The 144,179-nt window shown below is 31.3% G+C and overlaps 2 protein-coding genes across 2 annotated transcripts; one reads left to right on the forward strand and one right to left on the reverse strand.

The window, feature by feature from the left end:
* Positions 1 to 21,359: 21,359 nt before the first annotated feature.
* On the reverse strand, positions 21,360 to 62,113 carry LOC131847839 (calexcitin-2). The gene is made up of 7 exons (XM_059197507.1): positions 62,044 to 62,113; positions 57,201 to 57,229; positions 28,548 to 28,615; positions 28,410 to 28,462; positions 27,373 to 27,492; positions 23,685 to 23,897; positions 21,360 to 21,777 (listed from the first exon to the last, which is right to left on the reverse strand). Exons 3-7 carry the CDS (start codon positions 28,603 to 28,605, stop codon positions 21,667 to 21,669), a joined length of 555 nt encoding a protein of 184 aa, XP_059053490.1. The 5' UTR covers positions 28,606 to 28,615; positions 57,201 to 57,229; positions 62,044 to 62,113; the 3' UTR covers positions 21,360 to 21,666.
* Positions 62,114 to 120,798: 58,685 nt separating this feature from the next.
* Positions 120,799 to 129,541, forward strand: LOC131847981 (peroxidase-like). Its single transcript, XM_059197711.1, has 7 exons — positions 120,799 to 121,259; positions 122,323 to 122,531; positions 123,090 to 123,263; positions 124,175 to 124,368; positions 124,869 to 125,067; positions 126,006 to 126,208; positions 129,473 to 129,541. Exons 1-7 carry the CDS (start codon positions 120,799 to 120,801, stop codon positions 129,539 to 129,541), a joined length of 1,509 nt encoding a protein of 502 aa, XP_059053694.1.
* The last annotated feature ends 14,638 nt before the right edge of the window (positions 129,542 to 144,179 follow it).

The raw sequence follows: 144,179 nt of genomic DNA on the forward strand, positions 1-144,179 counted from the left end.
CCGCTGGTATATTACAGCAGACGAGCGAACCATTCGATAATCATCCATAAAAAATACACACATTTAATTATGTCATTGAAGCTAATAAAAAAAATAAGTAAGATGTTTCATATGAATGTGGATGATTATAAGAGCTGAGGAAGGCCGAAAAAGATGAATGGACTGTGATAATAATTATATGGTAAGAAAGGTAGTAAATAACGAGATAACTGCTATCAGGGATGAATGCAAGAGAAAAATATATAACGCCGACAACAAATGAATGGGATAAGGAAGAAGTAGATGATGGAGATGATGCATTTATAAAATAATCATAAAAAGTACATTATAGGATGTAGTAAAAAGAAATCCATTATGAAATTGAAGGCTGATTTACTATATTTAGAATGATCCGATTTAGGTCAAATATACGTCGTTTCGTGCGATAACTTATTGCCATTTTGAAGGTAATTTCATTATGTCTCTCTCATAGAATCCTTCATCTCTGGCAAAAAAATTAGACAGATGATCTTCATAAGCTTCTCTTGAATCGAATTTATTAAAACATCAGGATTATAAAATGTTATTCGCGAAAATATCTATAGTATATCTAGGCAAGTACCAGAAAATAGTCTGACCAATAACTCTTGGGGCCGTGGAACTCCAATATTCAAGAGGTCCTAAGTTTTGTCATTTAAACTTTTAATTAAACGCTTATCAGTGGCCATACTTCTTGATGATTCGACTTAATTAGTGTAATGTCGCCGGTCACAATGCTGCCTTGTAAAGAGCATAATGAGTTTTAGGATTATATCATTATCATTTTATCAACTTCACAAAAGGAGTAGTGTAGCATGTAAATTAGGTATATAGGCCGATTTGTAGCGATGTAGGGCCAAAATGTGGGCAATAGAATGAGTGGACTGTATGTGTGATAAAAATCAAACAATGGATAGAAAATGAACATACGGGTAGGTACAGTAAGGCAAAAAATGACAATAAAAAATATGACATTTCTATAAAGAAAATACATTCAAAATTGATAGAAAAATAAACATATAAAAAGGTGCCAAAAGTTTGCAACAAATAGGAAAATTTGAATATTTTTTTATGAATTTTAATGGAAAACTCTGACGGTCCACGTGATGGTGAGTGGTAACCGTCGCCTGTATACATGAACAGAACTATGGACATCACGTTATCATGTGATATTATTCATGCGTTACCATTCCGGAGGACATCTTATCCTTTATCCTGTAATTTCAGTGCATTATCGCATCCTTCAACCAAAATATAGCTTATAAAGAAAGATGTTGGCGTTATCTATGTTAATATTACGGCAGACGATGTTTTACAGTCTATCCTTCAACCAAAATACAGATTATAAAGCAAGGTGTTTGCAGCAAGAATAGATAATACTAAGACTAAAAAGTCGTCTAAACTTTTTACAGTCTACTTCTGGTATTATTACCTATTAGACCAATTAGGTCTTCATTAATTGGAATTTGATAATGATAATTATTTTTGCAATTAATAAGAGAAACGTCATGTTTCAAAAGTATATTGGTATTACAAGATAGAAAGATATGTTAATAAATATATCGATAAATATTTAGAATATACTTTGTATAGTAAAGAAAACGCATCCAAAGAATAAACATACGTATATATGTAAAGAACACATATATAAATACAACAATATATACGTAAATAGTTTTTACTTGCAACATCATTTACTTATTCATGCTTTTAAATTATTAACTTTTACAATAATTGGAAACTCAATAAAATTAATCAACCAATGACGAGGCAATATAAATTTTAATTGGAGCTGCCAAATATTCTTAATTGTCTTATAAAAAAAACAGGTTTTATACCTCAATTTAAAAATGCAACGTGGGTATTTTAGTCTGTTTTTTTTGTAACATATTCCAAGGGTAGCGCCACGAAATTAATTAGTCGACCCTCAGGGTAACTTCTCTCTTCCGGCCTAACACCCTTTACTGTTAATTAAATTAAAATTTGGCGCAGTTCAACAAAACGACACACTTGGAATTAATGCAAGTTTAACATAATTGTCAAATTAATTATGGTACATTTCTGCATTCAGTTTGTAAATATTTCGTAAGTTTTTAATTACCAATTAATAATAATAATAATCTCAGGAAAATTCACAAAGCGACATCTAGTCCCAAGTTAAGCTACCTAAAGCTTGTGTTATGGGTACTAAATAACTAATAAATATATAGATTATTTTTCGTAAATACATACATATTATATATAGGAAACACCCAGACCGATACAAACAACCATACTCATGAATACAAAATGTTTATGCCGTGCTAGGAATCGAATTTGGGACCATCGGAAGTAAGGCGTTATACTAAACCCTAGCGGTTTAGCGGTTTAGCCCCACTGAGGCCGTCAAATAAGAAAAGTCATAATAAGTAATATTATAATTGATTGAGTCTTAACAATATTCTTTACGTACAGTATATCTGCTCACACAAAAATTCTGTTTTTTTTATTTTAGATCTACGATGACTAATAAATTTACGATTAGCAATATTAATACATTTAGATGTGAGAAGTTTATACTCTATGTAAATTTTATAAGTAAACATAGTAAGTGCAAAATAAATCACAAATATTATTTAGAAATAAATAGTATTTTTTATTAAGCTTATTAACTACTATTGTATATTGTATTAAATACTATTGTATACTATTGTATATATGAAATAGAGAATTTGGAAAAAGGGCGAACGGATGTCCTCGTAAGTAACTACCTCATTCACAAGGATATCCGTTGGCTTATGTGTGTGTGTTGAGTACTAAAATAAAATCAGACACTCCTGCCTCGGAGCTATTAAATATTCGTACATTTTTGTGTGCAGACACAATAAGTGCGTCGAACTGGATATCCGGGATGTCATTACACTCGTATTATATTATAAAAATTCTTTCACCTTTACACATAATGTTGTGTGGCTAATCGGAAATGTATTTTTTTATTCAATTTTTTTTTTAATTTATAGTCTTTAATAGTACATTATTGTTTTATACATCCTTCTGTCTTGTCAATAATTTCCCAATATATCTCCGTAAACCAAGTCTTTTTCTATAGTTTAATTTTACCTATAAACATCTATACATATAAAAAAAAATTGAGTGTCTGTTTGTAATATTGAAATAACCGTTTTTTAGTACATGCTTATGAATATATATTTTGTCTGTCTGTCTGATTGTTCCGGCTAATCTCTAAAATGGCTGGACTGACGGGCCTTTTTTGGCAGGTAGCGTATGTAATAAGGAGTAACTTAAGCTACTTTTATTTTAGAAAAATAAAGTTAAATAAAATAGCGGACGAGTACAGCTAGTATAAAATAAAACTACAAGATATAATTAATTATCAGCATGATTAAAACCAAACATCTTCTGCATTTAATAAAAAGAAGCATAATTAAAATACATCCATTTAGAAGAGGTTGTAATATTGTTGAGCTTATAAAAGCGCTCATAAAACGAGCGAGATCGGTGCTGTAACAGATAGGTAGGTACTTCACGCTTTAGTCTTATCTTTAGACGATCGTAAAATCGAAAATTTTATGTATTTATATGGTTGTTGTATTTCTTGATCAAACAACTGCCTTTGTTTTCTATGCTGCAAGAAAATATTGAAAATAAACTAATTTTGTTTTATTACAAAGTGAATACACAATGTGCATCTGTTCAATTAGTGTCATAAAAGAATTAGAGTATTTTTTTACAATGTTAGTTTTATAATGTTTGATATCATTACATATAGTATAAAACAAAGTCGTTGTCGCTGTCTATCCGTAACTACGCAACGGATTTTGAAGCGGTTTTTTTTTATTAATAGATAGAGTGATTAAAGAGGAAGGTTTATATATATAATACATGTACACCCGTGCGAATCCGGGGCGAGTAGCTAGTTGTTAGATAAAATAGCATCAATCATGTATATATATGTCAACAAAATCATTTGATCCTAATTTTACTCTACAACTAGTCACAGTTCAGCCGAATAGTCAACACTAGACTTCCAGATTACATCCTAGCTCTATTCAATACTCAATCATTCCTTGTTCGGAGGCGAAACACATGTCGTTTTTTACTTTGTTAGTCTTATAATGTTTGATATTTTTAGTTAAAATAGCATCAATGATCATCATCATTATGTCCATGCCTTCATTCCATTATTTGGGACCAGAACAGTATGCTATCTTCTTCCACTTATTCCACTTCCACTGTCTCATTCTCATATTATATTTTACATAATCCATCCATCATGTATATATATGTCAACAAAATCATTTGATCCTAATTTTACTCTACAACTAGTCACAGTTTGCTCGAATAGTCAATACTAGACTTCCAAAATGTGTCTATTCAATACCCGATCATGCCTTGTTCGGAGGCGAAACATACAGAAAAGGTGTGGTTTAGTAGCGGTGGTCGGGTTTCCGCACTGTATATTTGTGGTCTCACGCATGCTAATGATTCCGTAATTAAATAAAATAATATAAATCCAGTAAGTAATTAAAATAGCATCTTGAACTGAAGTACTTTCCTTTGTGTTACAATATAATACTGACTAAATACACGTCTATATATACTGATTTACGTGCTTAGCTTGTTTAGTTTCTATGTGTTAATCTCTAAAAAAAACCAGTCTTATATGAAAAATTCTCTTTACATCTTATGGCACAATGCTTTATGAAGGTTATACGCTATTTAACATAATGCTACAACCTTTAGGACTTGAGCAAAAAAAGTGGAAAGAAATGTAAAACAAAAATGTAATAAGTCGGGCGATGTGTTGCGTTGCGGTCGGTCAGAGATTGAGAGAGGTAGCCTGCGGGTGAAATTGTGGCGGATAGCTTGTATTAAAAATATAGTACATATCTAAAAGGGGAAGGGGAATAATTGCCCCCATGTCTAGCAATGTAAGGTGGATCTCCACTGGTGCCCTGCCGGCGTAAACCGCTGGTGCAGGCAGGTGCATTCCATTATCATCCATTAAAAAGTATATACAATATTATAGATTACGATATATATTAACAAGAAAATAGATGCTGCTTCGAAGCTGATAACGGTATATTTCGCTATTTTTATTTTAGCTTTTAGAGGCTATTCAAACCTGTACCACGGCTACCTTTGTGCGCCCGATTTTAGAGTTCGCTGCAAATGTGTGTTATTGACAGGAACTTTAAGATGTTCTTAACAGAGATGTTCTTTATCTCGTTAAAGTGAAGTGAATGTTACGTGAATAAGGATAAAAAGTATAGTACACAGGTGAAATAGGATATAAGAAATCTGTACTTTTTATATAAGTTCTTCTCGTAGTTTAAGCGTGACTTAAAAAGAAAGAAAAATTAATTATTATAAATAACCAGAAATGACGTGATCGGCCTATGTTCGTTTATGTTTTTTACAGTATTCCAAGGCATCTATAACCTTTGTTGTTTCTCTGAAATAAAGGCTGTATACTTCTTTTATTGTTGTTTTTATTATTTAGTTGTGTGTATAAGTGAATTCAACTTAGTATAAATGTAATGGGTCCCATTTTCTTCATCAAAGCAGTCCTACGAAGCTGGGGCTAGTATATATACTATATATGTATTATATAAAATTCACTTTGCGCTAAAGTTTATTATAAAATAAACGACTACTTGAATGACTACAATGCGTGGACTTAATTACAATTTTAACTTTTGTTATAAGGTTAAATTAGTAAATTTAGTTAGTTAGCTAGCTAAATTTAGTAATCACATGTTGTACTTTAAATATTGTAATGGGTGAAAACTGTGATTGGTACAGTTTATGCTGTAAATAATATAAATGACGTAGTGGAGTAACTTGAAACAGTCATGCTCGCTATAAAGTTCAAACTTGTGGCGGCGTGGTGGGTCGGGTCGATGTGCTCCCTCTAATATGGTTGAGTGTAATGATGGCTGGTTCATCCGTCATACTCGTGAACGGGTGCTGCTTGTGGGGATTGGTCTGTTCAGGTTGCGAACACTGATTAGATTTTTTGTTTTTTTTTCAATAGTATATGCTGGTTGTCACTCAATTCTCCCAAATTTAAATTTAAATGAATCTGTATTATTGTAAATATGTACAACATTTAGACATAGAATGCCATATGGCATTAAGCTTGCCTTTTGTACACTTTTGTATGAATAAAGATAACTTGAATTTGAATTGAATTTGAATAAACTCTACTTTATACTGCATAGGGTAAAACAAATTTCAAGAACTTGTTTTTTTATAAAGAAGACCCATTTTGGTTTCATTAAAACTGAGTATTACATAATCACATGGAGTACAGCCTGGTAATCGTATGATTAATGTTTTTCATCCCACTAATGAGTGAGGGATTTATGTGGGTTGGCGAAAAATTTTTTATGCATACTTTTAGTTCGTGGCTGTGCAGTATTTTTTACCCCATAAATAAAGATTATGTTGTTTCTGGTTTAAGATTATGTACATTTACTGTTCATAATTATAGGCATTATTTAATTTAAAAATCATCTCTAGATAATAATACGGTCTCGGTGGTATAGCGGTTTAACACTTCGCTTTACTTCTAATGGTCGTGGGGTCGATTTCTCGCACGGTGCAAACATGTGTATTTAGTACGATTGTGTATTGGTTTGAGTATGTTCTATGTATATGATATACGTATTTACAAAAAAAATGTACACAAGCTCTGCTTAGCATTAGACTATATGGCACTGTGTTAATTGTCCAGGAATATTATTATTAAAAAAAAATAACCGTGGACAATTCATTATTTTATTCTTGATACTAACTGTATGTTTTCTTTACATTTTATACTTTAACTAATATATTCGTTATTTTTATGAATAAGTACTCTCTGGGTTATTTGTATTCACAAAAAATAATATTATATAAAAGAAAAATTGACAGGTGCTTTGTTAATTTCTCTTATGTTATTTTGCATTCTGAATGAGTGATTGGTAGAATAAAGTATGACCATTCAAAAGTGCTCATAGAGTTTATTTAAATAAATATTATTTATATTTCTAGTACGTATATTATGCGGTGAATACTTATAAAGGCTTATAAGTGCCACAAGTGGCGTGTTTACTTGATTAGATTTGTATCATATCCCTTGGGATGTAAAACAATATATTTACAGTAGATTTATACAAAATTAAAGCAAACATCTCTACACATGTAACAAATTGTGTATAGCTATTTCACTCGCTCTTTACATAAACTAATTACGTAACTGTACGAGAGTGAGACAGACGAATGGAAACGAATATCTCATATGAGGACATATTTATCTTTTACATTTAAGAAGTTAAATTAACTTCGTTATGTCGCCAGAGGAAGCGATGTAGCGTACAGCTTTTCCGTATTGAACTGAAATGTAACATATTAAATGTTATTTCGCTTTTTAGATAAAATATTCATTTAACTTTAATTTACAAAGAATGTTAAATCTAGTTTACAATATAAAAATTCAACATTACATAGTATAAAACAAAGTCGCTGCCGTTGTCTGTCCGTCCCTATGTATGCTTAAATCTTTACGCAACTACGCAACGGATTTTGATGCAGTTTTTTAATAGATAGTGTGATTCAAAAGAAAGGTTTATATGTATAATACACCCGTGCAGGTAGTTAGTATGCTAACAAAACGTGCCAAATCATCATGTGACACTAGTGTTTTGCCATTTCAGAGGACCTCATGTTCTGAATTTTCATTGTCCTATCTTCTATATCCTATAACATGTATTATGTACACCAGTGCGAAGCCGGGGCGAGTAGCTAGTAATTAATAATATACAATATAATATAATACAGCTGTATCTGTTCGGGTTACAGTTATTGATTAGACTATTTTCTTTTGACAAAATTGCAATAGCATACGCTAGAGGTCATTCCATTCTCCCAAATTTGAATTTAAAAATTATTTAACAAGTTTCTTGCTTGTTCTTCGTGTGATGAGCTTTCCGAATGTGCTGTAGATTAAAAAAAATGTTACGTTTATTCAAAAGTGCTTAAATTAAATTAATTTGAATAAATGTTTTTCTATTCTATTCTATTTTAATCTGTATTATTGTAAACGTGTAGCTATAAGTTCATTTGAAAAGAATAGGAACTCGGTTTTCGTGTTATAAGATTCGTTCATACAGTGTTGAAATACAATTATTACCAGCAGACAGAGATGAGATCTATGTATAATATGTATGTATTTACAAAAAAAAATCTATGTATATGTATCAATTATCTAGTACCTATAACACAAGCTCTAGCTAGCTTAACTTGGGTCTAGATGGCTCTGTGTGAATTGTCCTGTGATTATTATTATTATTATAAAAATATTAATAATATAAATACATAGACAGAGAGCCACATTTATAATTGTAGCAAACTCCTTGATAAGTTTTTATACAATTTCTAAACTTTATAACAATATTCTTTGACATATTCGTTATTGTTACTTTTCTATTATATATATTTATTTCTACTATATATTTCTGTCATATTAGTCGCATTTTATTTTATCTCCGTATTTTCGTTATTAAAACCCTCAGCACCTCTCACTCACCAGACACATTAGATTCCTCCGCTTCATGATATTTGTATGCATTTTTAATTTATGCTTATGTATTTTCTTAATCATGCTATTTGGCATTTTTTTTTCAATTGATATGTAATTCTAAACAAAGAGTAATATGCAAGTTTTCTGCTTCTTCTTCTAGTAATACGAATGAGTGGGAGATTAAAAAATATTATATCACTATTCCAAAGTGCTTATATGAAATTTACTGAAAATAAAATTTTATAAAAGAAAAGTTGAACATTTAAAAATAATAATAGGCAAGTGTTTTGTTTATTTCTCTTAAGTTATTTTGCATTCTGAATGAGTGATTGGTAGAACAAAAGATGACCATTCAAAAGTGCTCATAGAGCTTATTTTTTTTATGTCTAATTAGTGCATCCGTCTGTATACGATAACTGAATACTAGTAACGGATGATAAGATGAAGATGTGGTCAAGTTAGTTGCAGTAGCTGATTCTTGCGAATTCATCAGATATTAACCACTAAGAAAAATTGCGTGGAGTTTGACCGGATTAGGGTAGACCTAGTAATGGGATTTCCTGTTCCCATTATCAAGAATGTCTTCTAGGAAGTATGACTTCTATGAATTCAATGTAATAAAATAGTTGAACATACAACTGCTTCTCTTTATATGCGGTTAGAAAAAGTTCGCGATTAGAAAAACTATTTTAGGAACCTTTTTATATATATTATGTGAAGAATATTACAAATGAGGCAGCGAAATAGAATAATGACATAACTCGGAACCCTGTCACAGTAGTGAATTAATGGAGTTAGTGGCGATACAAAGTAAAGCAGCTACAATGTTACTGCGGCAGAGTTTTAGTGCGGTCGTCTTCCATTTTGTAGACTGCATCCACGAAATTACATTTTCTTACATTCAAGAATTGCTAGTTGTCTAAATTTATGTATTTGATATGTTATCTTACAATATTATGGTATATCTATCATAGATTGTAATTTTCTTTATACGTTAGCATTTTTAATGCTTTTTTCTTTATTAATTACCTCATCTACCTTCATTCAGATATAGCTACACTTTGTTCAAAGTCATCTGCATGAGTACCTACCCCTGTATCACCTATTCCAGCCGTAATAAAAACTTTGTAAGTATACTTTAGTTAAAAAGTAGTTAATTATTGTATCATAAATTAAAGGAATCTCTAAAATTTACAAATTACATATTTGATAGGGTAATGAAAATTCAGAACATGAGGTACGACACTTCAGTCCTCTGAAATGGCAAACACTAGTGTCACATGATGATTTGACACGTTTTTTAGCATACTAGCTGCTACCTGCACGGGTGTATTATACATATAAACATTCCTCTTCATCAGAATCATTCGTATCTATTACTAAAAATTAGATTAAAATCCGTTACGTTGTTTTAAAGATCTATGCAAACAGACAGCGAAACCGTCTTCATTTTGTACATAGTATATGTAAAGATGAGTAAACGAACTTGCAGCATTCCTGATTGTATATGATTAATTGTGTGCCCATGATCACAGCAATATCGAGAAAAATGTAAGTGAGTAAGTTTTTTTAAAGAAACATACTATTTTCTACAGGTTTATATATCGTATATGTTTGGAAATATTATTACTGGAATGCGGTTGTGGTTATGGAAAAACTGTATTACAAACTCGGTCTGCCAATATCATTCCACAAATATTCCGAAATATTCAATTATAATCCAGTATAGGGTAGTATTAACGTACAGAATTCAGGGTGAAATGTCTCGAGCCAAATTCCTACCGCAGGCTATTGTCGGAGTTGCCCAACTTTCTTGACAGTTTGTGAAACTTTTTCATTTTATTTGTAGAGTTTTGAAAATCATACCCCACTTATATTATGACTACACAATATTGTACAATTTGCGTTTCTTAATTTCTTAGAATGTATTTTTATAAACCATACTCTTATTTTTATATTTTATGTTGTAATTATATTATTTTGAATTTAATGGAATGTTTGTGAGGAGAAATTAATAAATAATTATTATTTATTGTTTTTAATAATTTATAGTAGTTTACATTTATTACTTCTTTTTTCAATTTGATACGTTCGGTTGTTAAGTCGTGATGAGATCAACAATCATGGATAAAATAACAATCAAGTATGGATAAAAAATAATTACATTTTCATTATTTAAATTCATAATTAAAATTATTATGTGTGTATATTCGTTTTAATTTTTTTATTTAATAATATATTTTTTACAATTTAAATATCTTTTTATAAATATGTAATTTTAGTTTATATGCCATTAATAATAAAAAAACATAATTGTTTCACTATTTGAGAGCTATAACAAATATACATAACTTTTGATGTGATGAATTATTAAAGAAATATTGACATTGGTTAAAGTTTTATCGACATTATAATTATTTTTACAAAATAACTGTACAGTTTATCTATTTTCATTCCTCGTTAAATTTTTATTTAAATAGCACAGCTGTGACGGATATAAGAGGTGCAAGTCTGTACAAAATTTATTACAGGTAACAGATTCGCAATGTTATTCAATGCCCATATTTCATTCCTTACTCTTTCAATAGGGCTATAGCTTCGCTCAACATCCAATACAGAATTTGGTGCTAAAATGATTTATAAGTCTGAGATATTCCTTATTCAGTTTGCAGTTGAATCATTTGTCAACTATACCAACCTGTTGGGTTGAGATGCTATACAATATCTATAATATTCATTTATATAGCTACCTATTTGTTTGACACGATTTTATATTTACTAAAGTAATTTTATAAACAGTTGTTTTTTTTGTTTTGTTTTTGTTTGGAAGCGGTTGCCTATATATAAGCACTACGGTTCATCACTCATGCGTAGGGTGAAGAGGTTTGTTAGTAATGGATTAATAACCCTTTTGCTAGCAATATGACATGACAGACCTCCACGCGATTCCCCCTGGAAACCACTCTGTTCAATTCCTGGTGGCTTTTAATTTATGGACAAAAAGGTTTGCAATCATAAAAATTTACTTTTTAAATAGTGATTAAACATCTGAGAAAGATTTCCTAATTATAATGTGAACTTTGTGTTAAAAAATAATAGGTCTTAATTACATTTATAATCAAATGAGTAGAATAAATACGACTATGAAAATATCCATTCCAAACATACTCTTAAAATGAAATACTGCTATCTTTATCATATAAAATTTATTTGCAGGTATGACGTGACAGTGAACTTTAACGGTTTTATGGTATAAAATATATATTTTTTATGATATGCCGTAAAAAATAATATAATAAAACTAGCAGAAAAATGTTGTGTACAACCATAACAATAATAATAGAGTTTTTTTTATTATTCTTATGGTATAATCATGAAAAAGGTATTTGTTATATATATATAGACAGACATTGACTAAAACTAATAATACATACACGTTAAATCCTCTAAAATTAAATGTAAGTATTTTTATAAGTTATCTAGTACCTATAACAGAAGCTCTGCTTACCGTGGGACTAGATGGCACTGTGTTAATCGTCCAGGGTTATTTATTTTTTATTTTAAATACATAAACAACTCATGTGATACTCGGTTACTAATGTATTGCTTTTCAGTGGTCAAATTGTTCAACGACCAAAACACTCATTTCTAGTAGCTGATCGGAAGTGGTACAAATGCTTGCAGTGGCTTCATTTTTATTGCCTTCACCTTTTTTAAGTCAAAGACATTTTTACGTACAGTTTGGTTATAAAGAGTATCATTCCATAATACTACAACATACAATTCAAATATGCACAACGAAATGTGGGCAAGTCGGATGTTACGTGTACTATAATGGACAATAGCTGACTAATGCTTCTAACCAGGGTTACCAACCTTAAAACACATATCATATATCATATAAGAAATGTTATATTTTTTACTTTAGCTCAATTTAGTTCGGCCAAAATATTGATATATAAGAAGTCTCTCTTTATAAAACATCTTAGTATGTTGCCGGATCCTCATACGTCAAATCTCATACAAACTTGTGAAAAAATCCTGGTGCAAATGATAAGATCATAATATTTTAAAGAAGGTTTTACATATGAATGTGGATGGTTATACGGGCAGAAGAAGGCCGAAAAAGAGATGGATGGACTGTGTAAAAGATAATATGGTAAGAAAGGCAGTAAATAACGAGATGACTGCGAACAGGAATGAATGGAAAAGAAAAACATATTACGCCGACCACAAATAAATGGGATAAGGAAGAAGCAGATGATGATGAAATGTCAAAAATATGTTTTGTACAGTTGGCATCCCTGCTTCTAACAAGAATAAGGGATGGAATCGTTAGTTATGACCCCATTAGTATCAAGGTCGACCTATTGTCTGGTAGCACGCTACGAGAGAAAGCGTACTGCTAGAAAGTATAATGGTAAATTTTTGGTGAAATCAATTCTTATAATACTAATTAATTTCTTATGAATTAAATTATAATATTCTTAGATTCTTAGATCTTTTTTATTCTTAGATTTATTTAGGACTTTTATCATAATATAATAATGCTAGTCCTATCGTATCTTATTACTAATACCACAAATAATATAATATTACATACTAATACTATTCTATTAGTATACAATGAAAACAAAAATTTACTGGCGATGACAGGATTAGATAATACCGTTTAAGCCAATTCAGTCTTATTTTTTTAAAACACTATTCCTTTTAAATGCGTCTCCGATACATTCCATTATGTGATGCAGATCTCCTACAGTATTGCACGTTTCGCAGTTGGGGGAATTCGATTTATGTAGATGTGCTATGCCTGTGGCAGATTAGACGGAGAAAATATAGTTTAAGAGGCATTTTTTTATGGATAATAATGGATAATAATCATTTTACCCTGCCAACGCATCAGTGCATAGATAAAATGAGCATAAAGTCAGGTACATCGCTAGCAATGGAGTTATTACCACATTACTAACAAACCCCTTGCTCTCAACGCATAAATAGTAAATAATAATAATAATCTCAGGACAATTCGCACAGCGCCATCTAGACCCAAATTAAGCTAGCTAAAGCTTGTGTTATGGGTACTAGATAACTGATACAAATACATAGATAATTGTTTTTTCGTAAATACATACATATTATACATAGAAAACACCCAGACCGATACAAAGAATCATACTCATGAATACAAATGTTAGTGCCGTGCGAGGAATCGAACCCGCAACCATCGGACATAAAGCGGTGAGCTAAACCGCTATACCACCGAGGTATCACGTGTGTAGTGAAAAGGTGATGTTCGTAGTTATGTTCGTGTATATGGGCGAAGCTTATCACTTCCCATGGGATGACCGTCAGAATATTAAGAATATTAAAAATAATAATAATATTTTTAGAATTCGTAGCCCACATGAGATTCATCAGAATCAATCGCTATTCCTTGACCGTACCAGAAAACCTATTACAAATATTGAAAGTATATCATAAATTGACAGATTAATCTAGCTATGAACTTCTATATTTGGACCTAAATCTGTTGGACAAACAAATAAAATGTAATGGAAACATCTCCAAGGTATTTTTTCGTATGCCTTATTTATAGACCTAATTCTATTAGATCGGAGTAATAAATAACAACTTTTTCTATTATTTGACGCAGCCTTAGAATATGCTAGTCATTGCGATCCGGCGGATACACCGTTACGTGAATTGCAAAAAAAATATACTGTGTTCATAAAAAAAAATATATACAGTACATATACTGTGGGTGTTATATATACACTATACTATACACGTTTTTTGTATGAATATAAACTAGAAACGAATCCCCGATTTCGTCTGCGTGGAATGAAACTTTTTAAAATATTAAACCACTTTTTTTTAAATGAAAGTAGGCTTTTGTTAACTCGGGGAAACTCCTCATGGAAAGTCGCCTGCCCCGGGAGGGGTTGATGGGTACTGCCGGACTCTTACCGGCTAAACCCCAAGGTGTTCTTTCTCTTAACTTTTCATCAGGATTACGGGAGTGCGCAATCCTTAATCTTCCACAACCTTGACGGCGCTGGTCCGCCTATGTAGATCTCTTCTCATTATTGTATTGCTACAAATGGGAGGCACGTGGGAAGACGCGCGCACCTCCCGAGGGCTCTGACAAGGCGGTAACCACCCCCGTGGCTACCACCCTTGGCCCTGACGGAGGGATGGATCTTGACACGCGCCGCTCCTTCTCTGCCTCAATATCTTCGCCGGATCGGATGAGCAGAGGGGGAGATTTCTCGCTCCCTCTCCATTTCTTCTTTCTTCTTCATTACGGCCTAACAAAGAAGACCCTGCGTTGCTTACCATCTCTCTTACCACGTTTGGCCTAGAAGTCGTAAATAAAGAAGCCTAAGTTAATCTTTGTAACATTAGTTATATACGAGTGAAAATACTTACAAAATTGGTCCAGCCGTTTCAGAGGTTAGCAAGAACAAACAGGCAGATAAATTTTTTCGTGAAATAAAATTGCAACTTAATTAACAAAGTTATTATATACTATTGTATATAATAGAAATCTTGAAACCTTTTTGTGACAGCAATTAAAATAAAAACAGAGTACTCAGTTCATATCTACGCAGAAACATCCATCAGTGTAATTGAAAATAAATATGCATAGAAACGTTTCTTTACTATAAAGGATTAGGTATAAGTGCTCTCCGATATTAATGTTCAGGAAGAAATAAAACGACGGTTTTTTTTATACTTTCTTTTAATACAATAATACTGAAACAAAAAAATAAAAGAATCGATACCAAGGTACTGGCGTCTGTAATTTATACTGTAATAAACTAACATGAGTAAAGATATTTTGAACTTTGAATTTTAATATTATTAACTACGAATATAAAAAACGAAACTAGTCACTATTAAACTAGTTGCTGTGATTTTACAGAAGTAATTTATTAATCTAATTCTATAATTGTTTTAGTCTCAACTAAATAGTTTTATACACGTACTCTCATTAATACTAAAAACTAAGCTATTGGCGCACTATTAAACTATTTACGTTGATATTACAAAAGCTATTTATTGAATTCTACGAGATTTAAAGAGGTCTCGGACATTGCGGTTTCAGAGGAGCTTCCTCTCTCTTACACCTATATTATGAAATGAACTATGTACCTGCCGAGATTTTCTCGAGATACTACAGCATGGGATTTTTAAGATGGGTTTCTTAAGGATTGGCAACGCGTTTGACTACCCTTGGTGTTTTTTAATAACCAACATTATTAACTAAAGAATCAAAAAAATAAAAAAAATAAAATGTGTCAGCCAGTCGTATTAAACTAAATACCCCTGGAGATTTTAGTAATGTATACTAATTTATTAATGTCATGTACCTCCACGCATTTCCCCCTGGAAACCATCGTGATAAGTTCCCGGGGAATTTGTCACGTTGGGCTAAATGATCTGATTTTATGTTCATCCTATCATCCTCCACTGGTGCCCCGCCAGCATAAACCATCAGGCAGATCCACCGTTCCATTATCATCCTCTAAAAAATAAAACCCCAATTGCGTCGCTAAAAGTTCTTTATCAAGGTGTGTCGCATTTCGCCTGCACTCTTTTTATTGAAACTATTTGGAGGGACGGGGATTGTTAGTAATGTAGACTGAGGACCCCATAGCTGGAAATGTACCGTGTTAGATGAACTCCACACAGTTCCCCTGGAAACCATCGTGATTCCTGAATTTGTTACCATGGGTTGAACTGACCTGTTTTCATGTTCATCCAATTATCCTCCACTGGAGCTCTGCCAGCATAAACCGTTAGCTCATTTGGGTATACCATCTCATTTTTATTCATTAAAAAAACCTCCAAATTGATTCCCCGTCCAATTCAAACGGGGATGAAATGAACGAGGTTCAAACTAGCCGTGCTCTCGACAAAATAATAGTTGACTTACCATAAGTCCTTCTGGGGGCTTGGATTGCCATCTGCACTCGTCCCCTATCGTCGGTTAGGCTGTAAAGGCCAGCTGTGGTTAGATGCATTAGAGTAGTCCGAAAAAAGGAAAAAAAGGGGGTAGTCTATGTATACTTAACATGAGTCATGGCAAAAACTAAATTACATTTAAGTAAACAGTAATGTATGTATACCTGTAGATTGTTATTTAGGCGTTATAGTGGGTAATTTAGGCCGGAATGTTTACAAAGTCGATTCCTGTACTTGACAAACCTTTTTATACCCATATCTAGTTGACGAATTGTATCGAGCTAAATTGTGAATATTTTTCGCTGGTAATGCTTACGGTACGCTATCGTGTGACGGGCAGACTTTGGTACTCGTACGTACTTTGGTACGAGGTTCCCTTCACGGCACAGAAGACAAATGAGCCTAATCCGTTATGGAACGGAGGATTTTTATAGCGTTGCGACAAATTTGTAGTATACATTGACAGGTAATGTAATGTATATATGTTAAACTAGTTTTCTAAGCAATATTATGGTTTTTAGACTGCATTTTTCAAAAGAAAATTAAAAATATAGAATGTAATTAATGGTTTGTTCATTAGTTTAATAGTTTATTGTAGAGATATAATTAGCTAAATGCATATTGTGTGTGTTAGTTCAAAGGACATACGTAAAGAAACTTTATCTCATATTTTTATGCATAGTCTCTTACTACTACAATAATAATAATAATAATCCAGTACAATTCAAACAACGCCATCTAGCTCCAAGCTAAGCAGAGCTTATGTTATGAGTACTGAACTGATAAGTACTTAGATACGGTTTTCTTTTGTATAATATACACAGAAAACACCCGAATCAATAGAAATCTTACTCATGAGTATAAAATGTTTGCATAGTGCGAGGAATTGAACCCGCGACCATTGGAAGCAAAGCGCTGTGTTAAACCGTTAGACCACCGAAACCGTCATGCACAATATATTCTGATTTATTAAAATATATTAGATGTATTAAAAATTTTGCTATTGAAATTCTCAATTGAACAACTAATATGATAAACATTCAAGAATTCGTTTAGTGAGTAATATAATAGAATCAGATGTCTTAATAAAAGTTTCTATTTTTTTAAAATAAGAAAATAATCAGTTTTAAAATTATAAGAAAATAATGATTTTCGATAAACGATTGCAAAGTCATTATAATCAATCTCATGACAAACAAACTTGTTTTAACAGACGTATTGTCTTTTCTAAATAATAATTTGGCGGTACAATGGGATATCCGTGTTGTATCGCAGGTTCGAATCCAGATAGTGGAAACCATAATTAATTCAACATTCAGGAAGACTATTGGAAAATAATATTAAAGACAACATTATTCTATTCTCAATTTGACCATAAACTTTTACAACAAACAATATAATATACATGCGTGTGGGTGTCAAATACATGGTAGTGATTAAGTGTATTTTAAATTCATAACTTAAAAAAAAATTGCATTCTGCACTCCTCTATAAGTATGTGAAATTTCATACTACTCTGTCCGTTCAATTTTCCACCCTGATTTTACTACTTTTATATATTGCTGCGGATCATAATGTCACAAATTTGTTAATATTATTGTCTACACAAATTAACGATTTATCTATCTATGTATAATACTAGTCAATTTGCATGTTCCTTTTTCTAAAACTCGTACACGAGTAGAGCTCACGAGCTCGAGCGTTAAGTAAGTTTACCTGAGAAATTTATTGTTATTACAGTCTTTGATAAACATGAACAGTACGTTTTTTTTCGGACTACTCTAATGCTGTTTTTTTTATGGATGATAATGGAATGGTTCACCCGCCTGCGCTAACGGTTTACGCTGGCGGGGTACCAGTGGAGGATGATAAGATGAATATAGCATGAGGTCAGGTCAGTTAGCCCATCGTGACAAATTCACCAGGAATTTATCACGATAGTTTCCAGGGGGAACCGCGTGAAGGTAGACTTGACATGGTACATTGCTAGTAATGGGGTCAAGAGTCCACATTACTAACAATCCCCTGCCCCCCACTCTAATGCTGTTAGTTTACAGCTTTACCGGACGATAGGGGGCGAGTGGAGATGGCACTCTCAACCCGCAAAAGGACTTATGGAGCGGCTGAAGGTCAACTCCCGCCTGACGGATACTACTTTAGTCTGGGCACCGCTAGGGGTTCGAACCTCGGCTCAGGCCGTCGTAATTTGGATCGATGTACAGATATAACGTCGTCATGTCAGGGGCAAAACTCATGCCTTGCCTTTACGGAGAACTAAGATTTCACGCATCCGTATTATGTAATTTATCGATCCCTGCTTTATGTTCAACACACCTTACTATACAAATTGCTAAGCGGTTGAAATAGGTCAGACATAGACCCAAATCGTATCGTATCGATCGTAAGTCTACTTTTTTTTATTTTTTCGGACTACTCTAATGCTGTTGGCCGCAGCTGGCCTTTACAGCTTCACCGGACGTTAGGGGGCGAGTGCAGATGGCACTCCAAACCCACGGAAGGTCTTATGGAGCGGCTGAAGGCCAGCTCCTGCCTGACGGATACGACGGATACGACTTTAGTCAGAGGATCGGAGATCGGAGATAAGTCTACTATGGGTATTTACAATATCATCAGCTATGAAATTTAAATATCATACTATTTACTTTTTGGAACGAATTGTCTTATAATGCCCAAGAATAATCCTGAAAACTTAATACCATGGAAGCGAGATGTTCCATTAATCATTTTATCAATAGGGATATCTTTATTAAACAATGTCTATTGTTGATACTGGTATAACTTCGAGCACAGATAATAAATGGCATCTCTCTGATCTCAAGAACTTTCTAGAAGATAACACATCTTTGGCTACAAAATACATTCTTGTTTACAGAGAAGTTTGGTTTCCAATGACAAATTATAGTAAGTAACATTATTTATGGATAGTGGAATGGTGCACCCGTTTGTGCTATCGGTTTACGCTGGCCGGCACCAGTGAAGGATGATAATATGAGCATGAGGCCAGGTCAGTTAGCTCAACATGACACATTCACCTAGAATTTATCACGATGGTTTCCAGGGGAACCGTGTGGAGTTCAACCCGGAAATGGTATATTGATAGTGATAGTTTCAACAGTCCCCCTTACTAACAATCCCCTTCCCTCCAGTACGTACCATTGGGTAGCCCTGTTTTGCTCGTATGCCCATAACGTTGTGTGTTTTGTTTATATAAAAATAATATATAGCTTCTATTGTTCTGGAATAATGTACAACCTTTCAAAGTGTGAAAGAAATTCTCAAACGTATTCCGTGTTTTGATGTTTACTTCATAATTATTGTAGGAAGTTTTCTACTTGTATTACAAAATATATTGCTGAAGATATTTTGGTTTTTCTTTATAAATGTCAACGAATCTATTTCCCGTCACATTATCATGACGTAGGCCTCCACAGATAAATAATTCACTTGGCAGAGTAAATCGCAGAGAATACCTAATCCATACTTCCATACTACATATAATATTATAAATGTGAAAGTAACTCTGTCTATCTGTCTGTATGTCCAGCTATCACGCTAAAACTAATGAACCGATTTAAATGAAATGGTACACAGATAGTCTAGACCCTTAGAAAGGACATAGGCTACTTTTGAATACGAAAAAAAGGTTGTAAGTGGTTGAAAGTCGAGATGAATGTTGTATGGAAAAATCGTCATTTTTAAAGCTAGAAGCAGGAAACTTTTTTTTTGGCTGTTGACTGAGTTGTATAAAATTCTGTATGGAAATCCATCATTTTTGGAGTACGAATGATTTATTTGGCTTTTATTGGGTTAGATTATTAAATATTTTTCCATTATTTTACGCGTACGAAGGTACTAGTATAATATAAATAAAACAATATTATATTATTTACATCCATTTAATAGATTTCTATAATACTATAATTGTTATAGCAACATAACATTTACAAAAATCTTATCGACACAAAAACATGAATATTTTTTTTAAATAACATCGAAAAATGCATGAAACGACTAGAATTCGTATAATTATAATGATAATAGAAATAGCGTATAAGGATTATAACGATACTCGATCTTTTATGTATTTTAGTGTATCATTACCATTATTATTAATCTCCGAGATATTTTCATTCCTCTCGTTGTTTTATTCATTTACACTTATCTAAAAGAAAGTAACGCGCATAAATATTTTAAACATTAATTTATTTTTAATTCGGGTAACATTGCAATGAAGTAGTAGTATATTATATGAGTAGAATTTATCGTTAGATATGACTACAAGATATGCTAATAATGATGATGAATACTGAATAATTCATTTGTTGTCATAAGTTTAGATCTAAGAATTCGAAACACTAATCACTTGAGCTTGAAGAATAGAAAGAAGTGAGTAAAGTGATTTATATTATTTGATGCACTATTTAAGAGAAAATGTTTAAGTTATACTATTCTGAACACAGACACATAACAATTTTATTAGATATTGACATTATATAAGTGAAGTCTCGTACACGGTTGAAGCTATGTTGGATTTAAGTGGGCGCTCGGATGCTGCGCGCCTTACATTGATCGACAAGATGTTTTCCCGTAAAAGCGTCTAAAATGGCCCAGGGCATAACGCCTCACTATGCGGATTCTAAATTTGAAATCGTTTGCTATATTTCGACACAAATAAATATGCACTTTATCATTTGTAATTAAGGTTCAATAACATTTAATTATTTTAAGTTTTGGATCGTTATTACTAATTTTATATTCAATTTAATTAATTTGCTCTATAGATGAATACTATAATGTAATTAATTTTTATTTTATTAATTTTAGGAAGATCAACTGTGTAATTTTGCATGTTGCTCTAATGTTGAATTATTCAATGGCAATTAATAATCTTCGCTAATAGCGAGTACGTTCTAATTTGTGAGGCGTTATCTAGTTGGTATTATTGAGCGGCCCCCTTGAAGCCTAATCTGCTGATCCATAAATCTAAATATATCAATGGAATGTACTGAGACGATGCTCCCTTCGAATTTCTTTCAGCCGTTACAGACGGCGTTCGAAAGTTGTGATGTCAACATCGTGTTGGTACAAGTTTAGAAGCTGGTCCTGCCGAATATGAAGTTACCAGGAGCAGATGGGTCCTCAGTGGAGAAGTACTCCTTCCATAGTTCCTGGAACTCTTCCCAGGAGACGCTGCTTTTGCCCTGGTAAAAAGAATATATTTTAACCTACTAAATTATCTATAAAGGTATAAAACGTAAGTTTTATTTATTTTTTATGTAACTATAAGATCAAGTTAATGGTCCTGACGGTAAATGGCAACTGTAGCCTATATACATAATAATCACCGTAGACATCACCTTATCACGTGATTACATTGTTCTCAACATAGCCAACGGTAACCTGTAATTTCACTGCCATATCTCACCTTTTAACCGAAACAGCTTACAAAGCAAGCTGGTTGTCGGCATATATATGTGAGACAAAGGTATCCATGCAAACGACTTCGTAAAGTGTAGACTTTACAACTTTAGCGTTCATAATATTTTTATAAGATTAAACTCCATAACAGCTGGGCTATACTAATATTATTTTAAATTTAGAATAAGTTTTAACATAAAATAATTAAGTTAATTATTAAAATTTATTCAGTAAAATCTACATAAGTATACACAAATTTCTACAAACTTTCGAAAAATTTTCATGTTTTTCTTGTCTAATAAAAATAGCTAAAATAGACGGAAATATTGTAAGAGATTCCACTGTAAATAACTTTTAATAAAATATCTAAAACGGTTTTTCAAAGTAGATATTTGTTCCATGAATTAATTACACGATTAATTGAATTTACAATTTCTTAATCTCGCTACATTTTTATGAGTATTCACTCTAATATCTTTCTAATGCGCCCATTAGGGATTTTCAATGAACAATACAAATTGTGGTGATAATAAAATGGATTTATTAAATAAACAAACATTAAGCATGGTTAAATTATTCCATTTTGCCAATTTATCATTTTTATTGCTTACGGCTAACATCCTGACTGTTTCTCTTATCCGTTTCAATTAAGTAAGCGTGAATCATAAAATGCACCGCGGTAAAATGTTTATTTGTTAATGGCTGCTGTTTGCTTTTATTTGAGAATTTGACCACATTAGTTAATATGCAATGCACAGAACAAATCTGCAGATATTGGAAAACTGAAGAGGAAACGCCACACATCCTATGTGGTTGTAGCCCACTCATGCATAAACGTAATAGATCCTTTGGGAAGTTTACACTTTCTCCTGAGGGGATAAAAACCATTGCTCCTAAGAATATCCTTCAATTCTTGTCCCTGACGGAAACTAGGTAGCGAACTCTGAAAATGGGCGAGCACAATAGATCTACGTAGGTCGCAGTGCTGCAGGTCCAAGTACCTGACAATAGCCCAAACAACCCAATAAATAAATATGATGTAAAAAAAAAGTTTCAACATATATGTTACTTATTCCGAATATTTCTTTGTATACCAAAGAAATATTCGGAATAAGTAACAGAAGGTTGGATCACTGTTACTTCCTAGTAGAGTAATGGACGTTCGATAATACTGGCCACAAGATAGACAGAAACAGCACTTAAAATTAGAAAAAATAAATTAATTTAAAATTAGAACTGTTAGGGAAAGACACTCCTAATTAATTATTTTAAACAAGAAAATATTGAAATAATATAATATAGTAATGAAATTCATTAAAGTATATACTATGGAGACGTTCCTGAGCTTTTATTTTGCTATACTTTATTTAAAGTATGGAAATAGCTCTTCCTAGGCGAAATCGTATTTTTTCTTGCTCCCACAAGAAATCCTTTTTTTATTAAAATACAGTTCACTTTCTATTTATTTGTTAATATGGATTCTTAATGTAACTATATTAATTATATTAGCAATAAATGAGTGGTATTAATGGTAACGATGTCACATGATAACGTGATGTCGGTAGTGCTGTTCATGTATAGAGGCAATTGTTGCTGCTTACCATCAAGTTGATCATCAGCTTGTTTGTCATTCCAGTTTAAAAAAAAAAGTTGGACTGCAGTTTCCATTTACGTAAAAAATGGTACAAACCTTCGCCATCTTGCTGAAAGCGACTTTACACTCTTGAGGGTCGATGCCATAAGATGAGCAGACTGTTGTGAACTCATCGGAGTCTATAGAACCGTCGGCACTTGCGTCCTCCAGTTGGAACATGAAATGGCAATACTGCTGTTGCCATTTCAGCGCTGCTGACGGGTTGTGAGCGTAGTCGTTCCACATGGACACCCATTCCTCCACGGACACCTGTTAACAAATGATTTGTATAAAAAATACTAGCTGATTGTATTTTTATGTCTATTAAAAAATAGGGGTTGATGCTAGAATGGTGAAAATGTTGAGTTGTATGTATTTTTATTTCACATTTAAAAAAAATGCAAAAAATAAAATAAATGTTAGGGGTGGACAACCCTAATCATTTAGAGGTATGAAAAATAGATAGTAGCCGGTTGTCAGACCTGTTTAATATGCATATAACATTTCATAAAAATCGGTCAATCGGTTTTGGAGGATTATGGTAACTAACGTTGATCAAGTATGAATATGAAACCTTCTTGGCCTTAGGTTATGTATATTTTACTTTTTATTCACATAATGATTCGAAATATGATAATTATTAATTACAAAAGTTTGATACCATAACATGGGTATTAAGAATTCATTTTTATTTTGTAAATTACTCAATATTAAACACGAGTGGCTAAGAAATGATATAATTTTTTGGATCCGTTAATCAAACATTATGACACAAGATATTTTATATATTATATACATATAAGATAGACCTGAGGTGTCAGGTCAGGTCTATCTTATAGATATTTTATATATATAAGATAGATCTGAGGTGACCTATATAAGCCACTAAGCAGCTTGCTTTGTAAGATGTCGTTCGGTTGTAGGATCCGATTAGGCAGTGTTAAGATTAGACATTTTAGTCACAACAACAACTACATCTCAGCATAATGCTGGAAACATGATTTCCAGTGCTTTTATAGTTGGGCCTACCATACCAATGCATACGAATTAAACAAAAATAATAAAAACATGAATATATAATAAAATAGTTATTATAAAAATATAAAATAATAATTATAGTAATATTAACGACATTGGACAAATTGTTTATTTTAGATAGATTTTTTATTGTATGATATAAAAAATTATTTTGTATAAATGATAAATGATTGAATTTTAGTAGTTTTTTCAATGTAGAAAATGTAAAAATGTTGTAATTGTATAGTAAAGTAAATAATTATATAATAATAATATATAAGAAAGGAAAAAATATATAAATATTAACCAAAATTTCGCTGTATCACACCATTTAAACCGGAACACAGCATGCAAACGAGCTCCTTGACGGGAGCATTAATAATGTACCATGTTCTAAACTAACTAATGGTTTGAGATTGTACATTGTACCCACTAGATATGAAATATGCAATTTATCATGAAACTTCGCTGAATATCTTAAATATTTAATCTATATTACAGATATCCATAAGTATATTACGTAACTTATTCATTTTTATTAATAAAAGCTTCATTATAATTTTAATAAATGTTCTTTTTACTCGCGTGGAATTAAACTTATCTTTTATTATAGTACATATTTTTGTTTGGTTTCTGAGCAGTTCTTGTAACCCGGGTGTAGGTCTTAGAGGCCCCTTTGCTAACGTATGTCAACACTAACCTTCACGTTCCTCTTTGCCAAGTCAAATCTGGTCAGAACCAGTGCTGAGATAGTGCTGCTTTAGAGATACGTTCTATTATAAAACTTACTACAGTTTTAGATAGGCCAAGATCTGTTAGAAGATTGTAGAGAGATCATTTCTATATATACTTCTGTTCTAATATGCTTCTGTAAATATTTCGAATAACCATGCGCGAAATATAGAGCGTAATATACCTATAGCCTTTTTGCTACGGTAGCTCGACTATCCCCAATTGGTTGTTGTTATGCGCATATAAAGTGAGTCATCCCGATAAAGCCCCGCGAAATACCTGCGTGTGCATAATTTATTTACACAGTATCGCGAGTCTTTCCCACGATCTTATTCGATTGTTTCACATTTGCACATCCTGAAAGATTCGAAATTTGATTTTTCCGTCACACAATTTTATTGACCAGAAATCCTAATTTATGACTCTGTTTATTTGTTATTGTTGGCGATCGAGTGGCGCGATGTCCTTTTGTGTTATTTTATTTTTAAATTTATATCCATTTTTTATTAACATAATTGATTGTCTTGAGTTGAATAATTATAAAACAGTCTTTAATATGGGATTTATACAATTTACCGATTGTATCTATGACATCTATTAGTTTTATTTCAGATAAAAGATAACCTATGTCCATGTACAGTTAATTTTCAAGGTAAATTTTACTCAGATCCATTAAGCCCCTAAATCGTGTAAACTAAAAAATGGTATTCTTTATAGATTTTTTAAAAAGTCGTCAGGTATTGCCGTCTTTTATTTGCGACGGCCCTGACAGTCTAGTGGTTTAGCACACCGCTTTATTTCCGATGGTCGCGGGTACGATTCCTCATACGGTACAAACATTTACTTTCATGAATATGATTATTATCGAATCCGACGCTGTCGGACAATATAACACATATCTACTCATAAGACAATCTTTACCCATCTTGGAACTAAATAGTGATGTGTGTATTACCCAGGCTTATTATTATTATTGCGATTTAATTTAAAAAAAAACATTAATAAAATTTATAAGGATTTAGTTATCTACTAAGAAAATGTAGCCCTCTAAAATATGAGTGTTCGTAAGTTAACCTCCACGTTTCGAGCTGTAATAAACTCAAGTGTGCTATTGTTGGTGCCGATAAAACGTACCCAGCATCGGGGCTGTGTGAACAATAACCGAATTACGACGCAAAAACCTTAATAAAGCTTCGCCTTCCACAATATATTACAAAAATGGAAATCGTACGCTTAATTAAGCGCAGCCCGATCGTTATGACGTGTGACATTTTCATTGTTTTTGTGAATAATGAAAAATTCGAATGACGCTAATATACTTTTATGATTACGTGTGCGGTGATTAAAATATGGACAAGTGTGAGTCGGACTTATATACCAAGGGTTCCGCCTAAAAAAATGGTTGTTTACAATATTAATATATTTAAATGCAAAAACTGTGTCTGTAAGTTTGTTAACTGCTATGAAACGACTGAACGAATCTTAATAAAATTTGATGTGAAGATAAATTGTTTCATGTCAGTAACAAATAGTATATGTATTACTTTAAAATATACCTGTATAAAAATGTTTTTGCCACTACGAAAATATCTAAAATATAATAAAAAATATTAATATTTCGACATTTTAATGGTACATATTAGTATGTAAGCTAAACATATTTGTTAACGATTTACAGTCTTATGTTTTTATATATTAGGGCAATTCACACAGCGCTATTTCACTTCAAGGTAACCAGAACTTTTGTTATGGATACTAGACAACTGATATAAATACGTAGATACATTTTGTAAATACATACATAATATACATAGAAAACGCCCAGATACAAACAATCATACTCAAGTAACAAATCATAGAAATGTTTGTGCCGTGCGAGGATTCGAACCAATGTTTTAAACTTTTGTGACAACGTCGAAATATCTCGTTCATAATTTATGCATAAGTATAAGTAATTCATGATGATATTTAAATGTTTTTAATTTCAATATATTACCTGACCGTCCCTATTGGAGTCGGCTCTCTTACGCAGGCCGTCCCAGATCTTGATCATGATCTCGTGTGTTTCGCTGTTTTTTGAGTCTCCTGGCTTCCAGCCTCGGAGGCTGCAGATTTTCTGTAAAAAAATAAAAAATTAAAACTACCTTGTTATTAGATATTGATATCCTTTATAAAACTGTACCTACGTCACATTACTGATGTTAATTAGTACGCTATATAAGAATATTATTTATATTATATTTACTGGTATTTTTCACACTTTGAGTTATATTATCGAAGTTTACATACGGATCCTTAATTTTCTTGAAATTATTGTATTGCTTATGTACATCAGGGATAATAGTAAGAAAATATTTTAAATCTGTCGAGTAGTTTCGGAGATAAGATGCAAACAAACAATCAAATCTTAACTGTTTATATTAGTAGTATAGATACAACTTCGTACGTTAATATAAACAAGATTCGTTTAGTCAAGCAGAGAATTACGTTTTCTAGTAATTTATCGCTTTCTTCAAGACACTTATGTATTTATCTTTGTTACCACAAACATATATATTTACACAAAAGATTGAATTGCACAATAATTTACATGAACATATTTTTAGCATCACACAAAGAAAGAAGCGTAATGTTTGTTAGGATTACGTATATTATTCACATTTTAGAGCAACGTTTAATATATTGATTTTACTGATAAAATATAATAAAATAACGTAAAATAATATACTAGTTAAGTTTCTTGCCAGTTTTTCTGAACTGAGACTTTCAAATGATCTAGAACACAATGTAAGGTTTGAATGATCATTTATTATACATATATAAATTAATGAAGCGATTTAAATAAAACGTGTAACTGAACACTGTCTGTACATAAAATATAGATGTTTATAACAAAACCTTAATCAACCTAATAGAACCTAAACTCTTAATTACTAATCTTAGCTAAACTGCTACGATTTGGGTTAAGTTACTAACAAAAAAGTTATATAGGTCCTAGGTCGTTGGTTCAGCTACTAATATAGTTAAATATACCTCTATTGCCAACTCGAAGTCTTTCCTTTCTATCGTTCCGCTTTGATTAACGTCTGAAACAAAAAAAAAGTATTAACAGCGTAATGAAAATGTAATGAAACAGAAAAGTATAAAAGATACTTTATTGTAATACTTTACCGAAAAACACGTTGAAAACATAAAGCAGCTTCTTCCTCCGGAATTCTGAGATGGACATTTTTTTAAATCTGTAACAATAGAGCAACAAAGAATTTACATTTTGTACTGAAGACGTGCAATTATTAAAAGGTATCCCAATTACGGTTATACAAAGTTTACCATTTTTATTCCGCAGATTTTTTTTTCTTTTAATTTAATTCTTTTTTCGAATGTTCGATGAAATGGAAGAAGGTTATTAATGGTAGTAAAAACTTTTTAGCATTTTTAAGACAAATTGTTGCGCTAGTGCACAGTAATTTAATTCAACGTATGAACTTTACGTCAGTCCTTATTTAAAAAAAAAATGGAATACGCTGACGGGTCATCAGTGGATGAGGATGAATATGAAGTCACGTCAGGTCAGCCAATCGTAGTTCATTCACTATGAAATACCGTAATGGTTGGTCCGTATACCGTATGGTCAGGTAGGACCGCGTGATATCGACATGGCATTGACAGCAATAGTGTGAATAATTCTAACAATCTCCTCTTTTTTCTCTTTAATATCTCTTACAAAGCTAGCTGCTTGACGGCTGAAATAGATAGACAAAGAAATCCACATCAAATTAATTTTTGTAAAATCTACCTCGGTTTTACAAATGAGCACTATATCCATATACAACGAGATATTTATCGTAATTTCACAAACAATATTATTTCGGTACATTTCCCGTTCATTTTAATGCGTTAATTACAGTTTATTATATTCAGAAAAGTCTGTAAATAGTATATAATCTGAACACAGCGTAGATAATGACTTATTCAGGGTTCACTCAACGACAGAGTTTTTTTGTTTTTCGTAGGTATACAGCCTTAAGCTAACCCTTTTCAAGGTAAACCATTCACAGGTGGCCTGTTTAAGCCACTGCCACGGAAAATGATGTATGACTTTCGTTTGTTTATTGTGACAGTTTTTTGGTTTTATGCCACTCAGACGTCACTTGAAAAAGACCCTTTGTAAATATGTTGTGAGCATGCCTTGGAGAATTCAATGAATCTTTGAAAGGAACTATCTCGACTGAAGTCAAAAAACAGCATTCGTATACGATATCTGACTTTAATACTTTATAACAATTTGTTATTGTATTGTTATAACAAATAGTTATTTGTAGTTATGTAATGTACAATAAATGATATTTTTTAAGTAGTATAAGGAATACTACACATACATAGGTATTACACCTGTGCTATAAGGATAGCACAGGTGTAATACCTCGTAACTAAATTTTCTACCATTGGTCAGCTTCATAACGTACTTGACATTTATTATTATATTTCGCCTAATGATAACTTTAAAATCTTTAAAATATTTTAAAATTATAGCTTATGTGTGTGTTATATAAGGTTATATTAATGGAAAGTGTCATCAAAATCCGCTCAGTAGTTTTTGCATGAGAGTATCAAATATTCATCCACCTATACTCACAAACTTACGTATTTATCATATGAAGGAGGATATAATATTTCTAACTTTAATAAGAATTTCATAATAATATCTACTTATTTTTAAAGTAATTTCACGTTAAAAAATTTACGTTTCACAAATGGTATACGCACGAATAAATATAATATGTAATTAGTTAATATAATAGTATGCTATGGTATACAATAATTGGTACCTATAGATAGGTATTACATTTCAGCACGCCAATTGAACAGGAAGTTATTATTTCAATCCATTGGATAACAGTATCGCAATTTTCATCGCATTCAGGAAGTCCATTTTGAAACGGAAGCTCCCGTAACGATAGTTGCAGCAATTGGTTATCGATTTTTAAATCGTTTTAGTGTTTTTTAATAAAGTAGATAGGTGGGTGTGGAATTATAATTAAAACATTCCGTAATTGCTTAAAATTCCTTAAATGAGAATCTAATAGTATAGTAGATGAAAAATATATATAGACGCGGTACCCGGAACTTGAAATATATTTGTCTAGGGCATAATAAGTTTAAAAATAAATAATATATTTTTTTGAGAAATCACTGGAAATAATTTCTTACCAATGTGACGAACTTTGTGGGTATAGAAAACCGAGTTTATCGAACTGACGACCAGACGTGAATGTACAGCGACGCAAATTATGTGGAGTGTATTTTGAAAAAGGAATAAAATAATAGTACTGTTGCATCGACATATCATTTCTGAAACTTCCCAATAAACTAAAGCAAAGTGATAAAATATATTTTTTTTTAAAACGGTAATGTTTGTTTTGCAACGATACCTGTTTGTGGAAAACTAGTACCTACTAGTCATCGGTACCACTTTGTGGAAAATCGGTGTGGATCGTCATCGATGATTTTACAGTCGACGCAAGGAGACCGTTTACCGTCGACGATACACTAGTTATAATTAAACAGTCTATATTTCTACTATTTACGTCCTCATCAAAAAGACTATTTCTTCACATCTATTTTATTGGTAAACGAAGGAAAATCTCGTTTACCAATTGACGATGTCGGAGCGACCGCTAGACTATCGCGGTGCGGTGGACTCATCAACCAGTCGACGAATAAACTAGTTTATCTGTGAACTGTAAAGTTTTAATAGTTTACGCCCAAAAAAACAGATTCACAAAACGGTTCAGTTTCACGAGTACTCACTTTAAGACTTACCCGATGTGAAATTAGAAAACTTTTTATATTAGCTGTACAATACTAATACATTAAAACAAGTATTTAAAAAAAAATATATATAAAAAACCTTTTTACTAATAGTATTAGTTAGATTTCAAGTGTAGTGCCACTCGTTTCGACAGCTTTGCATATTTGAAAAGAATTTGTTCTATAGAACACTTTAGGTATTTATGCACGTCCTCTGCTTTAAAACTTCTCTACTCTACTTTTTAAGTATAGATGGTTGTGTGTACAGTTTCAAAGAAATTTCTTTCAACAAACGTTCAGGTTACGTAATGAGCTTACAGACCAAGTTTCAGGTATTTGCTGTATAGACTAAGTACGGCATTGAATTTCAAAGGATGTGAAAACTCGTTTATTTTTGTGTGGAAAGTGTTTTTAGTATACTGAATTAAATTTTTATACTATAACTGTTTGACATCAGATGAGTGACATTACATTCATATCATAAATAAAGAAATAACCCTGGATAATTAACACAGAGCCATCTAATCCCACGGTAAGCTGAACTTGTGTTATGGGACAACTAATATATTTTTTTTTGTAAATACATACGTAATACATAGAAAACACTCAGACTGATACAAATAGAACCTGATACATAACATACTGAAAACTCTTCTCTTTGGGTGGCATTTTTCTTAGCTTTCTTTAGTCTACATGTTACATATTTACCATATACATAATAAAACATAAATAACAATATCTCTGGCTATACCATCCAAGATAACAATCGTTATGATATATTGTTTAACAAAACTCGTTAAATCAATGTTAATACCATACTCCAAGCATACTTACAAAGTAACGATGTAATACTATATACAAGTTGGTACATTTTATTGTGATTTATTACTTGATTTATGATAAATCAAACAATACTAAATAATACATCTATATTATGCCATTTATTAATATAATTATATTTATATATATATAGTTATATATATATATATATATATATATATATATATATTTATATAGTTATATATGTTGATATAAAGTTGATATAAAGCATACTGAAGAAGTAATAGATTCATCTCTTTGATTTCATATTTCTCAGCTTTGTTTAGTCTACATGTTACATATATATATACATACCATGAAGTCAATAATTGACAATATCTCTGGCTATACCATACAAGATAACAATCGTTATGGTATATTGTTTAACATAAATCAAAACAAAACACGTTGAAACGACGTTAATACCATAATCCTAGCATACTTACAGAGTAACGATATAATATAGAAGTTGGCACATTTATTTTTGTTGTGGATACAAAAGCAATACTTCAAGCGTTCATACTCATAGCTGATCCACAAATCCCCTGGATAAACCCCATTGAAATGAAACCGAACGAAAAATAGCTTCTCGTTTTGTTTATACGTTAATCTGAAAATATTGTGGTTGGGAGTTAGTTCGTATCTGTTATGTCTGTAGCGATAGATTCATAGATAGATATAGATTATGTTTATCAACTTGAATTGTAGGAATAGTGACCTTATTTTAACTGAAAAAAGCTACAATTGGATAAAAATATATTTTTTAAATACCACCTAGGTGATTTAATAACACTGACTCGCTTTCACACGACTTGACTGGCTTGACCTCAACAAAATAATGCTTGAATTGGACAATTATACATATTTTTTTTATTTTACCTCGGTAGTTTAATAATTCAATAAAAAACTAGCTCGTTTTCACCCGACTTAAACAACAAAGATCGTAATGTATATTTCTGGCTGAGTCTCCAGTGAAACGCCGATAACAAATCAAAACTGCCGTCTTATTAACTTAACCGACCTATTGTATTCATACAGATAATATATAATTTTAAATGTAACTATTCTCTTTTACAGTATAATGCACATAGAGTATATTCTACCTATCTATATGTCTACTAAAATTAATGCAAGAGACGGCAGGCTCGCTCTGAATATACCCAGCGAAATATGTGTCATCAAGTCTTAGTGTTGTTTTCACCACAACATTGGCAGTGCCTCCAATTATGAACAACCTCACTAATTATGCTATTTAGATTTACTTGTAATGAAGGTATATTTATACTATTTCTAAGTTGTATTTACTATAATAATAATAATTCACAATACTTATCGTTACTAACATTATAAATAGTAAGGTAACTCTACCTGTCTGTCTCGCTTTCACGCAAAAACTACTGAACCGATTTAAATAACATTTGGTACACAGATAATCTGGACCCTGAGAAACGACATAGGCTACTTTTTAATGCGAAAAAATGCTTGAAAGGAAAGAGTGGAAGATTGAATCGTCATTTTTGAAGCTAGACGAAACTTTTTTATTTGCATTTTTTGGGTTACATTATTAAATATTTATTCTTTATTTGGCTTACACGGACGAAGTCACTACTTTGTACATTATTATCGCTATAAATTATTATGTATAAGTTCCCTGTTTAACTGAATAATTATTAATATATTATGAGAATACAAGAGAAATATGCCATGTCTATTAATTTATTATTCTCCCCTACACCACAACATTAATCAAGAAGGCATGTTACAACAGCTTATGTTAATATGAAAACTGAGCAATTTAAACATGAACTTAATTGATTAATATATTACTGATAATATATATAGAGAAATATCATGTCTTGATATTAATTTATTATTGACAAGCATGGACAAGATAAATAATGAATAGATGTTACAACTCTTATGTTAATATGTAAAGTAATCGTCTGTCACGATTAAACATGAACTTTAGTGATTAAACAATATTACTAAAAAATATATATATAGATGAATGTCGAAGGTTATCATGCTTGATAGGCCGAAAAAGAGATGGATGGAGTGTGTAAAAGATGGATGGCAAGATAAAGAATGAATAGATTAGAGACGACTGCAAACAGGGATGAATGGAAGGGAACAACATATTATGCTGACCCCAAATGAATGGGATAAGGAAGAAGCAGATTAGGAATGAAGAGAATATTTCAAAGAAAGTATTATATATGCACGTGGATGGTTTTGGTAGAGCAAGGCCGAAAAAGAGATGGATGGACTGTGTAAAAGATGGTATGGCAAGAAAAGGAGGAATTAACGAGACGACTGCAAACAGGGATGAATGGAAGGGAACAACATATTATGCTGACCCCAAATGAATGGGATAAGGAAGAAGCAGATTAGGAATGAAGAGAATATTTCATAGAAAGTATTATATATGAACGTGGATGGTTTTGGTAGAGCAAGGCCGAAAAAGAGATGGATGGACTGTGTAAAAGATGGTATGGCAAGAAAAGGAGGAATTAACGAGACGACTGCAAACAGGGATGAATGGAAGGGAGCAACGTATTATGCTGACCCCAAATGAATGGGATAAGGAAGAAGCAGATAATATTTTTCACATTAATTTTTCATCATTTCTGTTTGTTCAGTAGATAGAAATTTGCTTTATCCAAGTTCAAATAAGATAACTGGCGATATAATATAATTACACGTGTATAGCTATTGCTTCTGTATATTGCTACTACTGCCTACTTATACAAATAAGCTAATCCAGTGAATTTGAATTAAGCAATAAATCACCTGAATCTCTCGATACCTACGATCGGAGGCTGTAATTTACATGAAGAGAGCGAAAACATAATCGCCTGGGTCGAAGTGAGATTATACGCATCTGGCACAGGCTTACACGAGTTACCGGACTTTAGTACAACTCTGTCCGGTTAACTTGTTCAAATTAACTTCGGAATTGGTCGTTAATACCGTGGAATATGAAGTAGTATGCTTGAGTCTGTAAGCCGGAGCTTAATTTTGTAACGCACTTGGATTTTAACTATTGATAAAAACTAATGCTGTTAGCCGTAGTTGAAATTTGCATCTTCACAATAAGGGGACGAATAAAGAAGATCTATCTCTAAGAAAAACTTAAAATTCGTCCACAGGTCCACTTGATGGTAAGTGATTATGTCACATGAACAGTGCTACAGACATTACGTTATCCACAGGTCCACTGATGCGTTGCTATTCTAGAGGACTAAGATGTCATGCCTCTTATAATTTAATTTAGAATATTTTGTGTAAAACAATAGGAAATTTACTATAATAACAAACAAGCTGATGACATATTTCATAGTATGTGGCAAACATGCCTACATAGATGAGTGTTGCCATTCCAGAGGTCTAAGATGTCATGCCTCTTATCCTGTTATTTAATTAAGTTACTTATAATATTAAAGTTGTAGATTATTTTTTAACTAAAACAATATCAAGTTTTACTGCGACTATAACATTAAACAGCTGTTGACATATTTCATCACCATCATCATTATACATAGACCGTATCACGCGTTGCCATTGCAGAGGACTGAGATGACAAGCCTCTTGTCTTGTAATTTGAAGTATCTCATTAGAAATATAAATAATCTTTATTCAAATAAACTTAATATAAGCACTTTTGAATAGTCATATTTTTTAATTCTACCACTCATTCGGAACGCAGACTCATCACAAGAAGAACGAGCAAGAAACATGAAATATATAATCCACAAAGGAAGCTGCTTGGCAGCTGAAATATGTGAGATTGAGGTACCACGCAGAATTTTTTTACAGTCTACCTCAAGTTGAAGATATCTTAAGATTATCTTTAACAAAACTGAAGATAGATTTCATCACGAGGATGAATATAGGATAGATTAGCCCGACGTATAGAAAACAGACAAAGCCAATTAGTATTTTGTATTTAATTACAAACTGATTGATGAGCCATTAATTGACATGTTACAGGTCAATATAATATTTAATTATAAGGCTCTGTACAGGAAATTGGAATAATTAGAAATTCGTTGCGTAATGACAGCCATCATTTTCAGTTAAGTGAATTTCTAACTATCATTTGAACGTATTAGTTTAATAACTGTAATTTGCATAACTCTGTACTATCTAGAATACAAGGTTAGTTGTGATATCTAGTACGTATATATCACAACTTTTTTTTCCTTTATTTGTTCAATTGGCTATTATTTACTATTAACATATTGACTTCAGCAGCAATTTGATACAGCAGATCTTTTCGTAGGGCTAATTATGTTTCACTGAGAGGTGTTTATTATATATACACATATTTTCATTATTTACTGAAAAGATGTTCATGTGATTCATATATCACAACTAACTATATATAATATTAGCTGACCCCGCTGACAAACGTTGTTCTGCCATATAAAAGAATCGCTATTAAAAAATAGAGGTTGGTGATAGAAGGGTGAAAATTTAGAGTTTTATTTATTATTTTACAATGTGGCATTAAAAATACATACGATTTTTAATGCCACTTTGTAAAATAATAAAAGAAAAAATAGTTCAAAAAATAAAAAATAATGTTAGAAGTGGACAACTCTTTTCACTTAGGGGTATGAATAATAAATAGTAGCCACCTAGTCTCAGGCCTAGTAAATATGCATATATAATTTCATAAAAATCTTACAAGCCGTTTCGAAAGGACGATGGTAACTAACATTGTAACACGGGAATTTGACCACAATAGATACCAGAAAAGGCTAATTTGATGCAGATTATTTAAATCGGGAGATTAGTTACATTTGAAATCTAATGTTTTGTCACACAAAATACATAATTGAAACATTTTTCAGAATATATCCTTACAATTTTGGTGGGATATATTATTATATTTTTCCGGAGAATTTTAAACAAGCGCAATTCAAAAACAAATAATTCAAAAACCTTCTAAAATACCTTTAAAAAATTACAAAATAAATGTAATTATAGAAACTAAATGTATTATACGTACAATCATAATATACATTCAACGGCCTCAATGTAATATTAACAGCCTCAGCAAACGACAATAAAAAGGTTTTAAGAGAAAATTAACAGGCCCTAGGGAATCGGTAGGGCTTTATTTTCGGTCGGTCCATAAAAAGGATTTATACAGAGTCCCCTGGCTATTTATTTGAAAGTATACGTATAATTTTTGCTTTAAAAAAAAAAGGAAAAAATGGGGTTAGTAACAGTGAACCCATAACAATCAGTAGACGGTAATCTACGTCAGAGTAATGGATATAAGATCATAAATGATATGATGAAAAATGTATGTATAAACTAATAAATCATAAATAATTTAGTTTAAACTAATAATTTTAGGCCAAGACATTAGCTATGGATTTTTTTTATTTATTTAAACTTCAGTTCAATAGGCGAGCTCAATGTACCAGCCAACCTTAGGGATTCAAGAGACACTTAAAGGTGGATTGTTAATTAAATAAAATTATTTAATATATTAAATAGATAAAAGTATACATAAACATAATAAAATACTACATACAATTATATTATGACCACATATATAGGGTTTTAATATGGAAAAAGGGGAAGGAGAAGACCAAGACACAGCTATATCAAGCATATCAAGGAAAAAGTTGGAATCCTGTCGTATCAACAACTAAAAAGATTAATGGAAAATTATGGTAAATAGCAAGAACTTCACTGACAAGAACGCGGCTCTTAAATTATGAATATACATATATATTATAAACAAACTATATTTCGGTTGAAAGATGAGACATGACAGTTAAATTGCTACATGGATACATAAGACCTTAATTCTCAACATATGAGGCATCAATTAGTGGCGTCACAAGATGACTGTTTATCATCATCTGCTTCTACCTTATCCCATTTATTTGGGGTCGGCGTAATATGTTTTTCACTTCCATTCATCCCTGTTCGCAGTCATCTCGTTAGTTACTTCCTGTCTTACCATATCATCTTTCACACAGTCCATCCATCTCTTTTTCGGTCTTCCTCTGCCTTTATAACCATTCACATTCTTTCATTTATAATAAACTGCCAGAATCTGCACTAAATCTGACAGAGAGGCAATTCAAATCTTATATTAAACAATTTTTGTGTAAGAAAGCCTATTACAGGATAGACGAATTCATAGACGACAACATATCAAGTAAATAACTAGTTTATTAGCATACAACGTTATAATTTAATTTTCTCATTGCTTTCTTGATTTAATTGATTGATTTTAGAAATATGAAAGCGTAGCGGTTTTTGTATTGATTGTCGCATGCATTCTTATGTAAAATGTGAATACTATAACTATCAGATAGCAATTGTAAGTAGCTTTGACGTAGTCTAGTGTTTTGAGTAGTCATGCTCACTAAAATGTCCAGACTTGTGGCGGCGTGGTGGGCCGGGTCATTGGGCTCCCTAAAATATGGTCGAGCGCAGTGATGGCTGGCTCATCCGTCATACTCGTGAACGGGTGCTGCTTGTAGGGACTGGTCTGCTCTAATCACTATGACTGATTTCCTCTTATTAATTGTTTAACCAGTTGGTTATATATTCAATATTATTTCTATTTGAGTATTTAATAGAATTAGTGCTAATTGGTGGTTTGTATTCACACACTTAAACTTAAAAATGTAAAGTAATAATAAATTATTTAAAAGAGCAACACGCAAGTTTCTTGCTCGTTCTTCTTGTGATGAGACAGCTTTCCGAACGAGCGGTAGATTAAAAAATGTAATGACTATTCAAAAGTGCTTCAATGTAAGTTTATTTGAATAAATGATTTTCTATTCTATTCTATTCTTTCTATTCATATGTAACACCTTTCTTAAAATATTATCCTCATTCCTACGCATTACATGTCCATACCACGATAGACAATTACTCTTCAACCTCTCCACCGGTGCCACTTTCATACTTCATCTAATGTATTCATTCTGAAGAAGATGATTACGTACAAATGTAATTTATTGTAGGTTGGACTCCATTTTCCGCAATCAGCCACTCATCTAGGCCGTTGTACGTGTAGAGCCGAGACTACTAAAGTAGCCAGCCAAGCTCCTTCCAAAACCCCCTGTTTATGTATGTAGGCGATGTTAGCAGCAAACTGATAGCCACCTTATGTAACATTATAGCCTTGTGTTATGTCATACATTACGTTGATAGTGTCATTCTACGACAATACATGCTGTCAGTCTCCAGTCAATCACCCCGTCAGTATAACTGTGAATAAGATCCTTTAATGTGAGTTGTGGTTTTGCGTGACTTGACCACGAGCTGTTAAAGGGAAGCGACGTTTGTTACATTTTAATTATTAAATAATAAATTATCAAAGTCATCGTTGTTTTACTTCTGAGATAAGAGAATTGACTTTCATCTATTTGTCATTCAAATCACATGAAGCAAAAGATTATTTCCACAGGTTCAAAAAAAGTTAACATGAAACCACTGAATCCCTTCCGACCTTGCTATTAGATAAGAACTCACTTTAGTAGTGGCAGCCATAAATACGGAGTCCTTGGAAATATTAATTCTATTTCGTATGCTCTCCCTTAGGCTATTTTTACTATCATTTCAACCCAACGTGGGAATTGTCAGGGTGACAAATGTCACTTCTACGTGGTAGCTTGATAGTCTACAATATCACGTACACAATAAAAAATAAGAGGGTAGGTTAACATTTTACATTTGTTATGCAAATATTTGTTCCCATTCTTCGGTAATCACGTATTGGTACGATATTATTTGTGTAAATTACGCGTTTATGAAAAATAACTTTGTAACCTTAGAGATTTAGCTCATTTTGCAATGATTGCAAACGAGTTAACAAAGCACTTAACAACGATAATAAAAAAAATATTTCATGATTTGACGGCCTCGGTGATATAGCGGTCTCTGATGGTCACGAGTTCGATTCCTCGTATGGTAGTAAAATAAACTGTGGGTATTTTATTACTTAAATTAGAAGCTTTAATATCAGAGAAAAATAAAATTAATTACAATTTCGTTTACATTTTCAATTAAACGCAGAAACTTTTATTTTTTATACTATATGTTGCAAACCAGCATACGGGCCCATCTGATGGTAAATGGTTACCGTAGCCTATGGATGCCTCAAACAGCAGGGGTGTCACAGAGGTGAAGATATTATTTAAGTACAAGATTTCTTGATGTAATTCTAATAAATACCTATGAATTTTGTACCGATTTATTTATATACATAAATTTGAAAACTTCTGTATTTATGTGAACGACGAAATATAAACGATTTATTTCATTGTATTATATATACTGAAATAAATCACAAATCCTAAAACTTGATATTACACATATTATGTATAATATTAAGATTTAGGATTTGTTTTCATCTTTTAAGACTCCGGTTTAATTAAGAAATTATACCTGTCAGATCTGTTGTCTGGGTATTATACCTCATTTAGAATAGAGGTATCATCTCTAATATTGTAATGTCTCATGTTAAAATAATATCGTTTAGTTAAATGAATTTATTTTTAGTATATAAAATAATTAGCTACTCTCCCTGGCTTCGTCCGAGTGTACATGTATTATACATATAAACCTTCCTCTTGAATCACTCGATCTATTAAAAAAACCGCTTCAAAATCCGTTGCGTAGTTTTAAAGATTTAAGCATACATAGGAACGGACAGACAGCGACAGCGACTTTGTTTTATACTATGTAATGATTTAGATAGAAATATATATTTATTATATTACTACTGATCCGCCTAGATTTCATGTGTTCCAACATAATTGTAGAGTTTTTGGCGATTTGAGTTTTTTTTAGCACCTTGAATTTGGTATATTGCCATCCTAAAAAGAGTAACACTCAGGTCATCATAAACCCACTATTACTGCTTGCCATTTGTCAATTATTTTGATATACAGTTACATAACAAAGGATAATCCACATTAAATTATATTACAAAGTAACAATAAGTATACATTTTTTGTTACATATATAAATATTCACCACCAAAATCTTTTTATATGTGGTAAATTTTCACAAAGTATTTCTATACACGTATGGAAGTCGGCGAGATATGAGGTATATGTAGTTACTACTAAGTATTGCACTGTTTATATCGAGATATTTTTTACTTATTTATTCATTTCAGACTACTAAGGGCCCATATAATAAACACTTTTTAATGTGGGTCATTTCTAAAAACATAGAGTACTACTATATTTTTAGCCATTAGGCTCGACGTACCTAGTCAGAGATATGGATTTACATTAGCATTCTATCACGACTCATATGCTTCATGTATAGCTATTTTCGATACTGTACGATATCCAAAATTTCAGCTCGTATGTAGGCGAATTCGCAATTGTCGCTGAAACGTGTACGTAATACAGATAATCCATATATATGCATGCTTCGTATATCAATATTTAAATCTGGCATCAGACGTGGCTTGAAATACGAACCATTTATGTTATTAATACTAATAATATTTCGTGTGCACACATTTTCAGAGATTTTTCGATCGATTTTGAGAGATTTTTTTAAGATAAGAGATAGCCTCTGTTGGTACTTGTAGTATCATATTGTACATTTGAAATTTCGTGGAAATACGTTTTGGAATTAACCGTATACATATGGCGTCACGAGCAGATCCACTTTATACACTGTTAGCAATAGATCCACATATAAGGAGGATGATAATATGAAAATGCAGTCAGGTCGGTTAAACCTTGGTGATGCATTTACTATAAATTAACAATTCCCATGGAGAATCATACATACATACATTGAAGACATAATACTAGCATCGCCATCACAAAGAATCCCCTCCCCTTTTTCGCCTACCATATTGTTCGCTATAATTTAATTATCCTATTTTTTTATTACAGATAATGACGTGGTGCTCCTGCCTGCTCCAACGGTGTACACTGACAGGATATCAATAGTTGATGACAAGATGAGTTCAAGTCAGTTAGTTAGGAAAGCAATCTGACATGGTACATTGATAACAATGGATTCATTAGTCTACATTACTAGCAATCTCATTACCACCTTTTTATAAAACACTAGCTGTCCCGGCAAACGTTGTTTTGCCTTAAAAAAAAAAAAATTAGGGGTGGACTACCCCTAACATTTAGGGGGATGAAAAATAGATGTTGGCCGATTCTCAGACCTACTTAATACGCTCACAAAATTTCATGAGAATCGGTCAAGCCGTTTCGGAGGAGTATGGGAACGAAAACTGTGACACGAGAATTTTATATATAAGATTATTATCAACAATCCACTCCTCCCACAAATCTACATTATACCTGCACCCGTACAAAGCCGGGTAACGCAAGCGAGAGTTGCTGTATACAAATAATACAAAGACTCTTTCTCTTCTAGTTAAAGATAATAAATACATGAGAAAGCTTTAAAATGTTTTACAATAAAAATAAACTAAATTAGTCCTTAAATTATACGTAATGACCGTAACCTTATATAAAAATCTTTTTCCAAAATTACTGGGGCTTTAATGTTACCAAATTAGGACTTAAGAGGCCTCTCTTGAAATTGCTCCGAGCGAAGTAGTCCTCAGTCCATTAGTACAGAAATAGGGAAGGGAATTTGTAAGCGTCCTGGACATGTATTTTTTTGAACACGTAATCGTGAAACGAGTTCATTTGTGTTTTTATATTCAATGTAACTGTCGGGTCTGTTTAGTGATACTCCAACTCTAAGGGTCTATGCAGACGGCCAGTAAATAGTAGACCATTAAAACTACCAAGTAGTTTGTTTTGTGAGCTGTGTTGTGGTTTTATGGCGCAGATTAGGCATTGAAATTAAAGGATAAGAGGCATGGCATTTTAGTGGCCCGAATGGCAACGCATGAGTGTCATGGGTTCCACATGGCAATGTGATGCCCATAGTGCATATTACATCATGTTACCACTTACCATATGGTGGATCATTAACTTGTTTACTATAATACAATAATAATAATAAAAAAATAACTTACAAGTTATTCCTTGTAAGAGTCTGGAGTCTGAACTCGGTCGGAACCTGTACTATAGATCTCCAATTTATATAAAAAGATACCAATGATTTAGCGGTTATAACTGTTATTGTATAAATACAATAATGTAGTACCATGTCAGGTTGGCCTGCACGAGGTCGCCCTGGAAACCGTCATGGTTTCCAGGGTATACACAGGGTCATCAACCCGCCAGCGTATGCCATGATTGTATGAGAGTGCACTATTCCTTTATGATTAGTTAAAAAACTTATCGATATTTTGTCAACTCAATGGCAATATGTTTCATCACAGCACAATTGACATTCCACTGCCCATTGGTTATCTTTTAATCACATGTGGCAGACAACTATCCTATTTTAAGCGCTAAAAAATAATAATATGCACATAAATAGCTTTATGTACAAAAATACTTTGTTTTAAGTAAGGCAAACTTTTAAAATTAAATTATGCAAACCATTGCTTGCAAATATGTATGAAGTGCTAAAAATTTTATAACAGTTTTATATATTATTTAAGTATTAGTGACGCAAAACAGCGTATAATATTAACTATCTTTATACATAGGCCCTTTCATGCGAGAATCAGCTTTCACTGTGAATCTGAAAAGACAAAGAGAACGAGAAAGACCGCGCGCGCCGACAATTAGCAATTTCCCGCGTCCATCAATCGAGCGTGCTTTAGCGCCTTTTTGAAATAATTAATTATCATTGCTATGTACTATGTATGACTATGTATTAAAGGGATAATTATAGAGTTATTTACAAAGTTTAAATTTAGAACGTAATAAAAAAAACTACTCTTTATGTTATATTCACGACAAGTATGTACAAGTCTTTATGTGCTACATAATATATGTAATACTACATAACCCTCTGGGTGCTTATTCGAATATCAAATGGCTTGTATTTTTTTATTGTTGTCTATGATCTTTTATGAAAAAACAGACGTCAGTTAAATATGTATTAAAACTTCCCTTTGCTCGTTCGCGCGAAAGCCGTTACTTTCGTTTCCCATGGGTGTTTCCATAAACCCTTTTTTAGTAGATGTCTAAGTTGCTTATGGAAGTTTTGTATACCATTGTTAGTTTCTAGTACGCTCTACCATATATTGATTTGTATGGAAAAGTATTCCCATTTAATCTACGAGGAAACGACCTACTTCGTGCTATATTCGTATTTTTTATAGTATTTTTTTCGTGTGAATGAATATGATATAGATGAAATTGCGTCAATATAGAAAGGTAGTTTTAAATGGTTAATATATATAATACAGATTTACTTAATATATACATACACCAAACCAAAGGCCTGTGATAACGTGCATGAAATGGAACAACTTTCCCAAAAAATGGTAAAGCAAAAAATTAATGTCTTTTTTTTTAATTTCATATAATCTGCGCAGTCCCGTGACCAATTTAGTAGGTATTTAAAGATGTATATAATATACATGTATTTAAGATTTTATACAGAGTTTTGTCTTGTTCTATTTGGTAAGTTTGAGACAGTTCTTGAGTTTTTTTTTCAATAAATTGTCGTTATCTCTATTTATTTATTATGATATGTTCTATTTATTTTTGTAATTTATTATACAGTATATATATATTATTGTTATTCATAATGTATACATTGTTATACAGGTAGTACAAAAATTCCAGAACACCTAAACTTTGATCACACTGAAAAATTATTTTCAGATTTACATGTTGCTTCATCTCAAAGAAATTTTGGATTGGTGATTATACTCTAGTTTTCGGTTTGGTATACCTTTTACGATTAACATAGAACTTGTTAAACTCACGACTCTGCCTGCGTGGCCGGGACTTATTGATTGACCGGGATAAAATGTCTTCTGTCTCGTTCCTTCTCTATAGTACTAGGTGCACCATAAATCCTGACTAATGTTATTAATTTGAGGTGTGCTTGTTTGTTACGGTTTCATGGTTTATTAGCTCAACCAATAGTAACGTTAGACATGTAAAAAGATTTTTTTATATGGAACTGGATATATAATGATGATGCCGATTAACCATGGCCAATATATGTACTTAGTAGCAGTTTACCCATCAGCGTGATCATGACATTTATCACGATATCACATGACACCTATGGTACTATTTATGCCTTGCTATTTTAAGGAATTAAGGTGTTATAGCTACAGACCCCATAATTCCACTGCTATATCTCTATCCCTTCAACCAACACATTTTATAACGCAAACAGGTTGACAACTAATATACGTGACTCAGAAATAGTTGAGTATCCATTCAGATGAGTACAAAGTTTGTTGTTCTTTGCACCAGTTATTACCCACTCAGTACCACATATCCCATTATTTTAGGTTGACTGGAAGAGATCTCTTCTAGGGATAAGTCCACCTTTGCTCACATTGTCTCTAAATTATAATATCTTTGTATTATCTGTGCAATAAAGAATATATAAAGTTTGTACTCTGTAAAAGTATTTGGGATACAGTAAAAGAAAATATTTTTTATCCCATGGCATCATCATCATCATCATCGCAGCCCGAAAGACGTCCACTGCTGGACATAGGCCTCCCCTAAAGATCTCCACGACGATCGGTCCTGCGCTGCTCGCATCCAATGCCCTCCAGCGATCTTGACCAGATCGTCGGTCCACCTTGCGTCTTCCGGTCCGTGGTCGCCACTCGAGGACTTTACTGCCCCAACGGCCATCTGTCTTATGAGCTGTGTGCCCCGCCCATTACCACTTCAGAGTCGCAATTCTCGGCTATGTCGGTCACTCTGCTTTTTCTGCGGATCTCCTCATTTCTGATTCGATCACGCAGAGTAACTCCGAGCATAGCCTTCTCCATTCCCCTTTGTATCCCCTGGCAATCGACCATAAATGAACGAAATTGAGAGCAGAAGATAGTATAATTCTGAGAAGTTACAGCACAAAACTTTTCTTTTCACAAAAAGACAAAAGAATTTTTAGGTATTCACATAATTTGATATCAAAAGGGACATACATTAATTTGTCAAAGTCTTACGAGATTTATGGCATAGACAAGTTCGGAACTTCTTAAATACTTTTTCAGTGGGAATATCCGTAGATGTTGAATATATACGAATACAGTTGAGAAAATGATATTCCCATGAGTACAAATTGTTAAGGTTAATAGTTGATATTTTCACATTATGCTGAGAATATTTGAGCACAACTTTACTGGTAAATTTTAATAAAATATGAACTAGGGTAGTCTATATATATTTTTATAGATTTTAAATATAATAATTTACCAATAAAGGCTATAAAAGAATAGCAAGGACTCATGCCCCTGAGTTGTAAACCGTTTTGTTTCGATAAATGCCTGTTAATTTTATTATGAGCAGTAATTATTATACTTTATTATTTGAGGCAAATATAGATGATTAATATTATTAAATATATTTTAGAGGGCAAATTATTTCCACACAAAAATTTGAACCGAACTCCCAAATATTTGATCTCTTTATTGTCAAATAAAAACGTAATATATATTTAAAAGAAACCAACCTTACTAGAGGGTTGCATGCCGCCATGACTTCCGGGCTAAAGTTATTTACATTTCAAATGCGTCTCTACCTTTAATTATGGCAGGTGAGAATGGTACTTAACCCTTTTAGCACTTTGCAATGGTAGGGATTGTGAATTTTTTATACAGTCCAAATTAGTTGAGATGGGCCTATATATTTTTATTTCGTATTACAACAGCGGCTTACAGGTGCAGCTATTACAGAGACGAAATTGGTTTTTTAAATAAATTGTCTTAATTTTATAAAAATAAATGTAGGAATTTTGTCATTCAGTTCGTCCATAACAAAATAATAATATGATCCTTTTTATTTCTAATATTAGTCCAGATATAAGACCTTTTTTAAATCTAGAAAATTATTCGTTGAGGCCCATCGGCTTAGGGGCCTAATATTAAAAAAAATATATAAAGCTATTATTATATTGTATATATACGAGTATGTTTAATACTATGTTGTTTTGACTAGCTTGTATTAGTGATTTTCTACATTGTCTCATTTTTAGCGACTTACATTCCCGCACATTTCAAATATGAGTATACATGTTTACATCGATCTAAGTGTCTTTCTATTTATTTTACGTACATATTTACATAATAGTCTCTTATTTATTATTTATTTAGTTAGTTTCTTTAGGGAATATGGTAGAATTACCGATCGATAGCGTTCTTTATCGAAAAAACGAACGGTATATAATTCGAAAAATGGTCCGAAACAATGACCGGCCCATAACAATACAATGAAAGTTTCAGGAAAGTGGGGAGGCTTTATTTAACTCGCTTTTGTTATTGTGACACGGGTTCAACAGGCTAACAACTCGGAAACAATAGGACCATATCGCTGTGAATCTGTAACGATATACCTACAACAGGAATGGCAATTTCACGATACGTGTGCGATAGTTGCGAATTCCAATGGCGCAGATGGTTATTCGATTCATAGTTACGTACCTATTAAATAGTATTATACATGATATACGTATTATTATTATAGTGAACAATCCAAAACGTTTTTTTTTGAGGAATGAAAAAATAGCTATCTCTCTATCTGATTGGAAGTGGTAACTGTCATTAAGTAAGGTCCGTCGTACCCGTCATGTGTTCTCGTACCGGAGGACTACAGTATCCTGGCTACAAGTTTCAGTTGGAAGGTGAGATGTCGCAGTAAGACCTCAACATTCAACAGGTAAGCAAAAGGTACCTAAAGACTTTACAAAGTCTAGCTCAGAAGTCTCAATATATTTAAATTTTTGATGACAAAAAGCAGTTATTACGATTTAATACCCTATAAATTTGCTGTATTATAATCGATTCATAAAACAGATATGTCTGTTGATGTTATCAACAGTCATATCATATTGCCAGTTTACAGTGAACTGTATTACTATATTAATAAATAATTAGTAATTTGGTATCAAAACTCATTAATTATTAATATGACAGATATTGTTTTGAGCGCCATTGGCGGATCGATAGAGTTGTTGTAAAATTATAGTCACGTGTGATATCATTATTCTATTAGAAAAAAATAGTAAAAAAAACTATTATCGCGTACGCTTTGGAAATTATTGACATTATTGAGAAAAAAACCAAAAAAGTTCAGGATATATTATAGTGTATCTGTTATAGTATAAGATATAATATATTAAGAAAGATGTTACAAATGAATGTGGATGGTTATAAGGGCAGAGGAAGGCCAAAAAAGAGATGGATGGACTGTGTGAAAGATGATATGGTAAGAAAGGAAGTAAATAACGCGATGACTGCGAACAGGGAAGAATGGAAGCGAAAAACATATTACGCCGACCCCAAATAAATGGGATAAGGATGAAGCAGATGATGATGATCTGTGATAGTATATCTAATACTTTTTAATTTAAAAAATAACTAAAATTATTAACCTAAAACTAAAAACTTTAAAAAATTTAATATCATAACTAATTAATACATACAAAACATAAATTATTTTATTAAAAAGAATTCCTTTTTAATAACATAAGGTTCCGAAGATACTGGCAGCGTTCCACCTTTGAATAGCTATACTAATTCTTTTTATTTAATGGAAATTGTAATAGTGCAAGTGGATTATATCATCATTCAATACTTAATATGTGAATATGTAGACAGTTATTATTAAGGGAAAGATAGAAGGGAAAAGGGGGAGAGGAAGACCGAGGCACAGGTAATTCAAGCAAATTAAAAACAGAAATTAAGTCGTGATTTATGAACGTTTAAAGAGTATGATAGAAGATCGTGGAAAGTGGCAAGAAATCCTTCGACAAGAGCGTCGCTCTTAAATTATGAATGATTGAAGGAATGTAGGTATCTAGAACGTTTCTGGATTTTAAGTATGTTATATAAATTAATATATAAAGAGATTAAATTGCTTAATTGTAATTAACAAACTCAGTCTAGTCCCGATCTAAGCATGTAAATAACTTGTGTTACATGTACTAGACAACTGATGTAAATACATATATATTACGTAATATACATAGAAAATACCGATACAAAACACTCATACTGATGAATTAATAGTTTTGTAACGTGCAAGGAATCGAACCCGCGACTATCGGACGTAAGACGGTCTGCTAAACCGCTAAAACACAGAGTCATTATTATTCCCAAGAACTGAAACTAACGAGAAATTAAACAACGATATTATTCTAGAAAAATGTTCTCAACGGGAATTTCATGATCCTCTAAAGAGGCACTAAAGTGACCCAGAATGACTCTTAAACCCGCCAATTTTAGCTGTTTTAATAAAAATCGTTATAAATTTATTTTTAAAGATCCCACAGTTCAGCTTTGTTGGTTGGTCGGTGGGTTCTCGGTCTTAACTGCGGTCGTTCCAAGGATTATTCAAGTTAACGAGACCATCGTAGATTTTATTATAAACTTAAACGAACTTTAAACGAATTAAATTTACGACAATAATAATCTTTAATAAATAGTGCATATATTTTTTATAAAATAAAATTATTATATATTAATTTATATATGTTGTATATAATGTATTGCGGTATAATGGATTGTATAATGTACTGAAACGGGAACTGAAGGAAATCCCAACTGAAGTAGCTAGTTGAACCGGAAAATTATAAAGATGCACGAGAGCCGAAAATAATATAGAACATATGAATAGATTATTTTGACTTTAATAAAGGAAAAATGCAATAAATATTATAAATTTATGATATACTTGTTCGGGACAATATTGTTCCATACTAGTACAACTAGATGACGCTGTATTTTTTCATACAAATTTCTAAAACGCGGTATTAATATTTTTTTGTTATACCTTATAGAGATATGTATTTTTTTTTATTTATACGTTTGAATCAATATATGGTTGCAACCTCGTAACTGTATATTATTTAATAAAAAAGTACAAACACTATATCAATAGATATCAAGAACATCGATTTTATACAGTACTAGTAGCAAATATAGTTCATAGTTCTATCACGACAAATAAATATGAATATAAAATGTATGTACTACTTCAAATACCTATGTGTTAGTCCAAAGTTCAGATTTAAATTAGTATTATAAGAGAATCGCTTGAATTCCTGAGTTACTGGTCTTATAATCAGTTTCTATAAATTTGGGGTCACAAAATTAATCTATCTAATTACGTTCGTTCGAAATTTCCATTAAAGTTGTGACACACAAGCGACGGTGACTTACATTCAAATTAGTTGGAATTTCTGAGAACTTCGAGTAATTGTGAAAATATTTCTTTTAAAAGAGATTATAAGTTAGTGATCGCGGGTTCGAAGTCGACAGACATTTATAATTTCATATGTTTTTATATTAAAAGTAAATGGCAATCATCTCACACATAATTTATATTTCTTATGTATGATAATGTAAAGGTGTACCCGATTACGCTAACGGTTTACGCTGGCGGAGCATCAGTGGAGGATAAAATAAGCATCAGGTCACTTAGCCAAACGTGGTAAATTCACCATGAATTTATCACAATAGTTTCCAAAGGTAACGTGGATGTCACAACCTGACATAAAGAACGTTTGAATAAATGTAAATTTAAAATTACATTTATTCAAAAGAACAACACCGTGTTGTTCTTGTAATGAGTCTGCTTTCCGAATGAGTGATGGAATAAAAAATATAACAATTCAAAAGTGCTTATATTGAGTATATTTGAATAAAGATTATTCCTATTCTATTCAAATAGGTATTACAAAATTTTTGGGTGCAATAAATGTGAAATGCAGAGTTCGAAAATAAATATTAATATGCACACAAATATATTACAGTGATAATATAAATATATTACGCTGAGTTGTAAATATTATTGTTTATATTCATAATTAAAACTCGCTACTATAAACAAATTGATATAAATATATAGTATGTGTAAATACATATTTTAATTGCACATTTCTGAAATGAGAGCATGATGACGTATTATATCGAGGGAATTCAACATACATTGACGGCCGTGGGCCGGTTTAACACAGTACCTTATTCCTAGCAGGGGAATTGTAAATGCGTTGCCGTCGTTTTAAGTAGGAATAAGCACTTTTCTTGAAGGTTTTCAATATCATTTTAAATGACTAATGATGTGATAATGATAATGATATGTATTATATTTAAGGCAATTTAAATAGGCAAAATACAACGGGACATAATATTCTATAATGACAAATAATATATACATGTTTATCGCAAATAAATTTTATTTGATTTCATTGTGATTCGAAAATATCATTGCTGGAAGATGATTACATAATATAGTTGTGTGTGGCAAAATGTTTCTTGTAAAATGCACGGTGGAGGACCGCCATTCATTCAGGTGGTTTTTTAGTTTCTGGCAGGTAGTGCGATGGTGAAATTCGGCAGCTGATATTAATCCGAACAATTCTTCAGAACACTCTCCGTGATATTATATGGCACAAGATGCACAGAGATGCAATGCCTCGCAGCAAAGTGTAGTCTATCACAAAGACGTTGATTACCAATGATTCTGGCTGCTCGGTTATGAATACGGTCAAATGGGAGTAACTGCTAATGTGGTACTATTACTATTTAAATAGTTATGAAATAGTAATTTTAAAATATTTATTAATAATTTGTACAAATAACAAATCAAATTAATACAGCACGACAGTAAGTACGTCTTCTACAACGTTAAATTCAAACATGCAGAGCAAAATATGACCATTCCTATACTAATATCATAAAAACTAAAGTTTGTGAGTATGGATAGATAGATGGATGGATATTTGTTACTCATTCAAGCAAAAACTACTTAACAAATTATGATGAAACTTTAGGGTAATATAGTTTATACATCAAAAAAAAATATTTCATGCGAGTGAGTGCGAGCACAGTTAGTAATTATATATGTTATCTTATATAGCGCCATTTAGTCCCAAACAAAGCACAGCTTTATTGGTACATTTTTAAATTTTAATTTATGACATTTATATGATATTTTGATTATTATAAATGCTATAAATTATAAACTAAAAATGTTATACATAAATCTTAAATTTGGTGTGTGTGAAACCGCGGGCATAGCTAGTATTTGATATAATTCGTTTTAGATATCCTTATATAAGTTTATACATAAGTGAACGAAAAATGAGGTAAACTGGAGCCAAGTGGAAAGTTGGTTTTCCTAGAGTCATTAGGAGATATGGCGGGCGGAAACTAAACGAGCCAGTTGTGTCGTCGCTTCGAGTTCACACGTATATAACTTAGTTTATTGATATGACCACGTCGATAATCGTTGGCACTGGCAACTCGTTAAGAATTTATAGAAATGTCTTATACAAGTGTACACATGGCGTTCAAAAATGTACTCTATACCCGAGAGACATAAAATAATATTTAAGATTAGCTGCACTCGCGACTTCGTGGAATTTAAGTTTATTTTTCAAAAATAAAAGGAGCCTAAGTTACTCCTTATTACATCAGCTACCTGCCAAGAAAAGTCCTGTCAAAATCGGACAGACAGGCAGACCAAATTTGTAAAAAAAGTAATTTTGGTGTATATTCATATGCATGTTTTTTACTACATGCATATGAGTATCGTATATTCATATGCATGTAGTAAAAAACAGTTACTTCAATATTACAAACAGACACTTCAATTTTATATATATGTATAGATGAACCTACGTGAAGCTGATGTGTCTGATGAATGAGAGCTATTGAGGGTCTTATGAGGAGAAATACGAAGTCAAAAGAAAATGCGACTAATATGACAGCGATATGTAATAGAACTAGTACAGCCGCGTAACTTCGTCTGCATCACACTTCCCATGACATTTATCATTATATTTCGGCCAATTTACATAATATCTTTTAAAATTATAGCCGATGTGTTATTCTTATATATAAGCTATATTACTGTAAAGTTTCATGAAAATCCGTTTAGTAGTTTTTGCGTGAAAAAGTAACAAACATCCATCCATACTCACAAATTTTGGCTTTTATAATATTAGTAAGATGTTACAAAAATAATATGTGAAAAAATATGATTATAAAATTAAAAAATAATATAAAAACCTATTAAAGAGTTCGCTATACTACGGTTTTACTTGAAAGTGTGTATAATGAGCATGTAATGGAGCGTAATTAGTACAAATTTAATATTAAAAGCTACCAGGTTTTTTTTATTTTTTTTAAATTAGGTAACTTAATTTTGTTTATATAATAGTATTGGCCCAAATTATAAATCTTGCTGTTTCTTGCGTTATAAAATAACCTCAGTGGTCCAGCGGTTTATAACATCGCTTTGCTTTCGAATGGTATGGTTCGATGTCTCGCACGGTATGTATGTATAATTATAATTGTTTGTATAGGTCTGGGTGTTTTATAGTATAATATGTATGTATTTACATCAGTTGTCTAGTATCACAAATAACGCACGTTGTGCTGGCCTGAGACCATATGGCGCTGTGTGAATTATCCAGTGGAAAAAACGGTAAATGCAAAAAAGTCTCTAAAAACGATAGAATATTGCAACAAGTTATACATTTAACATTAAGTAAATTAGGTATAGATTTGAACAGATCAATAAAAATTAAATATAATAAATATTATTTTTAACTCTACACCATTTAGTTTCGATTCATGCGTGTTAATATTCATTGTATAAGAAAGTGAAGTAATTTCAATGAAGTGAACTATTTCAATTATCTTACATAATTGATTATGTAAGATAATTCATCAGAAAATAGCAATAATATAGAAGGTTCTAGGATTGCCAACCACTAATCCTGAACGCTGTATATAATGTAATCTACAGCGGAATACCAAAACCTAAATAAATTCCATTCAATTAACTGTCAATAATTTATTTTCTAATTCGGTTTATCGGCTCTGGAAGTTTTAGTATTCTGCCAAGCCCACGTTAAGTTAGTCTTATAGGCATCTTAAATGAAGGTAGACGCGCTAAAGTAATACTATCTAGGTATATATAATTTACAAGAATATAATCTACTTGTATTATTGTGCCTAGACGTATGTTTGTATGAAGGACTCGCTGGTCTAGCGGTTAAGCATACTGTCTTACATCAGATAGTCGCGGGTTCGATTCCTCGCAGGACAAGAACATTTGTATTTGTGAATATGATTGTTTGTAACGGCTCTGCAAAGCTTGGGATTAGATGGATGAACAAACGTAAAATCTACATTCAGTTACAAAATAAAAGTAGGTAAGTCGCAGCAAAAGTTCCGTTTTATCTGAAAAGATGCACAGGTGAGCTGAGCTTAGCAAAAGTTCTGGACCAGTGAACATGCTGTAGAAACGATTATGTTAAGTGGATTTGAACAAATTTCTTTAGTTATTTATTTACGTTGCTTTACACAATTATGGTATATTAACGAAATAATTCATACACATATCATGTACCTTTTGGCACTGCACGGTGGAAGAGAGGCGGACGTTTTAAATATTATACTAATCAACATTTTGCAAGTATTCTTCGAATTTGTTTCTTTACGTAGCATAATTAAATAAGAACCAAGTCACCATTGGAGCAGATTCGTAATTCAATGGGTTCTTCCATTAGTGGAAGCTAAAGCATCGTAGAGTGGCTTCATAAAGCTTGCAAGGAGTCGATTAACGAGTCTAGTTCAACATGTACCTTGTTGCTGAATATTCGATATGTGAACCACATTACAACTACTGTCTTACTAACCCTACTGGGCGGGGCTATTGGGCTCCCTAAAATATGATCGAGCGCAGTGTTGACTGGCTCAACCGTCATACTCGTGAACGAGTGCTGCTTGTAAGGACTGGTCTGCTCTAATCATGACTGATTTACTCTTAGTTACTCAACCAGTTGGTTGTATATTTAATATTTTCTCTATTTGAGTATTTAATTGAAATAATGCTAGTTGGTAGTTTATATTCACACACTTCAATTTAAAAATGTAAAGTAACAACAAAATTATTTAAAAGAGTAACACGCAAGTTTTTTGCTTTATTTTCTTCATAACTTCATTACAACTAAAAAGACACCTTTCCGAATGAGCGGTACATTGAAAAAAAAATGTTATGACTATTCAAAAGTGCTTCAGTGTAAGTATTCGTACCCTGCGAAGAATCGAACTCGCGACTATCGGAGGTATGATATGCTAAGTCGCTACACCACAAAGACTGTTCAAATTGACATAAAGTTATCAAGATTGTCAGTTTATAAGTTTAAGGATACTAAACTACATCCATTTATTCAATAACCTAACGTAATTTATAAACGTATAAGGTACAAAATTGTTACAACTCCTTAAAAATTAACAATTAAACCGAAACTGCGTATTACTAAACTGTATAGGAATCCATTATTAATACGGTTCGATCAATTGAAAAACGAATACTATATGTGTCACGTAATGATTTTTCTGTATTTTTTACACTAAAGCATTTTTATTCATTGCCTATCGTGTTTCTACTTATTTTATGTTTTGTATGTACTTTTCTCCTGTTTCCATATTATCTACATGTTCGATATTTAAATCCGTCTCCCTAAGGATGCCTTGAAAGGTTTGCTTTCAGCAATAAGGCCGCCTTATTGTAACTATACATGTGCTCTTAAATATATTATTTATGTCTTTTCTTTACATTCGCTGGTATTTTTATAGATGTATCCAAGTAGAAAAATTAAATCAAATCAAAATATCTTTATTCACGTAGGTCTATTACATACTCTTATGATATGTCAAATCTATGAGCTTTCGAGCTAAGGAGAGCTGACAAGAAACTCAACTCTTTTTCAAAGGAGCTGTTATGATTACAAAAATAAAGATTTATTTTTAGTTTTAGTAGTTTAACAAATGAAAATAATGAGGTAATCAAAGGTATTATTAACTGACATTTTGATGGATATATTTCATAATAATAATAACCCTGGATACATCACACAGCGCCCTCTACACCCAAACTAAATAGAGTTTATGTTATGGGTACTAGACAACTAATAGACTATTTACGAACATAGATCTTTTTGTAAATATTTACATAATATACATAAAAACACTCAGACCGATACAAGGAATTACAAATGTGTGTACTGTGCGATAAATTAAACCCGCAGTATAACGGTGTGTTATACATAACATAACATATGTACATAATAACACCTAGACCGATTCAAAATATCATACTCATGAATACAAATGTTTGTACTGTGCGAGGTATTGAAGCCGCGACCATCGGAAATGAATCGGTACTAAACCTTTAGTTCACCGAGGCCATCAAGGCCATCATTAAAATTCAAAGTGGCGATCCTACCCCTGTCTCTCGAATTAGTATAACGTTTCAGTCAGAAAAAAAATAACTATACTATTTTTCGTTATCGGCCAGATTTGAACTTACAACCTTTAGTTTAGTCCAGATAGAAGACTACTTGACCCGGAATTTACCAAAATAAAATTTGAGTTTGAATTTTTTCCTTACTGTGTGTTACAAATAAAGTATATTCTATCTATCTATCTAATAAATAGCTGCCTGACGTAACTTCACGTTAGTTCTGAATTAGTGCTCATATAACGTAACTTTTCTTTTTAATATAAAGTTATAGCTAGACCCAATGTAATAAATAAATATAGCTCAAAAGGGAATATACCTTGAATTCAGTATTATGTAAAGTTAAATATTCCACTGGGAAGATCAAGCGATATACTTCATTTTTGGGCTTAAAAATAATAAATTTAGCGAGGTGAAATATGTAATGTAATATTTACACAATGTAAATTACAATTTATTTTTACAAATTTATAATTTATAAAACAGATCTACATTTATCCATTAATATGATTAATTAATATAATATGACCATTATTTTGTATATTACTTTGATGAACACTTTTGTGCTTATATTCAGTTTATTTAAACAATTATTATTTCCATTTATATTACATAATATAATATAATATAATATCTTGTTTGACATTCCAGCAATATAAAAAAAATCTTTATTAACTCCAATATTAAAGTCTTCAACGCCAAATGATACTTTAAGATATTTCACCTACGAGCACCTAAAATCATTGTTAATTCAATTTTGAAAATCAATTCAAACACGATCCAATCGCTTCTTATTTGCATAGAGTTCAAATTAAGCTGGGTTTAATGAAGGAATGCAACTTACTCGTTAGTCACCGCACTCGATTGATGCACCTGCAAGCAAAGAGATCGTTCATTAACATCCGAGTTTGTACAGCTTCCATTGGTATCAATTTGTACTAATTGATTAAATGAATCTAGACAGATCTACGATTTAAACGAGATTAAATTAATTCAAAAGTTTATATGTTGTAAATTATTACTATTATTTTATATTATTATTATTATTTTATATTAATAAACTTTTGAATTAATTTAATTATTAGATATTAGTAATGTATAATAATTACTCTTCATTCATATTGATTAAGTATGAATATAAAACCTTCTTGGCCATTTAAGTATATTTTACTTTTTATTTATGTAATGATTCGAAGTTCGAAATTTGAAAATTATTATAACGAAATTTGAAAAAGTTTGCAACCATAACATAGCGTATTAATAATTCATTTTTTATTTTGTAAATCACTTAATATTAAACACTAGTGGATAAAAGGAAGTGGTATTATTTTATTGGATCCGTTAAACACGTATCGTGTTCAATTCCTGTACAAATATATCCATTTATGTAGTATATCGATGTATATTGTATATACATTTCTCATTATAAATGTCCTTTAATATGTTTTTCAGTCTTAAAAATCTTGACGTAAAAGCGTACCAAAAGTGCCATCTCAGCTTAGTTTGGGTACTGTGTATGTGACATATTTAATTACATAGTAACAGTGCCCGCGGTTTCAAACGCATGAAATTTATAGCGTATATGTTATTCCGACGTATAATCTACATTACTGTAAACTTTTATCAAAATTCATTCAATAGTTTTTGCGTGAAGAATAAACAAGGGGGCGAGTGTAGATGGTACTCCAAACCCGCGGAAGGACTTATGGAGCAGCTGAAGGCCAGCTCCTGCCTGAGGGATACGACTTTAGTCTGAGGGCACCACTAGGGGTTCGAACCTCGGCACAGGCCGTCGTAATATCGATCCCCGTTTGAATTGGATGGGGGATAGATCGGAGGTAAGATTACTGATGCAAAAAGAAAGATGTTCTATATTTGAAAATGACACAAAAATAGTTAACAATGTTGTTTTTTTTTTAAATATTGTAGTCAGGTTAATTCTTATAGATCTGCAAGCATATTTTACGCATACAGCAAGAATATTTTGCGAAATAAAATTCTAACTACATATAATGTGATTCTAAATTCAAATGTTTTGGAAACGTAAATAACAATACAGAAATGTAAATAAATTGTATATCTGTGAAAGACATCGTCAATAACAAAGAAATAACATGTGGATAATTGAAATTACAGGCCACTAAAGAATAAAGAAATAATTTACGATCGCAAAAATTAAAACGTAGAATTGCTTTTACAATTTCTTTGTTAATTCGAATCTTGATTTAAATTCGAATTTATATGATGTAGATATTTGAATTAATGTTGAAATTCTTTACATTATCAAACTAAATGCAATGTGAACCGTATTACTAGTAGTTACAGAGTTATTTATATCACACTATCGAGCCGTCCCGGCTTCAAACAGATGCATTATAAAACTTTGAAATTTTTAGCTTATTATATAAGCTATACTATAATACGCATGTATTATGCATATAAACCTTCGTCTTGAAACACAGTATATATTGCTGGAAACTACGTTAAAATACGTTATGTAATTTAAAAGATATAAGCGAACAGACAACGTCGGCGAATTTGTTTTATACTACATAAATATATTAAATAACGTAATTTTAATAGACACAAACATATCGTCAATTAAGGTATCGTAAACTGTCGAAATTCTGATGAATCCAACACTTGACATGTCCACATTTCGTTCGGTATATTTTGAATCCAAACGTGGCAGGGGTTGAGCCCATCGTTGTCTATCGGATTCATTTTTATCCATGTTTCCTTCACCGGAAACTTAATCAGAAATATAAATAGCCAAACAACGTTTTTTTGTTGGTCAGGTTTGTATTCAGAGCCATGGGCGTAAATTAGGGTAATTAACCTCTAGACCAGACAATTATTATAGAATGCTAATGTTATATTAATTTTGTTTATGTGTGTATTACTTGAGGTACTACTGAATAAGGCTGAATCTTGTAAGAAATTAGGTCAAGGATGTCTCTTCATTCAAATCAGAACAAACAAATTACGTTTGATGCGATAAACAAATATAATGGCCTGGCGCCATTAAGTTAAGCTTCTTCGTAGTGAGAAATTATTCAAAACGCTAAGATTGATAAATAATAATTCAAAAATTACGATACACAAAAATATCTATTATATGCGAAAGTTTGTGAATATGAAGGGATAGATGGATGGATCTTTGTTACTCTGTCACCCAAAAGGTATTGACCGGATTTTATGAAACTTTACAGCAATATAGGTTATACATCAGAATATTGCATAGGCGATAAACGTCATGTGAGTGAAACCGCAGGCACAGCTAGTCTACAATATAACAAAAGTACAACAGTGTAGGTATGCAAACAGCAACCCGGCCCAGCCCTCATGTAGCCACGCCCAAACTTCCACCAAACAATTCCAGGTCAATTCAAATTCAAGCGAACACAGACCACAAACGTTATATAACTTGGATTACTATATTAATAATAATCTTACGTAATATCCTCTTTACTTAGATGTCAAATAAATTATTCGTTTGGACGTATAATTTATATATCAACGATTCGATGTTCAAATTTATAAAATACGATATAAATATGTAATTATTTCGTATTTTATAAATTTGAATAACGAATCGTATTTAATAAGAATGTACATATGTATATTCTTAAAAAAATATTACAATTTAATAATCGAACAAATAAATTATTCGGTTCGATATTTAAATTTAATGTAAATAATGTAATTAATTTTTCATTTAGATATTTAAACAAGAGTCATTATAACACCTAAAGGATTGTGTGAGATTTATTTTTAACTATTCCTGTCAACAATTTAATTTGTATTCCCGTAATGATAGGTTCTATTTTCAAATTTCAAATGGTAAAGGTAATAATTTATTAAACAATTTAAAATCAATATCTGAATAAAATTTAAATTATTTAAAAATTGTACAAAAAATTAAAATCATACGTTAAGACTGACTGTGGTTATACTATAAAGGAAATATTTGGTTTTATTAACAATTTCGGAGGGAAAAGTTATTTTATTAGAATTGTAATCTTTTGTTGTCTTCTATTATGATTGTTTATTCGAAGGTCGTCCAAAGACTCCTGAACATTCGTAATGTAATCAATCGTGATTGCGTATTTCTATTGTACTTAGATTCTAAAATAAGGAAAAGAACCTACCAATTTCTTTTTTATCTATCTATATGAAATAAAGTTGATGTTTTACTTGTCTGCTTGTAGGTTTTTTGTTTATCTGTTTACAATATATTTGATACGTTTTTTTATAAAAGATAATAGAATGGCGCACCTGCATACACTAACGGTTTACACTGGCGAAGACTGGCGAAGTCCAGTAGAAGATAAAGGATGATTAAGAAATCAGGTCAGTTAGGTAATTTCAGCGAATTGAGCTGGATATTACTATGATGGTTTCTAGGACCGCGTGGAGGTCGACGGGTTAGGACACATTTCGATCGATGGAACCACTTAATATCATTCCTAATAGTTCCCTTCCCTCTATTAATTATGATTAAGAGTATGCGCTTTAAGACGCATTTTTTTTTCAATCGACCTTAAAGGAAGAGGCGTTAGATTCTCAGTAAACTAGTGACTCCATGCCTAGTATACTATATCGGGTCGACTTTAACGTGGTCTCCCCTGAAAACTACCGTAGTTAAATGACCAGTTGAATTTCAATCTTTTCAAATCTATTATCTTCCACTAGACAGCACACGGATGCGCCACTCCACATTATTCCTTTAAAAAAAATCAATCTTAAATGTTTATCTACTTCACCGGCTTATTAAAAACAGTTTGATCTTTTTAGGGTGTATTAATTTATTTAATACCGAACAAAGTCGCACAAAAAACTAGTCTTAAAAAAAAACGAAGTTCAATTGCAGTAAAATTAATAAATGTATAATTAAAGAAATAAATTATATTTATGATAGCGAAATATAATTGTTGAACCCTATCGTAACTCCTCTATTATGTAACAGATTACCATACAAATATTAGCTATTAGAACTGACGTACATATGAACAAAGTGGAATAAATCCCGATGGGGTATGTTCAAATGTTTGTTTTATGGTAAAAGAATGGTACGTACCAACCGTTTAACAACACGCAACATGTAAGAATTCCATATTCAAATAATTGTTATGTGAATAAGAATATACGCAATAAGAAATCAAATGATTTTGAAAAAAGAATGTCGTAGATAATAACCATTTCACTTTTATTTAATGTAAATTTAATTTAATAAAAAATAATTTAATTAATTAATTATTTAATTAATTGCACATCTTAAAGGTATCTACATTATAAATGTAATATATTTATTCAAATTGTAATTGATTATCGCAATTCTTAATTACTTTTAAAAATCGATTACTTTTAAAATATATTTGGAATAATTGTTAAATTCTTGATTTTATTAACTTTATACCACATTATTAATTACATATTAACAATTACATATTAATAAAAAAAAATGGTTCTATTTTTAAAATTCCTTATTCTTTCTCCAAGAGTTAAGTGAAACTTTAACAACTTAGCTTGCCAACTTCGTAACACGTTCCTTGCATTACAAATGGAAACTCTTTACAAAACTTTTATTTCTGGCCAAATATTTAAAAAAAGAATATGCTTTGGTAATTTAAAAAAGGAAATTTTTGAAAATAGAATACAAATATCGTATAAAGGGGCGTACCCACCTGTGATATATCGGCCGGGCTACTGCTTCGGTGGCGCGACTTCAAATGCCGTGCGGCGGGCGAGTTTCGCGCGAAGTACGGACTATACACTACTGCAGTTGCAAAGAACCTGCTTTGAAGATTGATCGCTCGTATTTCAGCCCCTGGGATGTTTGGACTGTGTATCACTTTCGATTTACCAAATTGACTCTTCGATATTTGAAAGAGTTGCTCTAAAGAGTAAATATAGGGAGCATATTTTTAATAGGAATAGGAATTTGAAAATGGAATTTTCGATTAATTTTATTACATTTATAGAAATGAAAGAAAATAATATATTTATTATTTTATAAAACTCGGGCGTGTAAGAAATATACAAATTAATATAATTAATTATGTTTATAACATTAATTAGGATGACAGAAAATTGCTTTTATTTGTATCTTATATTTTAATCCAATAATGCATCAATTAGATGGATACAAAATGAAAACATTAAATCAACTCTAAATACTAGTGTATATATATTGTATTAGTAATTTGGATATAAGTGTATTGGTTAATGCTATCCCAGAACAATGTTAGCGACGTTAAAAATAGTGGCTTTTGAATTTTTTGCTTCAATAGACAAGAAAATCAAAAACCGTTTCACCAACTTAAAAGAGGTTTACACTGACATATTGTAGTCAAAATTTATGTTTTAAGTTTATGTTTTAAAATTTTATATTTCTCGAAACATTTTATGTTTACTTCATTTTGGTTGTAAATATGAAAGTTGAATTAAATAATACGTTTTATTGTAAGATCAACGCGTACAAAATTTAAAAAAAATCATAGCATCTTTATTCATGTACTTTTATGATTTGTCAAATCCACCGTCAGTACGGAATGATTTCGAGATGAGAAGAAAAGACAAAGAAATAAAATAAAATAATATTGGCGGCATAACTAGTATCATATTCAAATTGAATGCGAATTCAAAATTCATTTATACAATTTTTTTCTCCACCGTCTAGTTCAGTATATATATATAAAACCTGTTTACAGACAGTTAAAAATATATCCGCGGCCTCATGTGAGGGTCTCTTAAAATCCGCCTCAATCAATACTCCGCCCGTTTGTTGGAGTTCCACAGATGTCATCACGGAGGTATGCGCTCTTGCTTTGATTTGAAAATTTTGTATCTGTATTTCTTCCTTAAAGAATAACATCAATTACTTGTTTGTTTAGGACCAGCTAACCTCCTAACCGCTACTTCATCCACGTTCTATTTGATTTAGGTTTATTAAAAAAAAATCTAAAACAAAAATTAGCCTTGTACCGCTGGGCCATTTTAGAGATTAGCAAGAACATACATATAGACAGACATACAGACATTTTTTAAATACATGAACATGAAGCTAGCAGTGAATTTAAAACAAAAACCTTTTCAACTAGTGTAAAATCAAAGTTTTGTGACTGGGCCACGTTTGGTATTTATAAGTCTAGGGCTAATCTTTACGAACTTTACGAAAAACGAAGCTATATATCCGATCCCTTATTTCATGAACATGTAAAATCTTATTCGAAAATATTTAAAAAGGTTTGTCATTAAGTCTCTCTATTTAGGTAAAATAATAACTAAATCTAAAGATAAAATAAAAGCCACTTGGAAAGTAATAAATAGCGAAACTGGAAAAGTTAATTTTCAAAATAGCAAAATAGCTTTAAATATTAATAACAAATTGGTAAATTCCGACACAGAGGTCGCGGATACATTCGAATCTTATTTCACTAATATTCCATTAATTACGACACAGGCTCTAAAATCTTCCCCGTCTGCTGCTGAAACTTTACTAACAGACAATGTTAGCAAGTCACACACTTTAGACATACATCATCAGTAGAAATAATGAAAATATTCAAACAGCTTAATAATAAAAAAACAGAGGATCTATGGGGTATATCTATTAAAATACTGGATAGTATAATGGAAATTATTGCGCCCTCTCTTGCTTTTATTTTCAATAAATGTATAGATGAAGGTAAATTTCCTAACATAATGAAAATTAGTAAAATCATACCGCTTTTTAAATCTGGAGATAGGAGTGACCCAATAAATTATAGACCTATATCTATACTCCCAGCACTCAGTAAAATTTTTGAAAAAATAATCCTTATGCAGCTTGTCAGTTATTTCAATTTAAATAATTTAATCCACAATAGTCAATTCGGTTTTTCCAACGTTCGGTTTTTCGGTCGTTCAACTACAGACGCAGGTGCAGAGTTGCTTAGACACGTATTTGCTGCATGGGAAACTAAAATGGATGCGATAGGTGTTTTTTGTGACCTTTCTAAGGCTTTTGATTGCGTTGATCATAATACATTGCTAAAAAAACTTGCTTTTTATGGCGTCAAAGACAATGCTTTAAATTTAATAAAATCTTATCTATCTGATAGAATACAGAAAGTGAAGGTTAGCAACGCTACGTCTGATGGGTCACTTGTGCAAATGGGTGTACCTCAAGGATCTATTCTCGGTCCATTTTTATTCCTAGTTTACATTAATGATCTCCCATATACCATGCAGGATAGATGCGGCATAGTATTATTTGCAGACGATACTTCATTGATTTTTAAAGTTAATAGAATGACTAATAATTATGACGATGTAAATAGTGCTTTGCGGCGTCTCCTGCACTGGTTTACAACTAACAATCTTATGTTAAACGCTAAAAAAACAAAATGTGTTAATTTCTCTCTGTCTAAAAGTTTTAATACTAATTGCAATATTAAATTAAATGACGAATCTCTCGAATTTATAGAATCTACTGTCTTTCTAGGAATCACACTAGATAATAAAACACAATGGGGTGCACAAATTCAAAGCCTTGCAGCGAAACTAAGTTCAGCAGCTTTTGCCGTGCGTAAGGTTAGACAGTACACTGATACTGATACTGCTAGATTAGTCTATTTTAGTTATTTTCATAGTTTACTCTCTTATGGAATATTACTATGGGGAAAAGCGGCAGATATTAAAAATATATTCATATTACAAAAACGTGCCGTTCGAGCGATCTACTGTATGAAGAGTCGTGACTCATTAAGAGAGAAATTCAAAGAGGCAAATATTCTCACCGTTGCTTCTCAATTTATATATTCAAATATCCTATATGTTCATAAAAATCTTGACTTATTTCCAAAAAACAGCAATATTCATAATATTAATACAAGATTTAAAGACAAACTTGCTGTCCCCAAGTATCGTTTAGAAAAAGTTAATAGGTCTTTTATGGGAATAGGTATAAAAATTTACAATAAGATACCAAAGGATATGTTGGAATTACCCTTAAATAAATTCAAAACATCTGTTAAATCATATTTACTGAGCAAAGCCTATTACTCACTAAACGATTACTTGAATGACGAGTGTGCATGGCAATAGTTGTTCATGCACTGAATTTTCATTTAATGTTAGATATAGACACCTATATAAATATACATTGTAAATAAACTGGCTTTAAAAAAAAAAAGTAATTCAATTGAGTTTCTTGCCAGTTCTTCTCAATTGGATCTATATACCGAACTGGACGGTAGGGAAAAAAATAAAATTATAATGTAAAAATTTGACGTTCATAAGCGGCTAAAATGTCCTACATGAATAAATGATTTTTGAATTTAATTTGAATTTGAAATAAAATCTTTTATATAAGCATCTCTACAGTATATATGTACTCTGATACGCATTTAATGAAAAAATCCATTTTTGTGTCAAATTAAACACCCATTCTGCCTGTTAGTAACAAACAAACACACACACTTTCGCATCAAATATTAGTAAGAATTATTTTGCATTACAGCGTTAATGATGTTATATATGTCATATACATATATAACTGTCATATATTTATATCTTATATATAAAATTCTCGGGTCACAGTTTTCGTTCCCATACTCCTCCGAAACGGCTTGACCGATTCTCATGAAATTTTATGAGCGTATTGAGTAGGTCTGAGAATTGGCCAACATCTCTTTTTCATCCCCTTTAATGTTAGGGGTAGTCCACAACAACAACGTTTGCCGGGACAGCTAGTAATTAATACAATTATTATAAGTACTATAAGTGAAATAAATTATTACTACTAGTTGAACTATTCAAAGACTTCGTTAGGAGTTCTGAGTCTCACAATTTCTATAGTACATCTATACATATAAATAAAATTGGAGTGTCTGTTTGTAATATTGAAATAAACGTGTTTAACTACATGCATATGAATATAAATACGGTACATACACCAAAATAACATTTTTAACAATTTTTGTCTGTCTGTCTGTTTGTTTGTCTGATGGGACTTTTTTTGCCAGGTTATTATGTAATAAGGAGTAACTCAGACTTTTATATAATTGTAAAAAAATTTTATTTTGGTGTATGTACCGTATTTATATTAATATACGTATAGTAAAAAACGTTAGTAAAAAACGAAAATGTATATGTATAGATTATTAATAATTAAATATTTATAATTCTACTAATACAATAGTAACAATGCCACTTCATTGACTAAATTTTACTCTATTTTACAGCTTTATACAATCGTATGCCTAAGACATTTCCTGTCTGACTTCGGGATTGAATAGAGACGTGAATTGAGTACATTTTCAGACGAAATCAGATGAATTCTCCTCTCGTCCAATGCCTCTAGATAGTATATGTTAATCTTCGTTTCGACTCACAACACACGTTTCAACCGTCTATGGATATATATCTTTGTGAAAAATAACGTGGTTAATGGTATTTAACCACATTTTGCCAACGCGCATATTTGCTTTCGCGCAAATCAAGTCAAAATATCTGTATATTTGTTACAGGCTGATAAGTGAAATGACCATTGGATCTTTGGTTTGACGACCTCGGTAGTCTAACGGTTTAGTACACCGCTTTACTTCCGATGATTGCGAGTTCGATTCCTCGCTCGTTGCTTGTTCGTTGCTCGTTGCTGATTGCTATAGGCTGCTGAAATAGGATAGACTGGGTTACTCATGCAGACAACATTTGACAGTCAACCTCTCATAAAAGTTTAAACATCATCACAATTATTATATAATAATAATAGTATACCTGGACAATTCACACAGCGCCATCTAGTCCCAAGCTAAGCAGAGTTTCTGTTATTGATACTAGACAACTGATATACCATACATAATATACATAGAAAATACCCAGACCGATACAAATAATCATACTCAAATGTTTATACCGTGCTAGGAATCGAACCAGCAACCTTCGGAAGTATGCTGAACTTCTAGTCCACAGAGGCCATAATCTGTACATATAAGTAAAATTGGAGCGTCCGTTTGTAATATGGAAATAACTGTTTTTTATATATAATACCGTTTTGAATATATGTATGGTACATATACCACGATAACATTTTTTAAAATTTTTGTCAGTCTGTCTGTCGGTCTGTTCGTTCCGGCTAATCTCTGAAATGGCTGGACCGATTTTGACGGGACTTTTTTTAGCAGGTATCTGATATAATAAGGAGTAACTTCGGCTACTTTTATTTTAGAAAAATAAAGTTAAATTCCACGCGGACGAAGTCGCGGGAACAGCTAGTTATTAAATAAATGTAAAATCATAATATTTTTCAAGGGAAAAAATGCAAACATCGTTTTTTTCATAAGCACTATATTTATACATAATGTAATAAATATATACATAAATTATTTATTTATAAATAAATCATGTAACAATCCTTATAATTGTGTGTTCATTCGATATCAATAAAAAAGAAAGTGGTTGAGAATTTGCGAAAACATCACATAACCGAAGCTACAATAACCTCTACCATTACTAACATTCCAATAACAATACAAATAACTTGGGTATTTATTATTTATTTACTATTATTGTACATATTAAAACTGTGTTCGGTGGTAATGAGGCAATTTCCAAAGATAATTTGGCTCATTATGTGCTTTTATATCTACGCCTAAACTTCACTACTTGTTATTTAGGGATGTAATTGCAGATCTATTTAATATATCGATATCGATTTTATAATGCAATTTTCTGACATTATTCAGTGAAGTTTTTATAGTGTATCGGGACTACGAGTTTACGAATTTTTGTTGGTAAGTGATGACGATGATGATCGCCGAGACAAAAGGGTGTAACGCAAGTGAATAGTCGGTCTTTAAGCAGAAATATCCTTTTTTCTTGAAGGTTTCAATATCGTGTCGATTTTGTATACTATTTATACAATATATATGATTTTTTTATACTTTTTCTAGTTGATTTGTACAACATACAGATTGTAGTAGGTAGAGGCATAGTAAGACAGTGCAGTATTAAGTTTGGATCTGATTGGTTCAAGAAAACAACTTTTTTAAACCCTTATAGAGTTCGACCCCAATCAAAAACTTTTGTTCTACTTGTTCTACGTATTTGAAAATATAAGTTCCTTATTTCGCTTATTTCAGCGAAATAAGGAAGATATATTTTCTTGAGTAACATTCAGTAAAAATACACATTGCAAGCTGAGTCTGAATACCATTAATACGACAATTGTTAACTATCGAATGACGAATGTATGTGAATTTAAAATGACTAAGCGATATTTTGAATTTTCCTTTATTTCATTCAAATCTATTTAATACTACTATAAATTGTGTAAATGAAATAGAAATAATCTTTATTCAAATAAACTTAATATGAGCGCTTTTGAATAGTCGTAAAAAAATGCCAAACTCACTCATTTATCGATACATCTTCACAAATGTATGTGTTATTTTGTTTTGGGTTGATTTATCGACAACTGTGGTTGCGTCACTAATGGTTCACAGTTTAGAACTGAGTTTGTCGAAAAGTGGCAATTAGTGGTGAGAACAGCTCGTGACTACAGTACACCTATAGCTTAGTGCAGTATATTGCTGCGGTGCCGGGATGTGTTCATATTTAGTGTTATAAATCTTATAGAGTAAATGTTTCTGCAAAATGAATTTCACGTAGGCGTAGGTACGAGTAAAATGATTAAGACTTCATTAAATCTAGAGTCAGAATGAGGTCAATTTATTTTGATTAAGGTTAATAAATACCAGGGTGGACTTTGGACAAAGTCGTAGGTATATATTTCCTCTTTTTTTCTCTAAATCTTTATATTTCTAGAAAGCAGAGAAAAAAAGGGGAGATATATACCTAATATGTTGTAACCTAAAATTCATCATAAAATAAATAACTATTATAATAAAATATTATAATAATCTAAGTAATTATACAATTGATATAAGTACTTAGATTTTTTTGTAAATTCACACATAATACATTGAAAACACCCAGACAAACAATCATTCTCATCGATAAAAATGTTTGCACCGTGGGAGAAGTCGAACCCGCGGCTGTTTATAGTAAAACGGTTTACTAAAACGCCAGACCACCGAGGCCGTCCAAAAAATATGTAAAGGGAATCTATGAAAATGGTATTGGTATATATGTAAGCTGTATGCCGCGAATTCAACCGCGTGAAAATAAAAGATATTTTCTAAAATAACAGTAGCCTAAGTTACTCATTATTACATCAGCTACCTGCCAATAAAAGTCCCGTCGAAATCTGTCCAGCCATTTCAGAGATTAGTCGGAACAAACAGACAGACATAAATAAAAAAAAAGTTGTTTTATGTGTATCTATATTCATATGTATGTAGTAAAAAACGGTTATTTCAATATTACAAACATACACTCCAATTTTATTTATATAATATATAGATGTATAGATAAGTACAGGTTAAATGAGTTAAATACTTTCGTAATGAAACATTATTTAACTCGTGCAAATCCCAAGCGGCGGGATGCAATTTGCTCGCAAGGATTTTTCAATATCTGACGCAAGATTACTCTGATCCCTGCAGATTTATACGTCAACATTTCAATAAAGTAGGTGACTACAAGTAATTTATTTTGCTTTGCGATTAAATTAAGAATAAGAATAATTTACTGCTACCAATTAAATTACATGAAAGAAATATATTTAAAGATATACTTAATTATACGCGGCAAAAGGACCCGGTGCATTCGGACAGGAGGCTCCTATACGCGTTGGTTTTTAACCGGACTCTTTTCTACAAATTATAAAGATAAAAAAATAATAATTATAGTGTTCACTTATTTGTTATTTATGTCTTCTTGTATGTAAGTTGTTATCGACATAATATCGGCTCGTTAGCCATAGCTCCACGTCTTTACTCCGCGGCGCTTGCGCAGGGAATCACTTCCCTCTTGCGCACGGCAGTCCGTGTACGCTCGGCTCGAGACGATAGATAATAAACTACTAGTGTTTCCACATACACTACAATAATGTTATAAACAACTACAGTTATACAACACAACTAAACTAGTTGTCTAGTACCCATTAAATAATCATATAAGCGGGGATTGGTGAAATGTTCGTAACTAACTTATGCCCGCTACTTCGTTCGCGTAGTTATCAAAACCACTATCACGAGTTTTTGTCCGTTTTTGCAATATTTTTCACTGATGCTTCACTTCTATTGGTCGTAGTATAATGTTATATAGCTTACAAAAGGACTGTTCAACACAAAATGATTTTTTCAATTTGAATCAGAAGTTCCTGAGATTAGCGCGTTTAAACAAATGAACAAACTGTTGAGCTTTATAATATTAGTATAGACACAGATAATATGTATAGATTAGACAAACAATTCATATTATATTTTATATATATAGATATATATTATTCATATCGCCTGTACAGATATACCGTGTAGGTGTATAGGATACTGGACGCATCAGACTGTGGTGTATAGGGAAAAGATTACTAAAGACATTAGGATCATTCATCAACATATAAGTATTTTCTTTTACACTACGACGTCGCCAAACAAGAATATGGTAAACGGTCACCGTAGCCTATGATCCCTGAAACACCAGGGGTGGCACGTGCGCGTTGGCGACCCTTAAGAAAATTTAAAATACTTTTTTTGAAAAACCCGTTGCTGTAGTCAAGTCAACTCAAGAAAATCTCGGCAACTAGTTTATTCCGCAATCCTAATGTTCGCCGGAAGAAGCTCCTCTGAAAATGCATTGTCCAACCTCGATTTTTCTTATGTTTATTTTTATCAATATATTTTTGGTTTCCTTTTATAGGTCCAGTTTGCAGTCGTAAGTCGTTATAACATGACAACGTGATGGTCATGTTTATAGCCGATGGTTACTATTTACCATCAGATGGATCGTCATTCCAATTATATAAAAATATAAATTCTAGTCAATTTATATGTACGAGACCACTATCCCTACTATATTTAAGGCGAACGTGTCTTGGAGTAATGAGATCCCGATCTGCGGTTCAGTCGATTAAGGGAACAACCATTCCGAATTGGTTCCATGTCCGACCGTTGCAAGCTGTGACGTATATGTACATATGTTTGATAACTATCGAGGCAATTGTATAATGAAAAATAAGGAAAGATAAAACATTCTTTTTCATTATTAAATAACCCTGTGAAAGTCAACGTTAGCTACGTTGACGTTAGGCAATTATTTAATGAAAATTATTAAAAAACAAAACTATAATATAGTTAAAAAAAGAAAACCATTCCTTTTCATTATTAGATGATATTATGGAAGTTAATAATAATATTAATAATAATAATAGTTAGGCAATTGTTTAATGAAAAGTATTATAAAAGATAACATTTTTTTTTAATTCTTGTCTAATACAATATATTAAAAAAGAATATGATTATTTTTTATTACTAGATGATATTATGAAAGTCAACATAGTTAGTTAGACAATTGTCTAATGAAAAATATTACAGAAGAAAACCATTATTTTTTTATTACTATATGATATTATGAAAGTCAACACAGCTAGTTAGGCAATTGTTTAATGAAAAGTATTAAAAAAGATAACATTTTATTTAATACTAGATGACCTTGTGAAAACCAACATAGGTAGTTAGGCAATTGTCTAATGAAAAATATTACAGAAGAAAACCATTCTTTTTTATTATTAGACGACATTTTAAAAGTCAATATAGCTAGTTAGGCAATAGCGTAATGAAAAATATTAGAAAAATAATCATTATTTTTCATTATTAGATGATCTAATTATTTATATTCTTTTAAGGACAATTAACATAGCGACATCTAGTCCTAAGCTAAGCTGAGCTTGTGTTATGGATACTAAACAATCTAACCATTACAATTCTATGGTAATTGCATAAGATTTTATAATAAACTGCCAGAATCTGCATTAAATCTGACAGGGAGTCAATTCAAATCTTATATTAAACAATTTTTATGTAACAAAGCCTATTACAGGATAGAGGAATTCATAGATGACAACATATCAAGTAAATAATTAGTTTATTAGCATACAACGTTATAATTTAATTTTCTCATTGCTTTCTTGATTTAATTGATTTTAAAAATATGAAAGCGTAGCGGTTTTTGTATTGATTGCCGCATGCATTCTTATGTAAAATGTGAATACTATAACTATTAGATGGCAATTGTAAGTAGCTTTGACGTGGTCTAGTGTTTTGAGTAGTCATGCTCACTAAAATGTCCAGACTTGTGGCGGCGTGGTGGGCCGGGTCATTGGCTCCCTAAAATATGGTCGAGGGCAGTGATGGCTGGCTCATCCGTCATACTCGTGAACGGGTGCTGCTTGTAGGGACTGGTCTGCTCTAATCACTATGACTGATTTCCTCTTATTAATTGTTTAACCAGTTGGTTATATATTCAATATTTTTTCTATTTGAGTATTTAATTGAATTAGTGCTAATTGCTGGTTTGTATTCACACACTTAAACTTAAAAATGTAAAGTAATAATAAAATTATTTAAAAGAGCAACACGCAAGTTTCTTGCTCGTTCTTCTTGTGATGAGACAGCTTTCCGAACGAGCGGTAGATTAAAAAAAATGTTATGACTATTCAAAAGTGCTTCAATGTAAGTTTATTTGAATAAATGATTTTCTATTCTTTCTATTCTATTCTACAATTTAAGTAACAACGACACCACAATTAACTTATTGATACCACAATCTCTAAATGTAACATTCCTCTAAAATTGTGTTATTTGGGTATTAGTTCAGGTCCCTTGTTTAATTTGCTCCACAGTTCCATTGTAATACTGTTTATTTAGCAATTATTTACCAATTATAAATAATTGAACTATACGATATTGCACTATAGTAGTAATTTGAATTGTACAATAATCAAAATTGATAAATAATGAAATGCAATTCAATTAATGCCGATTAAATAAATAATATATCTTAATAATATTATAAACGCGAAAATTTGTAAGTATGGATGTTTGTTACTCTTTCACGCAAAAACTATTGAACGGATTTTGATGAAACTTAACAGTAATATAGCTTATGCATCAGAATAATATATAGGCTATATTTTTTATCGGAATTTAACGCGGGCTAAACCGCCCGCACATCTAATTCACTAATGATAATATTCACTAAAAAGTAGTCAAAAATTAATAAAACTAAAGTTTTTTATTTAACTATATATTTTATATGAAGTCGTCTATGTCTAATTTTTTTTCTGATTTAGCTTGTTTTATAAGCCGCTTTTGAAGAATGATATAAGCAGTAATATATGGATGTCGGATGGAGGTATCATACCTTAATCCTCCAGAATGGCAACACATCAGAGATACTACTTGACTTGATTTCATTCGCGTCTGTTCATGTATGCCAGCCTCGGTGGTCTAGCAGCTTACTTCTGTTGGTCTCTGGTTCGATTCCTTGAATGGTGTAAACATTTGTATTCATGAGTATGATTGTTTGTATTACTCTAGTACCCATAACATTCTGCTTACCATGGGACTAAATGGCGCCGTGTTAATTGTCCAGGGTTATTATTATGTATGTCATTTTTCATCAGAGTGGATAATTGATTTGTTTGCCATATCACGTATCTATATGAAAAAAATATTGGAATTAGTATGAATACACTATTTATCTCTTACTGTCGTCATTCAGTGACCTGTAAGTAAATAATTTATAGCCAATAAAAGTTTTCCTCCCGTCTAATATGTTCTTCTAATATTTTACTGTGTATAGTGCTCACTATCAACTTGAGTCTTTGTTTCATACGTCCAACTCCAGTTTGTTTCCTCAACAAACCCAATAAGCAGCGAGACAAAAACTTTTTATCACACCTAACAAAAGAAGCGAACTAAACCCAGTTTCGCGCTAGTTTTTGTTACGTTATTTGTAACATATTCTCTGTGTATATAATAAATTATATTAAACTAGACAACAAATAGTGTACGTTGTATATTATAAAAGTTGAAACTCTGAATTAGAATATAACTGAAACTGAGTTTTTTTTTACGTGGGGAAAATCTCTCATGGATACCCGGCCGTCTCAGGGGTTGGACGGACGGGTACTGTGAGACTCCTACTCGCCAAAAACCTCATGATATTCTTCCTCGCCGCCATAGTACCAGGGTTACGGGAGCGAGCTGGCAATCAACCGCGAACCCAGCGGCGGTTGCCCGCAAGCGGGCCCTCCTCAACTTGTGGCGGGAACTTTTCCCAATTTCCCCGCCTCAGCCCACTGTGAGCAAGACACACCGCAATACGGGATACGCCTCTCCCCCATCTCGGCTCCTGTTGTGTGAGCGGCAGATTTGAACCCCTGAGACTGCCGCCCACACAGAGCCGCGCCCGCTCCGCACGTGTCTCTACAAGAGTAGAGACATAGCAGGAGCGGGCCACCAACGGCCGGGACGGGCCATACCTGGGCCCATTGTCCCAGCCTGCGTCACCCCCTTTCGCCGGTCTATCGACCAACATAGTAGCAATACCCCGAAGGAACTACTACTATCCCGCCGAGGGCGTACCAGAACCAAACCATTACTCGGCCACCGTTCCCCGCGGACGTATCCACGAGGATGGAGAAGCCTCCCAATGGCTGGAACATACGAGGAAGTTGCCCGACTCACGCCTCAACTAAAACTGAACATATACTAACCCATAATGTGTCTAAAATAGAAAGGATTTCACGGTTTTAATAAATCTAATTAATATTATTTAATGTTGAAAAGTACTATGTGATGGAGCGGATGATAGAGGTTCTAAAAAGCAGGTAAACAAGATAAGTGGAGCTGTAGATGAATGATACTTTTTAAATCAAATTTATATGTATATTTATCTAAACTCTATACATATACATAAAATTGGAGTGTCTGTTTGTAACATTGAAATAACCGTTTTCTACTACATGCATATGAATGTAAATACGGTACATACACCAAAATAACATTTTTTACAATTTTGTCTGTGTATCTGTCTGTTTGTTCCAGCTAATTTCTGAAATGGCTGGACCGATTTTGACGGGACTTTTTTTGGCAGGTAGCAGATGTAATAAGGAGTAACTTAGGCTACTTTTATTTTAGAAAAGTTCTTTTAGTAAGAAAAGTAAAATTCCACGCGGACGAAGTTGCGGGAACAGCTAGTAAATAATAAACCTCTTTTTATACAAGGCGAGTAATAGCTTATACTACAACTCTTTTCATGTCAATAAAGCTCCCTTTATTAACGTGGAAAGATTTCTAGTACAGGCGATAACAGTGGCGATTTTTATTTTATACATAATGTATCTATACTTAAATGACTCTACCACAGATAAATATATACACATCTATATTATATATCTATATTAGATATATATTATATAACCTGTTTGTCTCTATTTATTTCTATTCTTATCTCACCTCAACGGCTTCATCTCATGAATTTTGTTCCGCCACTAACGAAGAGCTTGACTTAAAAACAGCATCGTCAGTTGTACTTGAGTTTATTTGTATAAGCTTTATTCTCAAGTATAAAGATTACAAAAACACCATAATTTGTATTAAAACTAGTTAAATCTAGAGGCGCTGCTCGTGTGACATATACTATGTTTATTGCTGATGTAGTAACTACATATATACCAGCTGACTCCGCAAACGTTGTTTTGCCATATAAATTTAAAAAAATATAGAAAGATGAAAATATACGTTTGTAAGTTTTTTTTAACGTAACATTACAAAAAAATACAAATATATCCGAAAAATTAAAAAAGAAGTTAGAGGTGGACATCCCTTATTACTTAGGTATATGAAAAATAGATAGTAGCCGATTCTCAGACCTACTAAATAGGCGTATAAAATTTCATAAAAATCGATGCAGCCGTTTCGGAGCAGTATGGTAACTAACATTGTTACACGAGAATTTTATATGTAAGATATATATACTATAACTATATATACCTATTATATAATAGTAATATAATATAATAATAATAGCCCGAAGAATTTCAAAACTGAAGTGACAATGGGCAGGGCACATAGCTCGTAGCGCAGATGGCCGTTGGGGCAGTAAAATCCTCGAGTGGCAATTGCGGACCGGAAGACGCAGCGAATGCCTCCAGAAAGGTGGACCGACGATCTGATCAAGATCGCTGGAAGGCTTTGGATGCGAGCAGCGCAGGACCTCGGGGAGATGTTTGGGGGAGGCCTTTGTTCAGCAGTGGACGTCTTCCGGGCTGAGATGATGATGGAATAATAATAAATATATAATAATAAGAGATTTTTTTACTTGTGTGTAAGGACAATACTGAAGTAATTTACTATCGTAAAGATGAATAGATAAAGGTAGATAGATTACGTACGGAATAAGCTCGTGTAGAGATTTCATGACAATTAATTACATGATATTTATACAGAGCTGACATGGCACAAACATTGCGCAAACAGACGTATCATTTCTCTTATTATATAAATAATTGTAGTCATATATATTTACTGAGACAAGGTGGCGTTACGCGTTATATCTTTATTTTATACGCACATTTACTAGCAATATGTAAACACTGGTACTTTGTCATATTAACTTGAATCATACATTCGAACAATTTCATATGAACGGTCAATTATATTGTGATAAAAGGTTCAGTTGTTATTGCAGATTATAATAATATATCTGGACAATTCACAAGGGGATCATTCACTCCCCTCTTGCATTCGGAGCATTCAATCACTTACCAACTTCAAAACCTCTGTCAAATACGATTTTCTTTTCCTTTAACTTCTTATTATTCTTTTAAGTAGTGGTCTCTTCTTCCTTTGTTCTTTCCAAATGTATGTGCTCTATTAAGTATATGTATGTGTATATATATTTATGTATATTTGGAGTCATATATATTTATTTTTGTACATTACGTGTACCACCTACCCATTTCTTATTTTTATTTCATTATCCACCCAAAGGTAGTCTGGGGGAGGTTGCTTAGCGATAAGACAGCCTTTTGTATCAGTGAATGTATATTTTCTATTTTAATTGTTTTTTTGTTCTGTAATTAGTGCAATAAAGTAAATAAATAAAGGATCGAAGAATTAAAATATCCTGCTTCCGTACTCTGTAATTTCAGTAATAATGAAAATAATAAAAAAAATTATAAGAACAATTAGAAAACTAATATTCTTTCAACTAAATTATAAAGCAATAGAATAAATAAAAATTATTTATCCTTCGACTGAGATACAACTTACAAAAATAGCTGTTTGGCATCTGAATCAGGTGAGAAATAGAAATAATCTTTATTCAAATAAGCTTAATATAAGCACTTGTGAATAATCACATTTTTTTATTAACTCATCAAGAAGAAGAAGGAAACGTGAGTTTTTTTCAGACGACTCTAATGATGTTAGTCGTAGCTGGCCTTTACAGCTTCACTTCACGAGCAAGAAACTTGAGTGTTGCTCTTTAAAATAAATATTATTCAGCATTGAGAGAGTCAGACTCGACGACTCTCTATAACCCGTAGATGACTTTCTACGGAGTTTATTTCGGTAATAAATAGTATATTCTTATTTATTGTATTATCTATACATATAAATAAAATTGGAGTGTCTGTATGTAATATTGAAACAATCGTTTTTACTACATGCATATGAATATAAATACGGTATGGTCCAAAATTTTTTTTTACAGTTTTTGTCTATCTGATTGTTTGTTCCAGCTAATCTCTGAAATGACTGCACCGATTTTGACGGGACTTTCATTGGCAGGTAGCTAATATAATAAGAAGTTACTTAGGCTACTTTTATTTTAGAAAAATAAAGTTAAATTCCACGCGGACAAAGTCGCGAGTACCGCTAGTGTATTAATAAGGAAAAGGCTCTTAAATTATGAATAAAAGAATCAGTATTGGATATATTTGTGGATATTATATTTGAAATATATCATAATATTGCCTTATTGAATATTAGTGCTAATGTTTCAAGCAAACGACGGGAATCATTTGTCATGCGTGACTGTTGGTATTGTGCGATTCATCTCGGAAAGTACAACTCATGTTCTCAATTAATACACAGATGTAATATAGATTAAGTGAACCTAGATATGTCTCTTACTATATATAAATTGCAGGATATGAGGCATGATTTCTTAGTCCTCTGGAATGACGAGGCATGAGTGCTATCACGAATACGTGATAACGTGATGTCCTTTCATGGCGTGTAAAGTTATTATCATATTTATCTTTACATCATCTGCTTCTTCCTTATTCTATTTATTTGGGGTCAGCGTGTTTTTCTCTTCCATTCATCCCTGTTCGCAGTTATCTCGTTATTTACTTCCCGGTCTTGTCATATTATCTTTCACACAGTCCATCCATTTCTTTTTCGGTCTTCCTCTGCCCTTATAACCATCCACATTCATATGTAACACCTTCCTTAAAATATTATTTTCATTCCTACACATTACATGTCCATACCACGATAGACGATTACTCTTCAACTTCTCCGACACCGGCGCCACTTTCATACTTCCTCTGATGTATTTATTCCTTATCTTATCCATTCTTGTCACACCACACATCCACCTCAACATTCACATTTCAGCTGCATGCAGTCGTCTTTCATCCTTCGCCATTACGGGCCAGCACTCTGTTCATTTAATAAAATTATAAAGTCGTGGCGATGCAAGAACTGTCTGTTGTCTATTTAGTTTTCATGTTAAAGAGAATTGAAGTTAAATGTGTTAAATATGAGTCAACATGTAGAACTTAGAAAGTTGGGAAACGTACCCTTTCGAAGGGATACAATGAGTTTGTGAACAGTCAAATGTGAATGAAATCCTTTATAGACTTTACTGTAAAATTTTAAATTAAACATGATGTGACCAGTTTTGGCGCAATATATAAAAATAAGTCCTCAAATACACGAATAATAATATTCAGAAAGAAATTTTGATTTAAGTTGACGGGAAAGGGATGAAAAATTTAAAAAAGGATTGAAAAATTCTTTTTTCAAAATAACTCAATAACGGTAAGAATTATGAGAAAATGTTTTAAATAAAAGTTGTAGAGAATAAAAATCTGCAAAGAACAGGTCATTTGAATTTTTTTTTATACATATATTGCGCCAAAACTGGTCACATCATGTTAAATTTAAAATTTTACTGGACTATTATTACTTATTTCTACAACAATTCTATAATAATTTTAAAATACAAAATTAATTAGAGAAAATTCATACCATAATTTATCGTATAGTGAATATATTTTTATTTGTTAAATTACATAATATTAAACACTTGTGAATAACAAGTAAATAACAACAAGTAAGTTCGGTAAAATGTTTAATACGTCACCTAATATTTTCTCAATTAATTTATTAAAGAAATAATTTTTTACACAAAACTACTGAACAGATTTTGATGAAACTTTACAGTAATATACGTGTGATGCAGATAAAGTTGCGCGGGTAAGCTAGTTTATAATATAAATCAATGAATGGATGGATGTTTGTTAAACTTTCACACAAAAACTACTGAACGAATTTTGATGAAACTTTACAGTAACATTGCTTATAGATTAGATAACACATAGGTTATAATTTGAATAGATATTATAAAAATTGGGCGAAATATAATGATAAATGTGAAGTGCGATGTAGACAAAGTTGTGGGGGTAAACCAGTCTATAATATAATTCACGTACCTGTAATAAACTGATTTATGAGTAGGTATTATCGTGTCCTCGCACAATCTATCCCTGAGAGAGTCAGCCACAGACGTAGGTAGAGATAGATGACGCAAATACTTTAATATATATAAAACATATTGCGTCACTTAACTTTATATCAAAGATACTATCCGACTTCGACTACGAATCTGACTCGCATATATGAAATTATTGTGGATAACTCCGATTTTTTTCTAATAAATTACATTCCATATAATTATCTGATAATAGATTGTTCTTTATTTATGAACAGAGATTAAGTGCGTAGCGGATTCTATGTTGATTGTCGCATGCCTAATCCTTGTTGTTAATTAAATAGAAGTAAATCAATATTTATTTAAAGGAGCAACACACGTATATTTTGCTAATTCTTCTTGGAGATAAATCTGCATTCCAAATAAGCGGTAGAATAACTATTCAGAAATAGAATGACTATTCAAAAATGCTTATATTAAGTTTATTTGAATAAAGATTATTTCTATTTCTATTTTAGTCGTTCCAGTAGTTTTTGAGTTAATATATTACGAACAAAAATTAAATACTTTCATTTTCTTCTTAGTAAGTAAGTAATTTATTCAAATTACAGACAAATATGTAGATAATAATTAAGCCACAGTGACATTAGTAAGTTACGCTTGTGACGGTTCGCCTAGTACTCATTTTAGTTTTAACGTCATATTTTGCATAAAATGGGCGATAAAAGGAAATAACAATAAAAATGTACATATTAAAAATATTCACTTCAAAAATTGTATTTGATAACTAAACATAGAATAAATTAGCATATATTCCGTTATTTAATTGACAAAATAATTGTAGTAGAAGCATCGTCTTATTTGATAAATAAAATACATAAAATAAGTTATATGTAAAATAGTACAAAATATTAAATAAAATCAATATTGTGTATTTAGCTTTCAACACCAGAAAAAGGATAGTTCGCTATAACTATCTATAGGTATAACATGTGTGTCAAAATAAAGCCATTAAAAATTGTTAAATGCATATATGTAAACATGGTTACTAGCAGAAAAGACAATAGGGCGGCATCCTTTTGTGTTCGTCAAAAAGAAGGCCGACAAACACACTATCTACAGATATTACACGTGTGTTAAAAACAAAACTATTAAGAACTGTTAAATATTTTTCTGTAAACATATTTACTAGCAAATAGGACAATAGAACGGCATCCTTTGTGTTTAACAAAAGAAAGCCGACATGCATGCATAGGATGTTCCAATTTACTACGTTGTAAGAGATCATGATTTAAATAGATAAATAGAAAACGACTTCTAAGGAATTAATTGTATTGAAACATTAGTTCAGGTTTTGATAATAGAAAGGAATTTATTAGAATTTCATAAAAACACAGTATGTAAAATAATAGTATCAACAGAATGAGCGGTTATATATGAATACTAACGTTTATCTAATTATAATGATTTATTAAGTAAATTATAAATTACATTTTTATTTTTATTACAGACTTTAATATTAATTACATATTATATATGTGTTTGCGATTTATTATAATGTTATATCAGCATTAAATTAATAAACAAGTAAATATATTATGTAAACTCGGTAAATGGTTGTTTATATTTTATATAAGAAAAATATTTGTAAAACAAAATAAAATTTAGGATAAAGAAAAGTGTTACAAAATAAATTTAAAAATCATCCTGTATAATTAGTGTGAAATGCCTAAGAACGAAGTTCTCACGTTGAGTTATGTTTAGATATATATATTTGGCAAAAACAAAGTCGGTAGAAGGTTGTTAGGAAGGATGAAGAATCAAAAAAAAGAGTTAGTCGTCGGCGAGCTTCCGTAGGAGTAACAAGTGTATATTTAACTTTTTTACTATTCGTAAATGAGGAGATTTTAGTAAGTGATTTTAATACTTTAATATCCGTTCTTGTCAACATATTGGTAAGTCATTTTAATTCTTTCACTTTATTTATTGTGCTCATAATATACTGTATGTCTGTTTTCATTTGACTGTATTATTGGGATATGTTAGATAAACTGCCAAGTTAATTAGGAAATGTACATGTGTTTATTTATTTTATGATTTGCGTGGAATTAATATGTTGACGAATACATTGATTTAGTTTAATTACTTATAATATAAAATTTAAAGAGCATGGTTTATTTGTGTCTTTCTTATATTACGATAATAGTCTCAATTTGTACCTAAATCTGAGTTATATTGATTTATTTTCTGTAGTTAGGTTAAAAGGTTAGGAGTTTAATATTAAATGTGTATATTTACTCGTTAGATGCTAATGAATGTAATTCTGTTTTTTAACAGTTGTTGATAACTCTGATATTTTATATGAGAATTATATTAATAATAAATTTACTACGACTAAACTAAAAGTAAATTAAGGAAGTTATAGTAAAACCCTATTATACTTATAATGATGGCTAATAATAGTTCAGTTACTTATCAAAAATAAATATTTCATTCACTTATTTCAACTATTTATTACTTATTTCAAATATTTCATTATTCACACTAAATGTCTTGCTGTGTGGTGTTCCTTGTTTGGGATAGTAAATTACGTTTACTATTTCGAATATGTATTACATTACACGGAAGATGTAGTGAGAGGAAGATCCTTGAGTCTTATATATATTTTTGCTGAAGGCTTTATTAGAAGGAGGCAAATGTTTGTATCGATGAATAAACTATTGAAGTAACATTTTCCAATAATTTATGATGATCAAATGTGAACCGTAAATCTCTATGGAGACTTTAGCAAGTAAGTGAAGTTATAATAAATAGGTTGTGGAAGTTTTCATCAGGAGAGAGAGAGGCTCAGATCGATGAATCTATGATGAAGTCACATGTTCCATCATTTGAGGAGAGATGAGTCAAAGCTCGCAATGAAGGTTTTAGACCACGATCCCTGTGGAGATTTCTACAACCAGTAGGGACTTAACTTAGTTGATAACACTGTGGTTATCTAGGACACACACCTAAGTTTTACCGTATGCATGTTGTATGGCTGGTATATCAATATAGAGATATGTTGCTACTCTGGATATGCAGCATTGTGTGGGTAAAGTTAGGACGCATTACATTTATTATATTACAACTTATTATACACTGCACAAATTAAATAGATAATTAATAGACGATTTAACTCATACGAAGATTATATACATTCCACAAAAGATGTCGCTTGGGGGGGTTCTGGTTACTGAAGGTTTCACTAGAAGGAGGAAAATACTTGTATCGATGATTGAACTATTGAAGTGACATTTTCCAATAGTTTTTGATGATATATTATGATCCGTAAATCTCTATGGAGGCTTTAGTAAGGAAATATAATTTCTGTAATAGTTGTGGAAGTTTTCATCAGGAGGAGAGAGAGGCTCAGATCGATGAATTTATGATGAAGTCACATGTTCCATCATTTGAGGAGAGATGGGTCAAAGCTCGTAATGAAGGTTTTAGACCACGATCCCTGTGGAGATTTCTACAACCAATAGGGATTTCTGTTTAGTTGATAACTGAGTGGTTATCTAGGACACACACCCTAAGTTTTATCGTATGCATGTTGTATGGCTGGTGTATCAATATAGAGATATATTGCTACTCTGGATATGCAGCATTGTGTGAGTAAAGTTTAGGACGCATTATATTTATTATATTACAACTTATTATACATTGCACAAATTAAATAAGTAATTAATAGACGAATTAACCATTGAATATAATTATATTAACCAGCAGAAGCAATAGCAATGCGGTTCACTATGACTTCCTTATAGATATATCTTGCATTTCATAAATAAAGGAATTGCTAAATTATAATATAGAATTATTATATTGAAGTATAAGAATGCATTTATTAGATCACCACATTGAGATTAGTAATATTAAGTGTATATGCACTTAATGTTGTAACAACCTTTATGTTAAATATATTTTATATGAATAGCATAAATTAATAATTAGGGTTGTAAGAGATTACATTAATATATATGTAACTGTGAATATTGTAGGCATTGGGGGGTTTATTAGATGAATTCTGGGAGGTTCCCAGAAGTAGTGAAGGTGAGTGTTAATGCATTCTAAAAGAGCTCTTTAAACCTACACCCGAGTCACAAGTCTCGGGCACCACTTGTGGTTCTCTCCCTGAATCATCAGTGGCCGGTATGAAGGCTAATCGTCATCATAACTAGTGGGTTTAATAAACATGTACATATAAAAGTATAATTGCTAATTAAGCCAGTATTATAATAAGACTATATTGTTTCTTATTTAATAAAACTACAATGTAATAATATATAAAATAACTATAAATAAGACATGGGATCTTAACATCTCCAGTCATTCCTATCAATCACCCATTGGGCAATCGGATTCATGTGAGCGATGCATTATCAAAATTATTATATAATTTTGAATATATTAAATACAAGACCAACCATATACATATATATATCGGTAATAACAATATTACAATTTTATTCTACAATCAATTTTTATGGAACTTCGGCTCTTTATTAATTAATATATTTAATATTATTCTTCTTGTTCCAGTCAATTCAATAAAATAAAGGTTTATTTTAAGGTCTTTGGCCTTAATAATAAATACTAATTACTTGAGCGTAAATATTCAGTATAATAATATTAGGACTCTTAGTCCTTTAATTTATATATACATATTATATGTGTATATATACATACATATATAAATATAAATACATACACATAATCACATCTATGGGCTTCGGTCCTCAATGAAAATATATTTTATGACTATCCATTTTATGGCTAAACATTTTATCAATTACCAAGCCTTGGCTTTTATATCCAGGACTCCGGTCCTCTATCATATCGACTATCCATCTAGTGGTTGTCTATACATAACAATCATCCAGGTCACAGACCTCTGTCACTATTATATATATTATTATGATTATTTCACTATGTGATTAATCAAATTCTACTGATTACTATATCAGGACATGCAGTCCTTCTACAAACTAAACATTACCTTCTGGTTGATTCTTTATGTGGAGCATCCAGACATCTATTTTCAGATATGGGACTTATAGTTCTCGCTTATAATATCTCATCAATATAAAGATTACTTCGCCATGCAAGTAATTCTAATTTACATATAATCAATCATATTAGAGCCCAGCTCTTATTCACACATATCTAATTCTTAATTCCTTGAGTATTCTTGGTATTAAGTAAATTTATAAACTTTATATGCTATGTTTGTAATATAGCAATTATCAACATTATATATTGGATTGACCAATATTGTGGTGTTGATGGCATTGAGCTATCACACTACTCTATTATTATTATTTATCGTACTGCAATTACTGGTGATCTCCAATGTCACATTATAGGGCCGAAAGGATTATCCATTAGTAAGTTCTGGTATTTGATTGACCTCCTAGTTTCTGTTACGACTCGTACTGTATCTTCAGTCTGATCTCCAATGTCACATTATATATAGCCGAAGGGTATTCCCCATTAAGTAAGCTACGTGACCGAGTGATGCTGGGATTTAGTTTCGAGATCGGGCAGTCTCTTTGACAGTCTCTCTATCGCCACATAGAACCGAAGGAGTCAATATCCATAAGTAAGCTTCTGTGTCGTGAGTGATCCTGAATTCAGTTTCGATCTGCCTATGGCAACTATATTTTATCTACCTGCTTTAAGCATCGCAAGCTTGGTGAAACCACTTGTAATGTTGAATTAATAATATAAATTAATCTTGTTTTGGTGCTGAGAATACTCATCCCATTTCACTTTCAAATGGTGCGTATTGCAACCCTACCTTGCATATCCCACCTTATTTATTAAAACCATAATGGTTCAATGATTCAAATATATACCTTATAATTAATATTCATAACATATACTCTGTATCATAATTTGTATTATTGAGATATGTATTTATCTCGCAGTTATTACTCCATCATATACCAATAAAAGAATCTATAGTTACTACATATACACAACGGGTCCACCGATACTAGACGATCACAATAATTTATTTATATGGCCAAATGATTAAAGATTGAGTGTTCCATCGTTATATGATCTATATTTAGATTCCTCTGATATTTAGAGAGGGTGTTTAGTAAAATTTGATAGGTAAGGGGGGGAACGTTACAATTGGTGCCGTGACCAGGATTACCAGGATGCCAGAATTGGGATATAAGTAAAATTTTATTAAAATAGATCACTTCGAACACTTGATCACAATTGGAGTCTGTGACTGAGTGAATTGGTTTTAAAATATGATGAGAGTAGCAAATATATGTAATTTAATATGTTATACTATTATGAAAATAAATTTACGAATATATTAGGTAACTTATGGAATATTAGGTGACTTGTGGAATATTAGGAAATTAGTGGAATATTAGGAGACTTGTGGAATATTAGGTAACTAGTGGAATATTAGGTGACTTGTGGAATATTAGGTGACTTATGGAATATTAGGTAACTAGTGGAATATTAGGTGACTTATGGAATATTAGGTAACTAGTGGAATATTAGGTGACTTGTGGAATATTAGGTAACTAGTGGAATATTAGGTGACTAGTGGAATATTAGGTGACTTATGGAATATTAGGTAACTAGTGGAATATTAGGGGACTTATGGAATATTAGGTGACTAGTGGAATATTAGGTGACTTGCGGAATATTAGGTAACTAATCCACTAGTACGAATCTAATGAATCTAATTGCTTTTACAGATGACGTCATTTTCACAACAATAAATAATTGCGAAATTTTGCGATCGAAGTTAGATAATTGGTCCACTGGTTAAAATATAAGTAAATGTGTTAAGTTAGTTAATATGTATTATTGTTTCGAAATTACTAAAGGTTTGGGGTCGCTTAGAAATTAAAACTGTTGAGGAGATAGAATAAATTTAACGAATAATTAATTATATAAAGTAAATGTGTTAACTAGCTACTACTATTTTTATTGCTTTCAAAATTACTAAAATATTGGGTGTCGCTTATAAATTAGAACTTGTTGGGAATCGATAGAATAAGTGCAACAAGTAAATAATTATGTAAAGTATATGTATCAAATTAGTTACCATGTTATTAATTGTAGGGTCGCTTATAAATTAGAACATGTTAATTATATAAATAATATGTATCAAACGTAAAGTTATTATGCTATTGTTTTTTCAAATTACTGAGAGGTTGGGGGTCGATAGAAATATTTATATAACTATGTTATGCTTAAAACTAATTATTAATTATTGTTTTCGAATTACTAATCAATTGGGGGTCACTTATAATTTAAAATTGTTGGGAGTCGATAGAAATATTTATAACAAAATTAATTATATAAATAATATGTATCAAGCTAGTTATTGTGTTATTGGTTTTTCGAAATTACTAAAGGATGGGGGGTCGATAGAAACATTTACAACAAAATTAATTATATAAATAATATGTATCAAACTAGTTATTGTGTTATTGGTTTTTCGAAATTACTAAAGGATGGGGGGTCGATAGAAACATTTACAACAAAATTAATTATATAAATAATATGTATCAAACTAGTTATTGTGTTATTGGTTTTTCGAAATTACTAAAGGATGGGGGGTCGATAGAAACATTTACAACAAAATTAATTATATAAATAATATGTATCAAGCTAGTTATTGTGTTATTGGTTTTTCGAAATTACTAAAGGATGGGGGGTCGATAGAAATATTTACAACAAAATTAATTATATAAATAATAGGTATCAAACTAGTTATTGTGTTATTGGTTTTTCGAAAGTACTAAAGGATGGGGGTCGATAGAAATATTTACAACAAAATTAATTATATAAATAATATGTATCAAACTAGTTATTGTGTTATTGGTTTTTCGAAATTACTAAGGGATGGGGGTCGATAGAAATATTTACAACAAAATTAATTATATAAATAATACATGTAACAAAATAGATATTATGTCATTGTTTTCGAAATTACTAAGAGGTTGGGGTCGATAGAAATACTGATATAACTATATTATGCATAAAACTAAGTATTAATTATTGTTTCCAAATTGCTAGCAGTTTGGGGGTCGATTATAGTTTGAAAGTATAGGGGTGTGATAGAAAGATTTATTAGAAATGAATAATATATTTTAGAAAGAAACGGTTGTCTCTACCTTTTATTAGAAATGGCAGTTATGCCGTATTCGATGTTACAATAGTTTATAGCTTCAATGTATCCATTAATAGAAAAGGCGATCTGAAATTATCAATATAGTCAAATTTGGCATTATCGGCATATAAAAGAAACTGTATCTATTATAACAGTATTATGATATTTAACTATATTGATGACATCGATAAAATTCCTGCCTTATATTCTCCGAAAAAAAAAAAAAAAAAAAACTTTTGAATTTTAAAAATTAATAATAACATTTCCTTGTCTAAAAAATGCACTGTAAACAGGATTGGACAATATTCATAAAGGATGAATTACCGTGTTATTTACCACAAAGAATATGTTTACAATTCCAAATAGGTCTAGAAAGCAATACGGTCATCATAAACCCGTTAGTATATAATATTATCTTATTAGCCAACAAATATTCATTGTGTTTATAAACAATGATGCATATGTTTTATTAAACAGATGTCAACCATACGTAGTTTTAAACAGTGAATCTCCGTCTAAAACGCACTTTTTATATATTTTAAGTTATTGTCCAATTTCAACACACAATATTACTAAAACAAATATTAACCGACATATGTGTCGCCTGTCGTCAATAAAATGAAAAAAATTGTTACCTTCTATTAGAAATGGCATCATTCTGCAATAATACTTAATAATCCATTAATAAATATAAAATAAATATGTCAAAAGTTTAAAAAATGTATCATAATTTAGATATTTTGTATTGAAATAAAATATGTTATATAAAAAAATTTGAATTTTAAGTAATTAACATTCTGGTATTTAACTCCAAATAGGTTAGAATGATGCAATTAGCGTTGTATAGTATATAATATTATCTTATTAGTAGCATTAGAAATATTATGTTTTATTAAAACACCATATATTTTAGATATTGTATTGCATAGCTTTGGGAACAATATTAAAAACATAACCAATAAGAAAAAAAAAAAGTTATGTTTGGTCATTCTTAATAAAAGGAAACAGTCTTATAATTATAAAATAAATCGTCAAAAGTTTAAAACTATAAGTTATATAATGAAAATAAAATAGTTATATAGAAAATCTAATGTAATTATCATTCTGGTGAACTCCATGATAATTAGGGGGTCGACTGTGACGGTTCGCCTGGTATTCATTTTAGTTAACACCATACATTTTATAAAATTATGATAAAAGAAAATAATAATAATAATTGTTTAAAGATTAAGACTTATAAGTTATATAAGGAAAATAAAGCAAACAAAACAAAAGAAAGAAATAGTTATTAGTAGATAATTCTAATGTAATTATCATTCTGATAAACTCCATGATAATTAGGGGGTCGACTGTGACGGTTCGCCTAGTACTCATTTTAGTTTTAACGTCATATTTTGCATAAAATGGGCGATAAAAGGAAATAACAATAAAAATGTACATATTAAAAATATTCACTTCAAAAATTGTATTTGATAACTAAACATAGAATAAATTAGCATATATTCCGTTATTTAATTGACAAAATAATTGTAGTAGAAGCATCGTCTTATTTGATAAATAAAATACATAAAATAAGTTATATGTAAAATAGTACAAAATATTAAATAAAATCAATATTGTGTATTTAGCTTTCAACACCAGAAAAAGGATAGTTCGCTATAACTATCTATAGGTATAACATGTGTGTCAAAATAAAGCCATTAAAAATTGTTAAATGCATATATGTAAACATGGTTACTAGCAGAAAAGACAATAGGGCGGCATCCTTTTGTGTTCGTCAAAAAGAAGGCCGACAAACACACTATCTACAGATATTACACGTGTGTTAAAAACAAAACTATTAAGAACTGTTAAATATTTTTCTGTAAACATATTTACTAGCAAATAGGACAATAGAACGGCATCCTTTGTGTTTAACAAAAGAAAGCCGACATGCATGCATAGGATGTTCCAATTTACTACGTTGTAAGAGATCATGATTTAAATAGATAAATAGAAAACGACTTCTAAGGAATTAATTGTATTGAAACATTAGTTCAGGTTTTGATAATAGAAAGGAATTTATTAGAATTTCATAAAAACACAGTATGTAAAATAATAGTATCAACAGAATGAGCGGTTATATATGAATACTAACGTTTATCTAATTATAATGATTTATTAAGTAAATTATAAATTACATTTTTATTTTTATTACAGACTTTAATATTAATTACATATTATATATGTGTTTGCGATTTATTATAATGTTATATCAGCATTAAATTAATAAACAAGTAAATATATTATGTAAACTCGGTAAATGGTTGTTTATATTTTATATAAGAAAAATATTTGTAAAACAAAATAAAATTTAGGATAAAGAAAAGTGTTACAAAATAAATTTAAAAATCATCCTGTATAATTAGTGTGAAATGCCTAAGAACGAAGTTCTCACGTTGAGTTATGTTTAGATATATATATTTGGCAAAAACAAAGTCGGTAGAAGGTTGTTAGGAAGGATGAAGAATCAAAAGAAAGGTTAGTCGTCGGCGAGCTTCCGTAGGAGTAACAAGTGTATATTTAACTTTTTTACTATTCGTAAATGAGGAGATTTTAGTAAGTGATTTTAATACTTTAATATCCGTTCTTGTCAACATATTGGTAAGTCATTTTAATTCTTTCACTTTATTTATTGTGCTCATAATATACTGTATGTCTGTTTTCATTTGACTGTATTATTGGGATATGTTAGATAAACTGCCAAGTTAATTAGGAAATGTACATGTGTTTATTTATTTTATGATTTGCGTGGAATTAATATGTTGACGAATACATTGATTTAGTTTAATTACTTATAATATAAAATTTAACGAGCATGGTTTATTTGTGTCTTTCTTATATTACGATAATAGTCTCAATTTGTACCTAAATCTGAGTTATATTGATTTATTTTCTTTAGTTAGGTTAAAAGGTTAGGAGTTTAATATTAAATGTGTATATTTACTCGTTAGATGCTAATGAATGTAATTCTGTTTTTTAACAGTTGTTGATAACTCTGATATTTTATATGAGAATTATATTAATAATAAATTTACTACGACTAAACTAAAAGTAAATTAAGGAAGTTATAGTAAAACCCTATTATACTTATAATGATGGCTAATAATAGTTCAGTTACTTATCAAAAATAAATATTTCATTCACTTATTTCAACTATTTATTACTTATTTCAAATATTTCATTATTCACACTAAATGTCTTGCTGTGTGGTGTTCCTTGTTTGGGATAGTAAATTACGTTTACTATTTCGAATATGTATTACATTACACGGAAGATGTAGTGAGAGGAAGATCCTTGAGTCTTATATATATTTTTGCTGAAGGCTTTATTAGAAGGAGGCAAATGTTTGTATCGATGAATAAACTATTGAAGTAACATTTTCCAATAATTTATGATGATCAAATGTGAACCGTAAATCTCTATGGAGACTTTAGCAAGTAAATGAAGTTATAATAAATAGGTTGTGGAAGTTTTTATCAGGAGGAGAGAGAGGCTCAGATCGATGAATCTATGATGAAGTCACATGTTCCATCATTTGAGGAGAGATGAGTCAAAGCTCGCAATGAAGGTTTTAGACCACGATCCCTGTGGAGATTTCTACAACCAGTAGGGACTTAACTTAGTTGATAACACTGTGGTTATCTAGGACACACACCCTAAGTTTTACCGTATGCATGTTGTATGGCTAGTGTATCAATATAACGATATGTTGCTACTCTGGATATGCAGCATTGTGTGGGTAAAGTTTAGGACGCATTACATTTATTATATTACAACTTATTATACACTGCACAAATTAAATAGATAATTAATAGACGAGTTAACCCATACAAGATTATATACATTCCACAAAAGATGTCGCTTGGGGGGGTTCTGGTTACTGAAGGCTTCACTGGAAGGAGGAAAATACTTGTATCGATGATTGAACTATTGAAGTGACATTTTCCAATAGTTTTTGATGATATATTATGATCCGTAAATCTCTATGGAGGCTTTAGTAAGGAAATATAATTTCTGTAATAGTTGTGGAAGTTTTCATCAGGAGGAGAGAGAGGCTCAGATCGATGAATTTATGATGAAGTCACATGTTCCATCATTTGAGGAGAGATGGGTCAAAGCTCGTAATGAAGGTTTTAGACCACGATCCCTGTGGAGATTTCTACAACCAATAGGGATTTCTGTTTAGTTGATAACTGAGTGGTTATCTAGGACACACACCCTAAGTTTTATCGTATGCATGTTGTATGGCTGGTGTATCAATATAGAGATATATTGCTACTCTGGATATGCAGCATTGTGTGAGTAAAGTTTAGGACGCATTATATTTATTATATTACAACTTATTATACACTGCACAAATTAAATAAGTAATTAATAGACGAATTAACCATTGAATATAATTATATTAACCAGCAGAAGCAATAGCAATGCGGTTCACTATGACTTCCTTATAGATATATCTTGCATTTCATAAATAAAGGAATTGCTAAATTATAATATAGAATTATTATATTGAAGTATAAGAATGCATTTATTAGATCACCACATTGAGATTAGTAATATTAAGTGTATATGCACTTAATGTTGTAACAACCTTTATGTTAAATATATTTTATATGAATAGCATAAATTAATAATTAGGGTTGTAAGAGATTACATTAATATATATGTAACTGTGAATATTGTAGGCATTGGGGGGTTTATTAGATGAATTCTGGGAGGTTCCCAGAAGTAGTGAAGGTGAGTGTTAATGCATTCTAAAAGAGCTCTTTAAACCTACACCCGAGTCACAAGTCTCGGGCACCACTTGTGGTTCTCTCCCTGAATCATCAGTGGCCGGTATGAAGGCTAATCGTCATCATAACTAGTGGGTTTAATAAACATGTACATATAAAAGTATAATTGCTAATTAAGCCAGTATTATAATAAGACTATATTGTTTCTTATTTAATAAAACTACAATGTAATAATATATAAAATAACTATAAATAAGACATGGGATCTTAACATCTCCAGTCATTTCTATCAATCACCCATTGGGCAATCGGAACCCCATGCGATGCATTATCAAAATTATTATATAATTTTGAATATATTGAAATACAAGACCAACCATATACATATAGATATCGGTAATAATAATATTACATTTTATTCTACAATAAATTCTAAGGAACTTCGGTTCTTTATTAATTAATATATTTAATATTATTCTTCTTGTTCCAGTCAATTCAATAAAATAAAGGTTTATTTTAAGGTCTTTGGCCTTAATAATAAATACTAATTACTTGAGCGTAAATATTCAGTATAATAATATTAGGACTCTTAGTCCTTTAATTTATATATACATATTATATGAGTATATATACATACATATATAAATATAAATACATACACATAATCACATCTATGGGCTTCGGCCCTCAATGAAAATATATTTTATGACTATCCATTTTATGGCTAAACATTTTATCAATTACCAAGCCTTGGCTTTTATATCCAGGACTCCGGTCCTCTATCATATCGACTATCCACCTAGTGGTTGTCTATACATAACAATCATCCAGGTCACAGACCTCTGTCACTATTATATATATTATTATGATTATTTCACTATGTGATTAATCAAATTCTACTGATTACTATATCAGGACATGCAGTCCTTCTACAAACTAAACATTACCTTCTGGTTGATTCTTTATGTGGAGCATCCAGACATCTATTTTCAGATATGGGACTTATAGTTCTCGCTTATAATATCTCATCAATATAAAGATTACTTCGCCATGCAAGTAATTCTAATTTACATATAATCAATCATATTAGAGCCCAGCTCTTATTCACAAATATCTAATTCTTAATTCCTTGAGTATTCTTGGTATTAAGTAAATTTATAAACTTTATATGCTATGTTTGTAATATAGCAATTATCAACATTATATATTGGATTGACCAATATTGTGGTGTTGATGGCATTGAGCTATCACACTACTCTATTATTATTATTTATCGTACTGCAATTACTGGTGATCTCCAATGTCACATTATAGGGCCGAAAGGATTATCCATTAGTAAGTTCTGGTATTTGATTGACCTCCTAGTTTCTGTTACGACTCGTACTGTATCTTCAGTCTGATCTCCAATGTCACATTATATATAGCCGAAGGGTATTCCCCATTAAGTAAGCTACGTGACCGAGTGATGCTGGGATTTAGTTTCGAGATCGGGCAGTCTCTTTGACAGTCTCTCTATCGCCACATAGAACCGAAGGAGTCAATATCCATAAGTAAGCTTCTGTGTCGTGAGTGATCCTGAATTCAGTTTCGATCTGCCTATGGCAACTATATTTTATCTACCTGCTTTAAGCATCGCAAGCTTGGTGAAACCACTTGTAATGTTGAATTAATAATATAAATTAATCTTGTTTTGGTGCTGAGAATACTCATCCCATTTCACTTTCAAATGGTGCGTATTGCAACCCTACCTTGCATATCCCACCTTATTTATTAAAACCATAATGGTTCAATGATTCAAATATATACCTTATAATTAATATTCATAACATATACTCTGTATCATAATTTGTATTATTGAGATATGTATTTATCTCGCAGTTATTACTCCATCATATACCAATAAAAGAATCTATAGTTACTACATATACACAACGGGTCCACCGATACTAGATCACAAGAATTTATTTATACGATCACAATAATTTTATTTATATGGCCAAATGATTACAAATTTTATTAATAAACCTACAATTACATATATTAGTAAGTACATTATTTAGAAGTTCCAATTCCGAAGGTCGCGGTTATCCAAACATTTGTATGATTTATTCTTTATTGTACACAAATATGTGTACAAAAGGCAAGCTTGGTGCCATATGGCATTCTCTACCAGCTAACCTTTAAGTACAAATAGAAAGCGTTGTAGCGCAGTAGTGGCGAAAAATTGTGACAATAAAAACTATAATAGATATATAAATATACATAAATAAATAAAAATACTATGTATGAAATGGATACAAAAATTACACAGAATAAAATAATATATAAAATGTATATATATATATATATATACATTTATATATGTATATATATATATATATATATATATATATATATATACATACATATATGAATATAAATACTCTTAATTCAACACCAAACAGTTATAGCTCATTCTGGCGACTCAGTAAGTAATTAAAAAGTTTCTTTTTAAAAATGTGTTTACTCTGTGTTCTTATTTATCTCTCTTGTGTTTTTATCGGTCTGGATGTTTCTTATCTGTATATTGTGTTTGTATTTACTAAAAAAAATATTAATTCTATCCGTTTTCTGGTATCCATAACATAAGCTCTACTTCGCTTAATACTAAATGACGCTGTGTGAATTGTCCAGGATCATTATTATTATATTATTAGTATATTTTCTTACAGTAATGAAGACAAAAAACTGGAATTTCACCTGTGGTAAGAAATTAATCGTATAGATTTTCAGTAATTGTGCACTCTTTTTTTTAAGATTCAATGCCGTTTCGGTTCGGAAACACTACTGGAAGTTCATTCTACAGTGTGATTGCAAATAGCAAAAAGTTTTTGGCAAACTGTGGATAATTACTACACAGATGTTCGGAATGGAATTCTAATTTATAATGGAATTTGCATTGTTGGAATTCACTAGCATTTATCTTTGTAAACTTTATCTCTAAACCCAAATTTAGGCACTATGGTGACTAACTTAAAGTCTTTTTTTATACTACAATAGTGGCAAGGATACGGCCTATCAGATGGTGTACGGTTATCGTAACCTACAGACGCCTGACACCGGGGTGTCACCTGCGTATTGCCGACTCTTAAGAAACCTTAATATATCCTTCTTGAGAAACCTCATGCTGTAGTCTCTCGAGAAAACCTCGGCAGGTAGTAACTTAGTCTAAAATTGACATGTAAAGATAAATTTGCCACATCTATTTATACTTGTATCTGTGCAGTCAAACTTATGTATATTTGTCCCAGTGGCACCATTTTGCAGGTTTATTCGTTGGTTCTATTTATTATCTGTTAAAGTATATTTGGATTAATTAACAATGCAGCTCATATGCACAGCTCCATGTAGTCAATACGATCTTAATATTAATATTATATATGCGAAAGTTAATGAGTATAGATGGTTAGATGGATGGATATTTGTTACTCTTTCATGCAAAAACTAGTGAACGAATTTGTGTAATCTTTCTCTCATCCATGCCAGCCAGCCGAGAAACATATCCTTTATAAGCCCTGTTGTTGACAAAGTGTGAAGATGACGTATGAAGTTACAGGAGACGAAAACATGGACGGAAAGTGAGATGAGAGAATTACAGGGTATGGATGCATGCCATGTTAGTTCTCCAGAATGATAACGCATAAGTGGTATCACGGGCGTCACGTGATAACATGATGTCCGTCGTGCGATTTATATTCATGACGGTAACCGTCAGATAACCCTGATAACTGATGCAGTTTGATTACCAAATATGTTAATTGTATGCGAATATAATAGTAAATGACAAGTAAGTGTGATGCAGATGGAGTTACGCGGGTCAGCTAGTTTCATATCATCGTAACAAAAACTGAACGTTAAGAAATAGTTGTTAAATATTTTTGGACCACGATGGTGGCAAACAAGTAACAACAAGTAAAGTTGTATCATACAGTTAATTATTCAGCTATACTTTGGAGACATGGTCGTATGGCGTTAGTAGTTAGGCACTAGAAAACAACAGAGTTGTCAATTTTTTATTTAAAAAAAAAATAAGAAAACTGATAAAGTCTCGTATCACAATCAAAACATAAATCACAAATCTGAATACAAATCTCGTAAGACAATCTGTAAAATGAAATGAACAATGTAACAATTGTTACTTAAATACATTATTTTGTAAATACATACAATAATATACATAACGTACATAGAAAGTATCATAACAAACTATTATGTGGTCGACTGGTAGAGAATGCCATCAGTTAAATTAATTAAATCCGTTATGTATATAATTTTGTATGCAAAACAATAAACAAATAAATATATTTGAATACGATAATAATAATTGTTTGCTTAGTGTTAGGAATCTAATACTTATATTTTTTTCGGACTACAACAACCAACTTACAACTTCACCGGACAACAGGAGGCGAGTGCAGACGGCACTCCGAACCCGCGGGAGAACTTATGGAGCGGAAGACTAACTCCCGCCTGACGAATACGACTTTAGGTCTGAGGGCATCGCTAGGGATTCGAACCTTAGCTCAGGCCGTCGTAATTTCGATCTCCGTTTGAATTGGACGGGGGATCGATTGGAGGGGAATCTAACGCGCGACCAGAAATAAGGCAGTATACTAAACAGCTTAACCACCAAGGCTGCCATTAAAATGAATTAAAAAAAAAATATAAATTGTTACGAAATAAATTCATATAAACGAATGAATTCAAAGGCTTTATCTAGATAACTATTCGATTGATAGCGCACCTTTGTAACACCGCCTTTGGAGCAGCGTCACGGCTAATAGAGCTGGCCGCGTACGAGTACGTTCCATAGACTATCGACCCGTGCTAATCAAAGGAAATTGCTGATGTATATCCAGCCTTCGGCATGCGATGTGTATTCATTTGCCACGTTGAAAGCTTACCGTTCTTTTCCCTTTATAATACAGCGTTCATCAGGTGTATTCATCGAAAAGAATTGGATTGAAATATATTTTTTCAAAACGATTTTATAAATTAATAGCAGACCCGGCCACGGTTGCTGTGGTTAAGGCTCTTGAAAAAAATAATATTGCGACTATAAATTGAGATATAAGCTATCCTACCTTTCAATTGGATCAAATTGTGCACAATGTGCAAATCAAATTTGCAATCGGTTCAGTAGTTTAGGAGTCCATCGCGGACAAACAACATGACGTAATTTTTATATATAAAGATATAGAACTAGCTGAACTGCGCAATTATAGGCTGTGTTATTCTGGTGCATAAGTTATATTACTGTAAAGTTTAATCACAATCCATTCAGTGGTTTTTGCGTGAAAGAGTAACAAACATCCATCCATACTCACAAATTTTCACAATATTGTTAACCACCATAATTCATAATCATATTATGTAAACAATAATAATAACCTACAACTATAATTTTGAACTTTAATGAGTATTATTATAGAGCTCAGGATTCAATAATGAAACGTAACGCCGTTTGATTTTTGAATAGGTACTATGTTTTAGTGTATCTTCGTCCTTCTGTATGTCATAGTGCTATATGTAAGCGTCTACTAATACCTTTGTTTTGGAATATATAATGGAAAACTTTTTCCTTCCAATGACGTAAAAGTATATATATTAATCTTATTTAAGCCCTCCACAGGTTGATTGCAAGCAATTAAAATTAATAAAATATAGTGCATAACCTCAACGAAGTATCCCCAATGGTAGATATACTACATAACTAGTAATGGTAGATATACTACTTACTAGTATTACAGATAGTTATATGCCCAAAAGCATAAGTTTTATATTATAAATAAAAAATTATAACATAGCTGTATATATTTATTATTATACAAATTTTCGTCCCTAAATGTTTTATTGGAAAATTACGAAAATAGAGATTGGATTTATGGTATTGATAAAATTAATAAATAACGGTTTATTATGTATTCCTGTATTTTCTGATATTAACAATATATATTGTTATAAACAAACCGAATAAATAACAACATAGCAACATGTATTGTGTATTCCTCATGAATTTCCGTTCATAAAAATTTCATGAGGAAAATTATGAAAATAAAATGGAACAGTCCCTTAACTTTTGTGATTGAATTTACGGAAACGGGCTCTTCGCAGAAAAGGAGCTTTGTGCTATTGGAAAACATTTTATATTTTAAATTTGAAACTTGATGCACTTAGAGTTAACAGGGGTTTGGTTATGGAACTTAGTTCCAATTCTTATTTTAAACATAATGACATATTTTATATAGATATTAGATTATATAGATATATAATCTACTAGCTAATTGTACAACTAAGAACCTAAAATTAAAAAGCTAAAAAAAATAATAATATGATGACTAAAATATATTATTGCTCCGAAGAAATTTCGTCTGCATCACACTTACATGACATTTATCATTATTATTCTTTCAATTTATGTAATATCTATTTAAATAAAGCCTATATGTTATTCTGATTATAAGCTATAGTACTATAAAGTTTAATCAAATTCCATACAATTTCGATTCCATTCAAAATTTCGCGTTTATAATATTACAAAAAATTTTATAAATACATAAAAACTAGTAGTAAATCAAATAAGTTTACGACTTCCTCGAATTTATGACAATACCTTTTAGCTCTGTGAAAAATTGGGGTAATATAGTACATCGAATTTTTCAATACGTGGCACAGGGTAAGTAATGGGGAATGTCAGAGAACTTCAACAATATTTTGTGGACGAGCTCTGAGTTATGTTGCATCGTTATCTATGTGAATACGTAGATATAGTACCTTATTACAAAATACATGTCAGAACAGCTGTAACAATTGATAAGGTTTTATGGAATATTAATATTACATTGCTCGATTGGAACAGGCACAATTTTAATGAAAATAATTTATTTCTTTGTTCAAAAGAAAGCAAGGCAAGCTCACGGTATACAGGATGGAACGTGGACAATAGCAACCATCGATTATGCATATTAACACCAATATGGACATTACCCCCAAACGGTCCCCGTCCAATTCAAACGGGTATGGATTACGACAGCCTGTGCCATTTTCTAACACCTAGAAGTGCCATCAGACTAAAGTCTGATCCGTCAGGCAGTTCTATTTCTTCCTATAAAGATACAAATAGTGTACATTTGCAGATTTTGCCAAGTTGACGAGCAAACGTCACTACACATCCTGTGTAGTTATGGACCACTCAAGTATAAATTAAATATCTCATTTGAAAAGTACATACTCGATAGAGTGTGTACTTTTCAGTACAGTTTAGTACAGTTCAGTACAGTTAAACTTTTCAGACAGTTTTCATCTCCTCAGGATACTGAGGAGATGAAAACTGTAGCTCATAAGATAATAAACTGCCTAAACCGCGAATGTTGAAAAAGGGCGAGTACAATATATCTCTGTAGGTCGTAAAGCTACAGGTTAATAGTCCAAACCATAAAAATAAATAAAAAATTGCAAACTGTGGAATGTGCAAACCTACATTAAGCAGCAATATCTGTAATGAATATGTTTCTGTCTTTTTGTTTCCCTCTAACTTATTTCTCTTAGCTTAGAACAGATGTATGTAGAAAACTATGGTTTAGGACAAAGACTGGTCGTTGAAGAACCAAAGCCTCTAAATAAAAGAACAAAAATCTTCCCATATCTAAATTTAAATTAGTGTTTATAACATAATTCAGCATTTATCGACTAACATTGTAACAGAACTCACATTTGAAATTTTAATACAAAAGGTAAAATGGTAAATTACAGGTTAAAACTAGTAGAGATATAATGAATAAATCCTTTTGATTTATTGCAGCTAACTTGTAGATGATTCCCTTACAATTAGCAATTCAAATGTATATTATAATGAGAATTCAGTAGCAGCAGGGCTCAGACACATTGCGAGAGAGCAAAACTTCATGCATTTATATAATAAATGTAATTTTAAATATTACTATTCTATTGTAGATTTTATTGTAAAACGTAAATTAATAATAATTATTAAATTAAATAATGATGGCTAATTGATGGCTTTTCATTGCCATATTATTATTAATATTGGAAAATTTATTAAAAATTTATTACCTTCGTACGAAAGTACGAAATTTTAATATCCGATTTCCATTTTACGTTTTTATGAAATTCATATTCGTAGTAATGTACCAGGCTTTAGGTATACGATGTAAAATTAATCCTATAATATTTATCATAATAATTTAAATCTTGATACAAATACAATAAAACACATAATTCAATAATACTAGTATATACTAGTTGGTAGAACATACTATACAATTTATTTAATACATAGATTTTGACGTCTACCAGATTTGAACCCACAACAATTGTGTTGTAGTTTTACCATATATGTGTATAGGTATGTAATATTATCTTATCTGTAGTATAGGTAATAGGAAACCTATAGCAAAAGACTTGGTATACGGAGGTATATATTGGGAAACGATTGTCTAGATATTGTAGTATAAACAAGAGTGTACAATTAAAGAACTATAAATTTAAATAATAAATACATTTCCCATTAGCCATTATAGTATACAACAAATTGGCGTTATAAAAATATACATGAAAACTTGTCGACGTCTCTAATGGAATTTATAACATTTTATTTGAAATATTGTATTTGTTGAACATTAATTTTGATATGTGGAAAGTTCTTTATGGTGTTTGAAAGCAGTTCCGATCCTCTGTCCACTCAGTGAAATTGGAAAATGCGGTTTAAATGTATCGTATAATATGAACGGGTTTCATATAATATGAAATGATTGCCTGTGCAATTATTATTAAATATTGATACGTTAATATTACATAACATAAGGTTTTAAAACTTTTAAATTAATAATTATGTTTTAGACAATAGAATAAAATATGTATGTATAAATAGATTTTTGAGGGAAGTTTTTGTTCAGCAGTAGACATCTTCCGGTCTGGAATGATGAAGAATTGAAACGTGTGTGTTAAAAAATGATTCAATTATGTAGATTGTTTATATATCCAAAAAGATTCATTGTTAAAAAAAAATTGTTTATAAAGAAAGGCTTTGTGTATGCCATATCTATATGAAATTGTATTTTCATTATACTAAGATAAAAAAAACATCGTATTCATCTTCCTTTATTCAATTATTCTCCTTATATGATACTAGATCATGATACGTAAAATTAAGAAAAAAATATAGACTATTATACGTTGGAGACACTGAGATCAGACCAAACTTGACCTAGACGAGACCAGACCAATAGTTAGATTTGTTTTACCAGTGAAGAGTCAGGTCAATAAAGGCTCCAACTGAGAATCGAATCCAGAATCTTAAGGAAAATCAAGCTATTGTAAAGCATTGCATTACAGGGGGACCCCCTGACCTGACTGACCTAAAAACAATTTTCTTTTACGATACAGCTCCTTATAAGAATTTATGGTAATGTATAATAGGTAAGCCATAGAAGTATCTGTAGCTTACATCCACAATGTATGTTACATTGTTTGTACAGTTTTCATTGGGATCGTAACAGTCTGTTATATAATAGTTGCTACAATGATACTTTTGGGCGATTATCATTCGAAATTTAAATCGGTGATCAAATAAACGAATTTTTATTACAATTTTAAATCTAAAAATATTCATATAAAGAATTATTTTCATTAGTTACAGTAATTTAAGTAACTTACAGTAATTTCTATTTCATTTATTAATCGACGTATATTTTTAATGATGTTATTGAAAATGTTTAAGGTTACAAAATTTTAATATAATACATTTAATACTTTTGTATTTGGATATTTTGTATTTATATTTCAACGGGTGTCTAATGGTAATTAATAATACTAATGGTGTCTCTGTCTTTATGTTTTCAATGGTTTGAGAACACAAATAGTAAGTAAGAGGCGCTGCTTATGTATATAAAAATACTCACCTTTTCCTTACCCGAAAAACATGTGTAACGTTTTTCTGATTTTCAACCTAATAAGCAGTGTGGAAAATGCTCGTAACTTAAATTTAAATTACTGTAACTTACATAACAGCTCTTGATCGTACAAATGTGACGTGATCATAAATGACTTTGAACAATGTTTGAAGAACTCAAAAGGATTTTACTGCTATGGAAATTTTAGGACTCATATAATTTATGTTTAATTTCATTCGAGTTGGAGACGAGATAAGAATACAAATGAAATTTTAATCCAACGATCAATATATTATATAGAGAATGTAATAATTTCAGGATAATATAATCATACTTGAAAGATGGTAAGTGATAACCTTCGCGTATATACATGAAAGAAGATATATATATATAAATAATAATAATAATAATCTCAGGACAATTCACACACCGCCATCTAGACCCAAGTTAAGCTAGCTGATGCTTGTGTTATGGGTACTAGATAACTGATACAAAAACATAGATTTTTTATTCGTAAATACATACATATTATACATAGAAAATACCCAGACCGATACAAACAATCATACTCATGTATACAAATGTTTGTGCCGTGCGAGGAATCGAACCCGCGACCTTCGGATGTAAAGCGGTGTGCCAAACCGCTATACCACCGAGGTCGTCGTATATATATAATATGTTACATGAAAGAAAACTACAATATCACGTTATCATGAAACTGTGATGCGTTGCTCTTCCAGAGGGCCAAAGTATAAGGCCTCTTATCCAGTAATTTCGCTACACTATTATATGACCACTGTGATAAAATTCATGCATTGACATTCCAGATGATCTTAGTATAGTCGTTACGTTGTGAAGGAAGGATATCAAAACTAGGCGAGCAAAAGAAAACAGTACCGGTATAGTCGTAAAATATTGTAATGACTCATGTCACATGTAAAACAATATGTTTATAAAAAAAATAGACAATAAAAAAGGTTTATAAAACAGTTTTCAACGTACGTAGTAACTTCTGTCCACAATTTCTATCGCCAAACAGCTTGCATTGTAAGCTGTGTTTTGCCTGAAGGCTGAAATAAGGCAGTAATAATACAAGGCATAATATTTTAGTATTATGCCTTGTAATTTTACGGCGAGAGAAATAACCAACTTAATGACTTTATACTACTTTAAGTGAATGGTGTCAAATTTAAGATATTAACAAACTAGCTGAGACTGTAACTTCGTGCACTTGTGATGCAGTATTAGGAATAAATTTCTTAAAACTTTAGAGTGGAGTCTCTGTAATTTGTAAATTTGGAGTTATTGCATTAATATATTGAGTGTTGAGGCAGGATAACTAGGATGTCAGATCAATAACAATAATCAATCAAATATCAATCAAAATAAACCTGGATACATTCACACAGCGCCAACTATGTAGACCTAAGCTAAGCAGAGCTTGTATTACATTATATACATAGCAAATACCCAGACCAATAGAAACAATAATTCATATGTACAAAAGTTTGTATTGTATTTTTTGTAAAAGTTTTACATATGTATAATATATATATAACTATATAATATATTTATTTATTTATTTATTTCCAGAATACAATGTTACAAGTAGGTCTTACAATATGAATATTCGTTCAATGTATTCAGCCTGCTAACAGGCGTGTAAAATTTATACACGTTATTACTTTTATAAATTGAATTAATTTTTAAAGTATTTATATATATATATAAAGATGGTTGTCAATAAATGTTTTTCTTTCTTTCTTTCCATCCTGGACCAACAGAAGGCGGTGTACTAAACCGCTAGACTACTGAGTAATATATATCTATACATATAATGACATAGCAGAATCGATGACGCGATTCTGCCATGTTATATGTAAAGAAATAAATGTGAAAATATCAAAATCTTTATATTCCCTAAAATATATAGATATATATGTAAGTATATACATATATGGATACTAGAGTCCTGTTTTAACGAATTATAGTACATTACCATGGCCATAACCTACAACCACTTAATGTTTTGGTTGAACACTGTGTACGACATTCTAGTGACATTGTAAGATTAATAAAGTACTCCTTTATGTGAGGACCCATTACCTGTTACACTGTTCTCGGCACATAACAATGATGTGACAGTTACTTTAACGGCCTTTAACGATGTTGGTAGTGTAGCGGTTAATCACATCGTCTTACTTATTGTCGCAGGTTCAGACTATAGATAGAGCTTGGACATTTGTACTAAAAAACTAATACAATAACTTAAATAGTTTGTTTTTATCAATACATATATAGTATATGAAACATCTAAATCAATACAAACAAATATTCATAAGTATGTCTGTTTGTATTGATGACCACCGAAAGCAAGGCACACTACACACCTCAGCACCACCAATGCCTTTAAATAAAATTCAATTGAATAAAGATTTTTATTGCGCGATACTTCGGACACATTGCCCGGAGGAGTGTGGAAATATGGACAGAAAGGTAACAGGGAAGATAGAGGGTAAAAGACCTCGAAGCCGAAGTCCCATTCGATGGTCAGACCAGGTATCCCGTCAACTAACCTTTACTGTCAGCGCCTCAATACATCAGGCGCCTGAGCGCAAACTATGGCGACAGCTGGTCGACAGAATAATGTAGAGTCGCGATCCTCAGCAGTGAGGGAACGATTAAGAAGAGAGAATCTATCATTAATATTAATTTCTATATTACTAATGGACGCCCAGTTGTCGAAATTCGACCATAATTAATTTGAATTATAAGTTTAAACATTATTAAGATACATATGTCAATAAGTATACCTATATGCGTCTGTCAAATAAATTCTTTTTGTTGATTTAATGTGTTTATTATATAAAATTAATTTTAAAAGAAATATTGGCTTTCTGCACTTTTTCGCTATTTAAGCTATATGTCCTAAAAATGGCTACAAAGTTTTTGCTTCACGTATTAATATTTTGATAATACAACATGTCTATGTTTAAAAACAATTTTTTTATAATTATATTAATCTTATATATGAAATTCTTGTATCACAATGTTAGTTACCATATTCCTCCGAAACAACTGGACCAATTTTTATGAAATTTTATATGCATATTCAGTAGGTCCGAGAATCGGCTACTATCTATTTTTCATACCCCTGAATGATAAGAGTTATCCTATCCCAAATATTTTTCTTTTTTTATAATGTGGCATTAAAAATTACATACAACCCCAACTTTTCACCCTTTTACCATCGACCCCTATTTATTAATAGCGATTTTAATTTATAACAAACCAACGTTTGCTCAGCTAGTTGCAAAATATATTCAGAGAGTTGAAAAAACAATTTTCCATGTGGACTCAGTAAATGTGAAACCATTAATTCTTCAAACTAAGCAATCGGAACGCGCGACAAGCGCCGAGTTTTAACCACCGCCATATTTTATTTCTATTTCCAATTGGACTGCGGCCCGTTGCCTCCGGAAAACTGTTCCGAATAATTTTCCGGTTTACGTCAAATTTATTCGTGCGTTTTAGGGTTCCACGGCAAACTGAACTCTTTGATGTGGAGTTGGGGATGAAAGAAAAACAACAGAATCCAACAAAATGGGTTTTGTTGTATCTTCAAAACAGAATGTTGTCGATTCTTCTTTGTGTCCTGTTGATGATTCGTTTTTAACCAATTGGTCTGTATTGGTGTTACACTAACATATCATAATTATATAAAACTGTTGTATTAAATAATACATATAATACGAGTATATTACGAATATAGTGAAATAGGTTATTGTTTTCTACAATGTCAATCAACTACAAACTAGTTCATTAATAAATATGACATTGGTCTATAAAAAGTATTTCTTATACCATAAAAACATATATGTATAGATAGTGTATTTTTATACTAATTACAAAAATTTTTTTACACAAGTCAGTTAAGTAATTAAGTAGTAAACGTTTCTTATTTATTTATTATATATTTGTAATACCTATATAATTTATTATATTATTATAATTTTTAAAACGTTAAAATTAAATTAACAAACAAACTTACATTCGCTTTAATATTACTGTTACTATTTATAAATGATTATTTATATTATATATACTAGCATACTACTGGCTTCTTTAATATAATAATATACATAAGCGACATAAGATAAATAGAGAGGTAAACTATTCTATCTTTCAAGTTGGATCAAATTGCACAGACTGTGAAAAATAAATTTGCAATCAGTTCAATAGTTTAGGAGTATATCGCGGACAAACAACCTGACACGTAATTTTTATATATAAAGATTATATTGTATTTTTACAATTTCATACGGAACCCTATAACAATATATGTTGAGTATTTAACATTTTTATTAGTACAACGCATTTGAATTGTAAATAAAATCAAAAGATAGACAGTTGTGTAACTTTGTATTTATAGATTTCGTGGCAACCCCAAATGGACTATTTGGAGGATTTGTATATTTCGTCAATGTTTTGTTTGTTTTATGAACCAATTAGGAATATTTTATTAGTGTTCACATTTATTGACGTTTTGGGTCTCTCTGTAGACAATTCTGCGGAGTGAATATATTTTAATCAAATCAAACAATGATAATAATAAAACTTTTTATTATACACAGAAAAATAATTCAAAAGAAAATATATCATAAATAAAAAGCGGTCTTATAGCATACAAACAAACTGACAAATATACAAATACAATAATAAATAACTTTGGACAATTAACACAGCGCCATTTAGTACCATGGCAAGCAGAGCTTGTGTTATGGGTACTAGACAACTGGTATAAATACATAGATAATATTTTTTTATAAAAACATACAAATATACATAGAAAACGCACAAAATAATGCAAACAATCATACTCATGAACACAAATGTTTGCATCGTGCGAAGAATCGAACCCGCTACCATCGAAAGTAAAGCGGTGTGTTAAACCGCTAGACCACCGAGGACGTCAATGTACATTGTCAATTATGTAATGCAGAGCAACACATAAGTTTCTCGCTCTTTCTTCTTGTGATCAGTTTGTGTCACGAATGACTGGTGGTATCAAAAAAATATAACCATTCAAAAGCATTTATGTTAAGTTTATTTGAATAAAGATTTTTTCTATTCTGAGTATAAATATTGTGTACCTATTACAAAATGGAGTTAAAAGCCCACCAGTTGGAACTTAGCAATCGTTGCATATTTATAAGGCAGTTCATGGATTTTCATTGCAAGATTAGATTACAGTCGGCAACGGCGTCTCGTCGCCACAATAATAGTCATTTCGCATCAATAAAACAATAATAACTCTTTATTGCATAGGCAACTGTATAAAAAAATGTTTATGATGGAATAACAAAAGGCAGTCCATACTAGCTATTGAATTTTATTTTTGTACTCTGGTAATATCATCGTCACATAGTGTAGCCGACGTGCCTCGCGACTGCAAACCGGACCTGTAAAATAAAACTAAAATATTAATAAAAATAAAAACACATAAAACATATAGAAATAACCATAATGTGTATATAAATCCATACTTACCTTTTACTATATATATGTATAAATTGATACTTCACTGTTAAAATATATTGTTTGTTTGTAAGGTGTATCTGTAAAATTTAATGTTACATACCTGTATACCTACTTACATTGTTAAAAGTATATCTATACAATATGCTAAATGCTGCCATCTGTTGTGTAATGTCGGTAGACATATTTGTTTGTTCTGTTTTTAAAAATAAATATTTTTTCTCTGTGCCACTCATCAACGTGAGTACGTCGTTTTATTTTTATTTGATAATTAAATTGATCCCACCGCTTGTGCGTAGATAGCGACACCTATAGCAGTTATCACTTCCCTCGCACCGCAGCCGAACGCGTCCACTATCCTCACGCTATATATGCGCAAGCGACGCGGACAGCTGTAAACTTCAATCGTTTTTCATTACTGAATATTTCACCACTCCACGCTTAACTGTATCGGCTTCACATAGTATAAAATGAAGTCGCTGCCGTTGTGTCTCTATGTATGCCTAAATCTTTAAAACTACGCAACCGATTTTGAAGCGATTGTTTTTAATAGATAGAGTGATTCTAGAGGAAGGTTTATATATATAATACATGTACACCCGGACGAAGCCGGAGCGAGTAGCTACATAGTACTTTAATAATAATAACATAGGATAACTCACAGCGCCATCTAGTACAAAGTAGAGCATACTAGCTATTTACCAAAAAAATCAAACATTATAAAGATACGATATTATTACATATTTTAACATTGTGACACAACGGTTATATGTAGTAATACATATGTATGTATAAAACTGTAATACTTCGGTCCAGTAGTTTTGGAGCCTATTTAATTTAAACAAGCAAACGGACAATTAAGTTTTTCCTCTTTAATTTTAATATTAGTCATAGATTTATTATTAGTTATAGATTTATTATTTAGTTATTAGTTATAGAATTCCATTAAAAATCTCATATGAAATAAACAGACTAGTGTACACGTTTGTTGAAAGGCAATCTCTAGTGACAACTTTCCAAACAACGTTTTTAACGATACCTATAACGGAAACTGTGATAAAAATAAAAATGAAATAAAGCACTTTAACCTGGCCTCACTTTCTTAGCTTCAGTTGGAATATTATTCTATTCGAATTAGTTCCGATTGGTGCATTTCCAAAGAGGGTAAGGCATATAGACATCCACCAATCGGACGGCAGTCTCATAGGCTGGAGGACAATAACAATGTGAGGCCAGGTTAAGAGGAAAGTCGGCGTAGTCCACCATTGCAGAACGAGCTTTTCCTATTAATTTGACTCGTAGTCGAGCTATTGTGTGTTTTCACGTTCAGAAGTGTCATGCTTTTACATTTTAATGAGACTCGTATACAAACTGATGAAATAAACTGGGGAAACGGGTAGAACAAAGAGATAAGTCTCAAAATGCTTTGAATAATAAAAAATATATGCCATAACGTATTGTTGTTTTAAAACACAATATATATTTTTAACATAAAACTGCAACCGGTTTGGAGTTTTATCGGCTTGAAATTAACTAACTTATGCTCATGAATTTATCTGTATAGTATTAGCACAGATAACATAATATTACATACAGATACCCCATCCCATACAAGAAAATGGTTCCTTCCTAACTCGGGCTATTCTTCGGGCTATTTTATTTCGCCACCGTAGCCGCTAGATGTCGCTAGATCTGAAGCAGTTCGGATTACTAGTGGGTGCTTAGTAACAAAGCATGAAAATAGATGGCAGTCAATTCAGCTACATGACATCTGTTTGCAAAGATATGTATATAATAGATATGTAGGTTACTGTATCGTGTACCTCATTAGGGACGATTCAAGATTCAATGTAAATGTGTAGGTATAATATCGTTAGCCGACACTCTGCAGATATGGCTTATGTGCCAATGTATATACCTATTATGTTATGGTTTATTTTACATTCCATGCCTATTTTTTTGATATGTTGTAACGCGTCTGCGCTATACGTATAGCCTGATTTTGATACGTTTATACTCGTACGTATCAAAATCGGGCTATACGATTTTTTATTTCAATCGTTATATGTATGAGACTGATTTTAGCTACAATTAATTTACTGGTATATACCTCATGTATTCTACGATGTACCCCTCTTTTACCTAATGAGAATTCCGCTATATCTTATATTGTTGGATCGTCATAAAAATAATTAAAATAAGTTGTAAGACTATTGCGCTGCGTGCGGTATTCAACGACCAACTGCCGCCGGCCTCCCGTTGCCCAACCGCTACCGGGGTATCCGTTGCTTAGCAACGAGCCAACAGCGCGAGGCTACCGGCGGGTGCGCCGCTATATATATATCTACTTAGAGGTAGTGTATTACAATATATAAATTTTGTATCACAGTGTTAGTTGCCATATTTCTCCCATGATGAAAATTGATATGTATACTTGCCAGGTCTGAGGTAGGGTTGTTATCTATTTTTTATACCCCTAAGTCATAGGGGTGGCCTACCCCGAAAAAATATTTTTTTGTATTATGGACAATTTTTTTTTATTTATAATGTTACATTGAAAATACATACACGCCTAAATTTTCACCCGTCTTTCACCAACCCCTATTTTTAATAGCGATATTCTTAAAAATATTATAAATGCTAAAGTAACTCAGTCTGTCTATTTGTCTCGCTTTCACGCCAAACATTCTGAATTACTCGTATATCTTTCAATATCTTTAGCGGTATAAACCAGGTTATGTACTACTACTAGTATTGTTAGTGAGGGATAAAGTTGATGAACAAAAATAAAACAATATTCGTATTAAAAATATATTCATCTAATATTTTTGGCATTATTTTTAAGTTTCTTCCAAATACAAGGGGTCTGACATGGGGTGTTATGTACCTACATTAAAAGATACTTTTTGACATGTATGAAATGTATGAAAGAAATGTATGTACCTACATTAAAATATAATTTTTGAAATGTATGAAATGTATGAAAGAAATGTATGTATGTACCTACATTAGAAGATAATTTTTGACATTTATGAAATGTATGTACCTACATTAAAATATAATTTTTGAAATGTATGAAATGTATGAAATAAATGTATGTACCTACATTAAAATTTAATTTTTGAAATGTATGAAATGTATGAAAGAAATGTATGTACCTACATTAAAAGATAATTTTTGACATGTATGAAATGTATGAAAGAAATGTATGTACCTACATTAAAAGATAATTTTTGACATGTATGAAATGTATGAAAGAAATGTATGTACCTACATTAAAATATAATTTTTGAAATGTATGAAAGTAATGTATGTACCTACATTAAAATATAATTTTTGAAATGTATGCACCGTACAATAACAATACACGTTAAACATCATACCACAGAGTCATACGCAAGTTAAAAACAAACTGCTATGATATTAATGAGAAAGGAAAATCAACTTTATGGTATTCGAATTAGGATCGATTTCTCTCTTTTTTTAAATACTAATTTAATCTTACCAGTTGCCAGTATTCGAAGACAACTACGATTCGTACTCGATATTTTAAATTATTATGTAATCGATTTTTCAGTACAAATGCAAATAACCAACGACACTAATAATGTACTACTATATTCCGTTCTTTGAAACGGAACACTGCTATAATACAAAATAATGAAAATTTACTGTTCACAACGACTCATTAAAAGCATCATCGAATAATGCGTAATAAAATCCTGTTATCGATTATTAAAAAAAAACGATAATACATGTATTTATTTATAATATGACAACACTCCATACATAAGTATTATTGGAAATATTATTACTCGCTTGTTCGGTTTAATTTACAAGAATAATATATTAAGTGCTTATTATTGGAAAATATAAAAAAGACATTTAATTAGGCCGATACAAATGACAACAATGCCATCTATGAAAGCATTTTGAAAACATTGAGCCCCCTATAAGCACTGATTAAAGTGTAATTAAGTACTGGAAAATAACAAAATGAGTAAATATATGAAAATTAATTTTCTAAACGCATTATTTCATTTTAACATGTATATATAACTTTTTAAAAATTGATTAAACATTTTTGAAAACACAGTTTTGTTTTTTAAAACGTTTGCAAAACTATGAAGAATTCCATCGATACCAATCACGCCATCTATATGCAACTTTTAGCAATAATAATGGCTACTTCCTCATTGAGTGCCACTGTCTATTATATACTCTTAGGATATGTATATGTCAAATCCACCGTCAGTTCGTAATGCCTACGAGATGAGAAGAACTGTAAAGAACCAGCTCGTATTATTTTTAAATACGGTAGTACATATTTATAACACAGACTCATTTTTTAATTCAAATTCGGAAGAATGGAGAGACCACCAGCATATGTTATAGCAATTTTGTTAAAGGCAACTAGTGTAATAAGTTGTAATTAAAAAAAACATTGATTTCAGTGTTGTGTGTAGGCCGGATTAAATTATTGTTATTAATTTTCAGGTACCATTCGACGGATTGAGACAAGTTTTTCCACCGGTGCCTGCTTTTTTCGTGGCATATGTTATTTATATGATTCTTCAACTTTTCTTGGCATACCCACTCATTAAACTCACTGGAGGGCTTATAGGTAAACGTTAATTCAATTTATTATCGTTTAATTTTTTTCTCAAAGTTTCTCCCTTATTTTCCATGGCCCTTTTTGGCGTTTTATTTTTTTTCATTTAATATTTAAATATGTATTGTGGCTTCCCGCAGTTTATCAATTAATTATAACTACTGCTTGCGGTTTAGCGCGCCTAAAAGTAGAAACAGATCCACTGAAGAAAATATTTTAAAATATTATGTAGATTTAGTTTTTTTATTCGTCAATCTTTCCATTTAGACAGTAGATACTCTTTCCTTACCTACGTGGATTTTACAGCATGACATTAATTTTAATATTAGGAAGAAATATTGTAGGTAGGTAATTAGGTGCTTAAATAGCCTGCGGTGCCCTCATACTAGAGTCGTTTTCGTCAAGCAGAACTTGACCTTCAGCAGTTTCATAAGTTTTTAGCGGGTTTGGAGTGCCTTCTGCACTCGCCCCTATTTTCGTCCGGTGCATCTGTAAAGGTCGGTTGTGGATCATAGCACTATAATAGTTTTAAAACTAGTACTAATTATATATATACATATTTATAATAATAATAATATGTCGGGACTCATTCAGTACTAACAAGTCTCAAGCTAAACAGAGCTTGTGTTATGACTACTAGAGAACTCATAGAAATACATAAATTTTCTTTCTTTTCTTTCTTTCTAAATTAATTTTATAAATTGCTAGGCAACCTATATAAGGTTACCTGTACTTTATTGCAATCAAATCAATCATATCTTTATTAGTATAACCACAGATAACATAATATTACATAGTATAACTAAATCTGTATATACAAACATCAAATATCATATCACTATACTGTTATATCTACCATCACCTCTGATTGTAGTTTCAAGCAAAGGGAACTGAAAACAAACTCAGCACTTACTGTTTTCATATGAGCTTGTAAAAATATTTATATAAAAAAAACATCTATTAAAAAGAGCAACACATTCTTGCTCATTCTTCTTGTGATGAATCTGCATTCCGAATGAGTGGTAGAATCAAAATATGACTATTTAAAAGTGTTTGTAATGAGTTTATTTGAATGAAAATTATTTCTGTTTCTATTGGGATTATAAAAATACCGATTCATGTTTAAATTAAATTTGAGAGAAGATACTGACTATCAGCACAATTCTGCTATTGCAATTCTGTCAGAAAGTAATAATATTATTCTGCTGTTATCTTCTTAAAAATACTAATGTGTTAGTATTGCGCTAATGTATCTGATCATTGAGGCTTTGAAATAAATTCCGGCAATCTTTTAACGACATAGCAATTGCTGGAACTCATTTCCTTAATAAAATTTATAATGCTATGACAGTGAATCGATTCAAGGCTAAAAAGATTGTTTGTATACACCTACGCAAGTCTGGCTGATTTATTTAATCATCGGGGTTATTTAAAAATTAGCCCGGTCTACAGGCGCGTCGGTTGTACAATTAACCCCCGACCCCATAACAGGGTACGCGACGCATTTTTCTAAAATCAAAAGCAATGTTTTATATATAGTACAGGCGGCAACAGAATGTCATCGCTACAGATTTATATATGCCGTTATACTTTATATTCACAGATAAACATTCAGATATATATAATACTAGTCACATCATGGTTTAATTTAATATTTTATTTGTTGTTCCCGCGACTTCTTCCGCGTGGAATTTAATTTCTTTTTTTTTAATAAAAGTATCTACTGCTTATTACTCCTTATTACGTCAGGTACCTGCCAAAAAAGTCCCATCAAAATCGGTCCAGCCATTTCCGAGATTAGCCGGAACAAACAGACAGACAGACAGACAAAAACTGTAAAAAATGTTATTTTGGTGTATGTACCGTATTTATATTCATATGCATGTAGTAAAAAACTGTTATTTCAATATTACAAACAGACACTCCAATTTTATTTATATGTATAGATGTATAGACATATTTATGAATATAAATGTTTGCTTTGTTCGAGGATCGAACCTTACACCAACAAAGGATGAGCATGTACATTAAACCACTACATCAATTATGTAATAGTAGTTACAATGTCAAATCATGAAGTACACATTAGTTTATCGTATGTAAACATGCATCCTAAAACATTCGATACAAAATATTATTCATTATCACCTTGTATTGCTGATAACGTTGATGGTGTGTCCAGGTTACCTGACCTACGATATGATACATTATTATGTGCACCATGGGTCACCGGAAGATGGCACTTATCTGTACGCGATGAAGAGATATCACTCCAATCATCATTTTGTCAATCATGATAAAGGTAAAACTCTATACTATTCTTTTTTTTTTTTTGACAACTAATAGAAGTACATAGATATTTTTTTTTGTAAATACATTATGTATTATACATAGAAAACACCCAGATTGATACAAACAATCATACTCATGAATACAAATGTTTGTGCCGTGCGAGGAATCGAACCCGCGACCATCGGATGTAAAGCGGTGTGCTAGACCGCTAGACCACCGAGGTCGTCAACTATTTATAACTGCAACTGTTAACTTTATATCATACTAGCTCACCCGCGCAACTTTGTCTGCATCATAGTTACCTGATACAGTTTGTACATCAGAATAGCTACATTACTATAAAGTTTCATCAAAACCTGTTCAGTAGTTTTCGCGTGAAAGAGTAACAAACATCCATCCATACTCACAAACTTTCGCGTTTATAATATTAGTAAGCTGTACATATATAATAGAAATATCTTCGAATAAATATAAATAATATTTATTCAAATAAACTCAATACAAGCACTTTTGAATAGTCAAATTTTTTTATTCTACCACTTATTCGGAAAGCAGACTCATCACATGAAGAATGAGCAAGAAACTATTGTGTGTCGAAAGAAACTTAAATGTTATTTTAAACAAATAATTACACAATAACAAGTAAGAGGCATGCGATAATCAACATAAAAACCGCTACGCACTCAGTCTTAGTGCAATTGTTAGCGGTTTTAAATTTAAGATTTTTCATATATATATATATATATATATATATATATATATATATTCATTATATTATATTTATTATAATATCTTGTATAGTTATGTATATCAGTAAATATGTCACAGTCCTCGCTATTACTTCACAACGCTTTCTGATTATACCCTAAGGTTACCTGGGGAGCGTAAAGCGATTGTACTTCCGATGGTCGCGGGTTCGATTCCTCGCATGGTGCAAACATTTGTATACATGAGTTTGACTGTTTGTATCGGTCTGGATGATAGCTAGACCGCTAATAATTAATAAATAAATTAATAATTAAAATATTTATTGTGTTTCTTTTAGCATTCGGGATCAGCAGCAAGATGTGGGATTATATATTCAAGACGTTTGTACACGTTAGAAAGTTGGGATTTAGTTTACATTGGTAATAAAAACCTACAATTCTTAGTTTATATTTAACTAGTTTCCCACCTCGGTTTCTCACGGGTGTACTGTAGATGTATTACACATATAAAGCTTCGTCTTGAATCACTCTAGCCATTGCGTAGTTTAAAACATCTAAGCGAGAAAATAGTGGAAGCGACTTTATTTTATACTATGTTAAGATCATTTAACTTATTACTAGTTCTAAAACAAATGTCTGTACGTATTAATTAGTTGTTACATACATATATAGATAAAATTATATTATATGCTAGCTGCACCTGCGACTTCGTCCGCGTGGAATTTAACTTTATTTTTCTTAAATAAAAGTAGCCTAAGTTACTCCTTATTACATTAGCTACCTGCCAAAAAAAAGTGCCGATAAAATTGGTCCAGCCATTTCAGAGATTAGCCGGAACAAACAGACCGACAGACAAAAATTGCAAGAAATGTTATTTTTGTGTATATACCGTATTTATATTGATATGAATGTAGTAAAAAATGGTTATTTTCAATATTACAAACAGACACTCGCTATTTTATTTATATGTATAGATTAGCGAGCGTCGTCCACGTTTGCCTTTGCCGAGAATGATTTGGGTTTTTCTAAAAAGTTTTTGTTTTGTTTGTATGATAGGAAATTTAATTGTTAATTTATGAATTAGTTAATTAACTTTGTTTAAAATTTAGGATGATGTTAAGTTTAGGTATATGTTTTATATTACAAAAGTGATATAAATACTTAAAATTTATAAATAGACATGTACTTACAATGTTATATTTACAATGTTTATACTGTCACATATTTTTAATACAGGTAGTACCTATTCAAAATTTTGTTTATATATTTAAACATAATCGAAAGCCAGGCCTAAATATATAAAACTGTGCTATATATTTATGAACAAAAAGATTATTATTATTATATATTAATTATGTCACGATATATACCGACTAGTTTTTGCCCGCGTCTTCGCTCGCGTTAATTTATCCCCTTGGATTGGGAAAATTTATCAAAATGCTTTCTTAGGGATGCTTACGTCATAATAGCTTTATGCATGCAAAGTCTCAGCCCGATCGGTTTAAAATTGACAAAGTTTCATACAAACTTTCATCCCTTATTTTATCCACTTGGGGGTAGAATTAATCAAAATCCTTTCTTAGCGGATGCCTACGTTATAACATCTACCTGCATGCCAAATTTCAGCCCGATTCGTTCAGTGGTTTGGGCTGTGCGTTGATAGATCATTATGTCAGTCAGTCATCTTTGAGTTATATATATTTAGTTGATGAGAATATTTGTGGCTAATTACGATTGTAATGATAGATCGATTGTTCTAGATGTTTATGCTAAATGGTGATATGTATACGTTACCACTTCTAGTCAAATAAATGTATTTTTTATAATATGGAGTGCCTTATATTTATGTAGATAAATCTTACTTACTTAAACAAGTTTGTACCACATAAAAATGTCTTCTTTTTATAATTAAGTACCTGCAATATTTAAATTATTCTGCAATAAATAGTATAGAGAGGATAGACAAGTGTTCAAGTGAAAATAGTTTTATACTAGTACAACTAGATGGCAATGTATTTTGCATACATATTTCTAAAACACGCTAATAAGATATTTTTGTTATATAGATATGTAATTTTTTTTATTTATGCACTTAAATCAATATATATATATACGGTTGTAACCTCGTAACTGTATTTTGATTCATAAAGTACAAACGCTCCTGATCTCCAGAACCTCGATTTTATACAAGTAGAGATATGGAAATTAAAATCTTTTCTTGGACCATTATTTTTATTTTGAAAATATTATACCTATTTCTTAAAGTTTTATAGTAAAGCTTAAAATTATATATATATTTTTAATAACTATCATTAGGTATATACTCTTGTTTGTTGAAGAAGATTTTAATATAGGAATACCCAAGTGTTATGTTACACATTATGTTGTATGTGTACCATTTTACTGTACTAGTAAGTATTTTGTAATGTGTATATAAATAGTTTAATTTAGATTATGAATTGACAATGTATTAGCATTCTCAAATAAATATTACACATACTTAAATATTTATTTGTTGTAAGTACATTGGTATGGCATTAAGCTTATTTGTTAAATATTGCTAACTTGCTACTCGCCCCGGCTTCGCACTACATGTATTATACATATAAATTTCCTCTTGAATAACTGACTGCATCTGTTGCTAAAAACTGCATTAAAATCTGTTGCGTAGTTTAAAAGATATAGGCTAACAGCGAAAGCGGGTTTATTTTATACTATGTAAAGCAGATTCTAGAATATTAAAAAAACATTTCATTTTAGTCAAAGAAATACCATTTCCCAATATTTATAAGTGTGTACTCAGTCTTTATCTTCACAATCAGACGTGTCATACATCATTTATTTCATTACTTAATGTATAAATAGAATAACTGTTGCTAGTTATTTCGAATGTTTCAAAAAATATTAATTTCATTGATAAGTGGTAGAATATGACCACGCAGTATGCATTCTTACTCCAATTTTATTTATATGTATAGATAATCTTCAAATCAGCTTGCCTTGTATGTTATATTTCGATTGTCAGATGTGATAGCGAAATTGTGGGACAAAATATGGATTAATATTTACAGTCCACTGGATTAGGTACGAGGTATGAAGGTATAAGGAGTGAAAGAAAACGAGTAGTAAACACTAGATATTAGTGTAAATATAAGTGTAAAAAATAAAATGTTAATAGTTCTCTAATATACATATAAATAGGTACTTAATTGTTAAATTTTAAGTAAGTTAAATTATTTTAGTAAGACATATAAGTATAAAATATATATTGTTTGTATATTTTAATGTGTTTTATTATAGTTACAACTAATATGAAAATTATTATCGTATTTTTTTTATGTAATTGCTCAATTCTGTCAGTGACTTAGTTTGTTTTGTAAATTGTGTCAACATATACATATATGTGCGTACATAGTATAACCCTGTTTTTTTAGTAATAAAAAAAATTTCAATTATTACTTTTTAAATTATAAATACCTAACTAACCTAACATGGCATCGGATCCTTAGCACAGATAAGAGATTATGTATTATTGATAGCCACTGTAGTCTAGCGGTTTAGCACACCGCTTTACTTTCTATAGTCGCGGGTTCGATTCCTCGCACGGAACAAATATTTGTATTTAAGAGTATGGTTGCTTGTATTAGTGTATGTGTTTTCTATGAATATTATGTATGTATTTACAGAAAATGTGTAAGTATTTGAATCAGTTCTCTAGTACCTATAACATCGGATCTGCTTAGCTTGGGACCAGATGGCGCTGTGAATTGTCCATGGTTATTATAAGATAATAAGTATGGGAAAGTTGGTCTCTTTATCGGTGATAACGGAAAGGTAAGCCCGCCTGCGCAAAAGGTTTATGCTAGCGGGGCACCAGTGGACGGTGATAAGATGAGCATGAGGTCAGAGCGATTAGCCTACCGTGACAAAGGAATTTAGTTCACCAGGAATTATCACAATGGTTTCCAGTAGAACCTGATCATGATACATTGCTAGTCATTACTATGTACTATATTACATCCTGGTTCATTACTCCACATTACTGAAACTCCCCTTCCACAAGGTGTAATGTTTTTTTTATTGATAATGGAATGGTGCACCCACCTGCACTAACGATTTACGCTGGCGGGTGCGGGGACTGAGACCTCCACGACCTCCACCTTCCCCGTGGAAACCATCAGCATATATGTAAGAGCAGGTGGGTGGTGCACAATATCGTTATCATCCATAAAAATACTTCTACGTAATTTTGTTAACTTCTAATAGAATAGAAAATAATTGTTACAAATAATGTAACATTCCTAGATACACAGACAGTTGTGTAAATAAATAATACAAAACATGCCCTATCCTTTTATGTAACAATTAGAAGTTCGCGCAATTATTTAATTGGAATATATTTTTTTAATGAGGGTACGATCTAAAATGTACTTTATACGTATTGAGATAAAAGCGGTCATTCTGTAACAAGTGTAACGGTACAACATTATTTTTGTAACTATTGTACGTGATGTGATTAGATCGAGTAATTTGTGATATTAAATTCAACTTTACGCTTCAGTAGTGCGACTAACACGTAAATCAGAGACTCTAATTATTTTTTTTAATTATTTAACAAACACCATTTAGTTGATTAAAAATGTGGCGTGTATTTTTTTTTAATGTCTAAAAGGTCAAGGTTGCCAAGTGTAAATGAATATGGGCATGGAAATTTTCGGTCGTGGAAGGAGTACTATTTCGAGAACAACATTGTTATTTTATTTTTTGTTGGTGATTGTGAGTGGTTGTTATAATTCAGGATTGGAGTTTTTGACTGAGGATCTTCTACCATCACTATGCCCACTTCTAGCTGACACGTCTTCTATAATTCAGGATATATTCAAATTACGTACCATAGACAAGTGTGTTGTAGAAGTTATAGAAGACAATCCTACAACTTCTGAGCTACTCTCGGAATGCATTCGATGTGGTCGTGAAATTTCCCGGCAGAATACACAACGAGGCAACCAGCTAGTGCGCAGCGGGATCACTCTTGACGTATACCCTCCAGGACTGATGCACTTCTATCCTGCATCACGTCCTGCTGAGCTAAAAAAGGCTTCAGAAGCATCACAGGAGCTTCTAGCGGCTACTAAGCTGATGCAGATGAGATTATCGAGGTTTGTAACGCATCCAGAATACAAAATTAGTTATATAACGAAATTAGTATAACTTTACGACTATAATATTAAATGGTGTAGTTAGAAACAGTGTAGATATAGTTGTGAAAAGAAATTTAATTGATTGAAAGTTTATTTTTGGGTGTTTGGGGTTTGTGGCGTTATTTTTTGTGAATTACAAGTCATGTTTTATAACACAAAACCATCATTATGAGTCTGAGCACCTCTCTAGTATGTCACGTTTTGAAGGAAAGTCGGTTGGAAAATAAAAATAGTAATAATAGCAATCAAGTGTCAAGTTAAGCAGTGCTTATGCTATGGATACTAGACAACTGATACAAATACGATAATAGGTTCGAACCACTAGCGGTGCCCTTAGAGTAAAGTCCTATCCGTCAGGCGGGAGTTGATCTTTAGCCGCTCTATAGTCCGAAAAAAAAGATATATCAAGAAACATCGATATGAAGGAGGGGGGGGAGGTGATTGTTAGTAATAAGAACTAGTGGCCCCTTTGCTGGCAATGTAATGTCTATCAGGTCGACCTCCACACGATCCCTGGAAATCATCGTGACCTGACCTGACTTCGTCTTTATCATATCTTCCTTCATTGGTGCCCTGCCAGCGTAAATCGTTAGCGCAGGCAAGTGCATTATTTCATTATAATCCATTATCGATATAACAGTCTCTGACATGTTCGAATATATGTTTGTAAACATGTACAACATTTATTTGAAACGAATACGAGCTGAGTTTCTTGTCAGTTCTTCTCTTCTCGAATTCACTCCGAATTGACGGTAGATTTGACATATCATAAGAGTCTGTAATAGACCTACATGAATAAAGATATTTTGAATTGTGAATTTTTTTAATACCCAGCGAAATGTGGGCAAGTCAACTGTTGCGTTCACCACAATACAAAACACAAAAATAATAGTAGGTATATAAAAATTTACAAATTTCTTGTTACTTTTTTTAAACTCAATTAGCTAGCTGAACTAGACAGTTAGGATTCAAAATGGGTCAATATATAAAACTATATGTTTGCTATATTTCGTCTTCGCAGTTCAGGAGCAACTCCCAACACCTTCCTCTCATTCCTCGAACACCAAGTGATAAGGATCCACGAGGGTTCCTCCTGCAGGCCGGTCCACGTCACATGTCACAACACGAAGTACCGCAGCATCGACGGCACGTGTAATAATCTGCGGCGGGCGGCGTGGGGCCGCAGCGGAGCTCCATTTACAAGGCTGGCCACACCACGGTATGCGGATGGTGCGTTTATGAGCTTAGCAAAGAGTAAACTATTAAGATCTCTCTTAAAAAGAGTATATTTATATTATAATACTAACTGTGCCCGCGGTTTCAAATTTCAATAAAAATTATAGTGTACGTATTATTCTGATGTATAAGCTATATTACTGTAAAGTTTCATCAAAATCCGTTCAGTAGGTTTTGCGTGAAAGAGTAACAAACATCCATACTTACAAACGTTTGCGTTTAAAAAATTATTAAGATTAGCTTAGATTTTGAAATGAGGACCAATCTATTATCTTATTGAAAGTTACATCAGCGAGTTTTATAAGCTTTTCTCGTTCTTTTTGGGCTGAGTTTGCCTTCAGAATGAGTGGTAGAATAAAAAGAATATGACTGTCCCTGAGAGCTTATACTAAGTTTATATATATTTTATAGGCCGTATATTTAATTTTGTGACTTATTGATTGGTTGATTGTATAATATTGGAACTATTAAGCTAATGTTATAAAGGTTGGGTCTCTGTACCAGTAACCGCAGTCGCTGCGAATGTCATAATTAATGATGATTTTTTTAAAGGAATATATGCCATGCCGTTAGCAAAGAGTGGTCACCCTCTCCCAAATCCACGCGTGCTGTCTACGCGTATGTTCTCAGACCAGCAGATTTCCAGCCGTGTCTTCAATTACATGAACATGCAATGGGGCCAGTTCGTCACCCACGACCTGATGCTACAGGTTATGGAATCTACAGGTGAGTAAACGAAAATAAATAATTAATTTAAATTATTAATTAATTTAAAACTCTGATATTACTAATTAAATTTGGCGACCTCGGTGGTCTAGTGGTCTAGCACACCGCTTTACGATCGATGGTCGCGGGTTAGATTCCTCGCACGGCACAAACATTTGTATTGATGAGTAGGATTGTTTGTGTCCGGGTGTTTTCTATCTATAATATGTATGTATTTAAAAAAAAATATCTATGTATATGTATCAGTCATCTAGTACCCATAACACAAGCTTTAGCTAGCTTAACTTGGGTCTAGATGGCGCTGTGTAAGTTGTCCTGAGATTATTATAATTATTTCTAAACTTCAAAAAAAAATCACATCCCCCCTCTTAAGGAGAGGAGATGGCAACTTACTTATTATTATTATTATTATTATATATTTATTTATGGAAGTATAGGTGAGACAAAATAATGTCCATGAATAATAAAGGCGCCTCCATGATAAAGAATTATTTCAAAACAGGCATAACTCATATCATACACCGCGTTTTACATGTTGGGGACCAACTCATCAGCGCTCGCTAGCTCTGCCTGTGCAAAAAACAATTTATGTTGTTTAAAATAAAACTTAAATTGCTCTATTTAAGTGTTTACTATGTAAATCTAAGTTTTATAAGACCATTGTTTTTCTCTGCTACAAAAGTTCACGTAACGAGATCAATCACGTCAATCAATCAATCAATGTACATAAGTATCAGCGACGAATGGTTTCTAATTGCTGAGAAAAATTGAGATTATTAACTTCAATATTTGCGATGCGAGGGTTAAGAGGCCAAAATCATTTTTATTGCAAAATTCCTATTACATAATCCAACTTAATGAAAATAGTTCTAAAAAGCAGATTTAATATTTGAGTTAACATATATTTTCAGATGAAGGAGGCATCCAGTGCTGTCTCGGTGAAGGGATTGATATTCTTCAGCCAGAGTGGCAGAATGTGAATTGTATACCGATATCCGTTCCTGAGGATGACCCGTTCCACCGTTACCATGGGATAAAATGTCTTAATCTAGTCAGAAGTGTTACTACCCCTAGAGATGATTGTAGTTTAGGGTACGCAGAACAGGTAATTATTATTAAATACTATTAGGACATATAAAATAATATTACATACTGTTAGGTACACTTGTGGAATAAAAAGTATATAATCCATCACATTTAAAATTCATATTCATACCTATCCAATTAAAGTTAATCATTATTTTTACAAAATTTAATTTTGGAGTTAAATTTATGCTACTTGTTTGCTCTTCTGCGTATTGTTTTATATTATGTACTTATTACGTATTGTCACGTGCTTGGACCAGTAGCACTGCGACCTACATAGATCTATTGTGCTCGCCCTATTTCAGAGTTCGCTGCCTAGACCCGTCAGGGACAAGAATTGGAGGATTGTAAACTTACCATAAAGGTTAATTCAGGAGTGAGCTACAACCACATAGGATGTGTAGTGGCGTTTCCTCTTCAGTTTGGCAAAATCTGCAGATTTTTGTTGTGTACACTCCTGGTTTACCATATAGGCCATTAGTGAATTAAATAAACAAATAAATTCTTATAATATTTCAGATGAACACAGTGACGAGTTATTTAGACGGCTCGCCTATTTATGGGCCGGAGAAGAAGCTAGCCTCCCGCCTGAGAACCAAGGCGGGTGGCAGGTTACGACAGGAAACTAGGGAGAAGTGCAAGAGAGGATTCTTGCCTTCCGTGGATGATAAATCTGTGTGTGACCTGAGGAATACATCTGAACCTTGTTATTTGGCAGGTAATGTATTGTCGTTGATTGTGCTATTGTTTTTTATTCATTTATTAATTCATGAATTTAAAATACAAAATTATAATCTATGTACATCTAATATCATAACAATGTTTCTGTGATAATAATAATATAGTAATACTAATAATACTTTGATGTTTTTATTAGCTACGCCCGTAACTTTGTACGTATGGTATTCAGTATTAAAATCCATATTACTATGATAAATAAGAAAGTGTTTCTGTCTGTTTACCTTTTCACGACTAAATGACAGAACAGGTCTTAATGAAATTTGGCATGACGATAGATATGAGGACAAATATACTCTGTCTTGTATCTGAAAAAAAAACAGACAATATCGCTATAAATTAAATTGTTTCTGAGAAGACAAAAATTATTAAATATTTTTTTACTTCGTTTATACAATTATTAATTTTTTTATGTACGGACAAGGCACGTTTACAATTGTAAATGTAGATCACTTTCTGGCGTGTCGTTATGCTGATCATAATAAAGTTGCGGATAAAAGAGGTATCTTTTATCCGCAACTTCATTATGATGCAGTTATTATTTACTGCATTAGTATGCAGTTGTTCATTTTCTCAGAGTTAATTCTTTAATTTCCCGCTAGATGGCATTGTATAAGTTATATGTATTTATTTATTTTGTATCGTAGGTCATAGGATCACTCCTGCGTATTCACTAACACTTGATTTTTTAGCAGACACATGTTTGTCTAAAGTGTAAATAAAATATTTACTTTGAGGGGATAATTTCTTATAAAATTGTTCTGTAAATTCTACTTTTTAGGTAATGTCAGAATAAATCAAACTCCGACTTTGGCACTCCTCCAGGCTCCTTGTCACTAGGTGGCACAGTATAAGTTGTCCATGGTTATTTATTTCTTAAAAATAATTGTATTATACTTTTGTAAATTCTTCTTTTAGGTGACGTCAGAATAAACCAAACTCCGACTCTAGCACTCCTCCAGACACTCCTTTTGCGGGAGCACAACAGAGTAGCCGATATTTTGGCATCCCTGAACCCTCTATGGTCAGATGAGAAGCTGTACCAGGAGACACGGAAGATTGTTATCGCTGAAATACAGCATATAACTTATCAGGAGTGGTTGCCTCTCAATTTTGGTGAGATCATTTGTTCTTGAAAAGTATATGTTTGCTCGTGGTATACTTTTATGACAGTTGACTGTATTTGTAGACTAGAACATTCTGGTCTGGTTTAAATTTAAGTTACTACAGTTATATCACAGATAACATAATATTACATACAGATACCCCATCCCATACAAGAAAATGGTTCCTTCCTAACTCGGGCTATTCTTCGGGCTATTTTATTTCGCCACCGTAGCCGCTAGATGTCGCTAGATCTGAAGCAGTTCGGATTACTAGTGGGTGCTTAGTAACAAGGCATGAAAATAGATGGCAGTCAATTCAGCTACATGACATCTGTTTTGCAAAGATATGTATATAATAGATATGTAGGTTACTGTATCGTGTACCTCATTAGGGACGATTTAAGATTCAATGTAAATGTGTAGGTATAATATCGTTAGCCGACACTCTGCAGATATGGCTTATGTGCCAATGTATATACCTATTATGTTATGGTTTATTTTACATTCCATGCCTATTTTTTTGATATGTTGTAACGCGTCTGCGCTATACGTATAGCCTGATTTTGATACGTTTATACTCGTACGTATCATATATATCGGAATTTTCACCCGTCTTTCACCAACCCCTATTTTTAATAGCGATATTCTTAAAAATATTATAAATGCTAAAGTAACTCAGTCTGTCTATTTGTCTCGCTTTCACGCCAAACATTCTGAATTACTCGTATATCTTTCAATATCTTTAGCGGTATAAACCAGGTTATGTACTACTACTAGTATTGTTAGTGAGGGATAAAGTTGATGAACAAAAATAAAACAATATTCGTATTAAAAATATATTCATCTAATATTTTTGGCATTATTTTTAAGTTTCTTCCAAATACAAGGGGTCTGACATGGGGTGTTATGTACCTACATTAAAAGATACTTTTTGACATGTATGAAATGTATGAAAGAAATGTATGTACCTACATTAAAATATAATTTTTGACATGTATGAAATGTATGAAAGAAATGTATGTATCTACATTAAAAGATAATTTTTGAAATGTATGAAAGAAATGTATGTACCTACATTAAAAGATAATTTTTGAAATGTATGAAATGTATGAAAGAAATGTATGTACCTACATTAAAAGATAATTTTTGACATGTATGAAATGTATGAAAGAAATGTATGTACCTACATTAAAAGATAATTTTTGACATGTATGAAATGTATGAAAGAAATGTATGTACCTACATTAAAATATAATTTTTGAAATGTATGAAAGTAATGTATGTACCTACATTAAAATATAATTTTTGAAATGTATGCACCGTACAATAACAATACACGTTAAACATCATACCACAGAGTCATACGCAAGTTAAAAACAAACTGCTATGATATTAATGAGAAAGGAAAATCAACTTTATGGTATTCGAATTAGGATCGATTTCTCTCTTTTTTTTTAAATACTAATTTAATCTTACCAGTTGCCAGTATTCGAAGACAACTACGATTCGTACTCGATATTTTAAATTATTATGTAATCGATTTTTCAGTACAAATGCAAATAACCAACGACACTAATAATGTACTACTATATTCCGTTCTTTGAAACGGAACACTGCTATAATACAAAATAATGAAAATTTACTGTTCACAACGACTCATTAAAAGCATCATCGAATAATGCGTAATAAAATCCTGTTATCGATTATTAAAAAAAATCGATAATACATGTATTTATTTATAATATGACAACACTTCATACATAAGTATTATTGGAAATATTATTACTCGCTTGTTCGGCTATTTTTAATTTACTTAAAAAAATTTTATATGTTTAATTTACAAGAATAATATATTAAGTGCTTATTATTGGAAAATATAAAAAAGACATTTAATTAGGCCGATACAATTGACGACAATGCCATCTATGAAAGCATTTTGAAAACATTGAGCCCCATATTAGCACTGATTAAAGTGTAATTAAGTACTGGAAAATAACAAAATGAGTAAATATATGAAAATTAATTTTCTAAACGCATTATTTCATTTTAACATGTATATATAACTTTTTAAAAATTGATTAAACATTTTTGAAAACACAGTTTTGTTTTTTAAAACGTTTGCAAAACTATGAAGAATTCCATCGATACCAATCACGCCATCTATATGCAACTTTTAGCAATAATAATGGCTACTTCCTCATTGAGTGCCACTGGTATTAGTATTATGAATAGTCTATTTTTTTTTATAACAATTATTTACACCAACGATAATCGTCCGTCTGTATATTTTGTAATGTATTCTATATGTGTTTAAAATACTTCTTTATATTTTCATCTTGTTATTATTATCATAGGTAACTGTACTTAGTTGCGTTTTCAAATTAATAAAAAAATTACATAATATTATTTAAAACTAATTTTTGTTATAATGTTTTGAGAAATAACTGACTACCCCTAATAACTTACATCCCATATCTGAAGGGCCATGGACGATTAACCCGTTTTCTTTCAGTAATCAAAAGAATTAAATTTATACGAAATTTAAATATATACGAAAATTTATCAAAATTGATTTAGGTGTGAAAATTTAACAGATGAATATGTAGTATTCTCCTACATAAAAGATATTGAACATATAATAATTGTTCTTGTTATTTTATATAATGTAAGAAAAAAATATTTCTAAGTATTATTTTACTTCATGTTGACATTTCATAGATGCGAACATATTATATATAATGGAATATATTATATAGTTCCGCATATATGAAACTATACATATAAATAAAATAACTATATACAACTATACATATAAATAAAATTAGAGTATATGTTTGTAATATTGGTTTAACCGTTTTTTATAACATGCATATGAATATATATATGGTACACATACCAAAAGAACATTTTTTTATAATTATTGTCTGTCTGTTTGTTCCGGCTAATTTCTGAAATGGCTAGACCAATTTTGACGGGATTTTTTTGGCAGGTAACTGATGTAATAAGGAGTAACTTAGGCTACTTTTATTTAACATTTTTTTTTTGTTTTATAAAAAAAAGTATAAAAATATTTTCTACGCGGACGATCTCGCGGGAACAGCTAGTAATGTAATATAGGTCACTTAGTTCACTAGTAGAAATGTAGATGGCGTTGATTCTATTACGTAGATGTCTACGAGCTTGCTACGCCGTAGTATTAGCTTTTTCATATTACCGTGTAGAGATGCCATAGATACCCACTAGATGGAGATGTAGAGTTGTGATAAGCAAGGTAAGCACAATTATTATCAAAATTATAGAGATGTCACTGTGTTTACTTTTTGGAGGTACTACATTAAAATTGTGTGAAATTTATGACTAGATTTTTTTTTCAAATAATTGGTAGATGGCGCCGTTATAGCCATTTCTCATGTGACTATTCGTTGTCACTAAAAAATCAAAACAGTAATTTTTAAATTTCGAATTTTTTATATGATCATAATCATATGACCGCGTGGAGTTTTTATACCAGAGATAGACTGTAAACATTTTTTTTTTGTGGATGATAATGGAATGGTGCATCCGCCTACGCTAACGGTTTACGCTGGCGGGGCACCAGTGGAGGATGATTAGCACATCTTGACAAATTCATCAAGAATTTAACACGATGGTTTCCAGGGGGAACCGCTTGGAGGTCGTCTCCGTGGGTACCTCAGTCACACCTATTTGAGTATCCTAGCAGTTTGCATTATAAACTGTGTTTCAGTTGTAAGGATTAGGTTCGGATTAGGTTTAGGATAGGATAGGATACGAGAACCAAGAGAGAATCTTTGTGGGTTCTAATCATAAGCGACATGACATCTTAGTCCTCGGGTATGACAACTTGTGAGTGGTACATCACATCATAACGTAATATCCGTAATACTGTTCATGTATATAGGCAACAGTTATACTTACCATTAGACGGGCTGTCTTCTTCTTTCATCTGCTTCTTTCTTATCCCGTTTATTTGGGGTTGGCGTAATATGTTTTTCTCTTCAATTCATCTCTGTTCGCAGTCATCCCGTTATTTACTCCCTTTCTCACCATATCATCTCTCACACAGTCCATCCATCTCTTTTTCGGTCTTCCTCTACCCTTATCCACATTCATATGTAACACCGTCCTTAGGATATGATCTTCATTCCTACGCATTACACGTCCATACCACGATAGACGATTACTCTTTAATTTCTCCGACATCGGTGCCACTTTCATCCTTCTTTCCACTTTCATACTTCCCCTGGGCCGTCTTCTTGTTTGCCATTCAATTTTACACTGTCTTTTTTTAGTCCTATGAATACTAATACTACTCACTGGATTTCAGCTTGGCATTTTATTTATTATGGAAAATAAGTAAAACCATTTATGGTACAATTACGAGTAAAATAAATCCATGTAGGTAGCAGTGCTACAGGTGCTACAAACATCTGGCAATAGCCCAAACAATCCAATAAAAAAAATGGCACAATTAGAAAGATTTGTGCGTTAATATTAATGAGACATGTGATTTTCCTAATATACATAAATAACTATAGGTATATCCTTTAAAATTTTCTGAGTAAGTGGATATCTAGCACTCTCTGTAAGTACTGTAGTTGGAAACTTTTTATTTTTAATTTATTATTTACTCAGACTCTGGCAACCACACACTGTAGGTCCGTTCCCTTTTCAATTCCATTTGTGTTTAAAATTCTTTTTTACGTTTTCGTGACATTATTATCATAACTGTACTTAGTTGCTTTCCAAATTCATAAAAAAACCTATATGAACGCACATGGAATACTAGCTGTGCTCGCGACTTCGTACGCTTGTTATTAACCAAATAAAGAAAAAATATTCAATAATCGAACTTAAAAAATTCAAAGAAAAAAGCTTCATCGTCCTTGATCTAGGTTAAAAAATGACGAAAAAGGATTTACTTTTGCATTTACAATATTAGTAAAAATTAGCATCATCATCGTAGCTGCTAAATATAAATTAAAAAATAATAAAAATATCAAAAGAGTTGGTCGCTAACATATTATCTATATCTAGGCATAGATAAATTTATAAGTAATTGACAAGTCTAGGGGTGGACTATGCCTCGTAAACGAGTGTATGCCAACTAAATTGCCGCCTCATTAAACCGTCGCCAAGTGTTTAATCTGACAGTTTATAGCCCTCGAAAGGGCGAAGGGTAAGTGTGCATTATATTATACTATATCTACATATATATTTCCTGTAAAAAGAGAGAGTTTATTCATGATTTCATAAAAAAATATAATCCCTACATTTCATATAAAAATTAATATTTGTACTATTATATTTGTTGTAGTATAAATTATATTACAAACTAGTTGTTCCCGCGACTTTGTCCGCATGGAATAGTGGAATAGTTACCTTGGATAACATAAAATATTTAATAATCTTATGCAAAAAACGAAGAAAAAGTTTCAGCGTTCTAGCTTCAAAAATGACGAATCTCCATACAAACTTTCATCCTTTATTATATTTTAGTCTATTTGAATATCATATTTAATCAACAGCTAAAAAATATCTTTCAAGCTTCTACTTAAAAATGATCATACTTCCATACAACCTTTCATCTCCCCTTTACACTCCTTACAATCCTTTTTTCGCCTTAAAAAGTAGCCTATGTCTTTTCAGTGTCACTCTACATACAAAAGCTACAGAATGTGTCCTATTCAGGGAGCATGGTATCCTGAGCACCTTATATTTTAAGGATATATGTAATGTAACACTTACACCTTATACTTCTTATACTAGGTAATAATGTGTATATAAATGTAGACAAAGAGAATGAGAAAGGTCGCGCAATCCGCCATCACGTACATTCTTTAATCTTTCTTAAATTTGAATTTTAATAATTATTAATTATATAGTTCTCTACTCTATAATTAAATAAATAATTATAGCGTAGAGAATTATATAATTAATCTTTTTTTTTTCAATAAATATTAATTTACAATAAAATGCCCACCACCAATCACCCACGATTACGCATTCTAGCTTTCTTCCGCTAAATCACTGAAAATACGTATCGTGTAAAGATAGCTAATTAAATGAGACTAAGAAAGTTATGTAAGTCTAGTGAAATCCATTATAACAGTACACTACACCTTTTCAGTAACTGCATCTTTCAAGATTCGCTCTGAACACCCACATGTTTCATTAATCTTCATTCCATCATCCTTTTCGCTTTCAAGTATCAACGTGGAATGCCCTTTCTCATTTTTACACTGACATTTCCTGCCTAACCGACTTACTCACGTAATTTTTATGTTAAGCATTAATTATAATGTTATTTTAATGAATACAAATTGAATTTAGTTACACAACAAAAAAAAATTCTTAAATCTTTTCTTTAAAAACATATTTTAAATAATCTTTAATAGATAAAATGCTAAACTACATTTCGCATTCGCATCGCAACACAGCATATCTAGAACCTATGAACATAAATACTTGGGTACATTGTTTATATTTACAAAAAATGTATTTACTTGTACTACACACTATATCAGCAGTCTAGTACCCATAACACAAGTTCTGCTTAGCTTGGGACTAGATAACGCTGTGTGAATTGTTCAGGGTTATTATTTTTATTATACACCCTTAACTGCTACTTATTAATATAAGAGTCTGTGCCTACTGTCGTCATTCCTCGTATTTTAATTCATCACTCCATAACTATAGTTTAGTACCTCTTATATAGTCGTAAAGGCATTTTTTATTTTATTACTAGCTGGCCGACCTGGCTTTGCACAGATGCTTTACAAATCCTTGAATTATAAACATTTCTCTCTCATTGAATCATTTTATCTATTGCTGAATATTGCATTAAAATCTGTTGCATAGTTTAGAATATATAAACTAACAGACAGTGGCGGCGATTTTATTTTATACTATATAAAGATACTGTATAGGTAAAGATCTTGAACGAGACGAACGAAGAAGTGAAAATATATTACAAATACCTATTATTAAATTAGGAGCAAATGCGTGGGTTATAAAATCACAGCGCGGACTTCATAATTACCAGTATGTTCCATTTCTATGTTCTTTTACATAAAACATATTACACACTATATCTTTGAAAATTCAAAACCTACATGAATTAGTATGTATAATTGTACTAGTAATAATAAATGAAAATTCAGAGAGATGCTTGTAGACGTTTAGTATAGCAGAGCGCAGTGATTGAAGTGTATAAAACAAAAATGTATATGAAAACATCATGTTTTGAATATGAATAAAAGAATATACAAAACTGCCAGTCGTTCCTATTGTAGGTCTAGCACTACTGAGCAACTAAAAACAACATTTAAAAAGTTGATACTGACTTTATGATAACTAAATCTAAATTGAATTGATTCTATTGTATTGATTTTTGGTTAAACCAGAGGATCAGTGTAATTATTGCATCTACGTAATTTTTTTAAATATAAAATACTGCTAATATTATTCAGTTAATTTTTTTTAATATAAACATGACTATTCATATGTGATTATATAATATTTTTCACTAAAGAATTTTTCAATTTCATTTTCTTTTATATGATATAAAAGATATATGTTTTTAATATGAAATAAAAAAATATATATACACATATATGTGCACATGCATCGTATGGTAACATGAAGTCCATAGTATGTATATGGCGTATGGTACACATAGACCATCAATAGGCTGACAGGCCTATTCGCCAGTCTAATTACGCTTTAAAATTTATTCTACGGTATATTGTTTTCAACTGTATTTGTATTTCTATAATTAGAAATTGCCATCCAGCTAACATGAAACTATCATTAAGACGAATTTCAATCAAGAATTTCACTGGTACTGTTTCATTTGCGTTGAGCGGTAGAGCGCGAAATTATGCTCTCAAACGTCACCGGTATTGTTTATTTCTGTCTCTCAAAATTCGCATCTTTATGAAAAATGATAGGACCATAGACAATTTTTTCTTCGTCGTATTTTATGTGGATTACACAAGGAAATTTATAGAGAGAGCACATACGAAACGATTCATTCCAAGTCTATGCAGATTGACGGATTGTGTGATAATAATATCCATACTTAACAAGGATACTTAAACTTAAACTTACATAATTTACACAGCACCATCTAGTTCCAAGGTAAGAGGAGCTTGTGTTATATTAGACAATTGCTATAAAAACACAAATCTTTTTATTGTAAATACACATATAATATACATAGAAAACACTCAAGCAGGCACAAACAATCATACTCATGAATACAAACGTTTGTACCATGTGAGGAAACGAACCCGAACCTTCGGAAGTAAGGCGGTAGCACAGCGCCTTACTTCCGAAGGTTGCGAGTTCGATTTATAGACCGCTCGACTACTGAGGCCGTCAAATGATGTCTCTAAAAATATATTCACAGCTTTAAATTTCTAATCCGTAGTTACATTAAAATGCCCTTCTGATCATCTGGATGAATAGCGGTCAACAACCGTGCGTTTTTCAAGAAACTTTGCCACGTACAACCACATAGTAGTTGGTAATCACCCAGTAATGATTTTTCCGAACCGTTACAATATTGAATCCTTCAAGACGAGAGCGTATTCCTTCGTAAAAGGTTGGCAACTCATTTGCAATCATCATATAATTGTAAGATGAGTTATATTTAACTAAAACGCGCTGCAAACCATAACAAGTAAGATGAGGAAAGAAAGGCCTACGCTCCGGTGTTGGACAATAGTAGGCAAGTATATATAATTACAGAACCATAGACATATATTGAAATAGACGTCGCAAATGCTTTTTACTTTGCTGCTAACGTTGTTTTTGCTCTAAAATAAGAGAAAATATGTTTTTATTACATACTAGTCATTACCAATAAAAGTTTGTCTATTAAAATAAATATTTTTTCTGAAATAACAGTAGCCTAATGTACTTCTTATTAAATTAACGAGTAAAAGTTCCATCAAAATCTGTCCACCGGTTTCTGAAATTAGCAAGAACAAAGAGACAGACAAAAAAATATGAATTATGTTTATAATGTAAGCACCGTAAATATTTTCATATATATTTATTGAAAAAAAAAAACAATTTGCATTTACGACAAAGTCGATTTTATTTTCTTTAAGCCTCTAAAATGTGATTGTAAATGAAAGTTGAACTTTATTATCCACATTTCGCTCTTACCATGCCTGTTGTTCGTGTAGAGCCGAGACAACTAAATAGATACAGCTAGCCAAGTTCGATATTGACCGAACGAACAAACGATATTGATACCTTCAAGAAAAGAGCTTATAGCTCCTTTAAAGACCATTTGCAATGCCCCTGGTGTTCACGGACTGCGGCTGCTTGCTGTGCATTATTGGATTACAGAAGCGACCGTTTTTTCGGCTTCAAGGTAGCCCCGACAAAGAGTATCTGAAGTACTGGAGATAACTGGTCTCTACATACAGGAACTGCAGCACTAAGACAATATCATCATGTGACGTCCTATATACCCCTGTCATTCTCATTCATTTATAAGGACTAAGTTAATACACTGTCGTACCTTTAATTTTACTGCCATTTTTCACTTTTTAAGTTGGTGACAGAATATAGATAAAGATAGACACAGATAGACAATTTTGTAAAAGTCTACTAGTCTACTAGGTCGACTTTGATTTCATGTACTGTAATTTCATTTCTAACTTCCCATATTTTAATGCAGAAAAAGTATAGCCTTTAAAAAATAGCAGATAAGTTTTTTAGGTTTTGATGTGAAAATTGTATACTATTATTATAATGAAAGCTTTTGTAACACAGCAATTATCTAAACTAACATTAGAAAATAGGAGCGTATGTTTGTTTATTTACTTGAATGCGCTAATCTTTTGGAATTAAAAACAATATTTTCAAAATTAAGAAATTAAAAATTATCTTTATTCATGTAGGTTAATTACAGTATCTGGAATGATAAGTCTAATGTATGGTCTATATACGTAATTGTTTAATATCCCCTAACATTGTAGGTAATACAATCAGGAAAACCAACTATTTTAGTGTCGGATAGCAAATTCATCAAGGAATGATATATTATTTTACCTTAGTTTATTTTTCTCTATTCTGTTGTTTAATTTTTTATTACATATGGAATATAAATTGACAGACTATACTTCAGTGATCAGGAGACCAGTAATAGCGGAGTATTCATAAAAATGTTGCAAAAACAATGCGAAAAAAATATACCGCAGGCGAAGTTGCGCGGATCTTTTAGTGAAAAATAAAGCAAACTTAATTTTCATAATGGATTAAGGTTCTGGCATCGTCTATCTATGTCTACGTCTGTGGTTAAGATATTATGCGAATATCGTTAGAAAAATGTTTCAGATCATTGTAATACAGCATGTAGCCGTCCCACATAGGTTGTAAAAAATATTCATATTATATAAAAATACATTTTTAATTGAACTTTTTTGAAACACATCTTATTTCATTCAGGCCGGAGTAAGAATATCATTATTTATATACTCGCATGTCATTATTAATATTAAATTTCAAATTAAGATCTTTATCTGAAATATAATTTAAAAAAAAATACAGTAATTTTAAACAATTATAATAATAGGTAGTAGGACGAAAGTGTGCATGATACATGTTCATGTGCATGTGTGTATATATGGTGTTCTAATGATAACTACTTATAAAATTTTATCATTATTTATATATATATATAACTCAAAGGTGACTGACGTAGTGATCTATCAATGCACAGCCCAAACCACTGGACGGATCGGGCTGAAATGTAGCATGCAGATAGATGTTATGACATAGGCATCCGCTAAGAAAAGATTTTGATTAATTCTACCCCCAAGGGGATAAGATAGGGGATGAATGTTTATATGATACTTTGTCAATTTTAAACCGATCGGGTTGAGACTTTGCATGCATAAAGCTACTATGACTTAGGACTGCCCTAAGAAAGGATTTTGATAAATTCCACCCCAAGGGGATAAGTTAACGCGAGCGAAGCCGCGAGAAAAAGCTATTATACACATATGACATACACGTTCGAGTAAGGGCCGCTGATTAGACTATTTCCTTTTGACAAAATTGCAATAACATATGCTGGTGATCACTGTATTCTCCCTAATTGAATTTAAAAATGAACCTGTACTTTTGTAATCATATACAAGCTCATATGAAAAGAATAGTAGCTGAGTTTCTTGTCAGTTATTATAAGCTCGAAAACACTCCAATATGACGGTAGATTATGTCCAATCATATGAATATGTAATAGACCTACATGAATAAAGATATTTTGATTTCATATGTTATTTATTTCAAGCAACTAGGCCTATATTATAAATAGCTTAGAACCTAACATACATATGAATTAATATTATAAAACTAATCTTTTGTTAAAGTCTGTATGGTCACTGATGACGGCAATCTGCTACGTTAGCGGTGATACACCACCCTTCCACCAATGGCCCTCCTTCATGCCCACCTTGGGCAGCTTGTTGGTGGGGACTCGGGCCACAAATGCCATGAAACTTGCGTTGTGACTCGACTCCAGCTGCGTCACCCTCAATGTCAGGTTACTCTTGGTTCTTATACAATCGACAATGTCCTGCTCCTATCATGTATAAATATTTTTAAAATGTCACCCATCTATATTCATGATCATGAAAAATAGTATATTTTAATTAAGAAAACCTCTCAAAGCCTTTCACAGATTCTGTGACAGATCTGCTTTTCCATGAAATGCTCTACACACATGCTTTCATATTACTTCCTGTTTTTCCCTGTGTAATTAAAATATAAATTGAAGGAAGTTTCTTTACTGTGCGTATTAAAAAAATATTATTAGAATTTTCTGGAAAAACTAATCAACCATGTGCTAACTTTTTTTTTAAATACAGCCTAATGAGAACATATTTTTTTCACCTTTGAGAGTATTGTAGATAGTTAGAGCTATAATTGATATTGTGATAAAGATAACATTTATCTCAGCGTATCTTAAATCTAAAGCGTAGCAAACTCAACTTTACAAAAAATCTTTTATTTCATAAAATCAATATCTCATATATTTATCGAGATAGAAAGTTGAAAATTGGTATATTCTATCTCGATATATATATATGAATTATGAATTTTGGAATCAATATTTTTTGCTCGAGTGTAAAATTGGGTTTTTCAAGTTACGCCAATTCCACTTTATTTCGTCGATATATTCAAATAGAAATGTAAAATATACCAAGTTCCTTTGATGTCTCCCAGATTTTAACTCATGACTTACCATCCATACTGATATTATAAACGTGTTAGTCTGTTTATAACCTGTAAACAGACAAACATATGAACGGATCCCAATGAAATATGGAATGAAGATAATATAGAATAGTAAACAAATAAATAAAATTTAAGTGTTTGTTTGTAATTTTAATTTGACAGGTTTTCATTTAATGTACATGAAAGTATATACGCTACTTACATCAAAATAATTAAAACGATTTTGTCTGATTATGACGAGTCTTTCAGTCACAGATAGCTCATAATATAAGGAGTAACTTAGGATACTCTTATTTTTAATTCTAAAATAAAAGTAGTCTTAGTTATTTATTGTAATAAAAAAAAACTTAATTTCCACGCCTAGTTCTTGTTTTAACTAAGAAAACACAAACGTTACCGCGGTTTAATAGCTAGTGTATACATCCATAATTAAATTCTAAAAAAACACTGTTAATATTAACGTAAATGTAAAAAGTATTTTTATTTGAATATTTGAATATTCAAAGCACTCAGTAGGAAGTCATTTACAATTGTATGTTACAATATTTTCTCAATGAAAATTTATATGCTGAATCTTTTATTGTTATATGCATATGATCATTTTGATTTGAAGAATCTGTAATGTTATGCCAATCTATGTATTGTCCACATTTATATAAGTGTAATTTGATTTATAAGAATTCAAATAAACATCTTATTTATCTAAGTACAAAATATACTATCACTTATCCATATTTAGTTACATTTTGAGTTTCTTTCTAGACTAAAACTACTTTCAATACCAAAACCTATACAACGTGCTTATTTTAATATGAATTAATTTTGTACCATAATGTACACTTTAACAAGAAACTAAACTAAAACTAAAAAAACTAAACATTGTTATCCAAATTAAATTTGTTTATAGTTCACTATTTTCACAAAAAAAAAATAGATATATATATTGTACAATTTTTAAAAGTGCAATAAAGAATAAATTAAAATTAAAATATATGCTGTCGTGGACTTTTTTGTAGACTATAATTTAAATAATTAGTGATACATATACACCATATATTCGTGTAACTCTTGAATTGCTCTTTTGTATTCTCACTATTTTGCCTGTACAACAAATATTGTATGAATGTATACGATACGATATTTATATAAAACATGAACAGACAAGTTTCTTGCACATTCGTTCACAACGAGTGGAAAACTAATATTATTATTCTATTATAGGTACTGACCACTAAGAATTCCATAGTTCCATTCCATATAATACATGGAGAGCATATAGAATATTTTTTTATTAGATCTTATAAGTTTTTTATTTAGAAACCTCCTTTCTAAATTGGGGAACATAAACTTTTTGTTCTTCCTTCCGAGAACGGTCACTAGGGTATACATGTTTGGACATCCTCCATATTATGGATACTAGCAATTTGCCACAGATTCGCATGACTACAATTACTATAGGAATCTCAAATGTTCTAAAAATATTAAGCTGCTAATATATGGTTTATCGTTAGTATCTCCCGCCGCTCCTTCTTTGGTAATGATTTCCATAGCAATTTATCTCCAAAGCACATTTGGATGTAAAATGCGCCAATCGAAAACAATCGGAATGTTAGTTGCATTCACGTAACATGACGATTGACCGACTGTATATCAGCGGTCATATAAAATAAAAACAATACCTTTACAGGCTTAGTGCAAGTGCAAAAAGAAACATACGTACATTTGCCAAACAACTTGTAAATACTATGGTAAGTTGTAAAATTCAAGCAAATAGGCTAATCATACTCCATCGGCACGTCGGTCAGTTCGGACAACCTGATGACTATCCGGCTGTATATCAGCGGCCAATACAAAAAACTTTTCTCCTTATAGAATTAATTTATACTCACAAGTGTATGCCAGGTGTGTTGCTAGTTAACAATATGTCAGTAAAGATTCTGTATGTATATAATATATATACTCGTACCTAATATTGTTTATTATTATATTCTAGTCACGTAATAATGAGGTGCAAACACAACGACATGTTATAATAAACTTATACTTTTTCTAAATCAACCGCATTTTCTATAACAAAATTTATTCGAATCTGTGTTATTTTGGTGGATGACACTGTAGTAATCCAGCTTGTTTGTATATACTCAATCATATCAAAATATCTTCATTCATGTAGGTCTATTAAAGACTTCTATGATAGGTCAAGTCTACCGTCAGTTCTGAGTGGTTTTGAGCTAAGAAGAACTCGCAAGAAACTCAGCTCTTATTATTTTCAATTGAGCTTGTGCATAATTACAGAAATACAGCTTAATTTTTCAGCATTAGTATATGCTATTGCGTTTTTAACAAAAAGAAATAACCCATTGAATACTATTGAAGAATGAAAATGGAATAGTCTGTTTAAATCACTTATAAAATCGTTTAAATCTGGTATATAAATATACTAGCTGTGGTTACACCTGCGTGAAACTTAAAGCCTATTTGTTATGCTGATATTATATGCTATATTATTGTAAAGTTTAATTAAAATCCATTCAGTAGTTTTTGCGTGATAGAGTAATCATCCATCCAACTACATTTTCACGTTTATATAATATACATCTTACTAATATTATATTATATATTAGCTGTACAATATTATATTATCTGTGGCTGTACTGAATTCGTGTAGTGACCTTGATCAAATAAAAAAAAAACATAAAATAATTTCATCCTTCTAGTTATAAATATGATGTGATAATGATAACTGTACAAACAGATAGATAAAATCATACCACAAATTATTTGAAACTAACATAAGTTCATTTACTTTCGTTATTTTTATTTGCTCAAAGACAAATTAAATTCCGCGTCCAACTTATGTTATTGCCTTATATGTGTAGGGGAAATATTATGACAACATAAAAAGGTTGTTTTGGTCCTAATCCAGGAAAATAATTCTACATTTAATCTAATTTTCATAGTCTGTGGTAATAAAAACAGAGAAACATAAAAATGAAGAGAAAACACTATGCATAAATTATAGAAAGACAAATCCACAGAAATCATACTTCAAAATAATCGTGTTACATGTTATTTTAGTATATAATATGTATAAAATCTTAATATGTATAAAATTCTCGATTACAATGTTGCCATACTTCTCCGAAATTGATTAAACGATTTTGATGAAATATTATATGTATACTCGGCAGGTCTAAGAATAAATTGTTAACTGCTTTTGTACCTCTAAGTGATAAGATGATATAAAATTTTTAATAGTTTTTTAATTATAAAATTTAAAGAGTACCTACACTAAAATTATTTCTAGTATCTAATTAAACAATTTCTTTTATTAATAAAAATCTTACAATATTTATGCATAATTCTTTATTATTATTTTATTTTTTCTTTATATATAATACTAGCTACTCACCCCGGCTTCGCACGGGTATTACATATATAAACCTTCCTCTAGAACCACTCTATCTATTTAAAAAAAAAAACCGCTTCAAAATCCGTTGCGTAATTTTAAAGATTTAAGGATACATAGGGACGGGCAGACAGCGACAGCGACTTTGTTTTATACTATGTACTATGACTTTTTTATTATTGTCTTCTTAATTTTAAAATAACCATCTACTTTTATATAATGTAAAAAACCTTTACAAAGTATAAAATAAAGTCGTAGCCGCTGTCTCTCAGCAATAGATAGAGTGATTCAAGAGGAAGGTTTATATATGTAGTATATGTGTGTTATTAATATAACATTATACTATAGTAAGTACAATACGAGAAATTAAAATAAATTTAATTTACCTGTTCGAATTACAATTTTTCCGGGCGCCAGGTGGGGTCGCTAATTAATTTATAAATAATTGATGGCATAATTATATGCTCTATTTATGTCATCATTAGATAATATCTGCAAATGGGCGAAGTCGCTCCAATAACTGATGGTGAAATTATTAATAAACGTAAAACAAGAATTAGCCGAGTCCCACACGACGGATCGTGTATATAAGGCGGGAGTATGGTGCTCAACAAGTAGACACCTGTACATCGTGGTACGGGACAGCCGGACGGGTCGCTTTGTGAGTAGATTTGTCGCATTTACTTCTCTATTAGTGGCGTACATGTTTTTGAAAATAAAGTTCGAAATTTAAAAATAAATTACAATATTAATAATAAAATATGATATTGTTAAAAAATGTTCTTTTTTTAAATTCAGCAAATTTAAATTCTATTCTTAATAAAAAAATATTCTATACATTATTTTTATGAAAAAAAAACAATGTAAGTAGCTGCATATTAATAATTATATAGATATTTTAAAAATAACTTAATGTTCTTTTTTTAAACTTCAGAAAATTTAAATTATAATTTTAATTAAAATACTGAATGCATACTTTTTATGAAAATAAACTAAGTAGCTATACAATAAACATTTGAAAATTTATTTAAATATGTAGACTGAACGTGTATAGTTCGAAGTGTTTGATCTTATATATTTTAATATATCTTGGAAAACAATGTGAAGTTTTTATCAAAATCTAAACATTTTAGTAAATAATTGAAATTAATTATAATTTTATCTCCATATCAAAACCCTTACTTTTTTCGTGTAATGTTTAATTACGATTGTGTATAAGTTGTTATTAATTAACGTAATAATTAATTCATTTTAGATGTAAATATACAAATACAAATATCAATCACGAATTTTATGTAATAAAATTTGATAAAAAAAGTGTAATTTTTAATAAAATAATAAGTACTTATTCTCTATATAATAACTAAATAACAAGTGAGAGTCGAGAGTCCTTCTTTTATATTACAAAAATCTAAATTAATCTGAATTGTATAAAATAATGTACAATTTTTATGGAACGAAAATTTGTAAGCTTTTACCCTTTTAAGAGTTACTTCTAAAACTAATATACTACACAAAAACTATAACATTAAATACAAATTTAGAATAATGAACACATTTCTGATTAACCGGATACAATATGTTTATATGACTTCTCAAAAGTACCTACTTATATTAAGTTTATTTGAATTATTTCTATTTCTTGCTAGTTCTTCTCAATTGAAGTATCTAACCGAACGAGAAGGAATGGTTGGTTATAAAAATGTGGGAAAAATCTCCTATTTACAAAAATGTTTTGAATTTATCTTTGATTATTTAACCAGTAACCATAAACTGTAATTTAGTTAACAATTTTTACCTTATCAGTACCATACTTTGTGGTTAAGTGAACTTTTCTTTTATATCTGTTTAAAAATTAATCTATTTCAAAATTACTAAATTATTTAAGTATATGTAGAGACTTAGAATAAAATAGTTCATTAGTTGCCCATTGTAATACGAATATTATTATACACAGAATATTATCTATTATTAAATATTGTGTTTTCGTTATGTTTCCTTAAAAATATATGTATTTACGTCGCCGCGGGCCATCAAGAAAATTTTGTAATATTATTCTACATCACTGTTTATAACTAGCTACTTGTTACCCGGGATTTGGGATAAACAGTTTTTTAAATAAAATAAAAAACATTTCTATAATATTTTTTTAAATAAAATTTCTAAAATAAAAAGTAACCCAATTTATAACATTAGCTATCTGCAAGTGAAGTTTTGTTAAAAAGTCCAGTCAATTCAGAGATTAGCAAAAACAGACAGACAAAATTGTTTCATATTACTTTGATGTGTTCATTATAT

Source organism: Achroia grisella, unplaced genomic scaffold (genome assembly GCF_030625045.1).
Source record: "Achroia grisella isolate CSIRO2021 unplaced genomic scaffold, CSIRO_AGI_Agris_v1 utg544, whole genome shotgun sequence".
NCBI lineage: Eukaryota > Metazoa > Arthropoda > Insecta > Lepidoptera > Pyralidae > Achroia > Achroia grisella.

What these genes read in the sequence shown, in the direction of transcription:
- LOC131847839 (XM_059197507.1), bottom strand. Translation starts at nt 28,605, where the DNA reads ATGTCCATCTCAGAATTCCGGAGGAAGAAGCTGCTTTATGTTTTCAAC. An exon ending in ACTCCAATAGGGACGGTCAG is followed by an intron (nt 23,898 to 27,372) that starts GTAATATATTGA and finishes ATTTGTTAACAG; the next exon opens with GTGTCCGTGGAGGAATGGGT. An exon ending in CTTTCAGCAAGATGGCGAAG is followed by an intron (nt 21,778 to 23,684) that starts GTTTGTACCATT and finishes TCTTTTTACCAG; the next exon opens with GGCAAAAGCAGCGTCTCCTG.
- LOC131847981 (XM_059197711.1), top strand. Translation starts at nt 120,799, where the DNA reads ATGGGCATGGAAATTTTCGGTCGTGGAAGGAGTACTATTTCGAGAACA. An exon ending in CACACCACGGTATGCGGATG is followed by an intron (nt 122,532 to 123,089) that starts GTGCGTTTATGA and finishes ATTTTTTTAAAG; the next exon opens with GAATATATGCCATGCCGTTA. An exon ending in GTTTAGGGTACGCAGAACAG is followed by an intron (nt 124,369 to 124,868) that starts GTAATTATTATT and finishes ATAATATTTCAG; the next exon opens with ATGAACACAGTGACGAGTTA.